Source organism: Mugil cephalus, chromosome 10 (assembly GCF_022458985.1).
Source record: "Mugil cephalus isolate CIBA_MC_2020 chromosome 10, CIBA_Mcephalus_1.1, whole genome shotgun sequence".
Classification (NCBI taxonomy): domain Eukaryota; kingdom Metazoa; phylum Chordata; class Actinopteri; order Mugiliformes; family Mugilidae; genus Mugil; species Mugil cephalus.
This window is the reverse complement of record NC_061779.1, coordinates 8,774,046-8,879,736: the sequence shown is the minus strand read 5'-3', so window position 1 is coordinate 8,879,736 and position 105,691 is coordinate 8,774,046. Positions and strand designations below refer to the sequence as shown.

At 40.6% G+C, this 105,691-nt stretch overlaps 3 protein-coding genes and 1 long non-coding RNA gene across 4 annotated transcripts; 1 reads left to right on the top strand and 3 right to left on the bottom strand.

Annotated features, from left to right (window-relative positions):
- Positions 1–4,859: 4,859 nt before the first annotated feature.
- On the top strand, positions 4,860–9,174 carry rassf10a (Ras association domain family member 10a). Its single transcript, XM_047597096.1, has one exon. It carries the CDS (start codon positions 5,241–5,243, stop codon positions 6,669–6,671), a length of 1,431 nt encoding a protein of 476 aa, XP_047453052.1. The 5' UTR covers positions 4,860–5,240; the 3' UTR covers positions 6,672–9,174.
- Positions 9,175–12,650: 3,476 nt separating this feature from the next.
- Positions 12,651–29,299, bottom strand: LOC125015535. The gene is made up of 3 exons (XR_007113612.1): positions 29,247–29,299; positions 15,197–15,269; positions 12,651–13,040 (listed from the first exon to the last, which is right to left on the bottom strand). It is a non-coding gene; the product is annotated as an uncharacterized LOC125015535 (long non-coding RNA).
- Positions 29,300–33,333: 4,034 nt separating this feature from the next.
- si:ch211-266k8.4 (USP6 N-terminal-like protein) lies at positions 33,334–89,092 on the bottom strand. Its single transcript, XM_047596650.1, has 15 exons — positions 88,851–89,092; positions 88,081–88,168; positions 87,883–87,990; positions 86,446–86,638; positions 86,033–86,158; positions 84,999–85,122; positions 84,452–84,521; positions 83,519–83,633; positions 83,037–83,154; positions 78,537–78,649; positions 58,165–58,269; positions 55,882–56,060; positions 52,206–52,318; positions 48,334–48,663; positions 33,334–33,743 (listed from the first exon to the last, which is right to left on the bottom strand). The coding sequence occupies exons 1-15, from the start codon at positions 88,991–88,993 to the stop codon at positions 33,677–33,679; spliced, it is 1,992 nt and encodes a 663-aa protein (XP_047452606.1). The 5' UTR covers positions 88,994–89,092; the 3' UTR covers positions 33,334–33,676.
- A 1,395-nt stretch (positions 89,093–90,487) lies between these two features.
- On the bottom strand, positions 90,488–95,661 carry olfml1 (olfactomedin-like 1). The gene is made up of 8 exons (XM_047595358.1): positions 95,136–95,661; positions 93,638–93,741; positions 93,181–93,371; positions 92,918–93,021; positions 92,367–92,558; positions 91,510–91,690; positions 90,946–91,105; positions 90,488–90,844 (listed from the first exon to the last, which is right to left on the bottom strand). The coding sequence occupies exons 1-8, from the start codon at positions 95,262–95,264 to the stop codon at positions 90,688–90,690; spliced, it is 1,218 nt and encodes a 405-aa protein (XP_047451314.1). The 5' UTR covers positions 95,265–95,661; the 3' UTR covers positions 90,488–90,687.
- Positions 95,662–105,691: the final 10,030 nt, after the last annotated feature.

Sequence of the window (105,691 nt, the reverse complement as noted above, 5' to 3'; positions counted from 1 at the left end):
AGTAACAGACAACTCATGTCGAATTATTCCTTAAAAACTGGATTTAAAATGCAGCTAAAGATGATCTATCTGGGACTTAGTCCGGTCAGCAGAACTTTTCCCAGAAATAACTTTTACTGAGTCATCTGGATCACTCATGCGGTGAAGCGTAGGAGGCTGACAGGCTGCTAACTCGGCATCTGTTCAGGAATTTCTGGAAATGATTTAAACCTCCGAAGGTTAATAAAGTAAATGCTCAAAGGGCCCAGGGGTTTCCGAATTTAAAAAATAAATAAAGAAGAGAAGTTGAACAGAACAGCGTGACTCACAGAGGTTTTTATTCCAGTAAAGAGAAAGAAAAAACAAATAAGACCTCTTTAATTTAACACGAGTCGCAACAGTTTTGACCAAACACCCTAAAGACCTTTGTTGTTTCTCCCTTCGCCATGCTTGTGACTCATCCCGACAGGGTGCAGAAAAAACAAACCCTTTAAAAGTCTGCCGCTTCGGATTTTCCCAGAGCGGTAGTGGCAGTAATTTGTCGTTTGTAGACGCTGCAGCATCAACATGTAAACATGCAGGCGTTAAATGAACCCACCGGAGCCTCTGTCTGGACATTACCCACCACCTGCTTACCAAAGACAGTCATACCGTGACACAAAACACTGAGCAAACGTTCACAAGCTACAACAAGCTTCTGCCAAAAAAAAAAAATAAAACAACACCCACAGACGCCCGAGGAAGAATATTAACAGATGTTTTAAAATTTAAATATGGACGCCTCTTAGGATGCTGGCCTGAGGGTCGTCCGAAACTGTGACTTATTAAAATGCCCTGAACGTCTGTTCGCCATTACCTGGACTCCGCTTCACTGTTATTAAACGTCCACTCGTTACAATCAAGCAGAGGATGAAAGGCAGCATCAGGCCTCTGAACGGGCTTCAGGGTTCAGAGAGCCGCTGACTTTCTCAAATCACCGTCGTCCGTGTGCGTCAGTGTCGTCTTGTGTGTGCACGTTGGGTATTTATCTTCTATTCCGGACCACATGTGGCACAGAAAACCCTGTCTGTAATCAAACCCAAAATGGCCTTGAAATCTTTTCTCTCTCCGGTGCGGCGCGTTCCGTGTGCACCGAGGTTGTTTTGTTTTGTTTGTTTTTTTTTTTCCTTTTTTTATAAGGTGCTTTGTATAAAAGTGACAATAACGTTTATTACAGATGTTGTGTATATCTTTGATATTCTAATGTTTATCCTATTTTGCGAATAAGAGAATACGTTTAGGAAAAAAAAAATCCAAAAGCTAGTAAATGTGTGTGTATTGGTACTGCACAGGGTCTGATCTTTGCTTTGTAACATTTTTTTTCTCCCCCCTCCCCATGGCTAAAAGTATGTTAGATATTTTCTAGCTTTGTAGAGACTTTGTACGCATATGCTATTCAGTTTAAATAAATGGTCAGTTCTAAACTGTGCTCTTGACTTTTGTCTTTACTCATTAGTATCTCTTATACAGTGATGCATCCCTCAGAATTTTCTACTTTTCTGCATAAAAACTATTCAAAACATTTACAGATTTTTGTCCTAATAGTAGAAAAACCAGAACAACACACGAAACAGAAATATACCTGTGTATTTGTCTATTCATTCATTATTCAGTCGTCTTCAGCAGCCTGGAGGAATTTTAACCCATTCCTCAGACCAGAACCTCTTCAGCTCAGAGATGTTGGTAGGTTTCTTCACATAAACTGCTCACTTCAGGTCCTTCCACAACATTTCTTTTGGATTAAAATCAGGACTTTGACTTAAACATTTGTCTTTTGTTGAACGACTTGTGTTCTTGGGCTCATTTTTTTTTTTTTTTTTTGCACCATGACCCAGTTTCTCTTCAGATTCAGCTCATGGACAGATGTCCTGACATTTTCTTTTAGGATTTATTGGTATAACTCAGAATATTTTGGTCCATCAGTGATGACAAGCCGTCCTGGGACCAAATGCAGCAAAACTGGCCCAAACAAGGACATTACCACCCCAGGATGAGGTTCTGGTGCGGGGTGATGCTGTGTTGTTTTTCACATTTAGCTTCAACAAGTGTGCCTGTAGTATCTCTCATGAGCACCAGGTGGAGCCATACCCAAAGAATTTCATACAAAACTCTACCACAACTCAAAATATCATTTCCTGTCCTTCTAAACCAAATATCGCTTTATTTTTATCCATTTATTTGCCTTAACCGCTTCATTCCTTTGTGTCTATTTGATATTGAGCAGTTATGCAGAGTCTTTGCAGGATGAGCATATGTTTCTCTTTTTTTTGTAAATCAAATGGATACAGAGATGTAATCTCGGCTCACCTGGAAGACTTTAATTTCCATCAGCAATCTCCAAAGGCCAATAATAAGTCTGTAGGTCAAACAGACACAGTGACCTAACAGGAAATTAGTTCAAAGATAAGACTCACATCCCAGACATAGCTCCAGCAATCCTCTTAATCCAAATCTACCGATGGTGATGCAAGCTGAGAGTGTGCATGTGTACACATGTGTCCGTGAGCAACACACACTCTGCTCGTCATCTAAGTGTGTGTTCACGTTCCCAGATGGTTTTCTAAGTAGTTATTTCACCAACAAAGCTGGCCTGATGCATTAGTCCGAGCAGAGGTCACAGTACACAAACACACTAATGGTGCCCGCTGGGGATGAGCACTCGCCATTAATGTAACACGCACCACACACCAAAAATACCCTCCACGGCGGATACATCCTTTTATGAGTTTCGTCGACCATATTTTGCCCAGAAATAGTGGACAGAGCGGATTAATGGGGTCAGACGCTATATGAGACGGATTTCTTTCTGCTTTCTGCTCAATCCAGCTGAGCCCTGAAACATTCAGCTGTGTGCAGATTATGACGATGAAACTGTGCATGAGAGCACACCGCAGCAAAACTCCGCTGAGTAAGAGCTTCATCAGTGTTTTAGCTCCGGCCTCAGTTCTTCTCGGCTTGTAACGGAAAGTCCTGGTTTGGGGGAAATGTTCGTAAGGTGTTGAGAACAGCTCATTTCACGTGTGACTTCCTAGGTTTTCTGGAACAACAATAATACAACTCCAAAACTATGCAAAGGCATTCAACTTCTACAAAGATCTTGCAATTATGTGGAACTGGTTTTAAGCGTAAAGTAAGCAGCTGCGGAGAAATTTAAACCTTAAAACAAGAATATGTCTTTAAATCTTAAAAGTACGAGCTTAAACCAGGGCAACTGGACTTGACTGGACTGAAGACATTTCATCTGAAGTAGCTGCTTCAGTACTGGAGTGGTAAACGTCATCAAGAGTCCCTACGAGTCCAGTTAACGTCGTTTAAGCTTCTTTTTTTGGAGATATAGCATAACCTGAGTGATTGACTGCAAATAACCTTCACAGACTTCAAATGGTGTTCAAGAGAAGAGTCCATATGAATGTCGCCCTCTTGTGGTGTTGCATGTTGGTCAAATTCTGGAGGTAAGTTGGATGCTAAGCTAATGTTTTGTAATTTAGTCATATAAAGTTTTCTTTCTCATTTTATAAAATATAATTTATATTTCCACTGATTACACCTTTACCTTTTCTACATTAAGTTACCTGGTCTTGCTAACTGTAAACCCTGGCGGCTCACAACTTAGTGTTACCACTTGAACGACAGGCACTATGTGAAAAACCGAATTCCCGAGTGGTGACCGTGAAAACAGCAGATATTAAAGAACTCCACCATAGAAATAAATCAATAAAATAATTTGTTAAAGTGCTCATATGACTTTTAAGCTTGAAAACATCTCAGGTTTCCCTCTTCCCTCTTCCCATGCTCCTCACTTTAGTGTATATATATATGACACTGAGTTCTACCGCTATGCAGATGACATCCTATTGTATATCATGTTAAAACCTGACATCAGGTGACGTCAATATTATTTCCTTGCTGGAATTAAGAGCTGGATACACAATAATGTTGTGTAACTAAAAAACAAAGAAACAAACAAATCAGAAGTGATTATAATTATGCCATATCTGTCTGCCCACTGGTTGCTTCTCTCCTCCTGTCTGAGGAACCATTTTAAGCAGTGAAACCTAGTTGTTATTTTTGACTCTGGTGGTGCAGATTTGCTTTGTCTTGCAGAGACAGATAACTAAAATCAGGTCATACTTCTCCCCTGCAGACTTACAAAAGGTCATTCGATCTTTATTCCTTAATGCTTAGGCTTTTTTCATCATTTGAAGCTATACACCAGCAAAGCACATTTAACTGAAATTATTATTTATTTATTTATTTTTTGCAATATCCTGGATGGAAGGAAATGAGGTGAGTAAGCTATTGCAATGCATTTTGTTCTTGTATAAGTATGCACAATTTACACACTGTTATTAATCCAAAATGCTGCTGCCATCCATTACAGTCACTCTGTTTTGGAACTGATTAACAAAGTTCCTAAAGAGCCTAAACATCCGTAACATCCTCTTGCTCGATTTAACCATGGATGGGAATTTTGCTCGTTCTGGCCCTCAGTATCATCTTCAGTCATTGTCCTCTTTTAATTCTGTCTTTTATCATATTACTTATTCCTAACAGATGGCATTTGTTGTCCTCTATTGTCATTTTTGTGTCTTTGATGTTGTTTTGTACGTGATTTTCATCCTAAAAGAAAATGTGTTCAATAAATAAAGGTTTTATTTTTTATTAGGGAGTCAGTCAAGCAAAGTGGCATCAGCCTTCACCTTCAACTTGACAATAGCCACTTTCATATTTCCTTGTGGAGAGGTGACAGTGTTTATATGAGAGAGAGAGAGAGAGAGAGAGAGAGAGAGAGAGAGAAGGGGGAGTGTCCCAGTCGTTACAGCTCTACCTCCCATTTCGTCCCACGCTCCAGAGCAGCTTGTCCTGACACAAGGACGCACGTCCCCTCCTCTCCCCAGCTCTCCTCTCCTCTCCTCTCCTCTCCTCCAGCGGATCAATCTGCCGGAGAGAGAGACATGAGGTCCCGGCAGACTGGCCGCGGACAGACCTATGAGGGAACATGAGTGGATGTAATTTCTCTCAAGACAAGTCAGACAGCTTGATTTTTTTTTTTAAAGTGTAACGAGGTTCACTTTCCTCGTGCGTATTGAAGAGCGACGGGAGAATTAGTTGTTGGATATTTTGCATCAAATTCTCCTTGAGAAATAATAATATAAAACACACTTTTATAAATTGGAGTTCCCGCTGAGCAACTTTTTTCCTGTCTTGGAGTTATTCCGGAGATGGAGCCGGAGGACGGGAAGATCTCGGTATGGGTCTGCCGGGAGGAAAAGCTCGTCTCCGGGCTGACGAAGCGAACCACCTGCGCCGACGTGGTCAAGGTGTTGCTGGAGGACCAGAACCTGCAGCAGGGCGCCTCGGCGGCGATGCTGTCCGGCTCCCCTCAGTCCTACTGCGTGGTGGAGAAGTGGAGAGGCTTCGAGAGGATTTTGCCCAACAAGACCAAAATCCTCCGGCTGTGGAGCGCCTGGGGAGACGAGCAGGAGAACGTCCGCTTCGTCCTGGTGAAGAACGAAGCGTCGCTGCCCAACAACGGGCCCCGCAGCGCAGAGGCCCGAGTAGTCCAGAGCAGGGAGAGCGGCGGCCCGGGCGGACTGCTCAAGGGCACCGCCAGGACATGCTGGACCGCCGCGGCTGCTGCTGCCAACCTGTCCCAGGAGAAGCAGAGGCGCATCGTCAGGAAGGCTTTCAGAAAGTTGGATAAAATGAACAAAAAGAAAGAGCAGACGGTTTCTAAGGATAAGGGCTCCGTGGAGAAGATGGAGACGTTGGTTCACCTGGTGATTTCTCAGGACCACACTATCCGGCAGCAGATCCAGAGGATCAAGGAGCTGGACCGGGAGATCGAGCGCTACGAGGCCAAAGTACACTTCGACCGTATCAAGAGACATGGGGTGAACTATGTGCAGGACACATATATGGTGGACGCATCGGATTCTTCTTCGGACTGTAAGCGCAAAGCGGAGCGTCAGGACGCGCGGTGCACCGCGGAGGCGCTTGCGCAGTTCGAGGAATACGCGCGCCGGTGCGAAGAGGTGGTGAGGCTCCAGGAGGAGCTGACGGAGCGGGAAGCGCTGGTAGAGAGCATCACCGGGGAGATCCAGGAGGAGCTCAACCGGAGGTGGATGAAGCGGAGGCGGGAGGAGAGAGGGACGGAGGCGGCGCAGGATGCAGACAGCCTGGCGGAGGAGATGTGCCTCACCGCGTCCACCGCTCCAGCTGTAGAACCGGATGTCGAAAGTCTGTCTGAGAACGAGGTCGCGCTGGAAGAGGAGAGGATCAAAACCCAGCTGGACACCAGTCTGTACATCGGCCTGAGGCTGAAGACGGACCTGGATGCCATCAGGGGGGACTTGGACCTGAGTCTGGCACTCTGGGAAACCAAAGAGAGCGAACTGTTGGACCTGCTGGCCAAAGTGGAAACCATGGAGATAGAGCAAGTGAACAAAAACGATGATGGAAAAGGAGAGGTGGGTGCAGGGGGCGCTGAGGCCGAGGCAGCTGGGTCCGCCGAGAAGAGCGGCTGCTGGGTGGAGCAGGCCCGAGGTCTGTCCAAGGCCTGTAACACAAACGACGAGGACTCGGACACGGGCCTGAGCTCCATGCACAGCCAGGACTCTGACAACCCACCTGTGTGCGAGTCACTGGTGTAGACACGCTGGACTTTTATGCAAATTCAAAGCCACAAACTCAGGGGCAGAGAAATCAGTGTTGGCAATATAGCGGGGGATGTTCTCCTCTTCCCAAATTGCACCTCTGCATGGACACTGTAATTCTATAGCAATAATTCCTGTAAGTAGTCAGTGCACAATAAGCTAGAGTGGACAGCATGCTTAGTTAGAGGACTGTGCTGCTCTATAGCTGACCTTTGACCTCCATGAGGAAAGTCAACAAAGCACCACTTATTAGGAGGAGAACTAGCCTAGAAGAGTATTATAACAAGTCACTAATAATCTGTAGTCTTCCGACATCAAGATATTGATCGCAGGTTTACAGAAATGTTGTCTAATGAAGTGACCGAAAGGCTGAAATGTTGTTTCAAAAGAACTTAGTACGTCAGCATAACATCTGAGAGGTTTCCTTTTAAAGGTGAACATCAGGTGAGCCTCAATGGAACAGATGTCCATCAGTGTATAACATGCTCCAGTTAAACACAGTAAAAGAAAAATAAAAAACCTTGCAGAAGTCATAACCGCAAAACAAATGTTAAAACACAAAACTGTTTTGAGAAGAGCAGAGCTGATAGATCACTTGATATTGTCCTGTCCTGTAGCGTCTGGCTCTCACGCACAAAAACTCATATTTGTTTAAACATGCCACAGAGCGGAACGGAGGCAAAGTTAACACACACCGTCTTTTATTGACTGGGTTTAAACACGACACGTCTGTTTATTGAGATTTTCGGCGTCACAGGTCATCGAGGGGGCGTTTCTGGGAATCGTCTCCCACATTTCTAAACCCACCACTTTTGAAAACAACATAAAACCAACATTCGTTTCATCTGAATCAGCGTTTCAACCTCACTCGTTGCTCCAGACTTCCTAAATTGATTCCAGCTTCGATTCACAGGCTCCCGAATCAATTCAATACCAATTCATTTAGAGGGATTTCAGAAGCTAACTTACTTAAAACTTAAGCTGATGTTGTCATTGCTTCCAGAGATTTGTGGTATTTCTGCGTTATTTTATCTCTAGTTTCTCATGTTTCATGTGTATTTGCTTTTGTCCAGCTCTTCTCTTTTGCTAAATCCAATCATTTGGATTGGATTGCTATCGTTTTGGATCTCCCTCCCACGTAGACTAATCTTGTTGCCCGGCCTGGAGAGATTTCCAAGGAGAGGATGCAGCAAATGACGTGTAATTGAGAAATCGACACCAGGATTTCATAAATCGATATCGAATTGAAAAATTACTTTTGTTTTAAATGCAGCTCTAATTATAAGCTAACAACACTTAAAAGGGATGGAAGGTGTTTTACCTGAGCTGTAGAGTCCAAGAAGAGCCACGAAAAAGAAAAAAAAGGAAAGAGTAAAGTAAATATTACTCCAAAAATAAAAATAATATCGTAAAGTAGATTTATTTATCTGAGTTGGATTCACAGCAACAAATGAAGAGGGAACCCTTCTTATTGTGCAGAGAAAAGACAAATTATTCCCAATTTGTTGAAATCCTGTATTTGATTTAACATTTCCCATAATGCAGCTGGATATGATCTTTAGCTTCCTAAAGGCTCTGTGCTTTGAAATCGGACCTCGCAGCTAGCCAGTTAAATCTTAGACAAGTGTGATGATTTCATCTGGATAAACAAAAAACAATTTATCTGCTCCAGTTGTGAGTGAATCCATGGGTGAAATTGCCACTCTTTAAAGGGCTCCATGAAAAGCTTCTTACTCAACCGTACTCGATGCAAGCAGACGAGAAAAGCCAGGTGTTTAAGTCAAGTAAAAAGTAATAAAAACCGAAACAGAAGCAGGAGATATGTGCAGTACACTAGACTATGAATCCACCGTCAACAAATTCATGCAAATAATTTACGGAAGCATTTTGGGCCTCTTTGGTTTTCCATATTTCCTTTCCTGCAGTTATTTTTAGTTTCTGTGTAAACACCTGGCGCAGAAATCCAAACATATATCGTCCTTTTTCGTCTTCGCAGACTTTCAGACTTGCACTTATGAACCGTCTGTGAGTGCAAACACCAGGAAGATTTTAAGATGCTTTTGGGAGACACAGCCCCCGTTTAGTAATCCGCGCAGTCCCTGAACACTGTGACATTAAGAGGGAACTATTTTAAGGCTCACTTTTTATCCTGGAAATAGTCGCGGCGGTGCGGCGTTAGCTCTGCCTCCTGGTACGCTCTGGCTCAGACCTGCAACACGTTATTTACAGACTCAACCCTTTACTGTGTACTTTGTCGGGATGTTGTGTCGTTGGTTCCTAACATGTTTGACTTTGTCTTAACTGTGTAACACCTAGTAGAAAACTGATGATGCTGTATTTAAATGACGTCTCTTGATCAGGAAGCTTCTCGGCCTCAGGCGTTTGGTCCCGCTACGCGTGGATGGACGGCTCCAGACGCTGCGACGACGCAACTCACGTGCATCAGTCAGCACATTATCACACACGACTGCTAGTGTTGAAATAAATGGCTAAAATCCGAGTCGGTGTGTTGCTTCATTTAGTCGTTATTGAGTTTTACAATAACAAACAACTGTCAGCCATGGCGTAGCCTCGTGTGGCCTGTGTCACAAAGACTACAGCATGTAGGTTGAAAGGAAATAATAGTCTGGTATTTATTATTCAAAAGGGGAAAACAGGAGGAGCTGCATTTAGCTGGGAGGCTAGGACGAGCTGTGTAGCTTTTCAGTTTGGATTTAGACTTGGATTTAGACTAGAGCAAAACCACATTTATCTTTTGTACATTAAGATATTAATGAAGAAAACAGAGAAAACAAAGAAGTTTTTTTCAAACTTTCAATGATTTAAAATCTTTTGTGTTGGTCCAAAGGTCATGACTTTGTAGTGTCGGCTATGTGAATCTGGAGAAGCACCAGGTTTCTTTAGTGCTGAATATGATGATCGATGCCAGTGAGACCACTTCCTGTTAAATTGAAGGAAAATTCAACTTTTTAAAAATTATATTCTTTAACTTGTTGCGCTAGTTTTTGTGTGCAACAAGTTAAAGAATATAATTGGATAATGGAAATAAAATAAAGTCTGATCTTAACTTTCTCTTAGTTGTTTTAAGCCACGGAATTAAAGAAAGTTTTATTTTTTTATATTTTTACATTTTTTTTATTTTAAAAGCAAACTTGAAAGACCAAAAACAAACAAACAAACAAAAAAAGGAAGCTAGGAAGAGCTACAGACCGCCATGCAAACCTGGCTTCTCCTGAACCATGGTGATCTTCAGATCAGGTGTGTCAAACATAGGGTCTGCGGGCCAAAACCGGACCACTGGAGGATCTAATCTGGCCCCCTCTGCATAAAGCTGCAAAGTGCGAAAAAGACTGCAAATTTTCAATAAAAAATAACTTTACCTAATTTGTCCACTGTTTGCTACACCCAGAACTAAACAGTAGACAGCTGTACAGCAAAATTGCACTTCCTTTTTTTTTTTTTTTTTTTTTAAATTAGGAAACGTTTTGTAAAAGCATAGTTCATTAAGTGTAAACCTTTTCGTAATATACTTTGGAATTCTTTGGCCTAAAACAAACAGAGTGATCTGGAGTTATAATTATGCTATTGCTATTACATGCTACCATTTTACTGGTCCAGCCCCCATGAAATCAAACTGGGCTGTATGTGGCCCCTGAACTAACATGAAACTATTTGTGTATTTGAATGTTCAGATGCAGATGAAAAACGAGAAGAGCCTTCGTTTTGTTTTGTCCGACCCTCGTCGCTCCAGCTAGTGGCAGCGGTGCCCAAAACCAGACTCACCCACACCAGAAAAACGTGCGTCACTGCCCTTTAGAGACGACTTCCCATCTTGGCTAAACACGGCGCCCACACGCAAATTTTAGGTTTTTCAAAGAAACATAGTTTGCATTCCTTCAGGCCGCAGAGCTCCTCAGTGAAAGGCATGTGTGTGTTTGTGTAGACGTGGTTTTGTTTAACCTCCCCCCCTCCGCTCCCCTCCCCGCCCCCCCGTTGTCCCGTCACAGTCGTCATGGATAGTTGTGTTTAATCGCTGCTTCCTGATCGCTCTTGCGTGAACTGCTGCATTAATTATGACAGGATGAAACAGAGAGCTGAAGCTCGGCTTACACATCCCTTCACATGTCCTTCAGGGGCCGCCTCACAGGGTCAGCTCACCCACTTTACAGAAAGAAACAGAATTTAGTTTCAAGTGTTATGCATGCACCCAAAATAAATGAAGTCAATGGAATCTACATTCATCTGTGGCACTTATGTGGCACTTAATATTCAACAAGAGCAGGTTACTCTCTAGAATGGAGACGTCGTCTACTGTGCTGCTACTTTCTGAGGTCTTAGATTTAGGAAAAAGAGGAGAATGTTAATTTTAACATCTCATAACGTGTTATTTATGACGTAGCCGTCGTCGTCAAGATGGCTCAGTCATCTCATGGGCTCAACCAAAGGAATTTCAGACATTTCTCCAAACAAAGGTTTTAAATCGGTGCCAGTTCTCCTTGTTCAGTGAAGCATCTCTGCGATGATCGAGCCACACCCTGCTGTTCAGAGCATTATCTGCTGAGCCCGTGTCTCATTAGTGAGCCTGGTACATGCAGACCAGAAGGAGTTCACCAGAGTTTAATGCAGTAAGAATACAAACAAGAACTCCCGAGAGATGTTGCAGGAATTACAAAAGGCTAAATTTATGTGTGTGGCTGCAGAGTTTGCAACTGAAATATTTGAATCTGCTAAAGTTGGTGACAGTGTTAAGTTGAAGTGTTAATTTAGCCTTCAAGGACAGAAAGTGTTGAGTTTCACATCACTTCACTAGTCCTGAAAGAAAATGATTACATGTAATAACTGTAATTACATCTGAAGTGTTTATAAAAGAGAATATCATCTAAATAGTCAACACCGAAAGCAGTGGAAGTGTATGGTGTATGAATATGAAAGAATTTGAGGTGTCAGCTGAACGTGAACATTTAAAGTCGTCTGTTTAAGCCTTGCCTATAAAGAACATATATGGTGTAATAATTTAAACTTTCTGCTTTTGCATAAGCACCGAATTCCGACAAAGTGAGGTACTGGAAACAGTTGAAGTGAAAAATGTGAGGAAGCAAGCGGAATTTGTGAAATTTAACGGAGCCGAAGAAGCCGAAGAATGGTTCTGTATAAAACAAGAAAAAGAAGGGTCATCTTCTTCGAACTGAAAGGAGTTTGGGTGTCAAATTAAGCAGCTATTGATACACATGAACTCTCAGTTAAATAATAAGAGATGACACCACTGAAAGGACCTCAGTTGTCAGGTTGAAAGTGTAAACACTAAAAGGAGCTGAAGAGTTGAAAGAAGCATAACTACCAGAGGAAAGAAAAAACTTGGGTAAACATGAGAGACGTGAGCAATGAAACTGGCAGATCACATGAGTTTAACAAAATTTCATGAAACATTAAAAAGATTTGTCAGCTGACAAGTGCAAACACTGGAGTTGAAGAGAATGTGTGTATGAAAAATGAAGTAAAATTAGCGAAATTTGTGAAGTGATGTGAAGATACTGTGTCACACATGAAGGAATCTGAAGTGTTCCTCAAGCTGAAGAGATAAAATGAAGCTCTCAGTTAAAGAATGTAAATTTCAAGAAGTTGTTGAATTATCAGTTGAAAATCAATCAGTGAAAGGAGTTGAAGCGACTGTGTAGACAATAAACTGAGTTTTTCTTTTCTTTTCTTTTTTTAAATGGTAAGCTGTATATTTAATTGTACATAAACTGCAAAAGTGGTAGGAAAGGTGAAAGGGCTAGAAGTGTAAATACTGAAAGGAAATGATGTGGGAGTTAAAGTGAAATAACTCATAGTTAAAGATTTAGAAATAAAAGCTGTGGAACTGCTGCTACTGCAGTGTAACGCAAACAAACAAACAAATAAAAATAGTTTGCATATGTTTTATTAACGTTATGTCAACACGACAATAAATCTATTTGTCATGTGCAGGTAAAACATTTTCCCAGAGGGACTGTCTCACAGCTCAGTTGAGTGTCAGTCTGCTGATCTCTGTCTCATGTAAATGTGTCACTCAATATGTCAGCTGTCATCTGATACCGCTATGTTTTTTTTTTCCTACTCTGGCTGGTTGTCAAATCTGTATAAATTCATCAGCTGATCCACCATCTAGTCTGTGTGACGTCGACGTTGGAAGGATCCGAGCCGGCAAACGACACCAACTCTCTCCTGTGTCTTTGGCTGCGGTTTAGTTACACCGTCAGGTTCATTTGATATCAACTGACTCTTCGTTCTACCTCTTTGCTTTCTGCTTTCCTGGCGACTCTTTTCTCCTTTCTCCTTGTCCGCCTCCACCCGAGCCAGGTTCTCACATTTAGACTCTCCAGGAACCTGTAACGTTAATAAGACAAGGAAATAGCTGTTAATAGATTAAATTAGTTAATCGCGATTAACTCAAATTAATCAAACTTTTTTTTTAATCTATTCTAAATGTGACATGAATGGATACACTTATTGACTTTTTCTATTTTTTTGGATTTATTTGGTATTTGTTTGGATTTATTTGGTAAATTGCTGCAACATCGCAAATCTCCTGACTGTAAATCAAAGACTTTAAGTCTTTGAGTCACAGAGTTTGGGGGTGTGGTCTCTTTGAGTGACAGGTGGGTGCTTTCAGAAGTTGCTAGCCGTCTACCTCGGCAACAGTCTCCTGCCTCAGTTCCACCTCTTTGCCTAATTTTTAGGACTCAATTGTTGTGTGTTTTCTATGCCCACCATCCACCCCAAGCACCTCCTTCTGAATCCAATCCGCTCTTCTTTCATTTGCTAAAAGCTTATGAAACACAAACAGCTTCTGTTTCAGTTTCACACAGTTTTTTTAGTCACCATTGAAACACACACATATATTGACACGTATCCAAGTTGCAGCAGGAGTTAACATCTTTGTATAAACTTTCCAACAAAGCAAACGATTGCGCAAGTAGGCAAACACGGCATGATGTAATATGAAAGGCGTAATTACTCTTAAATAGCCGCCGAGCGCGTGTGTGTCTCTGACCTCCTGGTGCTGTGCTTGGCCTCTGTAGTGAGACCGTTCACTTCACCCAAAACACTGCAAATTATGTAACTTAGCATTTTAAGCTGCAGGGGATGCGCGCAGAGATAAATAGGCAAACAGAGATGAGGAGACGATGCGGTCAAGTTATGCAATCTTGTTAGCGGGGTATTTTGCTTGTGCGTTGGACCCCCTGGTGGAAACAGCGTGGGGATGGTATGAAGCCAGTTAGCAGCAGCTGCACACATCTTTATACCAAAAAGTTTATATAACCTAGAAACACGAGCTGAAGGGAGAACATACTCTGTGTGTGTGTGCATCACATAATTTGACTGATGCAGCAGCTTATGCATTCACTTTATGCACCGATCAGGCACAATATTATGACCACCTTCCTTATATTGTGTACGTCTCCCTTGTGCCTCCAAAACAGTTGTGGCTCATCAGAGAATGGACATGGGCCTTCTGAGGGGGTTCATGTGTGGGGGCCATTGGGTCTTATGAGCTGTTCCTAAACCGTTTTTGTGTGTGTCTGTGTCAGGCTGCATCCTGCCATCAAGGAGTGTCACTGCTATGGGGTGGGGTCCCCGGTCTGGTCGAGGTGGGTGGCACATTAACGCAAATGAATGTGAAACTGTTCTTGGGATTTGAGTTTATTTTTTTAGGAAGTAGTGACGTCAACCTTATTACGCAGAACAAACTGAAAACCTCGTAATGAAAAGAAAAAAAAATGCAACAAAGAAGAACAGCACGAGCACAACAAACAAAAGCTTACAACAACACAGCAAAGCAAATAAATGAGTTTCCCTGAGTCCTTCAGGCTGAGGACGCCGACACACAAACATCTGTCCGGCTCGGACAAAAGAGGATAGTGTATGAAAGCGTGCGTGTGTGTGTGTGTGGAGTTAATCCCTGATGACAGCTTGCTTGCAGACAGACAGACAGACAGACAGACAGACAGACAGACGGACAGACAGACAGACAGCGTGTGTGTGTGTGTTTAGTATTAGTGATCTGGAGTAAGACACCGAGATTTGTGTGTCTTGGGGATCAAACGTGGTCGTCGTCGGGGCATTTCACGTGCAGCTCTAATTATCAGGATTTTAACATGTAAAAGAAGATGGATTCAATTTGATACAACAGTGCTTCAGGTATTTTAGTAGGGGCCGGGTTTTCATTGAATTCTAGCTTTATGATGTCACTGAGTCTTTGACTGAGACAAGACTTGGTCCAAAGGTAAAGGTTACACCCAGGTTATGGTTAGTGAACGCATTATGCCACACAGCCAGTGACAGATGCAGCTTTATATTTTGCAGCCGGATATTTAAAACAGCTCATCACTGTCACAGGCCGCGTCAGACAGACGAGACCTTCTGATATCGTGTTGGTTTTGTGTGTGTGCGGTCCGACTGAAATTGTGCATTGTGCGTTTCGACAGCAGCTTTTGTCGAGCAGTGATCGGCCGCCGTGATAACGGCACACAACGTCTCACCTCCCTGCTCTGTCCTCGCACGGCCTTGCTCGTCTTAAAGATGCACACCGAGGCTTTCAGAGGCTGGTTTGATCTGAAAAGAGACAAGGACACCAGAGTCATCTATCCTGAGCAATAACACAAAAAGAACCAGAACTTTTACTCGATGAGCCTAACCCTTATATCACACTTTACACATCATAATAACAAGAAGATTATTTCATTAGATTAAAATGAACTAAACCCATTTTTGTCAAAATGGCTGACAAGGTCCAATCTAAACTTCCAAATAAAAACTCTATTTAAGTGTCAATCAACGACAAATTCATATTCACATATTCTTTTTATGACGTAATAAGATGCTATACAATACCAATACAAAAGCCCAGCCCAGCCCAGCCCAGCCCAGCCCAGCCCAGCCCAGCTCGCCCTGGTTGCCTAGGTAACCTTTTCTATTTGAAAAGGAAATATTGTCAATGACGTCTCTGCTCCATCTGGGGTTCACCAGACACTCCAGGCCTGCTATCAGCATGATGGATTTGGTGGCAGGAACCGTCGTAGTCGTGGATGGCGATTTCACTTTGTATTTGAGTCTTAGGTCAATCAACTGTCATTCATTCCCATTGGTAATCTAGACTCTGAAATACAACAAGGTTAGCATGAAACACTACAGATTAACTAAGGAAACAAAGTTTTTCTTCTTCAGTTTAGCATGATAGCGGGTTAACGTTTGCTAATTAGCTTGAAACACACGGTACAACTGAGGCTGGTTACGGTGGTTGGTTTTGCAGATATTTGATCAGAAGAAAAAAGGTACTGCACAAATTATTACAACGAGATAATGTTAATTACAACAATTCTTGAAGCAGGTATTGTTGTGTCCAGCAGCTGCTGAAACATTTCACAGAAACGTGAGGCATCTGTTATAAGCGAGGACCCCAATGACGCCAGTACTTCATGCTTCATGCTCTTCAGGTCATCTTGTTGAGTTTTACCACCACTTTCACCACCTTTAGCAACAGTTAGCAAGCAAACAAACAAAGGCCCAACAGGTCCCATCGTGCCAGCAGCCAACTTTCATTTGCCTGACGGGCTACACTCGATTCATTTTTTATTTATTTTTGTATTTTTTGGGGGAGAGGTTACGGACAAAGTGTGGGTTAGACTTTCTCTATAGTATTCATTTCACTTAAAGGGAAATAATTATCCATCCTGAAAAGATCCTCCTTGTGTGTAAGTAACTTCAACCCGAAAAGGTGAATTGTTACAAACGTAGCAAACATAAAAATCTAATTTTCTTCTTAGCGGTCGTGCTAAATGAAAAGACGAATCAGAGCCATTTTGTTGTAAACTGATTCAACTCAGATGATGTGTACACTACTACGGTCTCCTACTTCTGTCTACCACATAAAGGCCCGCCCCAACAATCTGATTGGCCCAGAGCAGAATCACTTCCCAACGAGGAGACTTCAGACCAACTTTCTGCCGCCAACAAATATGTCGGCAGTGAAAGTCTGTCTAACTTTTTTCTTTACATCAATTTAACAATAAAAAAAAGAGCACCCTGACAATAAGCCATCACACACTGCTTTAACAGTGTGCTCTGACCCCCAGCACATTAGATCCCCTCCATCATTAACCTTTTTACCAGAGCTTACCCAGAGCACCGACCCGTGAGTAACAAGTAGCGCTTAGCTCATGATTTATCGAGCTTGTCAGCAATATTATTTATTTAGACGGGTTTCTCCTCTGGGGCAGAACGCGTCTGAATCCACATCCGCAATGAAAACACTGACAACTGAGTAAGAGACTCGGATCATAAATAATGAAGCAGGAGCAGCTTGAAGGGCCTGAGCTGCCGTTCTGCCACGTCAACCTGCATCAAGACCGGGACAGATGAGGCCAGCGGGGACGCAATATAAACATACATTTAAGGATCTCAACGTGGGGGCAACAGTTATGAGTAAGTCAACTTGTATTAGTGGGGCTGCACTGTACAAGACTGGCTAGAAAATAGAAAGTTAAAGATTATTTAACAGCACAAACTTTATCAGTGTAGTTTACAACCTTTCCTCCTGAAAGTTTTTCTTCTCTTTCAACGTCAAATCCATATGTTGTTGGCAAATATGGCACCAATATACAAAATCCATCAATCCGTCTCCTTAAGCACTAATTACTGACAATTCATATGTTGCTTAAACTCTTAATTAGATCCCAACTCAACTGTTAGCACTAAATAAAACAAGAGGTTTTAAGATAGATGTGTTAACCAAGCACCAAAACATAAATCACTACTGATCTTCAATCCTCACCTGAAGTTTACCCCACGTCGAGCAAACAAGACGCTTTACAAAATCCAATCTGAAAAACGGCCTGAAGGAGAGCTGAGAAAAGAGGAACACATAACAGTGTTAGTAACATAACAGTAGTAGCACACAATTTGACGGGTGGAATAGATATTAGATAACAAATTAGAGGATAGAAGCGAGAGAGAAGAGGGAAGAGGACGTGTGCTAAGTGCCAAGTCCTCCAGCTGCCTAGGCCTATTGCAGCATAACTGAGAGATGGTTCAGTCTATACGTAGCTATAAGCTTTAACAAAAAGGAAAGTCTTAAGCCTAATCTTAAAAGTAAAGAGAGTGTCAGCCTCCCAAACCCAAACTGGGTGCTGGTTCCACAGGAGAGGAGCTGGATAGCTGAAGGCTCAACCTCCAATGTGTTTGAAGTTTCCCAGTCATCCAGGTCAAGGTAATCCAAAAGGCATTTAAAAAAAGGCAACTAGACTTGGAGAAGACTGGACTTTCACCGCTCATCCGAGTAGCTTCTTCAGCTCTAAGAGACTGGTGCGAAGTTGAGGTTTAAATAGGAAACACTGTGGGTAAAACCTGTCCAACACTTTCTCGACTTGCCTCTGTAAGAACCGGGAAATGTTGCCACTAATTGAAGAAGCTACTCAGTTGAGTGGAGAAACGTCTTCAAGAAAACTCTACAAGTCCAGTTGCCTTTGGATTATCATGACCTGGCTGACTGAGAACCTTCACAGATCAGCACCTGTCGACTAGTGCGGGACTATCAGAGAACCTCGAGGAAACTTGCAGACTTCAGGAACCACCTTAGTTTCAACCTGAGCGAGGAATGTACGGACTTGTACATTGGGGAAACCAAACAACATGCATGTTCCAACACAGGAGAGCCAGGAGACTCAGTGGTCGACCTACACCTGAAGGACAGAGGACACTCTTTTGAAGATCAAAATCTTAGCCAGAGAAGACAGATGGTTAGAGAGAGGAGTAAAGGAAGCCATTTATGTCCATTGGGAAAACCGTCTCTTAACAGAGGAGGTGGACTGAGGTATAATCTACCATCAATTTACAGTACACAATGGCTTCATTAGAGCACCATTCATAGGGAAAGTGGTTAAGGGACAAAGAGCCCCCCTCTTAACGACAGGTAAGTATCCAGCCATTTAGGGCAATTAGTGGCAACAGTTTCTGGTTATTACAGAAACAAGTCAAGCAAGTTTCTGGTGGGTTTTTACCGACAGAGTTTCCTATTTAAACCTCCCACCAGTCTCTTAGAACTGAAGAAGGTATCGGATGAGCGGCGATACGTCTTCAAGAAAACTCTACAAGTCCAATTGCCTTTTTTTAAATGGCTTTTGGCCCTGCTGGAAATTCTACTTTTTGAAACTCTAAGAGCCACAAGTAGGCCTGCACTTTAAGATCATAACGATCTGTTGGAATGACATGGTACAATGTGGTCTTCAAGACAGAAGCTAAAACTTGAGTAATATGATCTCTTGCTAATTCCTGTCAATGCTCTTGCTGTGGCTTGCGGTGGCATTTTGAATCAGTTGGAGGCTTTTTAAAGGATGATTTGGACAGCCAGATAGTAGTGAATTACAGTAATCCAACTTGGAAGACACAATTATTGTCATGTCAACCATGTATAGCAGCTGGAGAGAAGCATCAACTAACAGAATATGAGTTAGGATGATTAATGCAGGTGGAGAAGCAAACTTATCCTGTGCATGTCTGGAACAGACTAATTCGACTGATAGATTGACGATCAATAGTTTTCTGACAGAAAGGATGATTCCCTCTTTAATCCTTCTTATCCACATTTGTGTCCCTGCTACACGTTCTGCTGGTTTATTGAGGCAAATGTAAACATACAAACTGCCTGTTTGTGCCAAACTCTCTCCCGGTGTGATTATCGAACAACAGTCTTTGATTTTCAGGGACTGACACTGAACACATTCTCCGTTTTTAAAAAACTTTGCAGCCGCTGTGTAAATACATGGATGTGACATATTGTCATACAACTAGACATGTGTTCCCAACTTATTCCCAAGTCTGTGGTTTCTCTTCTGAGGGTTGACAATGCTCAGACATTCACTGGTGTCGGGTTGCAGCATGTGTCGCATTTTTCCCTGGTAGCGAAAAACCAAAATCAATAATGAATTGATCCGCTGTGTATCCAGAGCTTGATTTACAGGTCTGTGGAAAGGTTGTAGGAACTAAAAGAACTTCAAAAAGCTTCACAGAGTGTTAGCGGGCCTGTTTATTCTGCTGTCCTCTTTTAAAAAGGTCTGAACAAATCATGATGTAGAGACTGGAGAACCTGGCACAATAACTGGGAAGTTGGGAACATTTTCAGCTGCAACCACAACTATAAAGTTCACACCAGGAAAAGACAATAAAGGTTTCTTTATTGAAAACACTTTATTTTTCACTAACACCCAATAAAAACTCATTGTTGCAGCTAATAAACACAGCACTTTCTATTTAACTACTCTATTCACCATAATCAAAAGATCATGACATTTATATAACTGGGCCCATAAACTCTGCATCGTTTCTGAATTCTCTGCAAGAAATCTCAACATACATATATTCAATTCCTTAGTATTAATTACATATAACTTATAGAACTAAAATTTCCTACTATAAATTAGTAGTTTTGGGGGGTGATGCACTGAGTACATGTCCTCTATTTTCTCTACGCACCGAGCTCCTGTCCTCTAATTTCTTTTGTATTACTACTCATGCAGTTCTCTGCTACTACTGTATAGCATGTTAACTGTTGTGTCTTTACTAAAATATGTTGGATTCATGTTAATGTGCATTTAAGGAAATTTAAATTCACAGATAAAAATAGTGGGTAAAAAATATAAAAATGGTTTCATCAACCAAAGATTTTGTGACCCCCTACAGTACATCTGCAGACACCCTAGGGGTTGTGGACCCCGTGTTGAAGACCTATGGCCTACATGCTTGCTCTGGCCCAAGTTTGTTCCAGGCTGGGTTTCAAAGCAGATTTTACAAAATACCTTGAGAATATTTGTTTTATTTATATAAATAAAACTGAATTGAATCGGACAGAGATCAACCAAACTTGTCACTCAATATTCATATTAAGCGAGTAGGTCACAGAGCTCACTCTCATTGGCTGTTCAGCTTAGTCAACCAGTGGACGAGAACAGAAAGAGGAAGTAAGCAAAACAACCAAGTCCTGTTTTACATCATCTCTCAAAATACAGAAATATTTTTCCTGCTCCACCACTTTGACCCATTTTTGGATTTAGCTGGAAGTTAGGTGGAGTCAGGAAAAGTTGACTGTGGTTGACGACGGTTTGTGCATCTTCATCTACAGTCATTGTGTTTTGTGTGTGGGTTTGTGTTTACCTCTAGCGACGCCATGGGACCCGGTGGATTTCCTTTTACATATATATAGACAGATGTGAGCACTGAGGCAGAAAACAACAACCTCTTCTTTAGTTTGCCAACATCATCCCCTTCAAATCACCACATCCTTTAGTCACAATCATCTTGTATTACATATAATACAAGATGAACAAACACCACAACATACTGAACTTCTAAAGTTAAAGTGAGGCCCCAGAGTCGCTTCAGCTCCAACACTGAAGTAAAGCATCGGCCTCGGCAACTTCCATCCAGCTCTAGGTTATAAATGAGCTCAGGGCCCGGCAGCTGGGGCCTAATAAATCGAGCCCTGGTGCTGCTCTTCAGCCCCGATCGCTCTCAGTCGCACTGATTGATAGAGCACGCATGTGAAATGCTGTTGAGCTTCTTCGCCGTGCATCTCTCTGACGACACCCCCCACCCCTCAACGCCACGCCACGCCACGTCTCGTCTGGCTGAGCCACTTCCATGAAATATTGATCACGGCCCCGCCCTCCCTGCCGGCGTTGGCTTTAACTGACTGTCAGACGAGTGCAGGAACGGAGCCGAGCCACGGAGCAAGGGGGAAGAACAGAAACCGGCTCATCAAGCTCATAAATGTCGAGGCCCGACTCACTCCTCCAAATAAATCACAGCGTCGCCTTCCTCTTGTTTGTCGTCTACTCTCTGGTTCTCTCCCTCTCTTGTTTTGATCTGGCTCCATCCATCTTTGCTTTTCATGGGTAATGAGAGACAATATCTGACAGGACACTTTCGGGGAAACAATCCAGTGCGGAGGCAGTTGTGCTGAATTATATGATCTGGAATGAGGTTGCAAATTTAAAGGTGCACTTGGCAGATTGTTTACATAAAAGATTTGACCCGGCTGAATTACAGTCCTGTGATAAAAGTGTCCCTTCCACACTGTTTACCCAGATGAGGTTTTCTTCTCGTGGGGAGGAGGTAAATCAAAACTCAAAAGATTTTTGCTGTCTTGGGTCTTTAGTGTTAGTCAGAGCTGGCTTAATTCTTTCGCCGTGATCCATTTTTGTGATTATGGGATGATGAAGATGAAATATACGCAAAATTATATTGATTTTGGTTTGAAGGTAACAAAAAAATTCAGTGCTTTTGAGTGACTTCCTCTATTGTGTATGATAAAATACTAAAAAATCAAAAAACCGATTCTTCTCAACTGGAAGAATCCTGGGTGACATTTTACAGTTATCTTTAAACTTGAAAAGTTGAGATTCATTTGTAAGTTTTTAAGATTTAATCTTCTTCCATTTGATGCCACGGAAAAGGACTGACGGTGTCAACGGAGGACTCGCGGTCATAAATGTTCGGGTCATGTGTCCGAGGGAACGCGGTACATCATCTGTTGGACAAACGACAAAAGATTAAAAGACAGGGAGGCAAATTGGAAAACTGGCATCACACCTGAGAGCAGTTTGTCCTCACATCCCTCTCGGACCACAGGAAGGAAGGAGATGCACTCATTTATTTTAGTGGTCCATTTTCCAGATGGGTCAGTTTGAGCAGAGTGGAACAATATGCATCACCATCAAGGTAATGGAAAAAAAATATCTGATGCTATATATATAGTGATGATTATAAACCAATCGGACATAACATTATGACCACCTTCCTAATATTGTGTGGGTCTCCCTTGTGCCTCCAAAACACACACTGTTCGTCATGTTTTTTTTTTTTAAGTTGTTCCTAAACCGTTTGTGTGTCTGTGCTATCAAGGAGAGTCATTAGCTGTGTTTCCATTACAGGTTTTTCGCTAAATAAAAGCGATATTTGTGAAATTTCAATAAGTTTCCATTGAAGCGTGTTTTTTTGCGAATGAGTTGTAACTCTCGTAAAGTCTCGTGATATCTTGTATTCTCTTAAATTCTGGTCATGTGAGACTTTGAGATAGATGGACTTCAAATGAACTGATCACATGACTCCCTGCGTCATCTTCGTGTTACACCTTTAATGGAGAAATGCGAAAAAAGTAGTTCCATTGAACTTTTGCGATAAACTTTTGTATCGATACGTCTGAAAAACCACCTTGTGAGAGCGTATAAGTGTTTTAGTGATATTTGAGAGATTTTTTTCAATGTAGTTGTTTCCATTACCATTTTTTTCTTACGATATTTAGGTTTTGTGTATTTTGAGGGGTAATGGAAACGCAGTAATTGCTATAGGGTGGGTACTTAGCTATTAAGCCATTTTGAGGTTTTGAAATGTCCGCCTTATGTTGTTACTATATAGGAACTTTCAGTAGAAAGAAGTTCACACAAAACTGCCCAGAGAAAAGTTTAGTCATTTCATTTCCATGAGAAGTTCTACCTGCTTGCCTGGAGACCACTGGCATCAAATTAGATTTCTTTTCATTAAACCGTAGAGGACTGGGGGAGTATATACGTACACAGACTTATTTTATGCAAATAATAAAACAGCCGCAGATATGCTTCACTGCACAGTAAAGCTGCACCCAATCATGCAGCAGTCTTTCATGGGACTTTTGCTTAAGTTTGATGCCATATCAAGACGAAACAATGCTGAAAAAAGTTCAACCGAGAAAAAAGTAGGCATCAATAACATCTGATACCACACACCTGGTCACTACGAAGCTAACTTGATGGCGTCATGAAGCCCACTGATGAACCAATGGCGCATTTGTATACAGACTCCTTACTTGGGAAGAGTAAATAAATGCACTTTGGGTTTATTTCAAAGACATGAACATTAAAAACTCAATTCACCCACTCAGCTCTTTATTTACCAGCAAAACAAAAACAAAACAAAAACAACAAGGTGTGAAACCACTGGATCTGGCAACACTGCAGAGAAGGAACATTCAAATAAAGTAAGATCTTTGCAACTTGATCAGCTACAATGAATAAAATATGATCTGCTGCCAACTTCCTAGCTACTAGTAGTTCCTCTTAGCTTCCTAACCACCTAGCTAATAGTAGTTCCTCCTAGCTTCCTAGCCTTCTAGCTAATAGTAGTTCCTCCTAGCTTCTTAGCCTTCTAGCTAATAGTAGTTCCTCCTAGCTTCCTACATTCCCAGCTAATAGTAGCTTGTCCTAGCTTCCAAGGCTCCCAGCTAATAGTAGCTCCTCCTAGATTCCTAGCCTCCTAGTTTCCTAGCCTCCTAGCTAATAGTAGTTCCTCCTAGCGGTTTCCTCTTATAAATGATAAATACAAACTGCCACCTGTTGTTATGAGGAGTTATTTCCTTTCATGAATAATATATGTACTATTACACCACTGGCCGTGGTGAAAGAACAACTTTTTTTGCTCCAGATACAAACAACATAATGTGTCGTCACTGTCACCCTCTGTGTCCTCTCTGTAGTTCTTTTAATGTGGGTTTGATGTTTTTGGGCCTTTATAAACAAACTCAGTGATTTTTTTTCTTCTCTTGGCACTCCACAACTAAATTTCTACTCTCACAGATACAAATATGAAAGGGAAGTTATCACTCTGGGATCAAACGCTGGGAACAAGAGGGAAGATAAATCTCTAGAAGGAGGTGACACAACGGACGTAACAATGGAGAACAATAGTACGATAGAAAATTTACCCTGTGTGTGCCGTAATAAATCTTTATGAGTGCCCTTTAAAGTGAGAATCATATTCCACTTAATTCTACTAATGACACATCTTTGAATTGGACTGAATTTAACAAAGATGGCACAGAATTTTGTCTTGTGTTTCTCTCTATCACAAATATCTTTTTGTCAATGTCTGATGTGATTTAAATTTCAAACATCTGACTTCTAATCTCAGATAACATTTGTGACTTGCACAGCGGTTTGTCGCGGCTGTTCCTCAGGGTTCGCTGATGGCGCTCCACCCAGCACAGCAATGTAAACTCTGAGTTAAACATCAGCCACGAGTCAACACAAACGCTGCCTGGAGCTGCCTTGACCTCATGTTTCTCATTCCGGTCAAAGGCAAGCAGGCCTGCTGGTTTTAAGACAGTAAAGGACATGATATTTACCAGACATCTGATCTGTGTGTGTGTGTGTGTGTGTATGTGTGTGTGTGTGAAACACCCTTTTCTCACCAGACTGAACGTGTGTGAACTCTAAAACCAGTTCCCACAGGTGGGTGGTATCGGAGATGAGCACCAACAACTTATCAATCATCCTGCTATGGAATTAGAGACAGGTAATGATGGCTTACACACAGACAACACACACATAAGTCTTTATTTCCTTAAGTTTTCTTTCAGTCATAATGTCCTCCATTTCCCCCTGGGACAAATGCGCTAATACTTGTTTGTAAAAAACTGAAGACTGTAATCTAAATAAAGATGTCCTGTGAGTTTAAGAAACAAACTCACACCTTATGTGTCTCCGTTCTGTTTACATTTCCATCATGCCGCGGCGTAACGGGAGATAATCGAGGAAAGTGGCTGAAGTTAAGAGGCGGCTAGATTTGGTGAAATGTCTATGTGTTTACTGAGGTGCCGAAACTCCTGAGCTCAAGTGTTATAAGCGGGCTGCCCCTGGATAAGAAAACAAGCCCACCCATTTATTATCACGCTGGCAGGGTGGGTCCTCGATACTCAGCGGGGTCAGAGTTGGGTGGGCCTTGGAGTTAGCAGCTAATTGCACAGTGACGCCATTTATGATGCAGAGACGAGAAAAAAAAAACAACTTTTAAAGCAATTCTTACTTGCAATTCTGGCATTTTTCCACTTATATTTTGTAATCTTAAAATGCTCCATATAAGCTAGGCTATGGGACACTGAAATGTAAAAGAAATCCACCTCAATAAAAGTCTGACCAATGATTTTATTCAGTCTGACTAAAATGATTTGTCGAGTTTCTGGCTGTTGACTAACGCTGTCACCTCTAGTTAAGTGTTTAGAGAAAAGATAAAAATGTTGAAGCTAAACGTCCGAAAAGCGCTAAAATTAGCTAGCGTTAGCTGCCTGTTACGAGTACTCAACAATGTTAAAAGATATCCTGCAAACAAAACAGCTGCAGCTTCCTCGTTACCAGAACAGTTCTTGCAAGGTACGATATTACGCTGCAGCAGTATTGCAAGAAAATATGTCTGAATTCTGATAAAAAAATCACGTATTTGACTGTAAACAAAGGGACGTTGAAATGCTATAATTAATAGCATTAATAATGACGTTAATGGTAGTTTATCAGACTACCAAGGTAACTGAACATTACAAGGGCACATGTAGAATTTTATTCAATTACTGTTTTCACTTCTGACCAGTGCCTCTGAATCTGACTCCAGAGCCCCGCCTCTAGCTTCACTTTCCCACCGCATGTGTCAGTGGAGGAGATGAGCGTCAAAGGTCAGGAAGGGGGAAGCGGTGGGACTTTGGAGGGAGGTGGCGGAGTTGTTCCTGTTCAAATTTTTACTAAGTGCTGTGCAACATGCCAGAAAGGAAAGAACTGCTTTAACATGTCTGAATTATCTGTGACTGATTCTATGCTAGAGTTCAACTTGTTTTTGGAGTAACAGCTGATATTTTGGGACTTCTGGTGTAGTCTAGTCAGTAGACATCTGGGCCAAGTCTCGACTCCTTTCAAATGGAAAATACTTCTTCAACAGGGCTGAAATCATTCTGATTCTGAACTTAACTGTTCTAATGGACACTAATTTGGTTATGAAATGATTTTCTTTCTACCAGAGAGTCTGTCTGAAGCCAGACCAGTCAACCAGTCACAACCAGAAACCAAAAGGGAACCAACACCCCAAAGATTTCCCCATTAAAACATTCAAATTTCACTATTAAACAAAAAGCTCAGCGGTGGAGCATTTGTATCTGCTGGAAATATTTAACAACACTGAACTGAATCGGTAGACAGTCTCCATCCACGCGGATTCCAGCTTGGTTCATCTTTTTAAACACTTCTCAATAACTGGTTGTTCTTCTACCTCCATGTTTCTGTCCCTCCTCAAAAGTCCTCATCTGACATTTACCACACGTAAAGCAAACATGCTCCAGAATAAGAATGGATTTATTCCAACCAGAGAAGAACCAGCAGATCAAGAATTTACAAGGTTGTTAGGAGATCAGATTATTAAAGGTTTACACCACCCTCTGATTGGGTCAGACTGTTTTAATTGATGTGACTGAATGAGGCATTTTAGAGCTATCATTATTAGTTATTATCATTAGTGGAGTACTGGTGCACACGTAACTTCTGAAACAGTCCAACTACTAACTTAGGACTCAAGAATAGAGTTGGAGCTGAGAGACTTAAGTCTATGACTGTTAAAGACGTGGCCTGGTTTCACTCACTCAATGGTTGTTGTTCAGGGTATTTGCTCGTGGCGTTTCTGATTTCTGAGGAACAGATAATGATAGATGGTTTTGGATTCCCAGCACTCAAACTGGTCTCGTTCTCTCTAAAGGAGGTGCTGGTGTGCATGCTGAGGAAGACTAACAGCAGCCAACACAGCTCTAATCTACCGAACTGTGGCCTGAGGAAGTGTCGTCCTGTAAAGTCATTAGATGGAGAGACTGAACATAAGTGAGACCGACAGGGAGTAAGTCTTCCAAACCTCACAGGCACGAGAGCGAGGGATGATGATGACGACGTCCAGAATTACTTGGACTGTGCAGATTTTTAAAAAGTTGTTTGACGTTTTGGCTTCTTGTTGAGAGTTACATTAGAAAATTGATGCCACACACAGTCTGTTAGTTTGGTTTGGCACAGAGACTTTTAATTTAGGTTTCTATACAAATTTAATAATCAAAACACAATGCATTCATTTCAGTTCAGACTTTGAATGACTGGCAGTTAAACTCTTTATTGTGCTTGGACAGATTCAGACTTGCTGTTTCCAGTAGTTATGCAAATGTAAACAGTTTCCAAGTATTCTTGGAACCTCTAGCTTCATATTTACTTTAAAGACATGACAGTAGAATAAATCTCTTTTTCTCAAATAGAAAGCAATGAGTGCAACGTTAAAACACTGAGCTATTCCTTCTTATTTTGTCCCAAAACAACTAACTGATGAATATCTGGCTCAAACGCGGTGGTCTCAGTCACTGCGATCGTTGCCACTGAACCAGACAGACATCCAGAATTATTACAGAGCGGTTGTCTGCGGAGAAATGACGCACGGCAGCATGAGCGATTTTACAGACGACGCTAAACTGAGCTGCACATCTGGACGAGGCCGCGGTGGCGGAGGCAGAGGCAGCGCGCCATGCAGGATGTTCGCTCTGTCTCCATCGTCACCATCATCCCAACCAGGGGATGAATAGAGGGAAACAGATGCTGCCTCTCGAGTTCCTGTCCGCCACTTCCTATTACCTATGTAGTGTATTTGTAGAAAGATACGTGTGAGCGTCTAACACATTGAAACTTTCCTTTTCTGCTCCCGTCAGCACAGTTGGAGTGGTGTGTGGGACATGCTAAGCTAGCTACTCATTGTCAGTAAATACAGGAACTCTAAAGCCATGCAGAAGGCTGGTTAATAGATAAACTAAAGCATCTATTTCTGGCTTTTTAGACACTGAATATGAGATGTTTGTGCACAGAGGGTTTGGGATGTTAAAATGCAGATACTTCCCAGCAACTAATGACATCAAAGTAATAAAAATGCAAAAGAATGTTAACATTAGCATCAATAGGATCAACGCTAAGACAAATATCCATTGCATGTTTGATCACATCCCTGGGACATAATCACTTTAAGCTAGCTTTATGCTTTATGTGCGTCTTGAGCCGCTCAGTTCCAACTGCTATAGTTTGATGTGCACAGAGAAACTAAACCCAGCTGAATAGCCACCGACTCTTGGGACTTTTAGGTATTTCAAGTTTGGCTGAGAGTTTTCTTTCTGAAGAAGCAGCAGGTTTATCTGCAGGAAACATCTGAAAATTTTGTACTGTTTATAATGATCCATGTCTGAGAGAGCGACCTACAACAGTTGGCTGAATCCTGTTTCACTGAAGAAAAAATGCATTTTGTTTTTTTTTGTTTGTTTGTTCTTTTAAGTCTAATATTAGTTTTCTCTTTTTCATTTTAGACTTTTGGATTTAAAAGTAAAAATCAAATAATTTTTCCAGTTTCAAAAAGAAACTTGCACTGTTCCACCGTCACCTTCTTAAATTTGTGAATAACATTCAAATGACCTCCTCTCTTTACTGCCTCCTATAACGAGCATGAATTGATTCACATCCAAGTGACTTGAAAGACTGGATCCAGAATTATCCTCTGGAGTTGCCATTAGATCTCCTCCTCTTTTATTTCATCTTATCTATTAGATCTTTCCACTCCGCCAGTCAGGCGTTTGACAGTCTTGTGTAACCATTTTTGTGTGTCGTGTCAGGACTTGAACTAAACATGTAAACACATCCAAAATGATTATTTGCGTTGATGACTGTGGGTGACACTCACCGACGGCGCCGCAGAGACACACCGTGTTCTCAGGGACTCTCCTCCACTTTCCCTCGGAATGAAAGAATGTGATTGTAGATTAGCTCAACAGGGTGGATGTTAGGAAACAGGTGGTAATCATTAACCTCTGGGTGTCATCCAGCTACAGATTTATACTTTCTCTGAATAGATATGCGCTGCTCTGTCCGTCCTCGTGCAAGCGGTTTTTGCCATTTCCCATTTGACAAATTTAATCGCGCACGCTATTTATAAAATTAGATCAAGTCTATAAAAATACAGCCATGAACAGTTAAGAGATCAAGTGAAACTACAGTGACAGCTCAGAGTCGTCACTACTGGCAAAGCCACACTGCCGTAGGTGGAGAGTTGGGAGTTGAAATTACTTTTCTTTATGCTGTGGAGTTAGTCTGGATCCAAAGAAATGATTCAGCTCCAACCAAGCGGCAGCCTCCAGGGCTGGAAGCTAACGCAGAGGTGCCAAAAACTTCCTTGAATTTGGAGCCAGACTTCCACTTAAGGCTTCCACTTAAGGCTGGCTCCAAAAGAGAGTCGGCCCCCAAAGACGTCCATGTTAAAATGTCCAACTTAACAGCAGAAACAAACATGCTCAACGTTGCTGCTCCACATGCAGCGTGAGGTGAAGTCATGGACAGATTTTGCTGCCAGAAGTGTTTTGATGTCAGTTTGGACACAGTGTAACTTTAATTTTGTCTTAAGCATTTAAGTTCACTGCTGATCTTCTGGGTTTTGTCTGAAAACAAAAACTTTAGTTCCACTACTGTAACTGGCTCTATACACCTCAGTTTTTTTTACATATATATATATATGTATATGAATACCGATCAGCCACAACATTAACACCACTGACAGGAGAAGTAAATAACATTGACCATCTTTTGACAATTCAGTGTTCTGCTGGGAAACTTCTGTACCTGATGCCAAAGGATGTACACAATTTTAGGAAGGCAGTCATAATGTTATGCCTGATCGGTGTAGCTGACCTGTTTAAATTACATTAAAGCTTAAAGGTGCGCACAATTAACGGCGTGGCTTTGACGGGTTGCTAGGTTTCCGTCTGGGCGTCATCCTCTCGCCTCAGCTCCACCCCTTTGACCATCTTTCAATTACCTGAGTCAGATGGAGCCATTCACTGACGAGATGACGCAGCGGATCTTCAGCGTCTCTAACGCTACGGCTACAACAGATACGTGCCTTTATCTTCCCCGGATATCCCAAACACCAATTTGCTGGCTTCTTCATGTGAAACGGAGCAAGACACTTCCCCTCAGACAAATCCTCCTGGAAGAAAAAAAAAAACATATGTACAACACAGCCTTGTTAATTACTGTGATTCACGCCTAGTTGAATGCCACAAATAGGTGTGTTTGGTGTGCTTTTGAGGTGTTCACACTTCCCAAAATTCACTCAGAGATAACAATAGTTTACAGATTTGGTTTCCCGTAAATCCTGTAACAGAATAGCCACAGTAATGCATTTAAATCTCTAAGTAGAAGCTTAATGTTTCCCATACACTGATTTCCACGATGACGTAGCGAAACTGTGCAGGCCAAGTGAACACAGGTATGCTAACCCCTCTGTCCACCCACGCGTTTCTGTCCAGGTTGAGCAGTTTGTCTTTGATCCCCATCCACTGGGTCAAAGCATTACGAGGTCAGAGGGTCCACTCGGAGCATTCCTCAGCTCTTAATAGGTCACCACTGGAAGCAACTCCCCCCTCGAAAAGAAAGACGGGAACATTATTAATTAGAGAAAGTGAGGCTTTAGCAGAGAGGAAAACGATACAAAAATATTCCCATAATCTGCCCTTTCTCTAGCTCTCACCGGCTCTTTTGTTTAAAAGCCTCTGTGTTTCAGCCTACACCCTGCCTACACTACAAATCCAGTTAACTGTGTTTTCTCTCCAGGCATGACAGATTAATACCTGCACTAAATCACGCTCCGCTGTCATGACACTGCAGCCCGCCGTTAATGAACGGGGACACGCTTGGACTTCCATCCGAACAAGGTAACACGGGGAGAATGTGACAGAATCTGCACCAAGGAATGGTAACACGGGACAGATTTCGTCTGATTGCTGTCTTAGATTAACCAGCATCCACTCCGACATAGCATTAAGACGATGACGCATGGGCATACCTTAACGGCAAAATAGTGTGACTGGCTCCTAAAAGGGTCGGTGAAGGTGTTCAGACAGAGGAGAAGTTAAGTTTCGGCGGATTAAGAATCTGTTAAAATAACCTCAGTGGATTGATTTGCTGTAGACGGAAAGTCTGGTAGCATTGGTTCGACGTTTGGATGAAGAATGTGCTTCAGAAAGACACAATAGTTAGATTTTCCATAGACCACCATTTAGAATGACAGTTTGGGATGAATAAACAACTAGCTGTCAAACTAGTAACGTGAAATCTCCTGATGTGTGTCGGGAAAACTCCTGCTGACTTCAGGAAGTTACTGCAAGCAACTGTCCATCACATAACCAGCAGTAAAACCAAAACTACACAAAGGAGACGCAGCATAATGTGAATGAATGAGCTGTAGAGGTGTTAGTAGATTCTTAGGGGGTAGGCTTCCTAAATATTCCTGGGTTTGGTACGGGGACTTTAGCGGTCAACACAAAAAAAAAACAATCTTACCACAAGATGTTTTTTTTTGTAGATGTTCTGGAGCTGTTTATCTTCATCAGTCAAGTTTGGCGGCCGGAGGCCGACGGCAAATGTTCAGTTTCCACGCTCTTAGCACAACTGTCATATCAGTTCTTTTTTTTTAATCTCGATTCCAAAACCACAGTCACATCATGCAATTACTTCAAGTATGGGTTGAAATGTCTTCATGACAAAAAGTGCTCGAAAGAAATTGAAATTTGAACATCAGACATTCATTCATCTGTGACATTATATTGACCTCAAGTTGCTCCCTGCTGCCATTCGTAGGTGAGGTGCTAATCAAACTACTACACAGTGATGTGTAACAGTTCCTTTCACTTCACTGAAAGCAGTGACTGCAGGTGGAGATGTCAGAACGTTTCTAGACGTCTGTGACTTACTCCCCGGGAAGAACGTGTTGCTGCACACGTGGGATGTTTAGGATGGCAAGACTGTGTCCACGTGACCTGATAAAGTAAAAGCCAGATTAGCTGATGTATCGCACACTCATCACGACTACGTGGACTTAAAACAAATAAAGAATCAGAGATGTTTCAGAAGTCAGTGTTCAGCACCGGAATGCTGTGTGACACGGAGGCCAAGAGATCAGAACAGCCAAATATTCACAACACTAGAAAATACAGGAAGGCAAAGCAAGCAGAGCAAACAACAGCAGACATTTTTCCTCAAGCTTTATGACTTTGGAACCTAAAAACAAATAATTTAGCAATAAGGAACATTTTAATTTTATTCCGACCCATTTCATTACTTCTCCTGGAAACTTATTTCCTATTGTCGTTTCTGTTCCTGTGTTGTATTTTATATTTTCACAATTGTCAAATGTTTTCTTATGTTGCTATGGGTTAAACTCTCTTGGGCACTTTACTGTGAAAAAAAAAAAAAATGCACTGGATTTATGCTAAAGCTTCCTAACATTAAATGTTGCAGTTTTATAGCAGGTGATTTTTTTCTTGTTCAGCACTTTGAGGTCAGGGAAAGAATGTTTGTCATCTTGGACGTGTTGGACCCTCTCCAGCGTTAAAGGGACACGGCGTACACCCATCTATCCGCCCTGAGCTCTCAGTATATCTGCCTGTGTTTCTGGAAGAAGTCGGGCAGTATATTTCTTGTGAGGAGAGTGTAGTCATGCCAGTTTTTATCTGTGCCGAGCTAAAACTCAGCAGACCCTGTTTTTAAAACTATTTTCACACAATTAAAACGTAATAAACATAAACATGACTGTGGGAACTGGCAACAGTCTCCAGCTGTGACTGATGTGATAGAAGCTCTGACCCTGATTTGAAATAATTACACGGTAATTATGTCAGACATCGGCAGCCTGACACACACACACACACACGCACCACAATGAGCCGAGTAGCCCCACAGTCTGGGAAACGTCAAAAAAAAAAAAAAAAACACCATTAAAAACAATATCAAACTTTTATTAGTGCCAACAATCTGAGACAATAAAAACGAGTCAATGTCAATCCTGTGTGGATGAACTAGAGAAGAAACCTAGTATCAAAATAGACTGAATTACATGCACACTGTTAAATTCTCATAACTACATACAGGTTTTAAGGTCAGAAATGTGCATTTAGAAATCAACGTCATCTATAAAATCAGATTTGAAAAGTGTTCAGGTTCATGCTGAAGACAACACAGCAGTTTTAATCCTAAGAGTTAGTCATTTACTGCAGGTTGCAGGTTTAACAGTTATTGTAAACATCTTATCCTTCACGTGTTCCTACTTATTCCTCGGTATCAGATCAGCTTTGACTCTCTGGTATTCCTGAGTGGGACGCTGGTCTGATGTCTGGACGACAACTCCCTGAAAGAAAAAGACAGGAAGGACTGTAAATAAGTCATATCCTACTTAGAGTTCTCAGAATATTATTTTATTTGAGTAAGGCAAATAAGGTCAAATCCCCCTTGGCCTCCAGCAGAATTTAAGTAAACAGTCTTACATGACACGATATTTTAATCTGCCGTGGCTTTTTGATGTTGCACTTCAGGAGAGAAGTCGTTTGACACACGTGTCATATCAGTTTACCGTGTTAGCATGAAAACACTTGCCAATTTATATTTTAATGAATAAACAGAACAAATTTGGCCTTATTATAGTGTTTAAAAAAATCATGAATATATATTAATTTCATTATGATTCATCCAATTCACTGACATGTTTGTTTCTGGAGCAAAGATCTGAATCATCTGATCAAATATAAACAAACATAAACAATGACTACTTTTTAATCCACAAGACAAATGTTTGATGTTAATTTGAGCTGGATACAACCCACACAAGACAGGTAACATCATACATTATTTACAACAAAAATGCAGGACTTCTAATTAATCCTTACTTACATTAAACCGAACATGAAACACTTCAACAAAAATTGAACTTCAAGAAAACTCAATTAGTAGCGTGCAATCTAGATTAACTGCAGCAGATCCACTTTAGATTCAGGACTTTAGAATCCAAAACGATTTATGTTTTTAATAGATGTTGAAACTGGTTCTATTCCATGGTAATATTTAAGCCTCCACATAAAAGAATTATGTGCCAGTAGGAGGGAAGCAAAGATGGGGTCATAAATAATACCAGTGACAGAAGTGATACGGCATGTTCTTGGAACTGGCAGTTAGATTAAACTGTAAGAGCCTGTTTAATGTTTGACTCATTTGCATACCATTATTATTATTATTGTACTTCTTCCAAGCCATTTACTATTTGAATTCATGATTTTGTTTAGTTATTTGTTTCAGATAAGATTTCAGTTCTAAATCTACGGCTGCTCTTCTAAAAATCACTTTCTCAGGAGCTCAAATGACAATTTTGCTCATCTGCCAAAATCAACCGACTGAGAAAAATGGTTTGAAATCTAAATGAACCACAAACATTTATGCACACACCCTGCACTTATCTAACCGAGTCCTCAAGTAAACAGCAATGTGGAGTCAAATATTGTACAAACATCCTGGAAGTGTGTCTGCATTAAACCAGATGAAATATTTCAGATGCCACCTCGATATTTCCTCATTTCTGTTACGAAGGTATTTCCTTCACAAGAATAATAAATCTTAGCAGAGCGGCCTCTTTGATCCTTCCATTCTTTTTCTTAGATGTGCGACAAATAATTGACACCATTTATGGACACTGAAGTCCAGTAGCAAATCATTTCCATGACGTGACACATGTATGACATCTTGGACTCAGCCTTTAGTGTCGGGGCTGTTTTGCTTTGCTCTGACACTTATAACTCAGTCTGCCTTCACTCCACACGTTTGCTCCTTGGATTAAAATGTGCCTTAGCCTGTGTTGCAGGGACGTGTGAGGCAGGACTCGTGGCTGAAAGAGATATTCGAGTGGGTATGTGGGAATATGCTTTTTTCGCAACGGTGTGTCTGATTGAGTCAGTGTTGTTTGGACCCGATAGTGGGTTCCAGTCAGCGTGTGAGAAGTGATTAGCCTGAGCAGGTTAGCTATGGTGGCTTTAGCTGCATGTGGCTGGAGACAGACCCAGCCTGATGCTAAACAGCCATTCACTGCCACCAGCGCTCAGTCTGGTCGTCCTACAACACAAGCCTGTGGAAGAACTGACAGTATGCTAATGATGGTCCCTGACACGGGCCCCACACTATACAAGCGCAAGGTCCAAGTCAGTCTTTATAAGCATTTAAATGTTCCACCAAGCAGCACGACCCCAAGAAGCAATCAGTGAGGTGGGCCCCACACTATTCAGTCCATAGCCTTTAAATGAACTCCAATAATCTCATTACAAACAGAGAAAGCCTGTGGAGAAAATACTGTGCATCCAGCATAACAGATCGCCCTAAAGAAGCAGACAGGCACAAACGGTCTAAACATATGGAAGGAACAAAGCCAGAAATGATTGGTTAGGATAATAATACACTCCCTGCCATCCACGCACACTGGATTGGGACCTACATAGGGGATGGCCTGCTTAGTGTGTACACACATATTGGTGTGACACAAGAGTAGTTCTATGTATTTAAGGTGGAAAGCAATAACCATTCCAAGCAACTATCTACCTTCACTCTCCATTCAGTCCCTTCTTTCCTGCCATCACATCCGTCACACTCAGGTTACTCCCCCTGCTACGGCATGAAAAGAGCACTTAACTGAAAAACAAAACTGGCTGTAATCTGACAGTGCTGCACGTATGGTTCAGTTCACACGTCAAGAAGAGAAGTGGCTGAGCAGGTTAGCTTCAGTTTTCATATAGTTTGTGTTTCCTTGTAGTTAAATCTGATGAATAGGACCCTTTAAATACAAACACTGTAGCCGGTAACCTGGGCCAATCACTAGACTTGAGATTCACACTAAAGGCCGTAAAAGTGTCAGTGATTTTCCTGTTCAACTCTTACTGTGTTTGAGCTTTACTTTTTTGCAAATCACTAAATTCAACATTTTTGTCAGCTAGCTTGCCAACCATTCGCAGCTGAAGAGTTGCTTAAGTGTTCTCACAATTCTCCCTCCCTTTCAATTTAATTTTCATTTTTTTGTAAAAGATTAATTTTATTTGTATTTCTTTTTGAAAGAAGTATGTTCATTTGTTTTTTACTAATTATACTGGAGCAGTGAAGACAGATCTTTTTCAGTCACTTCATTTGGAGTTAAGGCCGTTCATTACACATTTTTACATGTTAACCAGCTGTCTACTTACTAAACAGATGTATTCACAAACCACTGTCTCTAGTAATTAATATAATTTATATGTATATATGTTATTTATAGAAAGTAAGAAATGTTATGCTGTTATAAAATGTTGTCACAGACCAGACACAAGAGACAAGGCTCAGTTTGAGATCTACTCGAGTTAAAATCCAAGCTCCTATCATCCATGCATCTGTCAAAACATCCCCTAAACCCTAGAGAACACAATGGTGCTGATATCATCCATGTCTACTGGGAGCCTGCACACTGTGCTCTCTTGACATGTCAAGGCCTGACAGTCTAGGCTGCATGACAACAACTGGCCCTGACATTTGTCAATAATGTAGTTAATATAGTTTCTAATGTAATTTCCGTCCATAAGCAGCCACAACGTATCTGTTAAAACATTTAGGGCCAGTGTCAAGTTGGCACTACAGTGGGGTGAGAATAATTTAGACTGAGGTGGCTGAGTAGCATAGTCAGGTTAGACGCCGCCTGTCACACACTCATTCGGTGAGTCGTGTAAAGTCCATTGTGTGCGTGGTACAGTAATGGTAAAGTGTTAGCAAGGTAACATAAGTCAGGTGAACTGAGCTCAGGTTGCTTCTGTCTCTAGGAGGCTGTGTGAGGGAGTGTACACATGATCAGGGCATGTTAAAGTAAAGGGTTACATGCACAAAGATGGGCAGCATGCACACTACATACAAATATACACATAACCTGTATGTGAATATAAAGCACACAGTATATAAAGACAGGCGTAAGCAGCACATGTAGACAAGAGCCTTAATATCAAGAGCAGACATACATCATGAATAATTTAAATTCAATTACACTGTAAGGAGTCGACAGGAACTGGAGAAAGACAGGCAGACAGACATACTGTGCTCAGCACCATTTAAACCCATTTCCTTTGTCATGACTCTGCAAGACAGTTCAGTTACTCAGCTCATTCTGCTTAAACTGACTTCTTAGCACAGAGATGCATCAGCAACAACTGGCACCAGCAACCATTTCACCTCAAAGAACCACAGTGTTGATGCAGCATTGCCCTGTCACTGTAAACCCATTCTTGTTATATTGGTATGACTGATTTCTGCTTATATTACTTTTAATACTCTATAAATTTTTCCAAAGACTGTGGAGAAGGCCTAAAGTGACATAAGCAAAGTTCCAAAACCAAACAATGTCAAGTTAACTGATTTTCTGGTTTTAAACACTAATGACAGAATCTCATGAGCTCAAATGACACTTTGCTCATCTGCCAAAATCAACCGACCTAGAAAAATGGTTTCAAGTCCAAATGAACCACAAACATTTATCCACACACCCTGCACTGATCTAACGGAGCGAAGGAAAACAGCGGTGTGGAATAATGTGGTGTACAAACATCCAGAAAATGTGTCAGCATCAAACCAGATGCAAGTTCTGAAATATTTCACATGGCACATGTCTTCACTAGAATAAATCTTAGCTGAGCAGCCTCTTTGCTTTAATTCTTATTCCCAGATACGGGACAAATGATTGACACTATTTGTGAAGGGCATGTTTAGAAGTCTAGTAATGTCATCCAGGAGCAAATCACTTCCAAACGTGACACACATAACATCTTTTTTTTTAACCTAGCGTGACTCTTTGATGTCGGTGCTGTTGTGCTTTGCTCTGTCAACCACTTATAACCCAGCCTGCCTTTAATCCACACGCTATAAACTGCATTTCTGTTTCAAAGATTAAAATCTCTGCCTTAGCCTGAGGAGTGAAGATGTGTGAGAGAGGGCTCATGGGTCAAAGAGATGCAAGTGGGTCAGTGGAACAGTGTATCTGATTGGGTCAGAGTTGTTTGGTGTGTTTCCCGTTATTGTGTTATGCACCCTTTCAATACATCACGTATACTATCATGTCAGTATACTAACAACTGCCAATCACTACTAAATATAATTTCATATCAACTCCATTCATCAACTTACCATTTAGTAACACTTTTCTTTTTTCAAAATTGATATTTTGCCATCAAGGAGGATGGTTTTGCCCAGAGATGAACTTCACACCGAATTAACTGACTGTTGCAGCCACAAAATTTAGCCAACAACTACAGTACCTTGACTATCCATTTGAGACTAGAAAATCTTTTACAACAGAAAAACATTTTTACAGCCTGGTACATAGTTTTGCTCTCTATGGCAATTTCCCATCTCCATTTATGAGAAATTTAAATTACATTGAAGCTTAAAGTCATGCATACTTAAGGAAGTGTCTGCTTTGAGTAACAGGTTTGTAGCTGTCTGCCTCAGTCATACCTGACCACCTCAGCTCCACTCACGCTCACACTCTCTGCCCATTTTTTGAATTAGCACCGTGCTAGATGACGTCAGACACGGCCAAGATGGCGACACTTGGCGGAAACATACTGAGCTTCAAAACTGCTTTTGAGGAAACATATTGGTGACGTCAACGACGGTTCATCCATCTTTACACACAGTCAATGATCTAAACCTTTGATACCAAGGCTGTGATTACTAATATAGTCTAGACAACTGATACAGACAACGCCTAGAACCTTTTTCCTCATTAAGTCACCTGTCAATGACACCCCTCCCCCACTGGTAGAGGGTGTTAATGTACAATAAATTGACCATGAAGACAAAGACTCTGGTGGTGAAATCAGAAGCTGACTCTACCTCAACTAACAGCAGTCACAACATACAGTATGAGTAAGGAGAAGACGGCTTGACGGAAGAGGACAGCTGTACCGAGGGTTTAACAAACCACACACTGAGGCTGTGTGTGTTTGATGTTCTGTCAAAGCTCCCCTTCCTCCTGTGTCTTTTTATTTAACCAACATATGTCCATTTGACAGCTCGGTGAGAAGCTCTGCCTTTCACGAACAGAGACAAAGGACTCAGTCATACGCCAGCAACCTTTACAGCTTTGTCTCCCTCATCCTGTCCTCAGCAGGTGTTCACAGTAAAACACCAGATATCAGATACACTCCAGGATATGGGCAAGAGGAAGTACTAGGAAGTTACTAAAGAGCTCTAGCATGACAGTTTATCAAAAACAAGAGAGATGCAGATCAGGGTAAGCCCAGACTGAAGTGGATATCTCTAACTTCTGCCAATGTTCCTTCAGCACAGTCCCTGGGATGGTAGTTTCACTCCATTCTACCTCCTATCATGCCTACAGCAAATATAAAGAGATATTATATTGAATTGTACATAACCACTTGTGTCTTTCGCACTTCCTCGTCTATATCTAGTTGTTAGATCAGTCTGAGGGGAATTCCTGTATCATCATAACAATGATTCTAGTTGGCGAGGTCACTTGTGACTGCTTCTTTCAGTTTTTCTTCCCGGTAAAGGGAGTTTTTGCTTGACACCATAGTCTTAATGCTTGCTCAGTTCCAGACTCAGAGTTTGGCTGTTCAAGTGTTTTGAGATCATTTTAGGGACATTTTCCCTACATATTCCCTGACATATTCTTTAACCCTTTTTTTTTTAGTAAGACATTTACTAGGTAAGGATGGTACAGAAGTTTGCAGGATATGTTCTTCTTCAACTCTGACAACATAAGTGATTCTGTAGAAGTAGAAACAAGTGTCATACAGTGGCCAGTAACACACAGATATTCCTATAGTTTCTGATTTGTGACTTGTGAGCCATAAAGTTTAGGTGGTTGGATGATTAGTGCTGCTGTCGAAAGCCAAGTTGCTACTTGTGGCCTGAGACCAGAAGGAATTCCAGCTGTCCCACAGGTTGAGATGCGTGATCAATGTTGATATGTGAACTCTATCTCAATCATTATGAGCTATATTACACACCAACCTTTTATCAAATTCTCTAGAGTATACCACCCCTGCAATTCAATGGAAAGAAATAAGAAATGTGAGGCTGTGACATACAAATACAACAATCCTGAATAATTGTTTTCGCACAAAAAAATCCCCAGTCCCTGTGCACCTGAGAACTTAGAGGGTGCATTGTCCTTTTATTCTGGTTCCTTTCCTTTTATACCTTTAACCTTGGTAGTCTTAGCACGACAGTCATTAACTTTGACCTTTTCCATTCAGAAACAACCATTCAAACCCACCCATCATTATGATCGTAGATAAGTAACAACCTGCAACATGTCTCTCTGTGAAATCTCAACAACTATGCTTCCATTTTTCAATTAGGAATGACAGTTTTCTTTGTTGGACTGGAAGAAAAACAATGAGTAAACCACACAGAGTAATTTATGCTCAATCTAACCAATTTATTACTTCCTTCACTGCAGGGCAAGGGGGGACCCTTTCCATTCAGTCTTTACAAAAACAGCGAGGTGTGGTCCATTCATGGTTCACTCACTTTTACATTTGTACCTGTTTGCTTTTGTTCACCTTTTTAGATAAAACAACAAGGCGTGGGCGAAAGCTGCCACTCACTTACAGTAAGCCCCCCCACCCCACCCCCAAGTGTGAAACTTAACCCTTGGAACACTGTAAACGTCGACAATTTACTATGATTAGTGATTACCATAATAATAAAGTTTGTCCAGATTTAATTTTTAGACCTCCAATAGAAGGTTAAAAAAAAACTTGTAGATTGGTTTAGAATTGATGAAAAAAAAAAAAGACAAACTGCATAACATTTAGGCTACAAACTACACACAGCAACGGATTTATGAGCAGAAACTAAAAGGACGATTAAGTTCAACTCAGTTAATTCCCCTTTGCTACTGTGTTGTTCTTTCAAACCTCACAGACGTAGAGTTGACTCTTTCCTAAGAAGCCGAGCGCTCCTGTAAGGCTTGCGGCTTACAGGAGTCTTTGATGATACAAACACAAAGGTGTGGGATATCAGTGTGACTCTTTTTTTTTTTTCTTTGTAGTTCGTTTCCTCCCCCAACTCACGTGTTACCTTAAGAACGTTATCACTGACATTTGCAAAGCTTAAACACACAGCACGTAACAGCCAGGCAACGCTGGGAAATCTGGAGTTCATGAATGATTAAGAATAAAGGGGTGTAGCGTGTCAAGGGAACAGAACTAAAGCAACACCCAGGGTTATTTGCGGAAATCTGAACAAATAAAGCGAACACAGACACAATGAAGCAGTGATGATACATTAAATAGAAAACGACACATTTAACAACAGCTGAGCGTGACATATCTCCCATTTACTCGTTTTTTGTCTAAGGATCAACAGGCAAGGTGAGACCAGACGTGCAGGTTTTTAAATACTACATACCGTAGGTTGTGCCAGACGCGTTACAAAACTAGTTATAAGGACATTGTGTACCAAGTATTCCAGAGGTGTGTATGTAACATCATTAAACACCTAGTAAGACAGAAATGATTAGACCTGTCTACGTGGAAACTACAATAAAAATAGAAAGGTACTGTACTATTTGTACTGTACTGTATTGTAATTGGGCACCTACAGACGAAGGGGTAAAAGCAAACTACAGTATATTTAATACAATTTAAAGCATGCTAATTACTGAGTTAACAGCATATTTGGATAAGGTGACAAGTAGAAGTGGCAGACATATTGCATATTGAAATGTTCCGGCAGATAGGGCGTGTGTTAAATGTGTTGAACTTTTTCCATTGACTCAGTGCTAGTAATCTGCGCAATGACAATAAAGTTTAATCTAATCCAAGAAGAATTAATTGTCTGCTGGCTAACCAAACAGCTAGTGGGGCATCAGTATCACAGTTTTGTGTGAATCCCACGCAAGATGGTGGTGCTGGAGGGTAGGTTTGCCAAATGCAAGGAAGTGCAGAGCATTTGATACAGTCTATGGTATGCAAGCCTGCAGATTACGGCTTGCAGGTGGAATTAAATTAAATCCCATTTATCCAGGTACAATGTTTGGACAAAAATGGTAATAATATACACTCATTTTTCAATATATTTTAATGTTGAGGGCAGTATTTCATGAGCTCAGTGAAATTTGTGCAGCCTTGCCATAAGTAACTTTACATTAACATGCAGCATAGTGAACACTATAATTTACCATGTGGCTCTATTGTCTGAAGTCTAGGAAACACACATATGTTGTTGCACATTCAGATACTGTGAGTTAGACACATTCCTCCATCATTCAGACGCAATGGAAAATGAGTTTTCATGTTTAACCACAGTTCATCACACTGTGATTAAAGGGGTGCTTTTGTTTGCAGTAGTCAGGGGAATGAAGCCGTCACTTGGCTGGTCTCACACAACACTGCAGCAGCGCTTCCACCGTCCCTTTGTTTCTTTAAATAAATGAGCTGCGAGTGTGTGTTTGATCACTCATCCATCCTGTATCCTCACTACCCTGTTACATAACACCACTACACCTGCATCTTAACAATTCCCTTAACGACGGCAGAAATGTTGTGCATGTGTATGTAGGACATCATGCAAGAGCTTGACTTTTCATGCATAAGAACATCACCTGGACTGTTGTTTTTACTGTGTGTTTCCTTATATGAAGCGTGCACATGTACATGTACACAAACCATGTACGTAAGCATATTTTCCCAGGAGCAGTAGATGAGTATGGCGTGGGTTAGTGGCTCCCACACCGCTTAACATACAGACGATAACAGGGGAGGATCAGATGACAAGCTTCAGCCAACACAGGCACGCTCAGAGTACTTTTTTTCTGCTTGTGCACTTCTGGCAGGCTGCAGAGTCACATATGTTCAGTTGTCAGGATAAAAGCCACGGCTCTGACTGGGTGAACTGTTGTCTTCATGCACATGAGAACTTTTTAACCTTGCCCAGACAGACACGAACACCAGGGGTTTATAAAACAAGAGTTTCTAATCTCAATGTAGCATTTCTTAGGGTGTTAAATAGCAAAGCACAAGTATCAACTACAAGCTATTGCGTCCCATGAATACAAAAACAACGGTCTTGTTATGATGTAATACCAATAAGATCCTTTAAGATATATTGGAAAGTGAGTTTGGTCATAGATTTAATTAAAAAACCTTACATGCCCAGTTTCTGTGAACAGATGCCAAAGAGAAACAATGAGTGTGTGTTTGTGTGTCTGTCCAACTGCGTCCGTTTGATACACTGAGGAAAAAAAAGAACTATTACATATTTAAATATACAGTTGAGATCATATGCAACATGAAATACAGCAACATGCAACATAGATCATGTTTTATGACTGAGAACACGTGTTCAGAGTGCAGAACAGTGTGTGTCTGTCACAGAATACTGGTTGAACTAGTTAGCTGGCACCGTGTCACTCATAATTAGTTCAGTGATTCTGAGCTGGAAAACATGTTTTCCTGTCTGCTTTCCCATCTATCACAACACTACTGTCATGCTCGTATTTGACATTTGATCACGTGGCAGAAAGAAAAGGACAGACAGAGAGACAAGAGCAGGTCTATGAGTAGGCCAGTTTCCAAAGGACTGCTAAAAACACGCCCATCATGTTATCTCTGTAAAACAGATAACATGGATTTCAGTATGGAAAAGCTGTAGGTAAGGGACAAACTTTCAGTATTGGAAACTTTGTGGTTTCAGTTAGTAGGCCAATCACATCGGAGTAGGATTTGGTTGAATGCAGATAAACAGCTCATGGCTGAGAGCAAAACACCCTGTTATCCTCTGTCTGCACGGTGTATTTGTGTAACAAATACTTTCAACAAAAAAAACGTTAACTATTTGTAGACGTCTTATCTTAACTTCAACTTCATTCCTGTGTCTCAATATGGCTAAGAATGGAGGGAACAGACAGTCTCAGCCTTAGATGCCTGATATCTGGATGTGCACTGCACTAGAACCCCAAAAACACTGGTCACTAATCTAACCATAATACTAGGATTAAAATTATGAAATTCTCTTTGTGGTATTTCTTATGCAACACTTTCTTTTAAGTGGTGCAATGGAGGCCAAAAAGGTTCTCCAATTATATTTTGTAATGCCAGAAGACATCAGACTGCTGTATTATAAAGAGCTTCTGTATTATTGATAAGATGGTCTGCAGAGAATTTTTTAATAAAGCTCCACAGTCATTGAAGTGGCTCTCTAAGACTGAACTTGTGAGCACATTTGCTAACTAGCCCTAAATTGGTGTCATAAAATGATAAATGGTCATAAATGGTAGAGAAGGTGACAAATGAATATATTTGGTGCTGCATTTGCAAGTGAAGAGATTATTGGAAAACATTTTTTTTTCCATTAAATGTTACAAATATGTATGATAATTCAAAGCTTAACTGTCATTTATCTCTTGGCAGCATGAGATGGAAAGTCTGATCCATCATCTGGGCGACTTAGTGTTTTATTTATTAGTTGCTTTTTGAAAAACAACTATTTTCACTTCAGACATTTCAGTCTGGACCAAAACAGTCGACAACAGACAGAGTCACTCTGAGAGCCATTCTCCAAGTAGAGCAGCTACTGCCTCAGATTCAGCAGTGAGTGGTATTTGGCAGAGTGGTTTTAAATCAACACAAAAGTGTAGATATAGGCTCTGATGTTTATTCGTGCTTGGGAAGCGAAATGTATCTTGAACAACAACACATTACTTCATGTTTACCCGAGCAGTAATTGCAGTCAAGCCACGTTGACGTCACAGTGAATCTCTCTGTGACCTTTTTGTTTTCTTCCCTTTATATAAATCTAAAAAACGTAAGTCGCCTGACGTGACCTCTTGCGTGAGGAAAGTCAGGAGTGTTTTCAGTCTGGGAGTGTCGGTGCCTCTGGCAGACAGACTCCATCGCTGACGTGATGAAGAGGGGGCAGCTTAGCTCATCTTCCTGTGCATGTCAGTTGTATTTCCTGGTTTCCCACAGAGATGAGAAATAACTACATATACACGCACTGCCATAAAATGGCTATTAATATAAATTCCAGTATAGGAATATATAAAGAACATACACACACAAGTCACACTGTGCATACCTCCCATTAAATTATTGGGAGGAGTGAGTAACCAAACAGGAAGCTACTGGTCTATTTTAGTGCTGTGGTGTCGCCGCCCTGCCCTGCTGCAAAACACGATGGAAAACACACAAGGGTTATCTCTTTCTGTCAGTCTGTCACTCACACATACTCATCTCATAAATCCACGAGAAAGACCATAAACACATCAGTGTTATCCGTGTCCCATTGGTGTTAACAGTAAGGTATGGCTAAACCAATACGTCTCTAGCTGTGGTTCCTTAAAGCATGTGGGTGGAGTCTAGCAGCCACTTGTTTTCTGTGGTTAAATTATGACATTTGACTGTATTAAACATTCATGAGAGTAAAACTAATAAGATCCAAATGTAACAGTGAATTATTAACCTCTGCCGTGCTGCAAATATGAATGTGCTGACAGATTAAAAAGTTCAGCTGAGTAAATGAATACCTGAATGTTTTTGCGTGATGACTCAGTGTTATGGGATTTTCATGCATCATTTGATTCCAGACACAACACACTTCCACAAAGGTTGACAGAGGTCATCCCTGAACAATGTGTCTGTCAACTCAAGTACTACAGGTAGATAACAGAGACTTAAGCAAGGCAAGGTCTGTTACACTTTTACTTTTATGCTTATTTAAGTCCTTTTTTTTTCAAAATTCCTTGTATGTGCACACATACCTGGCCAATAAACCTGATTCTGATTCTGAACTCACGCTCCCACAACCAGTGTCCTGGAGCCAGATACCACAAGAAACCCTCAGCAGGCCTGTCTATTCCACAATTGGTCAACTGTTTTGAAGACCCATGGTCCCTTACTGGTGTAGTTAAGATAAGAAGCATAGATATCTAGATGCCTTGTTGAGAGCTGTAACCATTTAGACCTGAAACTGGACGGCCTGTAGAATGTGCGTTCCTGGTGTGCGTGTAAAGTATAACACTCTTGAGTGATGTGGAGTGAGAATGGAACAGGCTGATATACGGATGTCCCAATCAGTATTGGGCTGATTCAAGCATGTTTAAAATGATGGGTTCAGTACCCTGCAGTTCATTTCTTCTTCTTCCTGTTCTGTTCTAAGGTAGTTCGGTACTAATACGTCTTCTTTTTTAGTGGCAGTTGGCTCGGGGCAAAGTTGCTAAAGGAGATCATTATTTATTGCTACCAACTTAATTTGCCACAAAACAACGACAACAACAACAACAAAAAAAAAATCATGATTCTCTACAAACCAAACAGTGTCAAACACTGAACTGAATGTCAAACAAATCGTCAGTTAAGATCAGATCAGGGCTTGGATTGGCACTACTGAATATTAAAAGTTCTGTATAGGAACAGGATGCAAAAAAACTTGATCGGGACATCCCTAAGAAATAAAAGTTACTTTTACTGACTGGTAGAACAGATCCTAATTAGCTTCTTCAGGATTTTATTATTTAACAAAAGTTGAAAGGAAGGTTTTGCATTCATCAATAGGAGTGTGTCTGATGCGGAGATACACTGTCTGTAAAATAAGCCCACTTCTTGCAGCCACAGCCTCATTCAAACGAAACACAGGCTTACAAGTGGCTCGTGCCGTTGTGTGAAACCCGATATTCTGTGTGAAGCGGTTTACTCAGCTTGCCACACTCACTTTGAGCTTGACCACATCTTTGTTCTACATCCGTCGTCTGGCGACAAAAGGGATTAATTTTGTGTGTATCAGGCTGCTGAGGATGGTTGAAGCCATCAAGGAATGTCATAGCTATGGGGTGGGGGTGTCTGGTCTGGTCTAGGTGTGTGATAGATGTCTAAGTACCATCCACCTGAACGCCAGGTCCAAAAGTTTTCCAGTAGAATATTGTATTATCACAAGATGGTCAATGTTATTTTTTTCCCCTGATCGGTGTAAATGCCTGCTTTGAAGACAACTATTTACAGATAGCATGATGTAGCCACACTTAATTCTTATCAGAATATGAGTCTTGTAACACACCATTTGGATTTCATTATGGTGGTGTTTCAACTAATACAGAGGGGAAAAAATATCTTTGCATTTGGATAATCCTCCAATCAGAGCCACTTTGTTCTAACCAAATTCAACTCCATGGTGCTTAGAGGACGCGTATGATTAGGATGTTATTACTGTTCTGTCCCTGACCACATAAAGCCCATTTAAATGATTTAATTCGCCTGCCAGATCTTTGGGAGCTTCATCAGTTCCCAAGAGAACGACTGTAAACCAACTTTCCAACACAACAATGCGTGGGTAGGGAAGTTGGTCTGTCTCAGGCTAATTTCTTGGTGCATATGATTTTAAAAATCTTTTGTGCATTGACAGAATAAATGCAATGAATCCTAAACCTCTGAACCTGAGGTTAGATTACAGTCACAGGGATTTTTTTTTAAATAATTACTTTGTTATGCAAAACTTTATAGAATCAGAGAAGTATTTGAACACTTTAGTATGCAAATCCCATCAATTTAAGTCTGTGTAGGAGACATAATTCAATCCCCGTGGGAAGAGATTTAATGACATTATCATATTAGTATTAAATTAAATTGTTAGTTTTATGCTCTCAGGTTTTATACTAATACACAATCACAGCGGTTATGATGTCAAAGAACTTCATTATCTTGTCTCTGAATCAGTCATCTGTCAAATTAACTTTCTAACTCAAGGGAATAATTCTGTTGGTGTTTAATTATTATTAGTTTATGAAATAGGGCATGTCACACTATTGTTATGTGAAGAATTATGGTGCATTTCTTAGGAGTAGAAAATGCCACAAAGATGCTGCAGAGCTGCATAAAGGATCCATTAGTATTTCAAACTATCTGATAAAATTCATTTGTGCCTCTTACTTGATGAGAGCTCTCCGGGGCGTGTCTTCCTGCTCCTGAATATTAGTAGCACTGGAGGACTGAGAACTTGAAGACATGTTGGATGAAGACGGAGGAAGTGTAGAGGAGCGGAGGGATGACGGGAGAATGGAGGAGGAGGCGGAGGTGGAGGCGGAGGAGGAGGAGGAGGAGGAGGAGGAGGAGGGAGCAGCCTGGTTCACTGGGTTCTTGCCACTTCTTAGAAGACGAAATGACTTGACCCTGACATGCTGGATGATGCTGTGGTTGCTGCGACGATGCGCCACCTTACCAACCGGCCCTGTGCCCGACCTCTTAAGTGTTTGCTCTGATCTGGAAAGAAAATCACAAAGAGATATAGCAGCTTTTTATGATTCCCTGATAATTGTTCATCAATTTAGATTTATTTATTTTGCAATTCTTCCCCAAACTAAAAGGCCGCGATGCACTGACACCTTTCTATCAGAACCACCATCACCTTTTCATCAGTCTATGCGATGATGAGTCATCACAGCTCTGTCACTGGTTCCCTGCTTTCCTCAGTATTCAACACTGCAGACCAGGAACAAAAGAACCACTAGAGCTGCAGTTTTGGAAATGCTCTGACCCAGCTCAGAATAATATGCATAGGTACACTGAACTTTAAATTCCATGTTCGACAGAGAAAGGTGTATCCCATTAGGTCTTGAATATCACACTAACCACATTAACACTGTCGGGCCTCCAGCTATTTATACATATATACGGTTACATTAAGGTAAATTCACTCACAACCACACCTACAAATTTCATGACAAGTAAACTGCCACAAAAGAGCAATCAAAAATCTGTCAGGATTGAATACTGAAACTAAAAGGTAATAATAATAATAATAATAATGATAATAATAATAATGTTATTGGCTTGGGTAAAAGTTGAGGCTGGAATCAAATGCAATTTTATTTAACCTATACTTAACAAGAGCACCAGCGTTTGCAATGGTAAAAGGCTGAATACACATTATCCACACCCAAACATTAAAAGACAAAGTAGTAGATTAGAAAACTAAAAAAAAGATTGCACATGTACAAGCATGTCTCACTGACAGAAAGGCACCAGGATAAGCCGGAATAGTCCTCTACGTGGGAAGACAGATTTAAGAATTAAAGATGTGCGGAATAAAGAATAACACATCCGTGTGATACATGTAAAACATGTACATGTAGCACACACATAATAAAAGCATTTAATGTGATATCTGTGTGTAGAAAATGTAACTATATTGAAACAGTGCTGATCATTGCACTTCAAGATGCCATAAAGAACATCCTCAGACAGATTCAGGGTCCTGACCTGAGGATAAAAGTATCAGCTAGTAAATAGTCTTGGTGCATATAAACCTGCTGAGGCAAGCCGGTGAGCAGGGGGAATTCTGAGAGACAAAAGCAACAAAGGAGCATAGAGGTTTCCTACAATTGTCAGAAAGTTCTCCTCTGCTATGCTGGTTCATGTTTTGTCTACCGGTTTCTTAACAAATTCAACATGTCTGACAACTATTCTGACAAGATTCCTTGAGGACAAAGACACAGACAGCCGAGACAACACTGTACAGCGACCGATATGTCACATGGTCGTGGAATAATATCAAGTGACCGTGGTATTCAAGTGGTGTGACCCTTCGGGGTAAGGGAGGCCACCAACCCCTGAACTCTGACCCCTCTAAAGCTGGACCCACTTAGCCAAGTCTGATATGGTCTGAGTCCTTGACATGATGTTTTACTTTGATGTCAGGTCTCAGGTCCTGCTTCATGAATACATATAAAGAGAAATGCAAATGTTTCTCCGTTTATGAGCACTACGTATACTCACGTGGATTTGGAAAAAATATGTTAAATAATTCAACTAAATTTTAGTTTTAAGTAAATGTGAGATGTGCCTCACACAGCACAGTGTAATTCTTTCTGACTACCAGAAAAGCAACGTGTTAATTAGTAATGCAGGACAAGAACAAGGTTTAAATGTTTAAATTAAATGAAAGAAACAGACAAACAACCTGAATGGCACTAAAACTCAAAAGAGCTAATCTGTGTTGGCACATTCTGAATATATACAGTTCACATTAAAGAGAAACCACGCTCATTCTCTGGACAACAGTTTAGAAACCCATTATATAAGAAGAATTTAAAAACAGCTTTTATTACTCCTATGAACTAAACAGACAGTAAAATAAGAACCAAGGAAAACTGGAGCAAGGTTAAATTATGCAAAACTCTGCAGTGAGTTTGATCTGTAGGGGACTTTTCTCACTGTCTTTGTTTCTTTCGGTTTCACACTGTGGTGGTGAGAATCATTAATCTGCACTGAGCTGAAATCATCTATGACCTTTTAGGAATGCTTCTAAGGCAAATGTAATGTTGTAGGCTGATCACTCAAGTTACACTTACTTTGTTCTCTTAAATCCTCACATACTTCCCCGTCTTTTAATCTAGTGGTGCATCGCTCACTCTATATGTCCTAAGTTCTTGCTCAGATAATGTGAGTTTTCAACACCTGGTACAGAGAGTTGTCCAATCCCATCCTCTACCACTAATTTGACACCCAATTACAATAATCCCTTCGGTGACCCCTGCCAGTCCCTGGCGACCCACGGCCTGGTTAAAACAACGCAAACCACTTGACACAAAGGCAGAGGCTGCGAGGAATGACAAGTATGTTTGAAACATGCGCACAAACACGTGGAGGAAAGTGCACACAAACGCACACCACTAGCACGAGAGGGACAGCCTTTTGTCATGAGGAAAAAACAACATCACAATGAGAAGATTAGAAGAGTATTGTGAAATTCTAAATGCTGCCAGAAAACCAGCTGGTTTTATTACAAAGAAACGATACCTGAAGGCACTCTGGAGTTGCACAAGTTTCTGTCTGCAAAGGTGCAGATGTCATACAGTGAACACACTATACGTAAGGAAAGAGTAAGTTACTTCTTATATTTACATAAACAGGAAGTGGAAACAAAGGAGCTAAAACATGCAGTTTTGGAAACACGTTCAAAATGTGTGCTCTACTTTAAACTGTTTATTCTTCTGTGCAGGCTAATCTCCCTCCATGCACACTCCTCAGTATCAGTGGGGAAATCTCTAATATGCTTGCAGCCAAATCCCTCAAAGATGAAAGAAAAATGGATTGAACAAGCCTAATAAAATGAGAAGAATAAGTTTGTGCACATCCAGCAATAAATATGTCACCAGCTCAGAGACTGATAAAAACCCCTCAGGACAAAATAATAATCTCAGATTGCAATTTGTCACTGAATCATGCAGATCTAAAGTTACAGCCCAAATTGCTGTGGGCAAAAATATTACAACCGAGTGAGCATAAAAAGAAAAGGTGACGATGAAGAGACAGACTGTTCGAATTCAGGCAACTTGATAGAAATAAATGTCACTGAAATATTACTGAAGTCTGGTGATACGTCTCTTGAATTTCATTATTGGGAGTGAATTGCAGAATTCATTTCTGCATGTTATTGGATAGTCCTGCAATCTATGAGAGCCATTTTGTTGTGAACAAATTCAAATCCACACAGCTCTGATGACGTGTTTGAGTATGTCACTGTTACTCTTCATCAGTGGCTTAAACCCTGTCTAAAGTGTTTCTGTTTGATTGGCCCATAATAAGTTCCTAACTTTGCCCCACAAAAATCTGAAAGCATGGAAGTCGGTCTGGCTTCCAGGCTGGGAATGTGAATCTGCAGTAAGAAGGGCCATTTATGTGTGTGTAGAATCTATATACATAGTCCAATGTCAATAAAAGACCCTTCTTCAGGAGAGTGTTGACATGATTTAGTGCAGGCATGTCATGTTTTTCTTGCAGTGCTTGAACATTGTCCTCACCTGTCTGTTTTACCACAACCAGCTGGATCTCTTGCGATGACATCACCACTGCGCCCCTGCACTACCTGGGACTGGGCTTTGCCTCTCTGTTGGCTCCGCCTTCTCGATCTGACCTGAAAGAGGGAAAGTTGAAGAGCTCAGAGCAGAGACAGATTCCTATCTGACCAGCAACCAGATGATTAGATGATCCAGCTTCAAACGCAAACTCCCTTTTTAAGTCTCATGTTACAGTAACGCACTTTTTCAGGCATGTCTTTATTTATTCTTTCTATACAGTTTTGTATATGTTTTGTATTGTTTGATTCCTGACATGTGTATTGTGCCAATCACCACAAAATTCCTGAACATATGTAGCAATAAAGACAATTGTGACTCTCTACTTATTAGAACACACCAAGCACTGGGGGCAACAATGGACTAAACTGTCTACACTCTGGTTCTTGAACAACCCACTCTACCTATTGAACCAGCCCTGACAAAAGGTCACAATGTTCTTATCATTCTTTCTGGATATAGTTCTCTGCTCAACTTAGAGCAGCATTTGAGACGTTTACTTCAGTCCCCCATTGTTTCTTTTGAAAATAAAATGTCTCAAATGATGTAGAACAAACCTACAATCACTCAATAAGTGAAAGGGAGACAAGTGATGAAAGTCAGTTAAGCACAAGTATGACAAAAGGAAAAAAGGAAAAATAACTTTAATCAAAAACCTAAACCCAAAGGGCTGTCACATAACGCTCGCTCTAGTCGCATGATGGGAGGTAACAATGAGTGTTTATATCCCAAGAAAAAAAACAAAACAAACATTTTCCCAATCCTATCTTTCAATCCAGTGTGACATAACAAATGGCAAAGAGATAAAAATATATATCTTCTAATTTTCAAGAGTGAAAAGAGTGATTTTTAAACTTTAAACGTCTCATTAAAATGATCCATGTTTGGTAACTGAGTTTTCACAGTTTAGATTTTCAGTCACAAAGCTATATTTTGTGAACTTGCTGCAATCCTGAGTGGCAGAAAGAGAACAAGCCAACCAAATCCTCTAAACCCAACAGAATTAACTAAATCCTTTTTATTTCCTTCAAGTACTTTTACATGTTTTATTTTATTATGTTTTTGTTTTACACCATCTTTCTGTTCTTATTTCATTCATTTCTCATCTCTCTTTCTGCTGGATGTTTCAAATTGCTTGCATTTATATTGTTTTTATATTTACCATTTTTTTTTTTCTTTCCTCAAAACAACTCAAATCCTCCACAAATTAAGACATCCGTGGCACATCTCCAAGCGATGTAATAATGCTGGTGACTCCTGGGCAATCGAAGCTGCAGCTTGTGTGTGTGTAACACAAAGGTCACATCAAACCTTCCTGTAACACTGTAAATCCTCTGTGTACCAAGCTGTGGTGTCAAAGTACACTTTCAAAGCGATGAACTGAGCTGGACCTTATAAAGCAGCCACCGCCAGAGAGTTATTAAGTGGCCAGTGGGGTTTCATAATCCGGCTGGAAAGGCTATAAACATTGTAACTGAGCTGTGATGCTGAACATGTTGAAGTATGTTCAGCTCACATGAAATGTGTTTGTCTGCATTTGTTGGTTTCATATCAGACTTAGTCAAGCGGACGTAGAAGAAACACGTAATTATTACCTGAAGCCAACTCTGACTCGGCTATAATAGAAAATTTCTGTATATTATTACATGTTCGGAGGAAAAAGGGGGAGGTCTCAAATGTGAAGCACAGTGGTGGAAGCATCACACTGTGAAGGTGCTTTGCTGCAGGAGGGACTGGTGCCTTTCAGAAAATAGATGGAACTATGAGTATGCTGGTATATTAAGGCTACATCAGTTAGGAAGTCAAAGCTTGTTCGTAAATGGGTCTTCCAAATAGAAGATAATGTCAAATATACTTCCAGAGCTGGAGCAATATGGCTTAAGGACAACAAAGTCAAGGTATTACAGTGACCCAAACCTCGACAGAAAATGTATGAGCACAAGTGAAAAAGCATGTGCAAGCAAGGATGGCCTATAATCCTGAGTCAGGTACAGCACTTTTGTCGGAATGAGGTAACTGCAACCTAATGTTAAAAGCTTCAAGAAATCTACTGAAAACATCTGACCCAAGTAAAACAACTTAAAAATCAATGCTACCAAATACTAAATCTGCACTGAAACGTCTGACACACTGGGACTGTGACGAAACCAATATATGTTGACATAAATCTTCCTCTCTAGTATTACTCCATCAATCTACAAATAAATAACTGACCTAAAAGAAGAAAACAGTTTGTCAGTCGAAATGTCTGAATGTATCCTCGTCATATCCTGTCAAACAGACCTGAATTTCTTCATCAATGTAGCAGCTGCTACAGTGAAGCAGGGTGAGATTTCAAATGCCTGAGGTGAAAAGTTCAAAATGCCACTGTTACCAAATATTATGAAAACTTAACACGGTAAGAATAGAGATAAGCCATGTTGGGTCAAAAAGAGATTTTACAACAGATGCCAAATTAGTGAGCTTTGCTGGCCAGTCTGGTTTTAGCAGAAGGATTTGGAATCTAAATGAAGCTGTTGAAACCCAGGCGGCCAGACACTTAATCCTTTGTTTAAAGGGGAAAGTGAAACGTGCATATGTTGGTCCTTGTACTGCTAACTATATTTAAAATAACACCGTTGAAGTGTTTCCATGGCAGAAACTGCTCGTGGTGGAGCAGTGGTACCACTAAGAGTGGAAGAAGTGGTGAAACCAGTGGTTTGGAGGGAAGAGTGTTTTGGAAACACTACCTGGTGTCAGTGTGGCTACTGTACACTGATGTTTCAGTGTCCAACTGCTCGAGCATTTAATCCGCGGCCTGTCCTGTATCACCACAGTGTGTACTTTCCACACTATGTGCCGGGAGGTGGACATGTTGCAACTGGCAATGCTTTCACTTAAAGATGTCCAAGTGGAAACACTTCAATGGCCTGTATGTAGCAGGGTTTTTTTTTGCCTATGAGTTTTGCTTGGCCGTCGCGCAAACCAGCGCTTCGCTGCCATTCTGCGCCCGTGATGCGCCCAGTAGGCGTTGACGCCGAGTGGAGGACGGACCAAATACGCGACATGACGTGGACAGACCCGGTGGATTTTCGGGGTTAGATGACAAGATCAGTAACTCTGACATCTGTTCTGTAAAAATAGACTAACAGACAGCCAATTATTTTAGGGTGGACACTGGGAGCCTGGTTCTCCCTTCATCACCAGTTCATCTCACCAATTAGCATGTTCCAATACATGTATAAAAAATACAAAGTGAACTTCAGCTGCAGTTCTGAGGGAGTTTGTGTGTTGAACCAATTCTTGGTGCAAGCAGTGAATTCCCTCAGTTTGTTGCCTGTTAACCTGGAAATGACAGGACGCCAGAAAATAATCCAACCCTGCTCTTTATGGCTGTAACCTTGTACTGGGCATACAGTTATGACAAGAGTATCAATCTTGTCTAGGTGGCATAACCAATCTGCAAAAAAAGGTTTATGGTGTGTCTTTTAGAAGCTATTACACTATTCAAAGTCAACTATCACGGCCATATTTTCCACAAAGTTACAAATTTGATCAGCATCAGTCACTGTAGAAAACATGTTCTGGTTCTACTGAAGTGTTAAAGTGAAATAAGCCTAAAATAAAATGCATCATAAGTTACCTGAGCTTGTGTTAATGTAGCTGATGTTCGGCTCTTGAACACATGTCCAGGTGCAGGACTCCGCTGTCTGGGCCTTCCCTGTGTTTCTGAACTTTTCTCTTCAGTGCGCTGTCGACCCGTTGCATCTGAAAGGTAACGCTGCACCAGACGCATCACCCTCGCCAGTACACTTTTGGCCCCTGTAAGTGAAGAAAACAACAACAATATAAATTATTTTAGAATAAATTTTTATTTATTTTTCCCCATAAGGCAGAGCTAATTACAGACTTTCTTTGGTGTTTTAAGCACATATAATTTGTCAGTTGTCATAGAGGTCTCACGGAGCACAAACACTTCTTCAGGTTTTAATTTCACTTCCATTCAGCAGACGTGAGGACCTGAACACACTCCGCTACAACATCCTGGGGACAACCTGTGATGATACAGTCAGCAGTGCATGCTGGGGAAACAAAATAAGTTATCATTCCATTACAGACCTACCCCTACCAAACGCCCTTGTGTGTGTACTGTATGTGTGTATGTGTGTGCTGAATGTGTCCTTGCATTACACAAATGAATGTTATCAGTAGCTCACCATATTTACTCAGGGGGCAGAATCTGCCTGCTTAGGCAAGCTGTGAACACAAAGACTCACTTATACAATGTACAGTCCGTGTTTGTGTGCAAGCACACTCATGCATACAATCACAGCCACAGACTCTGAAGCTGTATCTCATGTTTATGGAGCACAAGAGATTGGAGCACTGTGATATTTTTTACAAAGCCCTGTGCTGAATGTAGGAGGCAGAAATCTAGCATTCCTTTGACGCTGTAAAGTTTTCAACCATCAGCACTTCTGTAAGACGCTTCTGTTCATCCTGTGACCTAAACGATAATGTCAGTCGTGTCAGACACCAAAGGTACAATTTAATTAACAGTTACACTCCTAATACTAAACACTGGACATAACTAGATACAGTTCCTCTATCATATTTTATGAGGTGGGGAACCAAATTTCATGACAGTCCATCCAATTATCATTTACATATTTTACTGAAAACCAGACATGTAAAAGTCAGAGGATCACCAAGGTAAAGAAACCTCTAGTAGGTGTTAAGACATTCAAACAAATACAAATTGAAAAAGGATCTTATGTTGACATCAGAAGGTTGTTTACTGGTACAGAGGCAGCCATTAAGTTGGAAGGCCAGAAGATGGAAACAGAGGCTGAATAATAGTGCTGATCCTTTTCGACTGTCACCTGCAGGCTCCTTCAGAGGCGTCACCTGGCTGATGTGACGTGTCATTTTAAACGGAGTTCTCCCGGTAGGTGTGACCGACCTGATGAACCTGACAGATCCACTACGCCGGCCATGAATCGGGACGCGGCTCATTCATGCTCTCTCACACGTGGGACTCTCTCCTCCAGAGATCACTGGATGGCAGTGGGGGCGTGGCTGGCTTTGTGGATCTGTCAGGTCCATCGGGTCGGTCACGCCTACAGGGAGAACACCTTTTAAATGACACGTCACATCAGCCAGATGACGCCTCTGAAGGAGCCTGCAGATGACAGTCGAAACATGTCAGGTATTCAAAAAATCTCAACCTATTTCCTTTTTGGCTTGATAAAAGAATCAGTGCTATTATTCAAGTTAAAGAGGTCAAAATGAAAGGTTCTGAGACGTTGTTCTGTTGCCTTCTTGACATGCAAGTAAAGGCAGTTTCAAAGAATCAAGACATGCTGCTGTAGCAATGTCAGCTGTAAAAAAAAAAAAAAAAAAATCTATGATTTTGTGACTTGAAGCATGTCAAAGCCCAATGAAGGGAGTGGTCTGTGTTTATTTGGCTTTTGAGCCTTTCTCAAGAATAGATGACTTCATCTGTAACCGACTTACCGAACTAGGAATACAGTTCAAAGAGATATACACTCATTACGTGGGAGTCAGTTTGAATGGGCAACTTTGAGATAAAAGTTCATCAAACAAAAAAACTCTGCAGAAGATATAGAGGGCATCTGGTCACGGGTAATTTACTGTAGTCAAAGAACTAGAAATTTAATGAGACTGCACCTGTCTGTATTTAAAATAACATTTACAGTCATTTAAGTTTTTACTCATCACAAGTGGTTAAATTTTTTTTTTGATTTTTCTCTGACTCAATGGGAATTTACTGCCTGATATTACTCATATCAGCCAGGACCAATCAAGCTCAGATAAATCAGTGCAAGATATTGAGACCTGTTGTGTGAAGGGCGGGGGTGGGGCGTAGAGACAGTGATAAATACAACATCAAGCACACACTCACCCTTCTCAGAGGTCTTTCCTCCTTCAGATGGTGCCGATATGTTTTCCTTGCTCTTTTCGTCACTGACTGGGTTAGACAATGTGGCCTTCTGCTTTTCACCAAGTTCTGAAATAAACAATGTGATATTGATTAAAAAATATTCAGTGGTAGACATAATATTCTCACAGTTGGGGTCTTTGTGGCATTTTTACTTCAACCATCTTCAATAAGTCTGTAGCCTTAATTAACAGTCAGTCATGTTGTTACCTTGTGTTTTCTCTGAGCACAGAGACTTCTAGACATATGCCGAGGCTTATGACTGATGATCTGAGTTATCAGTGTTAATTTGGCAGCTTTATCTGTCGCAGGTAAATACAGCAAGTCCAGTACAGTGCATCTGCCAGGTCAAATTTAACTAGCAAGTCACTGGATCACTAGCCTTTAAATCTTCATGCCTAGTTCTTCATCACTAGCCGCGAGAAGAGCTTAGCTGCATATCTAGTTGTGGGGTGGTGCCATTTGGGAGGGCAAGGGTGATGTAGACTTCTAATTTGTAAGAGTGTACATCAGTGATTTAACACAAGCTTCAAGGATAAGGCTTCTGCCAAACAGGAAGCTTGGCCAGTGATAAAGTGCAGTGTGTCCCAGCCTAATGTGAGGCCTTTGCAGAGTCCTGAGTGGGGTTATCTTTGATGTTAAAACAACTCCATTTCCCAGACACACCCTCCCCCCTCTTATAGCCTATGGGTCTCTCCCTCGGCCTCACGTCTCTCCCCTTCCTTCCCTCCCCGCGATCTATCTCAATCACTGTCAGACATCAGTTAAGGAGAGGTTCCCTTGCACAGCCAAATGCCAACTTCAAAAAAGTGGCGTGTCTCAGCACGTCTCGGGTTAGCCACCCAGAGAACATATGGCATTAGCTCATCCGCTCTTTGAAATAAAGTCAGATGGGAAATAAGTCAAGTAGTGTAACAACTATGCATTCTCCGCTGCTGACTCAGTCCAAATATAAACTCGACAGCAAAATCCAACCATAATAAATACATTTTATATAGTACGTAGTTCCCTTTGCAAATTAGAAACCTTTTTTTTTGTTTTCAGTCCTATGGTTGAGCAGATGGATTTTAAGTTAATAATATACAATACAGTAAATATTTTGTAAAAGAGAGGCAAATATACATGACCAATTGTTATTTTTTGTTTCCACAGTGATAAGATAGTCAAACATGTGAACAGACAACAGACTATAGAAGCTTTAACACAGGTGAGCTCATGTGCACAGTTTCTGTATGACTCAGGGTTGTAATGAAAAGGACTGAATGGCTTACACTGTGTTTGTGTGATTTATTGCTGGAACTCAGCCTTGTACAGGTATTTCTAGTCTCTCTGTAGCTGCCAGTGCTGTGAGTTTCAGATCAAACCTCCCAACATGCAGTTCAATAAATTAACACTCTTTTAATCAGTGGGTTTTCTAGGGTCAGAGGAGCCTGGGGCCTCTCTTAGTACTGATCTAGTTGTGGGTTACAACCTGGAGAGATCCACAGTCTATCAAAGAGCTAACACCGACTCTGATTACAAGATTTTTGGACCAATTTACCCGAGCTGCCTCTCCAGAGAGTTAGGGGAAAAGTTCATGTCCTAATCTAATAAGATCTGGTAACGTGAACGAGCGGTATTAAGTAGACCCACAGCAGAGACAAATCAATCAGTCATGACGAGAATGAGACTTTCTAAATCTGCGAGTGCAAAGCTTGTGTATTTAACAAGACACCAGTTAGTTTGACATTTAGAGAACAAGGCCATGTGAGAGAATGCCAGCTTGCACTCTCCCTCCTCTCCGATCCTACTAGAATTGGAGTAGAGAAAATCCAGGAAAAGCTGCAGCTGTTAACATTACAGTCCAGTTAGCTACATTGTAGGGATGTGTGCTGCTATACATTCATCAGGCGGCCGTGCATAGAAATAATAGGAGTCTGAAATCTGTATTTTAAAAACACAAAGCTTGAGCAAGCCAAACTCTCACATTTCACTCCCAATAACTCATAAGTAAATGACAGGGCTTCACAGGAGCATGGCTACAGGTGCCACTCTGAAAAACTACTGCTGTATTATTCTGACATGTTTGGCGTGAGAAAATATTACAGGTTTTAGCGATACAAAGTTGCTTGTAACTTGGCCCAGGAACAAAGACGCTACGCTAAAATGATTTATTCTTGGGTCGAGTTCAGCCTTAATTGCTCCCAGTGTAACATAACCAACCTGGCCTTTAACTTTCCTAACAAACAGCAGGTTCCCGCAACACATGCTGTTCTGAGAAAGCTTAGCATCACTGCAGGCCAAACAAATCTTTCTTTTTGAGAATTACTGACTTTTAAATTGCTATCAGCTAAAAATAACTAGAGTCCTAATGCCATGCTTGGAAATATTAGCAGAGCAATATATCACAGGCTTACCTCTGGCATCTGTCAGACAATCAAATAAGTGTACCAACAAAGAGCCTCAACCACTCACTTCATACAGCTGATGCCAAAATAAAGGCTTGGACTAATGCGATAATGACAGATGACAAAGCACACACAGCCTATCCTCACATGGTAATGACAGGAATGAAAACATGTTGGAAAAACCATGGACAATACCACAATCACACAGGCAATTTCCGCGTGGCTAAGGCACAATAACCGACATAATATGAGCAAAGCAGTCTTTCACATTTATTAACAGCCAAAATGATCATTGTGCAACATATAGTTAAAAGTGGTGAAGCAAAATTATTTTAATACTAGGCACAGCACTGGTAAACATTAAAGAGGATAGCAGTTTTAAATATGTTAGCATGTCATTAGCATCAATGTGCCTTTGTGCAGTACAACCTCACAGATTCACCTGGGTCATTGACTTTATGATCCAGAACTGCAGATGAATAACATTTTAATCTGCTGATATTCGTCCTGATTTATGGGGTGGTTTATAAAACTCGATGCAACAGAAGGTGCCCATCGTAGTTTCCTAAAGCCAAGTGTAATGAGCTTTGTTTTGTCCCATCAACAACCCAAAACATAATGATAATCCATTTACTATTCTATAAGGCCAGGCAGGAAATTCTCACATGCATCATCAGCCCTCCATCATATCCACCAAACAGAGCATCCGACCAGAACGACACAGTCTCTGACTGCGAGACACTACAGAGCTGAGCACAGAGCAGAGATGATCATGGAATATCTACAGGTCAAAGTACATCAGGAAAGCTTCCAGCATTTTACCTTTGCCACCCCCACCACTGCATGTTCTCTTTACTGCCACCATGTAAAAGTTTCCAAAACATTGAGGCCAGCTTCCCCTAGATCTCCCCACTGCAAAGACTCAGCAACCCCCCCAACAGACACAAATGTGTATATACACATAGGAGCACACACAAAACTCTGCACCAGCCACTTTCAAACTAAAACTGACATTTGGAATATATACATCTGCAGTATATTTACATAACAATGTATTTATTACACAGTTCACTTTTGTACACGTATTGTCTGTATTGTAGTAGGCAGGAGTGTTGTAATAAAATAAGTATGGTGTCATGCCAGTATATATTTATCATGTGTGAGTGGGAGAAAAACAGCTTCACTCCTGTGTATACTTTTAAACATAAAAGTAACTTGATTTGACATTTGAGAAGATGAAAACCCTGTAATGTTTGGCATTCTTGATTTTAAAAACACTTGAAGACCAAATCAATGCATCTTGGCAAAGTGGCAATGTGAAGCTTGACGGATCTTCTCATTTTTCCTTGGCTTCTTTGGCTTATTGAAACCTTACTTTTCTTTTATTTGTTCAACTTTGATTGCAGGTAAAAACCTCTTTTGGTTTTACCTGTAATAAATCCCCATGTATCTACACAAAGAGAGACACAAAAGTACAAAAACAAATTACAGCACACAGAGTCGTGTGGTAACGTTGAGCTATTAAATTAAAACACACGGTTAACATCCCGACTAGCGCACACAAACATTTGGAGCCGTCATAGTTGGTGAGCTCAGCTCCGGGCTGACTCTTCTCTATGACTCAGGGATATAATGAGAAGGTATGAATGACAGTGTGTGTGTTTTACTTCACTCTCTCTCTCTCTCTCTCTCTGTCAAAGTCAGTTTCAGATGACAGAGCACTCTGCTGATTCCTCAGTGTCCAGGAATTAATGCTGATGACACACAGCCTTTTGAAGGTTGTGTTTTGGTGCATTTGAAGCGTCTGCCGTCCTCTGGGAGTTGGCGAGGCAGCACACCTGTAGCTGAGATTGAATAATCTCTGATGTAAGCCTGGCCTCAGCAGATCCTGTAGCCTGGCTTCTCACTGACACTGCTCAATGGCAGCTTTGAAGTGCTGATCATTTACAGAGGGAGGAGAGGTAACAGACACAGAAAATGTCTTGAGGGAGGAAATGCAGAAGGGGTAGAGAGACTGAGACAAACTGAAAGACCCCAATCCGACTTTGTCTGACCGCGTGTTAACTGTATAAGAGAAAATGAGGCAGGGGTTGCATTCCAAAGAAATGGGTTTGTAACTGAAGTGTGATCCCTGAAAATGAGACGTTATCTCTCAACGTCAACTATTGGGCAGTTTAATGGTGCTGATAAGTCTGAAAATATAGACTTTACGAGGAGAAAATTAGCCAGCAGTTATCAAAACTGAAAACCTGGTGTAAGATGACGACCTACAGGGAACGGACGGTTAGGACTGCTGTCTACTAAGCAATGTTTTTGTCACTGTAATAAGCCCCACAGAAAGTCCATCCTGCATAGCTTAGGTTGCACATACTGGAATCAAATTTGTTTTGTGTCTAGTGTGACCTTAAAAAGTAGAATACAACTAGAGGACAAAATGACAAGCCAGCCATGCCCATTTGAGTGAGCAGTAAGGTTGGGTTTAAAAAAACAACAAAAAAACATTGCATTTGCGATTTAAATCAATCTTCAAAAAAAGGATGGATAGAAATTAATGGAATGTAATATGCCCCATTTCCTGCATTCTTCTCTATATCTTATTGTCCTTGAGGAACATGATTAGTCCATGTGTGAGGGACATCCAAAACATGACAGAAGCTACAGCTCTCAAATCCATTCAGGAAATCAGTAGCGATATCAAAGCTGTGTGTCTAAACATTGGCCTGCCACCTAGTTACCAGAAAGGAAATTTTAAATGAGTTTGATGTTTTTCAAAGATCACAAATCACTAATCAGAGCTAGCATGGTTGTTCACCGTGTCCATTTTAACCACAATCACAATGATGCAGGATTATGTTACAGTCTCAATCAGTGTCACCAGTTTACCGTCTAGAGCCAGTCATTTCTTGACTGACCCATGTCACGGAGAAAAATAACACCTCGCAAAGGTGTTTGTTATTTTAGCCTACCGGACACTGCTCTGATCAGTATCCGGTTATCTCATCCCTTCCTCAACAACAAAAAGGACCTTTCAGATTTTTCCTACTGGAAAAACAGGAGAAGCAGAAAGAAAAAAGAAAGGATTAAAAGACAAGAGAAGTGAAAGGTGGTGGAGGAAAATATGCGAGAAAGGAAGGAAGGAAAAGGAAAATGGTGAGAAATGAGGAAAGCAAAGTAATTCCCAAATGTCTTGTGTATCTCAGCTGATAACATGACAGAATAAACACATTAGGTGGACTCTCTGCTCTCTGTGAGATAAAGGCACACTTAAGCTCATAGACTTGACTGAATATATCAACTGTAAGATCTGTGTGTAACTTAAGATCATAGTCAACATTTTATTTGAAATCCGGTGAGGAGCTAGAACAACGGAAAACAATGATATAGACTACAATACATGTATTCTGTTATTTCTACAATTTTGAAGAAAATGTGGGTAGGTAAGTGGAACCAGATGATGCATCACCGAACAAAGGTATTTGTTTCTACACTAACAGATGTAGGCTGGAAGTGTGGACATGGCTCATCTCTCTAGCTTCAAAGATGTTTAGTTTAAAGTTTTCGGCAGCCCTCATTCCCTGGGATTCCACCAAACTCCACCAAGTTGAAAAAGAAGTATTACAACGGAGAATGGACCAGCACCTCCAATTCATATATGAATTTGAAAGACTGTTAGACTCGACAGCGGTTAAGTTAACTACAATTTGATTAATTCGAATAATAACTGAAACGATCAAGACAAGTAAGGACGGAGACAAGTCAGAGGTCAGAGCTTACAAGTGAGAGGAAGGGGATTTCCAGGGAGGCCATGGTCCATTTAAAGAGAAAAATACACGCCCCAGTCACAAAAGAAAAGCTCCCTGCCCCCACTCGTACTGAACTCCCCTCTCACCTTGTACATGATCGCCCTGTTCTCAGGATACAAATTGTCAGGAAGCTGCAGCACTTATAACTAACTTTCACTGGCACAATGAATAATGTCAAAGTTAGAAAGGATTGTGATTAGGCCAGAGAAAGGCAATAGGGCAACAGATGGAGGAAAGTAGATAAAGAGGTTAAAGAAACAGAAAGTTCAACAGAAGTAACAGCGGGGATGGAGCCAAGAAATGTGCAAGGAAAACACACACGCACACACAGAGTACAGAAAATAATGACATCAGCTGTAGAGAACAAAAAAGTTGACTCACATAGTAAACAATCATCAGTATTCAATCGATTCAATTACACAGTCAAAAATGATAGAATTTATGAATTTCAGTTAAAGGAAGCAAAGGTCAAATGAAATGTAGATGTATTGGTACTTGTACTGCAAACTATATCAGAAATAACACCTATGCTAAATACAAATATTAAAAAGTTGGTCAAATCCAATATTTAAGAAGTTTATTTTTTGCCATTTTTACTTGGCTTGCCTGCAGGGGCATTTTGCAATTTGGAGGGATGTAATTGAATATGACACAGAGTTGGTTGGATCCCTCTGGATGCCGCTGGAAATGGACCAGGATGAAATGGAAAGAGATCATCAGCCTGGTATAAATCCTATTAGTGATGCTTTTGAACCAATATGGCATAGAAACTGAGCAATGGTACCACTAAGAGTGGAAGAAGTGGTGAAACCGGTGGTTTGGAGAGAAGAGCGTGATGGCAACACTACCTGGTGTCAGTGTGGCTATTGTACACGGATGTCACTGTTTCAGTGTCCAGCTGCTGGACCAATTAATCTGCAGCCTGTCCTGTATCACCACGGTGCGTATGTAAAGATAGATGCTAAAAAAAAAAAAAATTAAAAAACAGCTGTCAAAACTTCTCTTTATATGCCAACATTTGTCAATTTTATTATATATTGCCGATAAGAGTGGAACTCTGTCTATAAAACGCGGTTTACTTTATTGAGTGCTTCAATTCCCCTTTAACCCTTTAGAACCGAAAGGATCGTGGTTTTTTACCTCACAATGTTTTTTTGCGCTATTGAAAATTCAAAGTGTGTCTGAACTAGGGGTGAAAAGGTATACTGTATTACGGTATACCACGGTGGTGTAAAGCCACAGAGGTGACACCGTGAGATTTCCAAGCTCACGGTGACGGTAATTAATTAATTCTTTTAATATTATGCGGCGCTGCCGGCGCAATTCCACTTACATGAGTAGGGAACTCACAAATAAAACATTTCACTTCACATTAAGATCAGTGGTGGTCAGTCATCAGCGCTTAGTCACATTATAACCTAATTTTACAGCTGCAGCAGTAGACTGAAAAAGCGTTTCCTACCTGTGTGCTGCTCAAATGTATATTCCATTTAGTTCAGGGCAGGCTGCATGCTCAGAGTCTTTTAGTTGGTCCAGTGACAGTCCAAACAAAAAAGGTGGTTTTGGTAAACACACACGTGACCCACATGATCCAGGAAGCTAGAAAAAAGCACGGCAAGATGATGGCAGACTCTGAACCAGAGGCAGATTTACCCGTGGGCCTGGTTGACCCGGTGTCCCCTACTTCACCACCTCTTTATCCTCCAGCCAAATAAAGCAATGTTTTTCGTCTAAGAATGATACTTGTCTGTTTTGTTGGTTATTTCATGGCCCCTCATACCAAAAACAATCTTTAAAAAAATAAAATGCCGTCACCGTGAAATACTGTAAAATCCCATACCGTTACACCCCTAGTCTGAGCACTGGGAAGTTGGGCTTCTGTCTGGCATTACTAACTTTGTTTTGACCAACAAATTCCTTCAAACAACTCTCTCTTCCTGGATCTCCCCGGTCTTGCGTCGCTCCCCAACCTGCAGCTAACAGCGGTGGTGCGACATCATTACCGTAATGGCAGAACTCTGAATTTTGTCCACTGGTAAGTTACTGTAATTCAAATACTGCAAGCTTTTCTTTTTTTTTTTTGTTTTTAATCCATGAGCGGATGTTTAGGTCTTAAAGGGTTAAATGTGTATATTATTGTCAAAACAATGGCATAAAAAGACATAACAACAGAACCAACATTTTCCGACATCACTAACCTGGTTGTCAGAAACCTACTGGTTCTGCATTCCTACATTTCAAACCAGGTCACTGGAGATTTGACATACTTCAATCATACTGGAATAAACCATGTATTTGTTGTGGAATCTTTGGATTAGCATAAGCATTTGGTCTTACACTGTGTTCAAGTTTGTAAGATGATACTGTAAATGTAAGAATTTGATATTCATGCCAGTAGAAATGGTGAATTAGGAATCTTATCCCTAAATCCACATTCATCAATAGGTCTAATCTCTTGAGTATCAAACAACTAAAACACTCAAATCATCACTCACTACGTTTTTTTCCATGGACTCTGTCTGTCCTAGAAGGTAAACACATGTAAGTAACATTATGGTCAACACCCACACTCTCATCTGAATTACAGTCTGGGTTTGTAATAATACTTTAAGTAAGCCAGGGATCAACGTCTCATCTCACGGACATGCCCTCATTAATCAGAAAGCAGACAGCAGCTAAAGCATTGTGTGTTTCTGTGTGTTTTTCTACTTTGCATGTGTACGTGAAGCTGAAAGACGGGAAAAGCTTGCGGAGGAGTGTGTGGAATTAATTAATTGGTGGTTGCGAATAAACACAGCAGTCAACATATGTCAGATGATAAGCGGAGAAAAACAGACGATCAGCACATGCAAGGATTTAGTCCCTAATGCTTACAAAGCTCACAGAAATGAAAAGTCCCTTTAGCGTGTTGGTAAATCAATGGCTTAACATGACAAGGCATGGGCAGGAGAACAGAGCAGCAAGGGAGTGTGGGAAACGGAGGAAAAATAACAACAGCAAAGACAAGACGAAGCCAAGACTGGATGAAGACAAGAAGAGGAGAGGGGAGAGAAGGATGGGGGAGGACAGAGGTTCAGAGGTGGGTATGTGTTCCGGAAACATTTTTAGACTGTAAAACAACACTGGATTTGCTTTGATGCACAACTTCCTTGGACAAGTTTAAGGACAACTATTTCTAAAATATCTGAAATCATTCCATGTGTCTATGTTCGACTCAGACCAACTTCAGACATGTAAGGTATTCACAGGAGGTAATGCAGAATGTTATCTAGCCTTACTGTAACCGTATCCTGCTGAAATCAACTGCACTGTTTAACATTAGCAAAATTACTGTACAGCTGCAAAGCAAACATTTTTCTACAGAAAGGATCACTGCAGTCTGAAAACCTTCAACTCCTCTGAGAAATAACCAGCTGTCGTTGTGCATCACTACTTGCACCATGTGCAGTTTGAAATGAGATCATCAGGATGCTTGTGGCATTATGAAGCAAGGCCAAATATGGACTCACTACACTGTAAGGACGCTATTCGAGATGTTGGTGGTGTTTGGTATATCGGCAAACTAGTCACTGAAGGAGCACCCTTGGAGAATCCTGGAACTTTTAACTATGCTTGCTGTTCCAACAATTGGTATGGTTGCCAAATGAGCCACATTTGGCAGTCAAAACAGGAATGGAAGCAATGAAAAGGAACAAACACAGAATAAAAAGACAGCTGGAGCAACACAGAAAAGAAATAAAGTGAAAAACAGAATATAGGATGGAGGTGGAAGGAGGGATATATGGGTAAAATGAAACAGTGGCGATGAATGGGTGTGGGTCTGTTCGCCTCTGATCCCCACTGACCTGTGGGTTTTGACCTCTACCACACCCTGTCATTCAAAGCCCGTCTCTCAATGCGCCTTAGGGCCTAATGCAAGGTCAAAGTTCATTCAAAGAGGCCAAAGGTCCAACAAGGACTCCAGAGGGTGCGAAATATGAGCAATAAGTAACACATAATAAATGGCCGGGTAGAGGAAATTTTGACAGTTTTATTGTACAAAAGACAAACAAAAAGAAGAGGAAAACAGAAGGTAGAGAAGGATGAGAGATGGCTTCATGATGAGATGTTGACAGTGGGTGAGTCTTCTGCTTTTCGACTTGTAATTAAACCTCCTAAACCTATAATGATAACTACCTTTCTGATGATGGCTAAACATAGCTGAATGAAGTCAAGTTCCTTCTTTTTGTGATTGCTCCTCCAGTCTACCCTACAATTTCTTTGTGGGTCATCGTGAATGTGTCCTTCAGTGTGTTTGTGTGTGTTTAAGCCTCGTCCGCATTTAAAGCAATTCACCTGTCACAGATTGTGTTGTAGCAGTCGGTTGCTAATGGACGCTCCAGGCTTCGGCTGTGTAGGTAACCCTGTTGTGGATTGCCCACCCCAAATGTTAGCAGAAAGAAAATACTACCAGCAACGTCATCAGCAATGTGAATTTGGGGATAGGAACTGAAGTTGTGGACAAGGTTTCCTGACAGGAAATGTTTCTGTATCTTGGCTATTTCAATAACACTGAAAGGTTTCTTGTCACCACATTGCTGCTAGTCTCTTTGTGTGTGTAAGCTCCTTAAAGACTGACAATTCCAGGCATTTAGATTTGAGTATAGAATATGATCTAACTACTTATTTCTATGACTAACTTAAATATCTTTCAATATCTCTTCTTTCTTCTTAAATGCTTTCTGCAACCGCTCACTTTTTTGTTGTCATTTCATGTCCTTTTCTCCTAACCAAGATTCACATTTTCTTTTTTCAATATTTTATATCAAAACTATAGCAAAGAAAGTCTTTTTTTCCCACTTTTGGCAAGTCTAAGATGACCCAAATGTAAGTGTATGCAAATCTTCATAACCTCTTTAACAAATTATGGCCCAGATTTTAACGGGAAGTAAACATAATTAAGATAATCCATTAATTATTGAAATAGCACATCCCCTGCTTGAGAATGTGAGCTGAGCTCCAGTTGAGAATATCAACAAAGATGTTTTATTCACATCCATGAAGGCATAAGAGACAAACATACTCGCACACACACCATCTCCTCCACACCTCAATTACATAGCAATGTACACACACTCCAAGACAGCCACAGGGGCTCCACAGGTTTCCCAAGCAGAATATGCAAAAGGGGAAAACAGACGAATGGGTGATCACAATGCAAGAACTGGAATACACGAACAGTGGACGAGCAGGAAAACCTTCAGGGTCAAACCCTGCAGAAAAGTATTCAGGGGTTTACAATGATCTGAGCCAGACTTCTTTTCTTTCTTCTCTTTTAAAAAAAGATTAGCTATTGTATTCTTACACTTACCTCCTCTCCAACCTGCGGGTTTTAATCCCATCATGTAACACGTTTATACTCAAATCACAAATAATTAATACCGCTCATTATTTTATCTAATTAGGGACGATGTGCAAACAAGGAGATAATTCATAACTAGCTGCCTGGTTCCACTTTAATGAGGGGAGATGAGGACGTGCAACTCATTCTTTTGACTTTAACTTTTTGAAATTTGCCCATTAAAAACTTTAGTATTGTTTCAGTGACAATATTTCCAACAGAAAGGCATTTTATGAAACACAATATTTAAAATTGTGCATGTTATCTATGGACGTGTGCTGTTGAACCCTTGGCCAGGCCAGGCCTTGAGAAAGACGTTTTAATCTCAGTGGGTCTTTTACCTGGTCAAATAGTGTGAAATAAAAAAATATATATACACAAATAAGCACCCTGATCCTTTCTCACTGGTGGCTAACCCAGTTTGAGTTGAAAAAGAAGCCCTTTAGTTGTATTATACAAGCAGTTAAAATGAAAACTGAATACATTAAAGGCCATCTTATGCCAGTGTTTCGGTATGTAACCTAATTACATGGCAGAGGTCCTACTCACAGGATAGGTGTCTCATGATGGAAGTAAGTCTGCCTGGGGCAGACTGGGCAGGTGGCATTCCACTTCAACTAGCAGAAACAAACAGGGGGGGGATTACAACAAACCCTCACAAAGAGCAAAGCTTACTAGAAAGCAGGCCCAGCGAAACAGGTCATAGCTAGGCTAAGTGCTCACAGAGGTTAGAAAGGTGACATTCTTGTGGGACTAAAAGATACAATCTAGCCGCAACAGTGGCCAAAGACTACAAGACCAATAAAGATGACCCAGATATTTTTCTACCACTTCCATTTGACCTCTAATGCTGAGGCTTTCTTTTGGAAGTGTCTTAGGAAACTCTGACAAGTCTGGTAATGACCAGAAGCTGAACCTAAAAAAAAGCTTCTCATTTTGAATGTTTTAGTGTCACTCAACTCTGACCTGTGTTTGTAACCCCTGCAAGACCAACCCTTGGGCTGCCAACAGCATTGAAGTGGGGAGAACTCCTTTGGGCTACTGTAGGTCATAAACACATTCTGACTGTGGAAACACCCTTTATCAAGTCTCTTGCAACCGGTTTGTTTGTGTCTGAGGTCACTCCAGTCCTGAACCTGAGGCTGCTTATTTCAACCTTTGGATTTTAAGGTGACCTTGCTTGTTTCAACACAGACTATCCAATAAATCTTAAATCACCTCTACCGTCAGAGCATGCACCCCCATCCATTTCAATATTGTAAAAGCACGTACTTTGATTTTATCTACCTTCATTGTAATGCTTGCCTGAAATGGAAATGAAAGGAAAAACATGTAGGACACCAAGCTAGTATTCTCCATCTGAATCATTTAACATAAACTAGGGACGCAGAGAGAGGAAATGTCTCCATTTTCACTAAGTGATTCTGGATGGATTCCCGTGCAGGCCTGCCACACATATACACATTAATATACATAAACTACTCCTGTTAGTCTGAGGGAGCCAAACACTACTGGAAATAGATGTTAAAAAAACAATGGAATAAAACAACAACTAACAACAGACCATGAAATCTTACAACCTAAGGTGAAGTGGGTAGCTACTAAGGTCCTGGCGACTAATACAGTGAATAGATAAGACACAAACAAAGTGTCAAACGATTCAAAATTTTAATCAAATTAATCACAGGGTTGCTGTGGATTCATTTTGATTAATCACGATTAATCAAAATAATTTTCAATCTGTATTAATCATGTTTCATTTTACATTAGCAAACAGGCTCACGAAAGAAGGGAATATATATGGACTTAATGTGTTTATGAAACACCTTCAACCACTTCATCAAAACAAATTGAAACAACAACTTTTCTTTTTAAAACAAATGTTTCTCCACATTAATGTGGGCCTGGTACTCCTCATTCAGCAGCTACTAAGACAAACTAATTTGTTGACATTGTCCAAAAGCAGAGCTGACCATTCACTTCTCATCTACACAGTGTGTTTACATACACGTGAAAAGACTGAATTATTGCCTTAATCTGATTCTAACTGGACAACTTAAGCGCATGTAAACGCATCACTCTGCCTCTGCATCAACCCAGATAATGCGATTGGAAATCGGTTTTCACTGGCAAGTATACGCCTTAATCGACTTAAACTAGACAGCACGTGTGCACATGCTCCACAACTGCTGGGCTGGTGTATGACCCCGGAACAAAACATCAAAGAAAGACAGTCACAGAAGAAGATGAGGGATAAGCGCTCATCTTCTGCTGGAGTCACTGGGGCGTGCGTTTGATACATACTGTCCTCTGCTCTACCTCCACCAGTTACAAAGAAATGCTGGATTATATTTTTTTCTCCACTTCATGCAGTGTATGTCAGTGAAACTGTCAATCATCATGATGTCACATCCAGTATCATCAAATAACTAAAATGAACACTTGAACAAACATCAGTATCATGTTAACTACCTAAAATGACAAACGAAAAAAAAAAATATATGTGACATGTACTTTCAGGGCAACTTCTGGCACTTGTTGCGTGAAGGCACCAGTATGTATGGACGGGGAAAATGTAAAGATGTTTAATGAAACACATCAGTGACGTGCAAAACGTTGCCATGAGTTACTTCTACAGAGTCATTACTCAGACTAGCTGCCAATTTTCCCCAGTGGCCACTCACTGTACTACCATTATTACAGAAGAGAGAAAAACTATAAAAACAGTTAGTATCCATTTATATTATGGATTCACAATAGATTCAGCAAAGAACTTTCACAGAACCTAAAAGCAAATTATATACATATGATATTCAGTTCTTCTACAGTATCTATGATTGTCACACTATATAATAATAATAATAATAATATTTCTGCATTGGTTTTATATTGCGCTTTTCCATTTTAGTTGGTCAAGGCACTCACAATTGAATGCATTATTCATTCGCTCCCACAGTCACACCCTGGTGGTGGTAAATTACCTCAGTAGTCACAGCTGCCCTGGGGCAGGCTGATGGAAACATGGCTGCCAATTTGCGCCTATGGCCTCTCCGACCGGCACCAAACTTCACTCACAACCATACACCAGGGAGCACACACCTGGGGACATGGTGGGCTAAGTGTTTTGCCCAAGGACACAACGGACAGACAGATAGGGAGGAATCAAACCGCCAATCTTTCAGTTATATGTGCAGCTTATGGGCCTGACATGAACCCACATGTCTCCCGACCACAGTTGCTTAGCCGTCTCTGGCTTTCTTGTAGTGACTTTAGCAGTCTTGGTTTGTGTTTGGTTACAGAGCTTAATCTCCGGCCGCGAGGCTTGAAGGCTTCATGGTTGATTTAACAGTGTGCATATTCATCTTTGTTCAGTCTACCCTGCCTTTCATGCAGTACAGTTATGAAAGAAAAACCGAAGGAGCAGAATAATTAGAGCCTATCTTTACTGCATCTGTGAAATCTGAAAATAATTACGGTACATTCTTAATATTAAGATGAATGTGTGCTCCGTTTATTTTTTTTCTTCACTTTTAAGGTTTAAGAACACTAATAGAAGTAAAAACTGAAATTCTTATTTTCTAAAATTGAGATCCAATTAAAACATTGTGATTTAATAATTAGCCCTGCAAGACAAACGCCTTGTTTTCTGAATAATCATGTTGCAGCAGAGAAACTATGGCTGATAGGACGGGGCTGTTTTCTTCTTTTGCACATGTTACACTAGAGCACACATATAAAATAAGGTTACATGTAATTCTCATGCAGGAAGACAATCATAAGATGCTTCCAAATTACTGCACTTAGATGAATATCTAAGTAACATATACAGAAATTCTCATTCCTGAACCTTATCACGACAAGTTAACTTAGCTATTCCTTTAACTGCCAGTCCGTATGATAATAAATGACAATGCATAAATACGACAACACTCATAGGAAGCCTGTACATGATAAACAGCATCGTAAAATACATGCAAGTTCTGCAGCACAGGCTGTAGAGGTTGTTTAGGGGCAGTGGATAAAATGTATGCTGAGTCACTGCTCGGAGGCTGGAGCAGCAGGCGGACAGGAAGGAAACAGTGTAGGTATCATGGGAGCCTGCTGAGGAGAACAGGACTCTGGCATCTGTTACTAGACCAGGGGAGCCAAGGAAAAAATGAGATGTAAGGAAAGGACATGGAAGAATAGCGTGGGGAGGAAAGAAAGGGTGAAAAGAGGGCATGAGCACTGCATAAAAAGGGCAATAATGTATAAGTGGGTGTATAAGTGTGTAAGTGTGGAAGGGCACGGAGGACAGTCAGAAAGCGAGAGAGAGAGAGGGGTGTGAAAGGGTGAGGAAGGGTATAGCAAACAAGAACAGAACAATGGGTAAGAAGCCTGTAGAAGGGCAGAAGGACACATCTACGTGTTCTCGGTGCCTCTCAGCCTGACTCAGCATAATGTGTCCTTAAATGCTGACTCAGCCTGCAGTTGGACAGGCCCCAGAGACCATGGTGTCACATCTGAAATACTTTACAACTATGTCATTCAACAAGTAGTCGTACTAGAGCACCAATGCACAAAATGATGACTTTATACATTCATTGCACTATATCACTGCAACATTTTAAAAATTAAACAACGAAAGTATTCTATGTGGGCATTTCTCTTTAGACTGAACATATGGATCAGTGTCAGAAGAATCCATTACATGGTGACAGCTTTGAATGAAAACTGACTAAAAATGACATCCTTAAAAAAGAAGCTACAAACATTATGGAGACGAGTTTGAAACCCAGAGGTGCAGTATTCCCTGTAAGCCAGAGTGATGCTATTGTCAGGAAGAAATTTGCCCCTACAACATGTTTGATGTATGTAAGAACATTATGTGTTAGCCAAAACCTGACAGAAGCTGCTATGTGCTACTCAGTTTAATAACTTCATTAGTCAAATACCAGCACCTCGAATCTAAAGCAGCTAAATGGAATTCAGCCACATCCAGCTTCCTCATTTTTTCCTAATTTAACATGGCTATGTACTGTCACATTTCATGCAAAATAAGAATTGACATTCCAAAAATCTTTGCCTTGAAGCAATGGGAGATCATGATTTCTATATCCTTCTTACCACAATTAAATAATGAATACATAAAAAGTGACAGCAATTTTAATCTCATAGCCCAAAAGCATAATATGACCAATTTACTCACTAAATCTTTTTCCTTTCCTGAAATTTCAGCCTTCATCTGAAGCCAAAACTAATGCAAGAGTAAATAAGATGATTTAGATGATTTAAATAGTCGAATGGTTATTAATAACAATGTTGCATTTGAAGTACTGTGTAAAGGTTTGCAATATTTGTGGTGTTACCATTGTCACTTTATTTTATTACCAGACTGCTGGTATAATGCATGCCACTGGCTGTGACTCTCTTAACTTTTTCTGCTTATAATTGTCTTCAAAATAGGAAATGTCAACAAAGCCTCCGAGGCTGAAACGTCCAAGATGAAAACAGTTAATTTTGGTGCCAGTGATATTGACAAAGCACTGATCCTGTCGACTTCCCAAAAACGTCTACGATACTGGTTCCGTTTCTGGAAGAATCACATACAGCAAGAAAGTCAGCTGTGGTTTTAAGCGCGTCCAACTCCTCTACAGGTTAAGTACAGACTTCAATCATTGTTTTGAAAGCTATTCTATATAGCAGGGAACTGTTGCTGTATCTTAGCACTGTCCAAGATAACTGTGATGAGTTTAAAGGAATACGAACAAGTCAGAGCATTGCACCTTATTAGCAGAATGATGACATGAGTAACCAGATTCCTCTACTTCTGCAGTGCTGTGGAGAACAGTCTGACTATGCATGATTATTGTATATTTGGAGTGGCCACACTGTATACTTTTGCACATTTTTTTTTTAAACATCTCAGAGAGCTTGCTGCTGTTCTTGTGTGGATTAAAGCTATCTGTATCTTGTTTGCCTGATTTAATCCCAGACTGACTCAATGATATTGAGATCAGAGCTCTGCGGGAGCCACAACAATCTCTTCCAAGACTCCTCCTTCATGACTGTATTTTGGGGGATTTTCAAACCAAGTCAGACATATAGCATTTCATGGTGGAAAAGGGCCGAAAAACAAACAAATTTGTAATGACATTTCGATGATGACTACTGTCAGTAGAAGAGAGTGAGTGAAAGTGTGCGAGAGAGTAATAAAATGTTGAATTCTGTGGGAGAGTGAGTGAATGAATCAGCTCGTTTTTTCCCCGCTGTCTTGAGGGCCAGACAGTCTGACAGGCCAGCAAATAAGGATGACTCATCCTGACTCACACACACCGGTGGGCTCACACACCAACGCTGGCTGATGGATTATATTTACCATAAAACATGCTTTGGAGCTCCAATTGCCCTGAAAGGAAACTTCTCATGCTCTCTTACACTCTACCCATTTACAAATACTCATTTACCCAACAACTGTTTTTGCTGTCTCTCGACCTCTTTCTCTTTCTCTGTCTATGACATAAACGCACCTACGCTCTACTTTCTGCATTCCCGACTGCATTGACACAGCCCCGCAGCCACCAACATGTGACTCACCCCTTAGCCTTTTCTGAGTCTGTCATGATGAACCCACAGACACAAGTGTACGCTCAAAGCCATAACACACACACACACACATAACACACAACCTTGCATTCCAATGACTCTGTCTTTTGTGAAGCTTAAACTACAGCGGTGAGGGGTTTCCAGATCTTGTGGAGGTGATATCTGAACAACCTTCAAAAGACATAAGGTCCCTTTGATCTGTTCGGTTATAATACGAGACACAGGAGAAGTGACACACGCATGAACACACGGCTTGTTACAGAAACTTTGTCTGCAGTGTTTTAGAGATGCCACAACCACATTAAAAGCATTTTACGGTCTATTTATTGTTAGTGAGTACGAATAAACTAAAAATTCACTCAACCACAGACTGAATGCAGAATCAAAGGATCACTTAAAAGTCTACTTTGGTTCTTGCTATTCAGAGTTTGGTTTTAGATCAGTTTCACAGCTGCAGTTCAGTTCATTTGGATTGATCCGGGGGGGGGGGGTTTGTTACACATAAACGAATCACAAAAAAAAATTCATACTGACTCAAATGTAAATCACTCTGCACACTTTGCATGTATCATGGGCCCACATTGGAAATTCAAACCAAAGTGTATTTTAGTGACAAAAAGTAAAGTTGCACTGTCTTTAATATACACTATGTCCATTGGTGTATGCGTCCTACATACGTTACATTCATTAATGATTATCTACTAAAACGTTACTAATGGTTACAGGGGTACAGGGAAACATCCCCATCAATAAGAATATCAAGTATCTGTACAATTTTAGGCTAATGTACCCAAATCATATTTATAAAACAGCTCCAATTTATCTGCACTGGATACCATTTACAGCAATGTAGTGCCTAAACTCATAGAATCTCAGGTTACAGTATATAACCAACATTAGCTGTGCAGGTTGGGGGCCGTAGGCGAAATATGGCTTTTTACTAATAAGAGTCTTTTGGGTCAGAGAAGTGTTGCAGATGGAGTGGAAGTCAGACATAAAATAAAACCTGGCTAATCCCACTCAGAAGACATGTATGTGCAGCTCAACCAGCCTATAGAAAGACTGGCTGAGGTGCAACTATAGTAGATGCCATCAAGCTAGATCAGCAACATGTTAGCTGCATGCTATTTAAAGTGGATTCTGGGAATATCTGGGTCTAAACATGAACTTGCAACTATCTCATCTTTCACGTATTTGGAAACAACACAATCTGGGTCTGTTTGAGTACAAACCAGAAAGGTGAGCTTATCTGATGCTTTGACATCAGATGTGATTTCTGCTGCGACTGTGCCTCAGAGACTTCAAACTAAAAAAAACAGACGGGGACCACGGCATCAAAACAATGAACGCAATGACACAGGGGAACATAAAACCTCTATTGCACTGCAGATGTTCTTGACTCCAGGTAAACGTATCCGTGCATACTTGCAGTCTTATGATCAGCAGTAGTTATATCCAATTATAAACCAAACAGGACATCCAATCCTGTTTAGTTTTTGAACTCATCAACCTCAACCTATATATGACGTTACTTCTAAAAATATATGTCAATTATTACCTGATAAAAAGAGTTAACCTATTTTGTAAGGACATAAACTTAGTGGAATGACTAGTAAATAATAATAAATTCGATAATAATAATTCAGAATGTCTCCCTTTGTTTTAGTGTAAAGGACTTCATTATGAAAATGTTTACATTTAATGAATTATTGAAAAATTGCATTTAATGTCTGCAAATTCATCCCAAGGGCCAGAATGGACCCTTTCTTTGTGTTTCATAATAAAAGAATAAAACTAACCTGAAAAGAAAACATTGGAAAAGTGCAAAAATAAAACATTTGAACATGCGTGGTAAAAATGATTAAACTGAAAACAAGAGAAGATAAATGGAGGCGGAGGTGGACAGTGAGTGTCTGTTTCTCCCTTTCGTGATGTTGTTTTCAGGAACAACTTAGAGATATCTTCCCCAAGGCTCAATCACCATACTGTCATGAAGCTGGAGCTCAACAATGCGAGTGTAAATGTGTGTAACAAGATCAGCATGTGGGGCCCTGAAGGTTAAGTGATTTAGACTGAATGAGCTACAGGAGTTTGAGCAACTGTTTGTGGAGCAGTCCCCAGCGTCCCTCTGCATTATCAGCCTCTGCTTAAGAGCCAGTGCCCAGTGTGTTTGAATGGTACCTGCTTGGGGTCCATGGGTGAGCTCATCCAGCACCAGGCTGTTCATACATTTTAGCTCCCAGTCTTGGACCTCGGTACTCCACAGAGCAGGAACTAACACAGCGTACTGGGCCCTGCGGATATAAATGTGGTGGGAAAACAAAACAAAAGTCACATCGAGAAATATAAAGGTTCGGCAATAACAGTTCATTTAACTGCATTGGGAGGGAGGAATTATGATGCTTGCGTCAAATGCATATCTGTACAGTGTGTCAATCCTACGACAGGGCTGTACTGCTTTCTTTCAAAGAACTAGTATAGCACTTAGGAATGACTCTATTTGTATAACATGTTTATACATTCGGTTCAATGCATTTAGGAGATAAAGATTCTCAAAACAAAGGGCGTGACAGACCTATTGGTCTTCATCTCTCTCCTCAAAAAGAAAGTAAATAAGTAAATTTCACAAAACTGAACCAGTGATAGATCACAGGGCTGGGCTATCCAGCCTAGATAGAATGAAAAATGGTTGTAGACAGCACTAGACAGAGTGCCAGAGAGAAGATGAAAATTGAGTGAACATGTGGGAAGAAGATGGATGAATGACGTGTACTAAGAGTTGATGGGTCCAGTTTTTTTTTTCAGGCCATTAAAAGGACCAGCAAGCATTTCACAGAAGCTGATGGGTTACTGATATATGATATCATGCGCTGAAATGTAAAAAATAAAAATAAATGTCATAATGATGCATGGTTCCCAAGGTTCCAGTTTCTGAAATGCAGGCAGCCGCTTTTCACTACACTTAATTTATATCAGGAGGACGTCAAAAGGTTTGGATGTGCAAAAGCATGACCTGGAAGTGAAGTGTGACAAAGAATAATACTGTTTACACTTGAGTCACCTTTAAGATTACAGAACTAAAAGAAACTAATCAATCAGTCTAATATTATTGAGCAATGACACTTATTATTATTATTATTATTAATAATAATATCATTTTGTTTGGTGGAAACTGAATTAATACTGAAACATTTTGATAACAGATAAGCCTTAACTGATGAAACAGGTTATGTTGGTCATATTCTGCAGTTCCTGAAAAGTGAGGATTTATTACTGCTCTGTTTTACACCATTCATCATTATTAGATTATCAGGCTGTTGGTTGAACATTAAAGTCAAGTTCCAGACTTAAAAAATAAAATGGACAATAACGAACATAGCAATAGATGCAAAATGATTTTACTACAGACCAAAAAGTCGGTTGCCTGTAGTTTACTGATTATTTGATTTTAAAAGTGACTAAGTTAGATAACAAGTTACTTTATTAGTTATTGGTTTCAAATTAGTAATAGATTACTCGTTACTGAAGAAAAAATAGTCAGATTAGAGTAACCTGTTACTGACATCACTATTTCTGAGACATTTTAAATCCTTTCAGTATGAGAGGCATAAAAGCCAATTCACACAATTCTGAGTAGAATCAGAACATTATGCATGTTTAAGTACAGAGAAATCCCCCTGTGAGTTTCCATAAGGTTTTTCTGACAGACTGGATCTGTCAAACCTTTGATATGGGCTTTGTACAGTGTAGAGGTTGGTTCCCATTACAAGATGTTAAAACAGATAAGGCTTGAACTCTGACCATCCCAAACCAATTTTCTGTATCAGGTTGCTTACAGAAAAGCCTCTCTAGAAAAGAAGACACTTGGAGATGGAAAATATAAAAAACCTAAAATGTGTATTATTTAAAAAAGGATAATCAACACAAGCAAAACAGAGTCAGTGAGGGACCCTCAGTCTGAATGCATCTGAGGAAAGTGAAATAGTTGAAAGAGCAAGGAAAGGGGATATGAGGCAGAGACTTTATTGAAGCCAGCCTTGTCCCTGTGAAGTAAACAAATGATGTGTCAACGCCTCTAGCTGAACGAGGGTGTCAATGTGTCAATGAGGATAAATGAATGAATGAAAGGACGCGCAGAGAAGGAAAGGGGGGTGATGAAAATGAGAGCAAGGGGGAGGAGGGACAGCCCGGGGAGGTTTATGGGAATTGAGTATTGCGACAGAGGGGGTAAACAAAAGAGAAAGAGATAGAACTGGTGGAGGCCACTGAGTAGGAGGATGGTATAGAGGGGGAGACAGAGAGAGACCGGACTGGACAGAGGAGATATGGGCACTGAGGGAGGCACAATGAAAGGCAGCAGCTGAAAGAAAGACGTAAATGAGTCAGAGGGTAGTGAGGGTTGTGTGGGAGCTCTGTGTGTCATTGTTTGACAACATTTTGAGTCAATATTAATTGAAATGTAAAGTTAAAATCTGTTCTTAAAATTGGAATATATTTCCAAAGGCTATAAAAGAAGGGATGACTTTGTACGGTTTCTAGATGTCTTTCTTTGATAAATGCATTTGTTATCTGTCTTTCTCTAGTAGTTCCATTTTTAACCACTTATTTGAGAAAACACATATTGAATTACAGATAAAGTTTCATCACAAACAAAGACATACATGAGGGCAGACGACATCTAATTTAAGCTTTTTAGATGATGGATTATAAAACACTACTGTTAGGTAGCGACAGGTTATTTTAGTCAAGAATCAAGTTCAGGACTTTTAGTCGAAGCTTCAGTTCGTAAACACGGTATTCATACACAATATTATTTTAGAGAATCACATTATGCATTCTACAGGGACAAAATATAATTATTAACATAGTGTTAAGCAACATTTTTGGGAAAATGAGTGCTGATGTTTGATTAGTATTATTTGGGCAAGGAGTTTTAGTAAACAGAGACTTAAGACAAAGAGAAGTGGCCTGAAGTTGGTCCTGAAAAACTTCTCAGCTGATTAATTCTGACCAACAAAAGCATAGATAAGGTGCACGGGAAAGAGGCAGTTGTGTCATGTTAGAGAACCTAAGACAGACAGAAGCTGCTCTTTGATTGGTGACGTAGGTTGTGTCAGGAGTCATTGTTACACCCCATCACAGAGGTGACAGCTGACTGACAGCCCAGTGTGGACAGACAGTCACATGAGATGGATGAGCCTCTCAACCAATCATTAATCAGAGTGACCTATCTGGCTGCATGGCATCACCCATTTATACCATTCACAGACAGCACAAGAGCTGAGATCCTTAAAGAAAATGAACAGAGGCCGAAGCCCATCCTCGTCCCCCAAACTCAAATTAGTGTACTATTGTGCCATCTCTATCTCTCTCTTCTCGTTCTTACCCTCCATTCATCTCTCTTATTCCCCACTCACTCCTTCACCTCTTTCTTCAACAGTATCTTCCCAGTGTAAGGAGATCCTGCCCTGGGAGACAGCCGGAGCACTTAGAGCTGACTTCTGACCAAGCTTTCGTAATGATGCCAAGCGGCAACAAGGACTTCTCAATGTGATGCCTTGGCAGGCTGCCTGCTGAACACCAGAGCTAGAACAAAATGGGTCTGTCAGAGCTGCCCTTGATCCACACATCTACAACAAATAGCTGAAGAGGTTCACACATGGATCCAAGTTTCCTTCTTGCTACACACACAACTTAGAAAAGCTAGATATACAATAAAACTGCAAATAAAGCATTAAAAAGCTATTCATCGGATCCCCACAATATTCCTACATAATTTGTCCTTTACAATCCTTTTGCAGGTCAGTGGTGTGTTCTTAGCACACGTTCTCCCCATCTGGCTCATGATAAAGTGTTTTATCAATGCCTGTGACAGCTACATTTATGGAAACTTCTTGGCTCTGTAGCCTTCATTGTCCAGCTTCTACTCTACAGATCTTGGTCCAAGGTAAACAATGTTAGCTCCAAACTGAGGGAGCTTTTCCACAGTGAGACACACACATGAGGGTGAAATTAAAGTAGCTAAAGGGAGCTTATCTATTAAAGCAAATAGATAAACAGGACTTTAATAATCAGTGTGAACCAGTCTGCGTCACACGCATACATAGACTAGATGTATACACAAACCCAGTGACCCTGCTGAGTTGCCATAACGACAGCTCCATGTCAACAAAACATGTCTGCCGGCATGTGACATTTATATTCAGTAAAGTAAGAGAAAGACAGGGGGCTCTGAATGAAAGCAGCATGGGCTGCCATTGACGAAACTAATTAAGCAAAAAGGATGTTTAATCCAAATGTGTACAACAACCACCAGCAACACAATGACACTCCAAATTTCCTGGAACGCTTGATGTCAAAACATGTCCAGTCCTGATGAGCGGATTGATATTCATGAGCTGCCTGGGGTTTTATTTAGGGCTGAGCCTAAAAACCAGAGCTCTCGGCTCTGAGAAATGTGCCGCACATTCTTCAATAGGATTCTCTGCTTTCATCACATTCACGAGGGTGGTCTTGGACAATATCCATGCAGTTGGGTCCCAGACAGCATACGTTATGTTTCTTTGAGGTTATATAAGCAGAACTGTGGGCCTAAGCACCAACGCAACAATATCTGTGCACAAACTAGAGAGTTTTTATGCATTTGCAATGATGGAGAATGTAAATCTGATTTCTACTTACACATCAACAGGGACTCTTAACAGCAGAGGTAGCACTGCTCCTTCATCATTCAGCTCCATCAGTCGAGGTTCAAGTAGCTCAATGATGGTCAGAGCTGTACGAAACACAGCGGACAGACCTGAGGAAAAAAGAGGAGGTTTTCAAAAAAAAAGATTGACATTTCAGAAAATACACTGATTTGTTTTCTTGCCAAGTATATTAACTGAAGATGTAAGAACACAGCCCACACAGACACTTTTTGAAGTTTTCACAAATGGATGTTATATTTATGTCCATATGGCAAAAACGACAACAGCAAAGAAACAGTTACATTTTTGAACAATAAATATTTATAATGAAATAACTATTTAATTGCGAATGAATAAGTAAATGAGAACAATGACAAATGATGATCAGAATGCGACTGGAGTGTCTTTAAGCGTGAGAATTTTTCATCTCCTTACTTGTACATTTGTGCTTTGTATTTGTGTGTGTGTCCATACCGTGCAGAATGATGAGGTCCCAGACAGCCAGGACAGAGTCCCAGCAGGGCAGGGAAGTGAAGAGAGTGAGGAACCAAGGCATCACAAAGTGGACTGACAAGACTCCCACTGACTCCTGCAGGGGAGGTTTGGAAAACAGGGAGGGTTGATTTGGCACAACCCCAAAAAAACACATTTAGGCATTTAGACCTGTTTATCTGCCAATTTCTGTTAAATAAACTCCTTTATTCACTTTAAACTGACACACACATAATCCTATATCTTATTACTGGACTGTTAAAAAAATCCTTTGAAGATGTTAGCGGATAGCTACGATGGAAAAAACTGTTTTTCTTTTGGACAAAGAAAATCTATTTTATCTAAGTTCTCTTAATCTGTGAGAAAGGAAACATTCAGCAGCTTCTTACTGTATTTCAATGGAAAAAATCTAAAAATATGACTGTAAAGGACTGTTGTTGTCTGTGCCAGATCTGACTAAATACATTAAGAGGAAAGTCCCCCTGAGAAACTGTTAATATTGCAACTATAACAAGCCTAGAGCTAACAGACTGAAGGGCAGAAGAGGCCCAGCTGATGATGGATATATTACAGAGGCCTCTCACTGGCAGATGAACTACTCATCACTTGGATATATGAGGCAATTAACACAAATGTGTAAGTACACTGACACACATGCGCACACACGCGCACACATGCACACACACATGCACACACACACACACAACTTTCATGTCATCATGGTTTTTAGCAGCATTTTTTACTCAAAAAAAAACCAACTATGCGCCAGTTTTCAGCATCTGCTCATACTTCCTGCACATTGCTAACCTCAGTGGCACTTTACTGTTTCTTAAAGTGGACCACCTGGTAGTCATTATTTATACAAACTCAGACAGTGACAGCCTAAGCTGAAATGAAGAATCATGAAGTACTCACCAGGTGCTGGGAGAGCTGAGCCTTCCTGTGTTTCAGGAACTGGTTAAACACCTTCACCTGATGCTGGACCCTGATTGGACCAGAAAAGAAAACATAGTTTAGTTTTTTGTACCTTTTCCTTTTACGCCACTCTCTTCTTATTTACCATGAAGGATTTTCAAGACTTAACCACTGCCTTAAACTGGGCTCAGACTACAAGAGTTTTAAAACCCTGCATTACTCTGAAATCAAGTTCCATCACAACACTCTCCTCTCTAATCTCAAACATGCACATGCTACAGATTTTGAAATAACAGCTTAACACTCACAACCAGTAGCTAGCAGAAACCTTGTTGTGTATCGATATCAAGAGATCGGTACTGGAGACGATCCAAGCATTTTTAAAATGATTGGATTCCGAGATTTGATTTCTTCACTGGTTGTTCATGGGGGGACTTTGGGGGGACTTAGCTCAAGCCAGCTTTACTTCATTTCCCCTTAACTTTGTACATATCCCTGAATAAAGCAGTTTGAGAGCACAGTGTATCCATTTTTCACTCATTCTTACCTGGTGAGACTGAGGTCAAAGAGTTGAGCCAGATATTTGGGTTTATCCAACAAGGCCGTCAGAGCCCAGAAGGCCTCCTCCTCTCCCAACTGCATCAGCAGCACTGCAGCTATGTAGGACATCCCTGTGAAACGCACACTTTTCTTGGATGAAGCACACAGTGTCACATTAATATTATACGACGAAAGAAAAAAAAAATGCATGAGGTGTGCGTGTTAAACTTTATTATAAATATTTAAGGTTGAGGAACTCACATATTTTATCAAACAGCTGAGTCTATGAAAATAGTTCGATATCAGGAGCAGGCGTGATACATAGCTGAGATGTCAGAGTGGAACCTCAATATATTTTTGTTAAGCTATTTCTGCATAACTCTATTCTCCGTTACTACTACTGTTGAAAGTCAAAAGAAACTGAAAGAAGGCAACTAACTTTTAATATTATACATCTCTTTCAGTATACAAGCAAGACATAGAGTCATGCATGAAAGTATCACTGGAAACTTTTTAATAGGTAGTAAAAAACTGAAAATACAAACAAATTATTAGATAAGTCCAATTTGTAGTCATTTTGGATCTCCCCCAGGTTATCGTGATTATTATTAATTCAAGCAAGAGTCATCCATCAAATCTGCATAGAGATGAATGGTAGTCTAACATTAAACAGGGTTCATAAAAGGTGAAAGCTTTGAACACATTTCTAATTGTGACTTTATACTTCATGTGGGGTAATGGAAGAACACCAAAAAGGAATGCTGATAATCCCGATTACCAGGAATACAACCTGAAGTAAGTGTGTGCTTTTGATGCCATTCTCATTTGAGAAAAAACTGATCAGAGAAACGAGTCCACCAACATTTTATATTACTGATCTTCTACTTCCATCAAGTGGTCACATTATGTACTGCAGCTGTTCCAAGTAACAGGTGTGTGAGAAAAAGACTGATCACTCTCTAATTAGTGAGGGAACTCAATTTTAAGCCAACATTTCATGAACAAAAGTCAAATAAACGGTCCAGTTCTTCAGTCCATTACCTTGGCTGTATCCCACCAGTGGGTTGTATTTGGCATAGGCGATGAGGACCCGGAAGAGTTTGGCCTGACCCTCGATGGCTTCAGGACTCTCTCCCATCAGAGAGCGGTGTGTCGGGAAGGAGCGTTCTGCGGGAGAGGCTAAATTAAGGTTTTCCCCGTCTCCAAAACTCAATTCTGGCTCTAGATATGGTGTAATACTTAAAAAAGTCAACAATATTACCATTACAAGTCTAAATAAATAAATAAAACTTTAAAACCTTTTGAAACTCATATAAAATAGATGATTCCATCACATCAAAGCACCTGCAGCTCCCTGGAAACTCCTTTACAGTATCTACAATTTAATCCTAAAAATATCTTTTCTCAACATTCACTTGCTAACCCTTTAAACTTAGTGTCCCCTCTGAACTCACGCAGGTCCAGGGCGATCTGTCTGAACAGCGTGATGTCATCTGCAGAGTAGCGAGGCTCCGAGCAGCCGGAGGAATGCTGATGGTTTAAATCCAGATCGTTCTGGGTGTCGCTCAGAGTGGTGATTGCAGACAAAATGCCGTACTCACTGACTCCCAAGTCCACCAGAGGCCCTCGCACTTCAGACAAACACGTCTATTGACAAAACTCTTGTTAGAATTAACTGAATAACATTTCCGTCGTGAATGCATAATAGAGAAGGATTATATAACTGTCACCAGGCAGTGACCAGGCTCTGAATAAATGTTCATCTGCTGTTATTAGTTAAAATTATGGTTATGTGTACTACAGGGGAAATTGAACTCTCTGAAGTACCTATGGAGCTTTTGCAGGCAAACAGTACTTTGCTCCAACACATTTATCACAGTCATAATGGCGACATCTTCTGGACAATTCCTGCTGGAGGCATTTTCCATTAGTTTCTCTTGATGACTTCAATAATGCTCAAAACGCAAACTGCTTGTGTTATTGTCAATTTGGTTGTCTATAGTATAAATCTATTCAATCATGTAAATCTAACATCAACTGCAGTCATTTCTTATCCAAATTTAGAGCGTTATAATTTCTGTCTTGTCATGTTATATTTTACTGCATTAAAAAACAAGTTATTAATATTTAGACCTAGACTTGCATCCAACATGATTTCCCGGAATCCAGTGTCGACACTTTCAGGAGTGTTTTTTTTTTCAACCAATCAAAATCAGATGTAGCAAAAATAATAACAATAAGAATATTTGTACAGCACCTTTCTAAAACCGAGATACTAAGTGGACATTTAAAAACAGGTATTTAACAATGACAATAACATGAAAACATAATCAAATAACCAATTGCAATACACAATAAAACAGAATAAAAAATTAAGTAAAGATCTATCATTTTATCAATGTGCAAGGCTAAGAAAAAAAAAAAAAAAAAAAAAACTCTTCAGTGCTTAGTTCGATCCAGTTTAACATCATCACAAAATGATCACCTTTTTGATGCAATGTCAACATAAAATAAACATTATAACAGTCATGAAGGAGGATTTAGTGCAGGACTGTTATATTAAAATGCATTTGTTTTCACTAGTGTACCTAATGAACTCGCAACTGAGTGTGCGCTAAATTAAGGGAAAGCGTTACGAGATTTTCATAATTGATTTAGAACACACTGACTTAGCAGCAAACAACACCTAGAGGACAGTTACTGCATCTTTGCTTGACCAACAATTAAAACAGTTATTCCTCCTATCAATTTTAATTGAAGAGGGTTGTGTGCAACTAAATATAAAAACCTAACTGCGGAAATAGATAGAAACAGCCACATTATTTTAAAGTGGGGGTCACAGTGTGAAGCTTTATTCATTAGTTTTTATTGTGTGACTCATTGTAAATTACCTGGTAGTTGAAGTCACTGCTTTCTCTCACACTGTCAACGCTGAGAAGGCACTTCCACACTCTGCCCCGCAGGCTTGGAGGTATACCCATCCTGATGAATCGTTCAATCTGAAAAACACAGCGAGAATGTCGAGGAAATGATCGGAACGTTTGAAGAATTAGACAGAGAAACATTAGGGTAGATTAGCAGAGACTCGCCTGACTCTTGCAGATGAAGCTGGACCCATTCCAGTAGCTGAGCAGCTCACACAGCTCTTTCACCCTCACTGAGCTCAGCTGGGGGTAGCTGACAAAGACAACACAACATGGTGACTTTGGACTGATTCATCAGCTTGGATACGGTGCTTTTTCTGGGCTTTGAGTGCTCAGAGTATGACACAAACAAGGATGATCATCAGTGGTGGCAGCCAGAGTGTGGTGATCTAATTCAACACGGTTTATAGAAAGTTTCCATGTATCTGTTCTTTACATCATTTTTGTTTACGTGTAAAAAGTGAAATTATGACAGTATGGTGGCTGAGAATATAAATGTTACTGTCAGAACCACTGAATCACACAAAAGGATCCATCAACGTGACTTTGTTACTGTCAGAGAATGAAATTTTCATTAAGAACTAAATTAAATGCAACTTTTCAGGTCTGACAAGCAACTTCACGTACTTATTTACGTCTATCTTCTTTTATTATGTAGCCAGTGACTTGTTGAACATGTATAATGATTTTAAAAAAATGACAATATTGCTGGAACTTAACTTTAACATGAAGCTAGCTTGAAACAAACGTTAAAACTCGTTCAATACTCCAAACGTTACGATAAATATGCTACTGCCTGTGGTTAATAAACAACCGAATGCAAATAAACTTTTCTTGTATAACTATATCATATTATTTCGGGTCGTGACAATAATTGGGTCAATAACCAGCTGTGATGCTAGCGGACAGGAGCTAACGTTAACCTGCAGCCGCACCTGTAGTCGTGACATCGGTGATGAAGTTTTTGGTCCTTTCTTTTAGTGACAGCAAAGCCGAACTCGTCGAAACGGAAGTTCTCACTACGCCGTCTTATTGTTGAGCTTCTCCTGCTGACGTTGCTGCTGCTTCTCCGCCTCATAGTTCAAAGAAAACAAAATGTTACTTTGTTTCAGCGCTGTTTTGTTCAGTTATTTAAAAAAAAAAAAAATCACAGCAGTCAACGGTCGCACTGCCCCCGCCCAACACTTCTTACGTCATCGCCAACTGAAAATGGGCGGGCTCATGGGCAGTACAGTTCAAAGCGTGGTTCAAATAAGAATACTTGAACCACAGACTGTGTTATTATAATACAGTCTGTGGTTCAAGTCTTTATTACTGTTCTATACAGTCAATGTTTTAAACGAACATAATCAAATAAACAACATACATTTTAACCTTAAAAAAACAACAATATTGACAAACAAAATTTAAACTGCAAATAATACACATAAGTGTTCACATACAACATCTATTGCAAACCTATTGCAATTTTTATATATCTAAAACGAAGGTGTCATGTATTGTTATGTCTCTTAATAATTTAAATTGATGATTTTAAATAGTCACTTTTATTATATACTCTTGGGCTTAATGTGTGATTTAATGTGTGCTAGCGAGATTTACAGACTGGAACTTTTCTCACGTCTCAGATTTTATTTTATTTTGTAGTATGACAAAAGCAAACAAACAAACAAAACTGTTTTTCACTGTAAATTAATGTAGATCGTTTCCTCACGAACTCCAAACAAAGGTCCTTTCCTCTGCCACCAATGTCTCCGTTTGGCCAGCTATGAGGTTCCCTTCTTCGTAGAGCTGCCTCCCCAGCACACCACAGATCATAAATAAACAGCAAAATATGAAGTAAAAAGTCCTGAATTCAAAATTGGTCTTGTACAGTGGTATTATAGAGACGACTGAATGCGTCAAACACACAGGTTATAATGTTTGTGACACTACATAAATAAAATAAAAATGTTATTAAATTGAAAATGAATTCTTGTTTAGGCAGAGCACCCCTGAGACTGACATATTATTGCATGGAACTTCTATATAGATCATATATACATATATTTTTAAATTTAAATAAATAATTACAGTTATTGTGTTGGAATAAAAAATCCTCCTTCAATCCTCCTAATGAAAGAATCTATAATGGGACAAATCATGTCCACTATGGTCGGAGGAGTCTCCTCTTTATGTGGACTGCTTGTTTGATCCCTGCCATTTGTTGTGTTTGTGTCACTCAAACTTTGATTGTGTCTTGAAAATATCTTCTCAGAACAAGATTTAGTTATCACGAACTGTCTTCTCAGTGTAATGAATACTAAGTGAATGTGAATCTGTGAGCTATTTATACCCCTCCAGAATGCTGGTGTACCATAGGACTGTGACATCAGCAGTGATTTACTAATGGAATGTGACATCATCAGTCAGGGCTGGGAGGACTTCACTCCATTTTATTCTGAGATCCACCTCTAAAATAACTAACTAATTAACAGCTAATTTAACATCAGTCAATATGTTTGGACACCAGAACCTCAGAGTCCACTTCAAATATTTAAAATTTTCTGAAAAGACAACTTAATGAAAATACTTCAGTCTTGAATGCTCTTTATTGTGATGATACAAAGTGGAAAGCCTGTGTGTAAAAGGTTTTCGGTTGGACATGGTCTTTACGTCAATAACCATTCACAGTGAAAAAAGGCAGCATCCATTGCCAGCAAAGGAATACTATAGTGATTATAAACTATACTGATATATGCTTTTCAAACTACAGGTTTATGACAAACAACTTCAATCTGCAACGGTTTGGTCGTTCCTGCGTGTCTCCACTTTGTATATGGTCTGGTAGCCATCATCCCAGGCGTACAGCTGTTTGTCTCCCGGGTGATAGTGGATGCTGCTATGGCTGGTGTAGCGCTTAGGGAAGAACATCACAGGACTCTCATCACTGCCCACATGGAAGGCACAGAAAAGAGAGAAAAGTTTTATTCAGTTGTGAAACAATAATTGGCATACAGCGTGCGTTTGTGTGTGCATGTAGAGGCCAACCTGTGGATGGTGTCATGGATGTCATAGAGACACTGTATGGTGGAACGTCCTCCATAGCGTGTGTTGTAGACCACATAGAGGGTCCCACATATTAAGAAGGCTCCTTCAGCATCACGGCTTCGGCATTGTGTATCCCAGGTATACTCCACTGCCAGCGTTACTGGTGTGGAAACAAACAAATTAACCAATTGACTTTACTTACAGTCATGTACTTGACAAACGTTTTAGGAGATTAAAAAACGTGAATTGTCCTAGGTACAATAATATAGAACTTGAAACAGTACTGACTCCTATAGCCACCCCAGAAAACACCATTATGTGCTGGTTTCTCTCTGGTTGGAATCAATCAATTCTTTCCAAGAAGGCCGGAAACATGGATAAAGTAATCTTCTGTGATAGTTCAGCAGATTTGACCCAGGCAGAGCCATCAAATAAAGTTCTATAGCAATCAAGTTGCATAACTATTGTCCAGTCAATGACCAGACACCTTCCTTGTGGTACATTGTGATAAATTAAGTGCTTTTTCATTGTACTTTTTATATGCCCGGGGATGTTGCTCTTTACCTTTATCCAGTTTGGTGATGACCAAGTTTCCTCCATACTCAGGGTCGGCATGGATGACCCAGAGACCCAGTTCATCAACAGCCATATCAAGGTATGTGTTAGGATTCAGGCTGTAGACAGGGAGGCGTCCCGCTCCTGGAAGAAGTGTGCTGTCCACCACTGTACCATTCAGCAGTTCTACCTTCATGTAACAGAGACCAACGCTCATACAGAAAATTCAGGAATGCTTCTCACTTCAGCTGAAACAACTTTTTGTAACAAAAATATCTTGAAGCCACAGATCTAGATATGGTGCCTTCTGTCAGTAAAAGAGATGTGTTGACATGCTTTTGGAGAACTCTCTATGGGCAAATCAACAGGATGTAGTGTTAGCTAGATATCAATTTCAGTCTGATAACAAGCTCCAAATGACAAGGCTAATGTTTAGCTTTGTTAATAGTTAACATGTGTTAGCTAAAGGGTTTGCTCAACTCAAAGTACAACTGGCATTATTTTTGTTAATTATTAAAGCCATTCCAGTTATTTCTTATTTTATGGTTGCAAAACATCTACTTCAAAAGACCCAAAGTATTTTAAGAAAATGTCAGCTTTACTGGAACAAAATTGTTTCTTTTGGCCTCATTAGCTCAGTGACCTCAGCTGACGCAGAGAAGCAAGGAAACTGGACAAAACCAACTCCCCAATGACTGACCTCACTTGAAGTGATCAGTCTCTCAGCAAAGAGCTGCTTAGTGACTCTGAGTTCTTCATTCAGCCCTTCTTGTAGTTTACAAACACAAATCAACAGAGAAATGCATTGACGTGAAGCACACATGTGCACCACAAAGCATCAGGTCTTGATTAGAGCTGCCACAAACCTTCAGGATCTGGTTGGGTGTATCAGCTTTGTGGCAGTACAGGAATCCGTTGTATACCACATGACCGGAGCCCTGCCAGTTGAAAGGCAGCTCCACCACCTTTGCTGGAACAGAGGAATCCCTCTCTGTGAAGCTTTGCAGAGAGGCGTACTCCAGCACAGTGTTGTTACGAATCCCACTCAGCAGGTAGACCTGAAAGATGTACAGTGGAGACCAGCTGAGAAGTTAGGTTTTATTATTTAGGTTTTATTAAGTTAGGTTTATTTAGAAGAAGGTAAGGTTTTATCAAGGTTGACATGAACACCAAAAAGCATAGTCAAAGGCTTTAAGGAATAACAATGATTTCAAGCTGATATAAAGGACATAATAGAAAGTAACAAAATTCAAATTCTTTTGGAGTTGTCTTTCAAATATAAGTCAGATATAGTTTATATGTTGTTTTATTTAGTCTCAAATCCTGAGGGAATTAGCTAGTAGATGCTAATTCTATGAAACTGTACCAAAACGGAGAGATTGCAGGGTTTTAAACCAAAACAACAACAAGAACAGACCTTAGCCGATCCTTCGGACGGATCCTTGAACCAGGAACCATAGGTGTCCCCTGCCCTCTTAACAATCTTGAGAGACTTGATTTGACTCAGAGCTGTGCTGCAGTCTAGAGATGAAGAAAATGGGCTTTTATCGAACATCTTGTTTCTTTTTGTGTTGGATTATCATTCCAGTCACTTTTTCCAGAGTCACTTTTTACTTTCTACTCAGGCACAGGCTAATGCGTGCCCACCGAATTGATTGCACCCACATTCACACTTCCTACCATTGTCCACTTTGATCTTGGCTTTCTTCTTCAGCTGATCCAGCTCTGCAGCCTTTATCTGTTGCTCCAGCAGCGCCTCCTCCATCTCGATGTCTGACTGGGTGGGAATCTTGTTTTCCAGATATTCCAGCTCCCTCTCCACCCTGTCGACACGCACGGACACGCTGTCCATCTGGTTCTTCACCTCAGATCTATGGAGCAAAATGCTATTGAGCTCGTGTCATTTTTTGTTACTGTCTTTCTTTTTGTGCCTGTTTCTAAAGTAGAGAGGTAGGTGAAGGGTGACAGAGATTTGATGACATGTAGGAAACACCACTGTACAGAAGACTGGAGTCTCAGGTTCTGGAGTGCCTGCTCAACCAGGTGAGCTATAAAGGCGTCCATCACTCACATGTGGTGCAACTATTTAATTCATTCAGTCATTACTGCTTATAAGAAGGCGTCCAGACAGGCCTACCTCAGGGCAGTGAACGTGGACAGATAACCCCTGACTTCAGAAGTGAGGTCATAGGTCTTCTGGGTGACGCTCACTGTGCTTTGCTCACACATATTAAGACGTTCCTGTTTTCAATGACACAAAGAACAGCAGTTATGGACACTCCTCCTCTTAAACATAAAAAAAAAGGTTCAAACACAACCACAAACACAATACACCAAGGTTTTTGGTAGCTAAATGACCCGTAGCTTGTGGCTGTAAGCTTTCCTAAAGCTTGTGTTTGCAAACCTTGTTATGTTGCAGAATTAAGGTTAATTAATCAGTGTATTAACTGTGTGTTAGCATGATTGTTTATGGCTATTGTTCAGCAGACGATATGGTCTGGATTCACTAAACCGGCGTCAAAGAACTACCACTCAAAACTAGACGCCTACCGATGACACCAGCAAACTGGTTGTTGTTGGCTTGGTGTGTCACAGCTATGAGTCAGTTAGAGGACAGTTAGCGGTCTTGGGACTGGAGTGTTTCTGGTTCGAAATCCAGGACTTTCTGTGAAGAACTGCAAGGGTACTAGGGTGGAATGAGAGAGCAGCGCCTCCCTTGATCAAAGCACCCAACCTTCTGAACTTGATCTGGTTTGACTGGTAGCTTATGGATGCTATACTGATATTGCTGTAAAGCTAATTTGCAACATCTGCTAATAATGATGCCTAAAAACATAGCTTGTGTTTGACATTTAATCACTATATAAATAATTCATGCAGCTATAAAAGCCATTATTTCTTACTCACCTTGTAATTTCTCTGTGTCTAATTCCAGACCCAGATGCCAAATGTCTGTTATTATCAAATAACAGTAATTATTCGGAGACATTTTGAAGGGTGAGTGTTAACACTCATGATGCAGATGTTTTAATAAACTATAAATACTGACATCTGCCTTTGCATTTGACTGATTCAGAACCAAAAACGCGTGTTACTGTGGATAATTATTGGTCAGATTCTGCTATTTGACACCTTGAGTCATAATAATATGTTGTAGCTCTGATCAAGAGTTTATAAGCAGGAAGAAACACACCAATCATTGTCTGTTATAACTTTACAGTTTGGGGAGTAAGAATTAACCTGTAAATACCACCTGTCGCCACAGAACTGCAACCAGCTCTAGAAAAGTTGCACACAGTCTCTTTAAAGCATGAACCTCCTGGTGTTAATGATACACTAGTCAAGTACATACCTGAACGTGCTCTGAAAGCAATTAGACGCCAGTTCCACCAAATGTGCATATGTTTGCTGTTGGAACCAGATGAGCCATCACTTTCTGATGTATGGAACTGTTCATTTTAACTAGTGTTTAACCTAATATCACAGAAAGTTGAGTTAAAACTGTGCAAACTAGAAGATTACAGTGCATACTCATGGTAATGTGTTAGTAGCACTGCAAGTAGTTAACATTAAGGGTTGTGAGGACTGGGACTATGCTCTGATCTCTCCAATCCACACCACTAGCAGCAACTTACCTCTATCTGAGTCAGCCTCCTCTCCAGATACTGGATTATAAATGCATCCTGGGAAGAACCCTGGCTCCGGACTGAAGCCACAACCAGACACAGAGATAAGAGAAAGAGGGGAAGCATTTGGCCTGTCATTATTAGCGCTTAATATCCCAGTAACTCAGCCCCGAAACATCTGCAGCTGCTGTGACGACTTCACTATTTCTGCCTCTGTTGGAACCCCCTATATCCTGGATTCCTAGAGCTCTCCCACAGCACTGAGCTGACAAAAAAGAGACTTCCAAAACACCCCCAAAAACGAGAAGAAAAGCAGATTTATCCACTTTACAACAGTCCTGCTCTATTCAAAGCAATCCCTGATTCCTTAAATGACTGAATACTCCTTGTCCTCCCTCTTCCTGTGTTCAGTAAAATGTTTTAATCCTGTTATATGTGTAGCCCCAGAACTTTGTTTCTCCAATCAGTCGTTGCTCCAGTGCGTTTTGGATCCAAGTGAACCTCACCCACGTTCCCTCCCAGAGTTTTTTTTTCTTCTTTCCTCTGCCTGTCTTTTCCCACCCTTCCTCTCTCTCTCTCTCTCTCTGGATTTTGTGCATTTGAGGTATGAGGGAGAAAAACCAATAGAGGAGGGGGAGAACGAAGAGAAAGACAGAAATAACCAAGACAGTTCATACCCTATTGGTCAATCCAGCAGTTTTTTAGTGTAATAATCTCCAGATGGTCCACTGACACGTCCTCAGTTCTACCTTATTGCAGAAGCCTGTCTATAAAAGTTAACGGCTGCACCATCCTGGGTGAAAATGCCACTGTTGATAACATGTAAATCATATGAGTTCTTCATCAGCATTTTGTTGTCTTGTAAAGCACAGAGCTTAGTTTTATTTGCAGGGTTTTACGTTTTATTACAGAGAGATCGTTTCTTTGCAGCTACTTCAAGACCATGATTTCAAGAATTTTAATTTTATTGTATGTTATCATCCAATACCATCAACATATCTCTAAACAACGATTATTCTGAGACATTTTGAAGGGTGCCAAATAACAGATGCATTGCAGAAACTTCAGTAAACTCTAAAGAAAGCATATCTCCATGTTTGATCCATTTTAGCTGCATCCTTTCCGTCTCGTTACTATTCCTGTCTAAGCAGATGCTAATCTGACTGATTTAGATCCAAAAGAAATATGTCCCCGTGGATAATTCTCAGCTTCTGCCTTTTGACGGCTTTTACCTCCATCTGGTTCTTCTTAGAGCCACCTTAGACCGTTTTCCTGGACTTTCTTGTGGTGACAGACGACATCTGGCCGTCAGCTTTCTAAAAGCGAATCCTGGTGCATATTAAACAGAGCTTTAGCTAGTGTCTGAACTGCACAAGAACAAGATGATGATAGCACAGGATGAAAAAGTAAATCCAATTTTCACAACAATAAACAATAAACTGAAGGCCACAGGTCTACATTTATACCGTAATCAATCCAGCTGTACTCCATGTTAATGCTCCTCCTTCCACATTTTTTGCAGCTTCCTATGTATATATTGTATATTTACTGTAATATTCTTTTATTGAGAATGAGAGAGTCACTGGAGTCTCGATTCAAACTTTTACCTGCAGCAAGGAGCCAATACGTGCACTACAATAAGTAGAGAATAGTGCGGGATAGTCAAGATAGTGCGGTTGCATTCAGTTTTATACAGTAGATCCTGTCCTAGAATGAAGACAATCTGATTAGAAAGACAGGCTGTTAGCCTCTTTGGAATTCAACTAGTCATAACAAAGTTTGGATGACTCAATGCCTTATCTGTGACACTTTCCCCCCACTATTAGTGAAGAGGATACAAGAGAATATCTTGTGAAACGGTTTAACCCTTGTATTTTTTCAACACTTACTTATGTCTATATATTTCTTGTACATTTACAAATCTTGTAAATGCACAATATACAAATGTAATGTACAGTGAAATTTTTGAACAATGCCTATTTTTTGCCAATTTATTTTATTTTCATTCAATTTTTGTAACAATTGTCCTCTAGAAGGTTCCAGCTGTCACTGGGCGAGAGCCAGGCTACACCCTGGACAGGTCGCCAACCATCAACCATCCAAACCCACACCTACAGCCAGTTAAGAATCACCAATTAACCCAACGAGCATGTCTTTTGGATGGTGGGAGGAAGTACCACGCAGACATTTTTTTTAGTTAAATTGACTTCGGCCTACTTTGTTCTGGCACCTTTCAACATTTCACACACGCTATCATGCACCTATCAACACGCATACTGATACTCTCATTCAAAACTCATTTTATGGGAGCAATTGCAACAATTTCCTTGAAGTATTAATAAAGTAATCCCATTTTGATTCAGATTATTTTGTCATCCATGCATTGAGCATCGTAACGTTTTTCTACCACGAGATGGCGCCACATCACAACGACAATAACACCAAGCCATGCAACAGACTGTGGTAGTTAACTGTGGCCCCTTTTCCACTATAACCGCCCACTCCCCCCTCGACCACTGCGTTTGCCTGGTCTGTAATTACAGCCCCGCTGCTGGACCCTCTGCGGTGTGCAGTGGTTATAAAACGAACCCTGTTCATGATCAAAAAAAAAATGCTTTTTGGCTGGCTCCTTTTAAAACAATGTTGTGTACAGTGTGTGTATGAGGGAGTCCAGATCACAGGCCACAAACCTCTAATCATTTAACTTCTTTTTATTATCCCGTTTGTCCTTTATTATTGGGCATCTTACACAATGAAAAAAAAAATATATTTTTTTGACAAACCTAAAAACTTGAGCATTTTCAAGATGTTTCACCACTCCGGTGCAACTCTCCAGATGCAAAAACGTGAAACAGTGTCACAGTAAATGATGTGTCCATTTAAAGATCTGATCTGAGAACTAAATTAGATTTACAGGCAGCAAATCAGGCACTCTGCCCCATAATGCTCACTTGATTTGTTTGACAAGAAACACACTTGTCATGTCACAAGTAACTGATTTTACCTTGTTTCTGGTGATCACATTACCCTTAACCACTACTTTATAAATCCTACGGCTGCACTCAATAGACACGCGTGGGCACAGGCACGCTGACTACACACAAACACACAATGAGATGTAACCTCATGAAAGATTCATTAAAATTTGCGGAGGAGTCCCATAAAATATCCATAGAGCCTCAGCAAGACATCTGACTGGGTTCACATTCAGGACTGACAGGCGTAATCCCATGAGCCTTGTGTGAATGTGTGTGTGTGTGTGTGTGTGTGTGTGTGTGAGAGTGAGAGAGAGAGAGAGAGAGAGAGAGCATAAATCTGTTTATGTAAGACATGACTATATTAGCAGAGTGTTTTTTTTCATATTTTCTTTATGCATTTATACATGAGTGTACATGTCTAGCATGTATGTATTACCTGTGAATACTTTTGATTTTGTTAATGTATGATTTCCTGTATACACCAATCAGCCACAATATTATGACCACTGTGTTAGTGTGTGTATGTGTGAGTGTGTGTACATGTGCATATATGTGTATCTATGTATGCATGAGTATATGTAAGTATATGTCCATGAGTATACATATACTTTTTTTTGCTTTTATTTGTTATGTTATTATTCTGTTTCATTGTGTTCTTTTATGTTTATGGTTGGACCCCAGGAAGAATAGCATTAGTAAGGCTGCCGCTAATAGGGATCCTAATAAAACAAACTCAGTTCAACTGACAGGAGAAGCAAATAACTCGACCATGTTGTGACAATCCTATGTTCTACTGAGAAACCTGACATTCATGTGGATGTTACTTAGACATGTACCACCCACCTAGACCAGACCAGGAACCCCACCCCATAGCAATGACACCCCTGGGACAAGAACAGCATAAAGTGTTGATGTGGCCTCCAAATTCACTAGATTCCAAACTGATGAAGCATCTATGGGATGATCCACAGAGGTGCCTCCCCTTAACCCACAGGACCTAAAGACCCCCCACTAACAACATCCTGTTACCAGACACCAGAGGATCCCCTCAGAAGACCCGTGTCCATTCTCTGATGAGTCACAACTGTTCTTGGGGCACAAGGGAGACATACACAAGATTAGGAAGGTGGTCGTAATGTTATGCCTGATCGGTGTGTAGGTCTGCTAATACGCACTAAATACGCACTAAATGTGTGTGTGCTTTAATGTCTGTGTGTGTGTGTGTGTGTGTGTGTTTGAATGATTGAGTGACTGATGCCAGCATCCCACCCCCCTCTGTCTCCTGACCTTTCCTACCAGACTTTGTGTGTGGCAGATGATGAGATTTTAATGCCAGCCGGCGCAGACGGGTTACACCTGGATACAGCTGACTCTGGACACTATGGAGGACAGAAAGTGAAACAAAACAAAACAAACAAACAAAAAAATCAAGCTCTCATAGCCTGATTTCCCTCTTTAGTAAAGGAAAAAAAAAATCATTCATAAATTTGAGGTGCTAAATTTGTGACTCATCCGCCACAAATGCAAATGACTTTCTGACCTGAAGTACAAGTGAGTCATATAAATGTATAGACACCTGACACTGCTTTCATCAATGTTTTTCATTATGCAGCTGACTAAGCAAATGTACAGATATGCCAGACATTCCCCATCTGAGCTGGAGCGCTGTCATTTCCCAGGGAGAAATGTCTTACCATCTGTCAAAGAAAGGAAGAAAGAACAGTGCCCAGTGATGTCAAACAAATATTATGAGCTAATATTGTGTTGAACTGCAGAAGAGAGCATGTGGACTGAAGAGGTGGCAGAGCAGGAGCTGGAGCTACAGTTGGGATCTTCACGATGGGTGGGAACTTCAACCAAAATAACAGCTGAAATAACAGGCGGGGCCCTGCTGCAGGCACACAAGGTGGGACTGACTGAGTCTGGGGGCCACAGCTGGTGTGTTCTAGGACAACAAACAGTGAGTGGGGCCTTTGAAGCTACGGTCACCGAAGGGAATTGGGACAGCGCGGTGCATGGATTATGGTGTCAGTTGCTGCATTGGGCCTGCTTATATTACATGGCATCACAATACATGCTTACACTCTGTACAGTGAGAGTTCATTTTATCAATCTGTGGCCATGACTCAGTACAACCTAGATCTGGTGACAGATATCCAGAGGCAGAGGAGGGCAAGAGTCAGTCCGGTCTAGCAGCATCTGTTCCCTTACCTCAGTGTCAAATAGGGGAAATGACAGGAGTAGTTGGGTGTCGTCTGCATATTGATTGAAGAATCCCTTTTAGTCTATGACAGTACCAAGCAGGTTTGTACTGATACAGAGGATTTGTGTTGTTACTGGTTGGTGTATGTACAATAGATACTCAGAAAATCTGCCCCTTGAATAACCCACACACAGAGACAGACATGGAAGGTAAAAGCTTTATAGATATGGAAGGCCCGCTGGGATTTGTCCTGGTCTGCCCTATATGGCCATAACATGAGCAACTCATAAATAATCCCCATCAATACCTGGCTTAAAAAATAACCCCCCAAAACATTGATTTTCTGATGTGTATTAATTAATTTTATCTTATTTCCAGAGTCTGCGCCAAGTTGTAAGGACAAACTAATAAAGATAAGCTGTCCCCCTAAGACATTGATGCTTCTGGCTTACAGTGAAATGTGCAAATAAACATCAGGAGGAGTATTTTTTCCATATTTGAGAGAAAATTGTGATAATGGATATACCAGGTGAATTCAGGTATGCTGGGACGTTACGTAAACTGGGACAGCATAAAAAACAGCACTATACTTCAGCAATGAAAAGTTAAATCATAGAAGAACAGTACCTAAGTCATAAATATGGGCAATATGTCCCAACTTCCTTACATTGGCCAAACTGGCTCTATTTTGCTGAGGATACGAGAGTCTGAGCAGTATGGTCCCAGAGTGGAGCCCTGTTATCGATGACCCGACCACACTTGAAACAAGGCTCACTCACGTTTTTGTTTAATTAATACTTACCTCCATCAGTTGACATGGGAACTGGTAGTTGCCATTAAGTCACATCTATCTACAGCATCAAATAACGGACTAAAATGAAACTTATCCGAAAAATAAAAAAATTAAAAATCACACTTGAACATGCATCAAAAAAATATATCTGACATGTATTTTCATGTTTTAGTATGGCCCAAAGCCCATCTACTAACATGGAGGGGGTGGAGCTTATGACCTATGCTGCAGCAAGCCACCAGGGGGAGCTCTACTTGTTTTGACCAGGTCCAGGGACAGTGGAAAAATAAAAACACATTAATTGGCATTAGACTATCCACCTAATGATTAATTGGATGACACAGCACTGTTTGAAATGTGTCATCATGGCGGAAACCAATCAAAACTGTCCCAAATCACCAAACATATACTTCAAATTTTTCAAAATAAAACAACAGACACGTGGAGGAATTCAGAAATATATTATTAAACTAGGCCTCAGGCGAAGCCCCGTTGCCCCTAATTGTCTGTTAAATGCTATTTATTGGTGCACTTCCACTCCTGACCAGAAAATAACATTGTGATACATTGATGGTAGGGTGGCGCTGTTGAGCTCCTGCCAGCTCAAATCCTGTGAGGTGAAGAAGACCAGCGGCGAGTGAAAGGATGCGGGCGGCTGGTGAGTTACAATGGTGTATTAGGCAGTGACACACAGACAAATGAAAATTCAAAGTAAGTTGGGAAAACGATTATCTTTTTATCGAGGTTGATTCCACCGCAGTTTCTATTGGTCTGCATGATTGAAGTCTGCATGATTGTATGATTAATGAGAGCCAGTTTTGTCTTGTTTATTGCACTAGTAAGTACAGTACTGATTTCATTTTGGGCATGTTGTGTCCCACGTTACTTGGTTCATTGCACCAAATGTCTTTGTATTTGAAGATATACAGTTGGTCCAAAGCATAGTAATGTTCAATGTTTGTTAAAATATTTAAGAGTGCTGTAATTATTTTTCTTATTTAAAGAATCCAGATGTTCAGTCATTCTTTGAACACAAATGTGAAGCATTTTTTTCAAAATTAATTTGTGATCATGTTTATTTTGCACATGCATTCTCTATATACCCATATTTAACTAAATGTACAGCAAAATTTACATTTTGGCACACAACCCTCCCCCCGGATTCAATTTTGGGCCTCCACTGGGATGAATTTGGGCACCCCTGCTCTAGGTCATGTTTATATTTTTTCCTGAGTCAGTGTCCTTTGTGCCAACTCCTCCTCCATCACCTTCTGTATGTCACCTCATCTTTCCTATTACACATAGAAGATGTTCACTAATGTTCACAACATTACTTTACATTTGCTCTTTGACATTCCCTCTCTGTCCCCCTCACTCGTTCACTCCATCCGCCCCTCTTTCTCTCACCCTGTGAGTCGTTCGACCTCCTGTGGTTCCGCTCTTGAAATTTTCATTACCACCCTGCTCCCCGTTGCAGCGGGCTAAGGTGAATGCCACGCTAACCCCAGGTAGAGAAATTAATTAGACTTAATTAAAGCACAGTTTATTGTTAGCTCACCATAGAATCTCCATTGTCTGCGAATTTCACCCTTTTCTTTCCGATACCCTGCATTTTAAAGCAATTTAGCATCGTCTGCATTTGCATTCTCTAGTTAGGATATGTTTTGCGTACAAGTCATAAATACATGAACATGACAAACCTTGTGAAGATGCAATTAGAGCAAACCTAATAAGCCCATATCTAGGTTAATGCTTCAAAGAGAGAGAACATTTCTGAACCAACAGTATGTGAATTCTCATTTTAGGATGCACCAGTTCCCCTGCATACCCTACATTTGATACTAACAAATAAAGTAGAAAGAACGAAAATAGTCTGCAGATGATTCTAAACTCTCTGAAACATTGATCTAAAGTACACGTAAGTTGTTTTGGTCATTCACTATAGTTCGTTACATAGATACTTTGTCCAGTAGCTTCATCACATAGAAACAGATATGAAAGTAGGAACAGTTCACCTCAGCCATGTGTGCAAAATGTGTCAACATCCTCACTGTGTGTATGTGTGTCCAGTGTGTACAGTTTGAGATGGAAAAGCTCAGATGAACTCATTCTACACTCTTAGAGTTCCCATCATTTGGGTCTGAGAGTCTTCAACAAAAACATGCTGTATTAAGTTACTACTAATGTAATGAACAGATATCCAGATATAAAAGCAGAGCTCTAAATCAGATCACAGCCAATAGTTATAGAGAATTCTACTAATGCAAACTGAATATTTCCTCCTGTTGTAGCTTCACGTTAAAAGCATTAAAGTGGCACAGACTGAGTTTTATAGTGAAGTAGTCAAGGGTGATGCTTTGTGGTCGTCAGAGGACTTACTGTCTCTACTGTCCACGTTTACGTACATAACAGGTATTTGCTCTTATGCAGTGGGCAGTCACATGCATGGGGGAAGTTTAGGGGATACAGTGCACTTCAGCTGTAGATGTAGACTACTTTTTTGGTAATTTTTTCCACATCATTTTGAAATATATCAGGAAGTAATGGATCAAGTAGGAGCAGCCACAATGAGCTGCTATATGAAGAGCTGCAGATAACACACACCTCCAACTTCTTGGCCAGGTGACCAACTCCATTCATTTTGTCACAGACTCGTGTCACATGCACCATGAAGTCAGATCAAAGCTACTCACAAAATGATGGGAAAAGACCAGTTGTTCCATGACTTCTCTTCACACAACAATATTTTGCCTAACTGGCCCCAGAATTCTGTAACCTGAAATGTTCAAGGTTATGCCAACCTACCCAGTTGCCAATAATATAATTTACAATAAAAAAAATTAAAAATGCAGATTTACAGAAACAGCTCAAAATGATGTGCCACATGGTAAATTGAGAGATATGAGTAAGCTCCTAAAAACTAGCACCTAAGGCTTTTCAACCATGCACAATGTAAATAAAGGTCCAGGAGTCCTTGGACAGAGAAAGGCCTTTTCTGAGACATGACTCATTTGTTGCTTGGGTAAAAGAAGTCACCAACAGGATCATTTGTCTTTGTGGTGTAATGTTTTTCTGCAATCATCAGTTACTGTATATCAGACAGAGGGGCAGAGTAAATAATGAAAATCACCAAAGGGATTTTGAATCACATGTCACCTTACTTTATTGAGCATTATTCATGGCAAACCTGAAAAGGAGGCTTCATATGTACAAAACCAGCCTGCAAGATCAATGCAGGGTAAAGAAGAAAGATTCTCTGCCACCACAGAGCCGTGTGTAGCGCTGGAATATAATATGACCTATCCTGTACATTCCAAAGTCATTAATCACGACACTTCCTGACCTGATATTTGCATATGTGTGACCTGCCCTACACAGGCTATGCCATTTTCCACATGAGTGAGGAATTATCAATCCCCCGAGACTGCAACTGGTTCCATGTGTTGGGCTTTCTGCACCATTTTTGTCAAGTCTTCGGGTTAAATCACAAGGGCGTCCGTAATGATATCGACACACCAAACAGACAAAGAAATACCGGCCTAGCAAGACCAGCTGTGTCTGGACCAACAGTTTGTACTTGAACACACCACAAAGACCACAGCCAACGGCCAGATGATATGTACGTTCCATTCTGCGAAGGAAGGAAAGTCTTTGTACCAGCAAGTGGCAGTATTCTGTATTTGCCAATCAAAAGGGGGGGGACAGGGAGGGCAGCTATTAGCTAGAAGGCTAGGCAGATATGATGTTGTATTGGAAATTGTGGATTTAAATCTTTAGATGAAAATCAGACAGATCTCTCTTTCCGATGGACTCTGCTCACAATTCAATGTCCCACATCGTATGAAAAGATAGCGAAAGAGGTCCGACTAGTAACAACAGTGGTTTTTGACAAAAGCCTGGTTCTTTACCCAATAAAATATTAGATGCTGGCCTATAGCTAGGCTACTGACATCCTCAGCCTGCAGATTAAAGTCTTAAATCTCCACTTATGTTGCTGTCCATTGCATTGATGTGTCTGATGAAAGATTCCACCTCCTGTGTTTCGGTTTTGACCTAAAATGTACACAAACCTGCCCAGTGGTTGAAGGTGGTTTCTGTAAAAGAGTCCAGGACTCTGATCTCCACATCTTCCATATAAAGATTTGCCACTGGTGACCCCACTGAACATTACATTGGATACTACCTCTGTGGCTTCTGTGGTGCCAACAAACATCACAACAATGATCATATGATACCGTGGTTTCACCTGGATTCAGTTTGATGTTCCTGACATTGTTAATTATGTCCAGAGAGTTTTGAATTCTGTGATGAGTATTACCCACTAACAGAGAGGGGATGGTAGCCAGGTGCCTGGCAATGTTGTATTGTGTTTTGGGGAGCCCATAAATACACAGGGCAGACTCTCCCAGGTACAACTGGTAGTAAAGTTGTCACCTTCTGACTTTCCAGTTGCTGGGGCTGGGCTGCCATCTCACCTGCTTCTCATCATCCAATCAAGCTGAACCCTCCTTGTGGACTTTCCGCTCTCCCACTCATGGCCAGTTCTTTGGTTTACCCCCGCGGTGCAGCCCATGCTCCAGCCTTTTTCACC

What these genes read in the sequence shown, in the direction of transcription:
- rassf10a (XM_047597096.1), top strand. Translation starts at nt 5,241, where the DNA reads ATGGAGCCGGAGGACGGGAAGATCTCGGTATGGGTCTGCCGGGAGGAA.
- si:ch211-266k8.4 (XM_047596650.1), bottom strand. Translation starts at nt 88,993, where the DNA reads ATGAGGCGGAGAAGCAGCAGCAACGTCAGCAGGAGAAGCTCAACAATA. An exon ending in CTCAGCTCTCCCAGCACCTG is followed by an intron (nt 83,634 to 84,451) that starts GTGAGTACTTCA and finishes CCTCCCCTGCAG; the next exon opens with GAGTCAGTGGGAGTCTTGTC. An exon ending in CTACATTAACACAAGCTCAG is followed by an intron (nt 52,319 to 55,881) that starts GTAACTTATGAT and finishes TCCCTCTTTCAG; the next exon opens with GTCAGATCGAGAAGGCGGAG.
- olfml1 (XM_047595358.1), bottom strand. Translation starts at nt 95,264, where the DNA reads ATGACAGGCCAAATGCTTCCCCTCTTTCTCTTATCTCTGTGTCTGGTT. An exon ending in CATCACCAAACTGGATAAAG is followed by an intron (nt 91,106 to 91,509) that starts GTAAAGAGCAAC and finishes TTTCCACACCAG; the next exon opens with TAACGCTGGCAGTGGAGTAT. An exon ending in ATCCATGACACCATCCACAG is followed by an intron (nt 90,845 to 90,945) that starts GTTGGCCTCTAC and finishes CCATGTGGGCAG; the next exon opens with TGATGAGAGTCCTGTGATGT.